The sequence below is a fragment of the Nelusetta ayraudi genome, unplaced genomic scaffold, assembly GCF_046127955.1.
Source record: "Nelusetta ayraudi isolate G7.1 ecotype Tasmania unplaced genomic scaffold, CSIRO-AGI_Nayr_v1 ptg000013l, whole genome shotgun sequence".
In the NCBI taxonomy this organism is placed as follows: Eukaryota; Metazoa; Chordata; class Actinopteri; order Tetraodontiformes; family Monacanthidae; genus Nelusetta; species Nelusetta ayraudi.
Window position 1 is genome coordinate 1,274,170 of NW_027466063.1, and position 144,179 is coordinate 1,418,348.

At 42.9% G+C, this 144,179-nt stretch overlaps 3 protein-coding genes and 2 long non-coding RNA genes across 7 annotated transcripts in view; all 5 read left to right on the top strand.

Moving 5' to 3' along the window:
* Positions 1-32,830: 32,830 nt before the first annotated feature.
* LOC142885877 (uncharacterized) lies at positions 32,831-56,459 on the top strand. Its single transcript, XR_012926346.1, has 4 exons — positions 32,831-32,958; positions 34,132-34,253; positions 55,303-55,330; positions 55,857-56,459. It is a non-coding gene; the product is annotated as an uncharacterized LOC142885877 (long non-coding RNA).
* Positions 56,460-63,487: 7,028 nt separating this feature from the next.
* Positions 63,488-75,493, top strand: adgrl4 (adhesion G protein-coupled receptor L4). 2 transcript variants are annotated; one of them, XM_076022649.1, is made up of 16 exons: positions 63,488-63,860; positions 64,061-64,210; positions 66,587-66,736; positions 67,774-67,923; positions 68,279-68,349; positions 69,145-69,306; positions 69,450-69,675; positions 69,709-69,909; positions 70,366-70,565; positions 71,829-72,008; positions 72,661-72,864; positions 73,038-73,258; positions 73,891-73,957; positions 74,064-74,155; positions 74,596-74,764; positions 75,122-75,493. In XM_076022649.1, the coding sequence occupies exons 1-16, from the start codon at positions 63,815-63,817 to the stop codon at positions 75,182-75,184; spliced, it is 2,352 nt and encodes a 783-aa protein (XP_075878764.1). In that variant the 5' UTR covers positions 63,488-63,814; the 3' UTR covers positions 75,185-75,493. The 2 variants fall into 2 exon arrangements, with proteins under 2 accessions (XP_075878764.1, XP_075878766.1); XM_076022651.1 differs by having other exon boundaries at positions 63,494-63,860; positions 69,450-69,633; positions 69,796-69,909.
* Positions 75,494-78,711: 3,218 nt separating this feature from the next.
* Positions 78,712-84,668, top strand: vtg3 (vitellogenin 3, phosvitinless). The gene is given in 17 exon segments (XM_076022574.1): positions 78,712-78,909; positions 79,310-79,561; positions 79,636-79,794; positions 79,886-80,034; positions 80,319-80,469; positions 80,553-80,707; positions 81,263-81,428; positions 81,536-81,661; positions 82,225-82,446; positions 82,774-82,991; positions 83,104-83,201; positions 83,290-83,414; positions 83,503-83,571; positions 83,665-83,848; positions 83,904-84,029; positions 84,248-84,323; positions 84,473-84,668. Coding segments are annotated over 17 exon segments (2,655 nt in total). The 5' UTR covers positions 78,712-78,726.
* Positions 84,669-86,924: 2,256 nt separating this feature from the next.
* Positions 86,925-87,898, top strand: LOC142885846 (uncharacterized). Its single transcript, XR_012926339.1, has 3 exons — positions 86,925-87,085; positions 87,215-87,542; positions 87,662-87,898. It is a non-coding gene; the product is annotated as an uncharacterized LOC142885846 (long non-coding RNA).
* Positions 87,899-119,612: 31,714 nt separating this feature from the next.
* Positions 119,613-144,179, top strand: part of negr1 (neuronal growth regulator 1) — a 131,888-nt gene continuing 107,321 nt past the window's right edge. The window contains exon 1 of one of the 2 annotated variants that reach the window (XM_076022652.1): positions 119,613-120,146. In XM_076022652.1, the coding sequence (XP_075878767.1) occupies positions 119,977-120,146 (170 nt within the window). In that variant the 5' untranslated portion in view covers positions 119,613-119,976. The remainder of the gene's footprint in view (positions 120,147-144,179) is intronic. The other variant, XM_076022653.1, reaches the window with a different exon arrangement.

The following is a 144,179-nucleotide window of genomic DNA, read 5'->3' on the forward strand; positions in this document are numbered from 1 at the left end:
TCTCGGTTGTCTCGGAAACACCTCTCTGCCCAATAAAAAAAAAAAAAAAAAAAAATCTACAGGGTGATCGAATCAATATCTTGCCATAATATATTGCTACTAGCTAGTAGCGATCTTCCCCGCTAGTTAGCAGTTAACGGCAAACAGCTTCTTCAGGCTTAGTGAGAGAAAAATTTGTTCAATTTATTTTATTTATTTTTTCAAAAACAACCTTGTTTGTTGCTTGGAAAAAAAAAGAATTCATTCAATCTGGAAATGGCTGCAGTAGGTGTCCCTTTCATTTTCAGTTGCAGCAGTTTTGGGTTCGCATTTAACAGTGCTCACCCGCGGTGCTCCCAGCATGAGGCGGTGTGTCATATTATCTCAGCTCCCCCTTTTGCCGCAACCTTTATATCAGGGGAGTTGTAGCGGCAGTACCTAACAACACGTCGCAAAAAGGAAAACACTGAAGGTCTAAACCTGCAGTGAGAGCTCGTAAATGTCACGGGTGAAAGTTAAAGAATCCCACCGCCGCTGACGGATCTTCTGCCTCAGAGTTACAGGCGAGGTGTAAAGCCAGACACGATGGCAGGTGATGAGCATTTCTTTTGTCGTTGTTTTTGCAAACATTGCCCATCTTTTACATCAGCTTTAAGAAAAATGGATGATCTCCAAGCAGAGTGAAGACTGTCAGATTGCAGTGGCCCCTGTATCGGCATGTCGTGACCCCGACAAATCAGTCATCTCGGACAAAAATTGGAAGTGATGTGGGTTTCGCTGAGTATTGATGCAGTGTTGTCTCAAAAGGAAGGAGGGGTGTTGGAGGAGAGGAAAGTGTTGCATGTGGTTACGGGGCTCCAACCAAACACAAAGACAAATACGTCAACGTTTGAAAGTTTGCTCTGAAGTTGTTTTTTTGTCTTTTGCTCTTGACTGAAAATCTGTGGCACGCACTTTCAGATTTCCATGAAGAATAGAATGGAACAGAATAAAATTTGCCGAAGAAGCTGAATGCATGCTCGCAGCTTCTTCAGTAGTTGAGATTCTCGGCCTCTTGACATGATTTTTTTAAAGGTAAGAGGAAACTTTCTCAGGCTTCAGAGAGATTAAAAAAACATGGTCAGAATGTGTTAGAGCCACTCCAAACGCAATACACGGGCTTAGTCAAGTACCACACTTACATTTTGATTGAGTGTTGGTTAAAGGTGATGTTGGCAATGGGGCGATAATGTGGTGATAACATATTTTCTACAGTAAATAAATTAATACGACAGATCGCCTTGTTTGAATCAAAAGAAAAAGGTAAAATTCTTGTCCTAGAGTTAACTCGACAAAAAAATCATTTGCATTGATTGAGATAAAAGAAGTCAATTTAAATCAACGTCTTCCTAAACGTAGCGGGACCTGAAAGTTAATACAGATACAACTGTCGTGGAGCAGCTGGGCTGACCCTGGGGGAGTGACCTGTCGTCACTTCTTCTTTTCCCCCTGATTGTAAGAGAAGCAGCAGCCTTTTTAACTGCGACTGCAGCTGCACGTTTGCGTTGACGGTGATTCTAGGGGAAGTAACTGACGCCTTTTTGGCCTGGAGTTGAATCCTTAAGTGCAAATTCAAACTGTGGGACACATTTGGCAGACAGAATAAAAAAAAAATAAAAAAAAACCCGTGGGCAGGAAGACCATAAGATAATCAGGTTTCCACTCCGGAAATGATCCACTTCCTTGCTGAAGAATTTAGCTGCTTAAAAGTCGAGCTGCTCTGTTTTCTGTTTCTGCCAAACAGACGATGGTTGGAAATCGTTTAGTGGACGTGCGCGCGCTTTGTGTTGGGGTGATGAATCGGCCGAAGGCTTTGGGCGCGTCGACACCTGCCCAGCCGTGGCTCATCCCTCTTCCTGTTACCTTGGGTCTAAGTTAATAACCCTAAAACTCAGCCAGCCAACTGTGATCCGACTGTGCGCCCTGATGGCGGGAACGTGTGTAAGCACCTGCACTAATTACCCTCTCGGGCAGATTATTTATGAAATGCGCTAAAGCTGGCGTAAAGCGATTAATTGGTCAGAATTCCAGGCCATTTTTTCACTCGGCCATCCAAATATTTTTTTTTGCCCCTGAGCCCAAGGCAAAAAAAACACCACGTCTGCTTTTATAAACGTAACAATATTATCTCTCCATGACTGTTCATTTTCCCGGACTGTTTGTCCACCGGACTATAAATCAGATTATCGAACGACAAGGACGCCTCCTCCATTCTCTTTAACCCTGATTGATTGTTTGTTCGATGTAATCGTCCTGTCGTGTTTATTGCCCCGTGCAAAACATTCCGCTTTTTCCACGGATCCAAAAAAACCAAATCGCAATACCTCTTCATTGAAAATAATTGAATCACCTGCATTGACTCATTCATTTCCTTATCAGAAAAAAAATAAATAAAAAAATCCCGGGCGAGCTGAATACACAGGCAGGTGCTGGCGACAAATTTAGCACGGCGCTCAGCCTGGAGTGCTCACAAGGTCTAATTGAGGGGAACTTCTTGGAGATAGACACTCCTGATTGCACCGTGTCTTTCAAACGTTCCTGGTCCACAAGAGCGCCGAACGACGACGGGAAGGCAAACTTTCACTGTGATTAGCAGTGGTTAATACTCTCCGCCTCATTATTCTACGTGTTGGTTATCTGGTCTCACGAGTTACTGAGGGGAACCAGAGTGATCAAAGAAAAAATATTCCCCAATAGCCACATTGTGATGGCTAATTCTAAGAGCAGAGTCATTATGTCTCATTAGCGACAGTGACAATATTATCGGATTGTACCTGAAACACTTGGTAATTCATTTAAAACCTCTGTATTTATGCCCAACTTTTGATCTTCATTATTCACCCTAGAATCCAGTGGAACAGCCTTGCATGAGTGATTATGCCCCCCCCCAAAAAAAAAAAAGGGATGGAAAGAAGAAACCCTCTTTTCGATTTCCAAAAACCCAGTCCAACTTTGTTGGAACCTTCTTCATGTTTGGAAGGGGCCATAAACAAGGCAGCTGCATGGTGGACCCAGAGCACAGAGGGACATCTTCTGTTGCTCACGTCTGCCTCATAGTGGTTTTTTTTTTTTGCACGCTGTCACACACACGGAGCTCCGTCCCAGAGGAGCGGGCGGTCGGCAGGAGGCGTGGTCGACCTGTCAAATGTGACAGGCTGGCCACGCCTCTAAAACAACAGCTACAATGCGACCATCAGTTGACACTTTTGAGGGAGATGGAAGAGAAAAAAAAACTACCATTGTCTTACATAGAAGAAAACAAATAGCAGTTAGAGTATCTCCTGTTGTATTGGTTCCTGTTGCTGTTTGGACCTGCTAGCCGGAGAGGGCGGAGTCAACACCCGGCCGTGGATGATGCCATTTATCTGGAAGAGGTATCAGTGCCCTCTGTGACATCACAGTGTGCTGATTTCTATAACTGAAATTTCTGAATTCTGGGGCTAATAAAAGAAGTACGGGGAAAACATTTCTCGGTCATTCCGCTCTGTCCTTCGCTGGCAGGCATGAATGAGCGATATTGTGATATACTGCCTGTATAACATAATGTACTTGCAGGTACACACAGGCAGGTGTTGAGACCTGCCAAGTTATCTCAGATAACCTCCATGTGTGGAAAAAGGCCACGGACTCCCAGTTAAAGGAGAAACCTGTATATAAAAGTGTTGGAGCCGAAGCAGCTCAGTTCAATGAATGACATGCTGAAAGATCACAGAAGTTAAGATGGAGGTGAAATGTATGCGGGAGCAGGGAAATTTTCTGAAAGAATGTTGCTAATTTATACACGACCAAACTTGACCTTCAACAAATTGCCTTCTGTCGATCACCACTTTACCTCTAAATGAAACATCAATTTCTCCTTTTGAGCTGCGCTGCCATCAGAGAAAGTTGTATTTACTTTTTTTTTCTAAATGAACTTTAATGAGGTTCTTAATACTGCTGTTTTCAGAATGCCTCCGATAAGTGTTTTGAATTAATTATTATCTTTATGGTTATCAAGAAAATAAAAATCCAGCCAACTCTCCAAGTCTTTTCAACCAGTAATTCGATTTAAACAAAAACATCTTAGTAACCATGGGGGAAATCTTGGAGAAAAAAAAAAAAAATCTTAAATTGAGGAACTTATTACAGACAAATCCTGGAACAAAAAGGCTTAAAAACTAAATTAGCTAGATTAGTCAATTTTTGCACCTAATTTATATCCAAACTAGAGATGGTGGGCTGCCCCTACTGACGACCTTCAAATCTTGCAAATGCGCCAATGATTGTTTGGTGCATTTAAAATTAGCAAACCAAATTCTTGTCCTTGCCCTGGATGCATGGCGAGGGGCCATTACCTCACTGAAACCCCCCAGTTCTGACCAGGGCGGACGGCCGCACGTCCATTCTTTATTATTTTCTTCACCCCTGTATGCTGAGAGTCTGCAGCGCTATGGGTTGAAAGAGTATAAATAACGGTCATAAAAACACATGTATAACGGCGCAGACATGGATTTGCTATTGGCAGCCGCTCAGCAACAAAATTCTCGCGTTTGGGACTGAGGCCAATTAAAACATCACTGACAGCAAATTTAGGCTTAAAGCGGCTCTGGGGACGTGCAGGTTGCACACTTCGATTACAGTATTTACTATGTGAGCAAACACACACACACACACACACACACACAGACACACACACACACACACACACACACACGCATGCATGCGCAGGGCGAAGCCTCGCGAACGTGCTCGGCGTGCTGGTATTGTGCGCTCTGGCAGGTAACAACTAGGCGGATGTGACAGCGTGCAATATTATCCATCAGACACAGTCACCCCAATTTCAGACAGCTACATCATGAGGAGGATGATTTGTTTGAATTATTGATGCATCCTCAAGGTTGAGTGCATCATTCGTTTTAGAGGTGGGGGTGGGGGGTGGGGGTGCTGGATGGGGGGGGGGGGGTGCCTTGAATGCGACACGGGAGGGTTTAAGTGAAGGGAATGAGTCTGAAATCACTCTTTCAGAGGCGCTCATACAGGAACAGTGGAGGTATGAAACAATGAAATCAGCGCAAGAGAGCCGATGACCGACCCCCCCCCACCCACCCCCCTCTTTGGGATGAGTCGTGTGACAGATGCTTTCGAGCCGCCGCCCCCACCCCCCCTGCTGCACTTGGAGCATATGATCGGCTCACGGGGAGGGAATTTGTTATAATTAACTATAAGGAGTAAACACGTCCTATGGAGATTATTTTAATTACTGGAGCTCCCTCTGAAGTCCTCCATAGGATGGCAGCGCCTCGCTCGTCTTTTTGTGCGTCTCGCGAAGGAATAAACAGGCACTTGTGTTTGTGTTTGTTTTTGTGGGTTTTTTTTACATTCAAAATGAGCACTCAGATTCAAGGGCGAGGACCTTTGGCGCGCCACAAAATAAAGTTGTTTCTTTTTCTTTTTTTTTTGGCGCACACTGCGCGTGTCAAATCCACGTGGGTGTTAATTGTTTTTGTAAGTCTTAAAAAAACAAAAAAGAGAGTCCGGCATCACATGAAACGTTGATTCCTGAATAAAATATTCATCACTGAACATCACTTGAGGATATTTGTAAAAAAAATAAAAATAAATTTTAAAAAAAGTAAGAAAAAAGAAAGAAAAAGGGAATCCACCTAATTGCTCCCTTGCAGTTTTGCCCTGTACATTTAGTGCTTTTTACTCAATCATCACTAATCGCGCCCACCTGCCCTGTAGACCAGCCTGCGGGCAAGAAGCCATTTGAAAACTGATTTGGAAAAAAAAAAAAAAAAAGGAAAGATTGTGAACTTATCCTAAGTGACTCCTCGTGTCGGCGAACGCACAACAACTCACAAGTTGCGCGCATTAATGTGTCTGTGTTGTCAGCCATATTAACAAAGTGAACACACCATTAAACAATGTCATTAACCAGCGACTCATGCTAATGTCTTCCTTTAACTATCAATGACGCTTAGCTTACTGGTCTGAAAGGGAAATCTGTTTTCTGGATTATTAGTCCAAAATAGAAAGTCACTGAGCACTTTGAATGTTGTTGCGGTGCTTTTAGTGGGTGGGGCGCTGCAGTTAAATTGAATTGAAATAATTCAAACGGCAAGGATGGGCAGCGGCGGTGCGCCGCGGTGATTGTTTTTATTGATGTATTTGCGAGTGGTTAGCGCAGAGTCAATGAATTGGGTGTTGCTTTTATTTCGCGTCCCTGTGCAATATCCCATTTAACATGGCCATTTAAATGCTAATAAGATTAGAGCTGTCTTAAAATTGCTCACATATAGTAATTGACTGACTGCTAACTAACTGTAACTTGGTGGCTACGCCGGTGTCGACGGGAAAAGTCAAAATCTTGCTAACGCGCGTGGAAAAAACACTCAAGGAGAGGAATCAATGTGCAATCCTGCCGTTTGTCGTTTAGAACATTTTACTTTTGTCTTTTTGCATTCCAAACGATACGTTTTGCAATTTCCCTTTTCAAATAAGAGCAGGTCAGGGTCGCACGCACAATATTGAACTGCATGAAGACCGTAGCATCTCAACAAATATAACCCATTCAAAGTTAATATTTTTTTTACCGCTTAATTTTTCAGCTTGGGCTCCGGTGGAGTAACTTTGCAAAAATTTCCATCCAACAAACCTCTGTAGATCTCCAGGAAACAGTTCATGGAGCCCTTCAAAAACATTTGCTTTTAGCTTCTTAACGCTTCGTCCGACGCTCCTCGTGTCCCAAAAGGGAGGAAAAACGACCTCTGGTTCTCGAAAATTGTGCGAGTGGTGAAATGCAACCAAAACAAACGCTGACCCTTTAAATACATTTGGCTTCTCTTTATGAGTGGACATACTGTCACACAAACTACATGCAGCTGTGAAACGTGTTTCTTGTTGTCGGTAGAACAACAAATAAGCTCGTAATGGGTCATAAAATACTTTGTGTCAAGCCCGGGTGTCCTCTGTGACGTCACAAAGGGCTGTTTTCCAGGACGGTGTGTTTTAGCACAACTTTATCTGAAGAATCTGAAGAAGTAACGCTGCTAAAGTAACTTTTTGGAAAGGTATCTTTCCATCCCATGATCCTGACTCCTTCCGAGTCGGCGCAATCAGACCCGAAGTCTCGCCTTCCTCGTGTGGCTTCACCGGGTGGATTTAAATATTTTGACTCAGACTATAAATCCTTCAGAGGCTTTGCTAAGCACTGCGCTTGTTTCCTGCGACTTTGCTTCCGTTGTGACACTCTCAGTCGGTGGCTACATTAATCAGCTTCGGCCCGTAGGCCCAAACAGATGGCTTTGATAAGTTGCTCCGAGCCGTCCGGCAGAAACTCCACAGTAAACTAGACATCCATCTCTGGCTCCGTTTGTCCTATTACAAACAGACTCATTATGCACTTGGCTTTGGGGCGCCGGCTCCCTGTCACAGCGCCTTGCCCCTCTCCTCTCAAGGATTTGGATCCTTGTCATCTATATTACTTAAACCAGTCAATTGACACCAATATTAAGTGAGCGTAACTGGCCTCAGCCATCCGCAACATCCTGACATTTCGGCAGCAGGCGCCGCGCCTTTCCCGGCGCCCCCCCCCTCATCCGTTCAAAGTGACATTCAGTAAGTGAACCCTGTTTTGTGCCTCTCTCTCTCTCTCACTGTCTCTCTCTCTCTTTTTATTTATTTATTTTTACAAGACAGTTTCATATTGTTTCCATCCTGAACTCTGACACGGTGCCATTTGCAAAGGTATCTCCTAAAGCGCTCTGTCTCTCTCTCTCTCTCTCTCTCTCTCTCTCTCTCGTTCTCTCCGCCCACAGGACGTCTGCAACACGCCACACACGCACAGACTCACTCTTTTCGTCATTAATCCAGAGCCTTTTGTAAGCAAAAGAAGGAAACAAGCCACTGATCGATGACGTCCGCGCAAATTAATTAACCCCAATAAATCCCGAAAGGCTACAATTTGTCCAGGGGTTTACGAGTTAACTGATGACAAATAATGACCTAAAATTTCAATTGACTTTTTTTTTTCCAAGATTACCTCAAATCCGCCATATGATCTCCCGGTTCAGTCGAAAAAGTGAAATGAGTTCTTTGGATTTCCAAGGACACATTGCAGAGGAGGCCGTTAGCTTAATGTAATGCCGTGTTCATTAATTCCAGAAGAATCATTCCCACACCGGGCTGAATAGTTCCATCTCGTCAAAGTGCCCCCCAGTATTTGAGAAGCGCAGGACTATTTTAGTACAGCTCCTCACCCAAATGGCTCCCCCGAATCAGGGGCAACATATGCAGGCAAGTCAGGAAAGAAGCTGAATCTCGGTACGTCACTAAGGGGAATCTGAAGTTTTCTTGCTGCCTGCAGTCCGGAACAAATGCCCTGACAGTGCTGGACGTTATGATGGGTTCAGTTTGTTCTATAATCGGATTCAAGACTGACGAGCAACCTTAGAATAAAAATCATTTTAAACAGAAAAAACAACAAAGCGATGGCCTTTGAGATGATGAATATCTGGCTAAAAACTATAATATAGTAAGAAAAAAAAAAAAGGAAATAACGGGGTCCTTCCTATGAATAAGTCCAGCAAAAATCAGTAACTCGAAATAAACACACCAATCGTTCATTACTATATGATAGTGAAAATAAAGTCTTTGGACGCCGCATGCGTTTCTGATATCTTGCTTTAAAGAATCACTCCTACGTCTCCAAGTGCATTTTCTTCCAGTCCGGTCATCACAGTTCTGTTTGGTTAAATTCAGCATTGAACGATACCCCCCTGCCCCCGAAAAAAAAAGTCGCAATTCGCATGTGTTTGTGTCTGTCTGAAGCAGCTACGTCTTCTAAAACACTGAAGATTTTTCCTGAAATATTCCACGACGATATTTGTGATCGGGTTAAATTTTGCGGTTGGATTTTATTTTCCCCATCGTACGCAAATAAAAAAAAAAGAAAATAAAAAAAATGCAATAACAGGTATATACGCTGAAAATTAGCCTGCGTGCAATATCATTTAACGCTTCTCGAAATTCAAATTCTTTAATTGAATCATTTAATTTCTACGTATGTGAGTGTGTATGTATACGTATGGTATATACGGTATACATAGCAGAATATATAATGTGCTAATTTGATGCCAGTCGAATCAGACAAGCTAAAAGCAAAAATGAGCTAATAGGAGTCACCTTTGCTTTTGCAGCAGAATTTAAACAGTGGCGGTTAATGTTTAACTCACTCACTATATACAGTATACTAAAATTGCGGCTGTACCCATGGATAATCACTATTATCCTGATTATTATTCCAAAATGTATATTTTATCTATTTATTTATTTATTTTTTGCCGATAGACGCGCCCACTCCTATGCTGTCTAAATGACTCTTTCTGCCCCTCCCCCATCCCTCCAAATAAAAGAGAGAAGATATTTCCGTCCAAAGATAATGGCGTGTTATTTCTATATATTTTTTCCCTCCATTTGCTTCGCTAAATCCAACCATTACGAGCACAAATGGGAAGGCGGCTGCGCGGAATGCCGAAAAGCTGGCCAGAGAGTGACAGGCGGGCAGATGGGTAGCGGATAAAGTCTTTTATTTCCAGCATTGAGCAGCTCCACACCTTGGATAATAGGAAGCCAATTCAGTTCGGCCCATAAAGAGGTTTATCTGTTCCTGTCAGTGTGCCCTGCAGGGGTGAGGCAACAAATAACAAGCTAGTGGGAAAGAAAAATGGTCAGAGTCCAGCTCTAACCCCACATCCCCACCACCACCACCACCACCTCCTCTGAGCCAATGGCATCTGCATTTTCAAAAAACACTCATTTCCGCTCAGGACTCGGCCCGATAGCGGATCAGAGAGTTGAAAGTCGTGTTTGAGGAGCGCGAGGTGAGGCGGGGAGACCGGAGTCACGTGATCCGGAGGGCCCGCACTCTCTCTCTCTCCCCACTATACGTCATAAAATGTCAAGCACCGCGCAGGCTGCGTTGGAGAGAGAGAGAGAGAGAGAGAGAGAGAGAGAGAGAGAGAGAGCCTGCATCACTTCCCACACACGGCCCCATGGCGTGCGCATGCTCCGCTCACAAGCTCATCCCTGCACGAGTCTGAGCATCTGCCCAGTCCAATGCGATACCACTATTAAATATGTGTCCTTCCCCAATGCGTATTTTATTTCATTTTATTTTATTTACGCACAGTTGTTTCTTCAAGGTTAATAAGCTGCCCAGAACTGTAGCGCTGGAAAATATACGCCCTGTTTTAGAGCCAGAGGATGAACACACCATGTCAAATTACAGCCCTCGGCCTGATTCGACAGGCTTGACAGATTCAAACTGCTTTTCTCTTACCTGGCTATATATTTATTTATAAATATATATTTTGTAAAGTGACTTTATACCACAAGAAAAAAAAAATGAAAAAGGAAAAGAAAAAAAAAGAAGCTCTGGGGCTGCATGCTGTCAAAATAATAAGCTACATTGTGGAGAGAGTTTCTGTGATTTTTAATGTGCCGGGTCCAGAATTGAAGAATTTATTCATCAAAATGTCAGAATTTTTTTTTCCTTTTTTTTGCCTCCTCTATCTTGACTTCTTTGTCAGCTTCCTACAACCTCAGCTGCCTTCATATTTCAGCAGCAGGTAGATGTGAGCCGGTGCCTGCGACGAGCTGTTTAAGTGCTATTTTCTGACAGGGTGACCGCATTCTGCAACTTTTTAATGCACCGAAGGCCAGAAATGAAATGAGAGGCGGCGCCGACGACCATAATAATGACAATCAAGGTAATTATCGCTTTACACATTTTCTCCCTGTCTTGCGCCTCCTACTACTAATAAAACACAGATTAAAAGCGACTGCTTCTTGAGGAGGTTTTTTTTTTTCTTTTTCTTTTTAACAATGTAGCAACAATTTCCACATGGACGTTTACAATCCAAACAACGATATCATTTATTTGAGTTTTCCCTCCACTTTTTAATTCTTTTTTTTTTTTTCTTTTTTTTTTGGTGGTGGTGGTGGTGGTGTTGGGGGGGGTGTTGCGAAGGCGCAGCCGAACGAGCTCCTCCACTGAGTTTGCCTTATGCTCGCCAGAATAAATTGGTGCCATATGGCGAGATGACAGGATCACTCAATCTTCTGTGTACCTGAACACCACATTAATCATTTTTTTCTTTTCCTTTTTTTTTTTTTTTAAAGATGGAGGGGCGGGATATTCTCTCCCTTTCATCACGCAGGAATTTCCAAATGGCCTCTGCCTTTTATTTCTCTCACACATGCGGCGCATTTACATACGGGGGGCTGCCACACTCTGCCCTTGTTAGGGAGCGCCGAGCGTTTGACCGGGTTCAAAACAAAATGTTAAGGTTAAGGTGTCGGGTGAGCTCCCCACTTCCTGCTTAACATGTTGACTCACTTTTACTTTCGGCCTGCGGGCGTGTTTTTCTTTCTTTTCTTTTTTGAGGTCATCTGTTTAAAATATTAAAGCGGGGCGTGTGGGGGAGAGGAAGATAACCGCCTCTTTAATCTGAAAACCAGTCGATACTTTAAGCAGCAGAGGATAAAAAAAAATGAAAGTTCGGGGGATGCGTCACGCTGAATCTTTTTTCCCTCCCCTCCCCTTTTAATAGAAAAAAAAAAAGAAGAAGAAGAAGCAGCGGCACGGAGGACGGCAACGTTTGAGAAATAGGAAAAATCCGTATTTTCACCTACCTGGGCTCAGAATCTAAAGGCTTTATCCCACAGGTAGAGAGGACGAGGAGCTCCTTCCACTATTTCAGTCAAAGAGTTTTTGCAGGAGAAAGGTGAAGAGAGCAGTAGTAAAACACACACACTCACACACACACACACATACAGGGGTGGAGTGGCCGTAGTGCTGGTGGGCCCAGAGGTGAGAGAGACAAGGGAGAGGCAGAGCGGGAGAAGCGGGACAAAAGCAGGAGTGGCGGGGGGGTTGGTGGTGGTGTTGGGGTGGGGAGGGGGGCAGTGAGGCAGAGAGTGGTCTTTATTGCAGCGTCCGCCTGATGAATCAGACATGTCTTATTTGTTGGCTTTGCACTTGCCGGGGAATTTGCATCGATTATTTTCCCCTGAGCAGATACGTTTAAATCAATGTGGCACAGCGGAGCCGGAAAAAGTGTGAGAAAATACGCCTCGGCGAAAGGTGCACGGCGAACGCCCCTCCCGCGCCCAACAATCCCACCCCCCCTCCCGCCCCCACCCGCCGCCACCGCCACCGCCACCCCACCCTCTCCCCGCCGTGGCTGTTAACCCTGGTCGGACAGGAGGAGCCACAGCTCCCCCTTCATGCCGAAGGGATGAGATCAGGAAGCAGCTCGGAGGAGGACGGCACCGCCGAGCTGCCGTCCTCCTCCTCCTCCCGCTTCCTAACCCAGAAAAAAAAAAGAAAAAAGCCTCCCCACGCCTGCAATAACATTTCTACGGGCTAATATGTCTTCATTACGCAGCAATTTTTCAAATGCAGATGTGCCAAGTGGAGCTTTTTTCCCTCCCCCACCCCCCCCACCCCTGTTTTATAAATGGCACCAATAGCTTTAGGTTGGACCGTTTTGTTTTCGTTCCCCTCTTTCTCTCTCGGTGTGGCTCGAGAACATGCGCATGTCATTTTTTTTTTTTTTTTTACCCAAGACTCAGAAGTAGGTCACTCAAAATCCAGTTTTTACCATTGCAGTAGTTTCTGGGTTTGATGTCTTACTTTTAGTTCGCTGACCTAAAAGACTCAAACGCCTCCGTTTAATCACTGTGTGTCAATCTCCGCTCCGCCAACCTTATTGTTCAGATTTTTTTTTTTTTTTATTTCCACGGAGGGTTTTACATGTTTGAAAATGAATCTAAATGCGCTCCTGTTGCTTGGCACGCAAAGGAAAAGCAGCTTAGCAAAAAAAAAAAAAACTTTTGTCGAACAAACACACACTCGAATTTGCAACAGATTTTTTTTTTTTCTTTAGACAAATGAACAAAAGCAGCGTGTCGTCACTGTTTCGCAAGTGCGAGCGAGTAAGCTGTTGTGCGGCAGAAACGTGTTTGATCTGCTGATATTTGGCAGAAAGTAGGTTAGGTTGTTATTAATTCTGAGAAGGAATCCACTGGCTTCTGTGCCGACCCAGTGTGGGGAGCTGGATCAGTGCTAATGCTTCATCACAGGCTCCTTCCCCCCCCCACCCGACCCCCCTCCATCTTTTCCTTTTTTCCCCCCTCCCTCAAATGAAGCTTTCATGGAAGTTGAGTGGCGCGGTACTGAAGTCCTGCACTGCCCCCTTGCACTGCGCGAGAGTGATGCTTGCAGGCTGCTGACGGTGAGGAATCGCTTCTGGATTCATCATCACCAAAAAGATATTTTAACATTATTATTATTTTTTTTTAATTTCTATTGCCTGATTCTGCTTAAAAAATACAGACGTGTCACCTTCACGTGGGCTTCGTGCACCTGCGCACGCCGCTCACACACTCTCTCTCTCTCTCTCTCCCTCCCTCCCTTTCTCCCTCTCCTGCCTCCCTGCCTCTCGCTCCGGCTCTTTCTCCATCTCATTGATAATTTCTCCCGGAGCCCTCAGCCCTCTCGCAGCGAGATCAAAGCGGCTGTCACACACATACACGCACACACACACACACACACACACACACACACACACACACACACACACGCAGACATGCGCTTGCCAGTGGTGGAGGACGGTTCAGGAGCATCTCCCCACAATATATTATTCCTCTATGGATGATGAAAGAGTGCGCGGCGAGCTCGCAGATATGACACTGTTACGGGGCAAATACTGCGAGGGGCGTTCTAGCGAGGAGCTCCCTCCCTCCCTGCCTCCCTCCCTCACCCCCCACCCCGGGGACCGGCTCTGCAGGACGGGGTTGAGGGTGACAAATGGGCCGGGGCCGAGGGCCGACCTGGGCTAAGCGTCGCATTACGACTATTAAGCGTCATTAAGGAAGTGGGGAAAGTGGCAGCGCAGGGTCGGCGCACGCGCTCGCATTGTGAGGGGAGATAATAGCAGAAAACTTTATTGTTCACGACGGTGGAAAATAACGGTAAACAGACGGCGCACACGCAAGACCAGCGAGGAAATAGACGCGTTTGTATCTGCGCCTGCGTGTGACATGATGTCGACGGCCGGGAACAAAAGACTTCTTATAGACGTGTGTGAGCGGCGCCCCCTAGAAGTCAGGGGATCAAAGCGGTCGACAGGACCTTCTCTCCTCCACATTTTCAGACAAAAGTTCCTTGAAAGACAATTCAACTGTGGTCAGCGTGGAGAGGAAAAACACAAGATTTTTTTTTTTTTTTTTTTTAATGAATCTTTTTTTTGTGATTGCAAATACCCCCTCAGGCCCGTAAGTACCAAGAAGCAGCACGGGCCGTTCTGCAAGGCTTATCCGGCACCTTCCTTTGTATGTAGCTGTCTTTGCTCTGCAGAGTAAAACGGGAGTGGAGGGGAAGAGTAAAAACGGAGGCCCGGCGATATCTGAAAAGGCGCGTCTCAAGTCTGGCTAAAGCCGCACGCTCGTCTCTCCCACTTGGGCGCAGTGGCAGTGGTGCAGAAAAAAGTGAACTGCCGAGGACCCCACTGTTTAGCAAACACTCCTACTGAGGGGAGGAATTAATTATTCAGAGCCAAGGACCAAGGCAGCCCCATTTGATTGCACCACAAAAGAAAGGTCAGAGCTTTTCATACGAGGAACCTCCCGGTTGTCAGCCGAGGGGACTTTTACAGTGAGCGAGGCGGAGCGGCCAACGTCTCTGTTCAGAAAACAAAATAAAAATAATGGGGGCAACAGAGTCTGGCGAGAATGTGTGCGAGATACAACTGCATCGGCAATCAATGCACCGACAGAAAGCTGTGTTTTTTTTTGTTTTGTTTTTTTCGTTTCAGGTTTCCTGAAACAGACAGAACAAACATTGATTTGAAAGTACGAAATATGTCTGAAAAAAAATTTAAAAAAATAAAAATCCAACTGGAACCAAAATGGCATTTTAAACAGAAAAAAATAATTTGGTTTTAAAATTCTGCAAATGGCGTCTGGTGTGCGTGTTGCGCTCGATATGGACAAATTCGGGCGTCGGGCGCCTCTTTTTTTTCCCCCCACAGCGCGGCCATCTGCATAAGCCTATCAAATTTCACCGCTCAAATACTGAAGCTTTTGTTTCTCGCCATGGTTTCCATCAAATTGGACCGTGAGCCCCCTCCGGCAGCCTCCCCGTGCACAAACCACTGACGTGCGCGCAGTGGCGATGCAACAAAATCCAGATACAAGATCCTTCTGGGCTTCATAGGCTAAATCTGCTGTTAACGGCGAGCGCTGCTGAGGCCTCTCGGCACCGTGGCTCAATCCTGTGGGTTATAATCTCTGCAAAAGTGTGGACTCAACGGGGGCTGGAGGTGGAGGCTGGGGCCGGGGGCGGGGGCGGGGGCGGGTGAGTAAGGGAGGGGGTAAATTTTGCTGCTGTGCAACAGGGAGGAGGGGGGCGCGCGCCGGCTGCTCACCATTGGTGGGCTCGGGAGCTTCACCCGTGAAGCAGAGGGATCCCATTGGTTCTCCCCCGCGCCTCGCCAGCCAATCGTCAATTGCCCAGCTCAACCATTCCATAGAAACCAGGCCTGCCAGTGACGGCATGAACCGGAACTTCAGACAGCTCTGCTCTTCTCCCAGTGCCTCCAACTTCGTATTACTGCCCGCTGAATTGTTGCACGGAGGCACGCAAAAAAAGATTCAACGCTGTTTCTCAGACTTTCTCAGCCTTGAGTTTCTTGTTCATTACAGCTCTAAAGAGGAAGAAAAAAAAGTGTCCTCGCACAGTGGGAGGCTTCGGCTTTTCCATTTATCCCCCTAATTTATGGCTCACCCAGTTTATAAAGGCCGGTGTTGTCGGAGGCCCCGCTCCTTGCTTCCCGTCACCACGACACGCAGCTGAAAGCCCCGAGCTGAGATGACAGCGAAGACAACGTAATCTGCAGCACATGCTGGAAGAACTCAAACAAAGCCCCCCCCAAAGAAGAACACCTGCAGAGGGGCTTTGTCATTTGCCACCATGGATTCTAATAAGAGATCAGCCGATGCAACGGGGGATTATTAGCCGTGAGATTCAGCAGGCAACTTTGAATTAAAGTTATTGTGAGGCAGGATTGAACCTCTTCAAAGATGGAGAGAAATTAATACACTGGCAGGCAGTTTTTTATTGCCACTAAATGCAATAATATTTCCTACAACAAAGCTAAGTGCACTTTATTGCTTCGAACCGTGTTGCTAAACTGTGGCTTTGCATAACAAAAATATTAAGTTGACGGGAAAAACCCAATAATTTTTGCTTTTTAATTTTTTGCATTATTTTTTGTTTTTCAAAACAAAAATTGACAAACTGCACATCCTTAAAAATATTAAGAAATATATAAAAATTGACAATGTGCACTTCCAATAACAACCTTTGTGTAAGTATATTGCATTTGCTAATTGTTGGATTTGCACTATCGACAAGCGTGTTAATAAAGTGGAGACAAAGACACGGCAGCAAATTAGTCTCCGAGAGACAATAGTTATAATTTTGTTTTCTGTGTTAATTTGACCATCATCATCATCATCATCATCACCATCCTTGTATTCTCCTAAAATGAAAAGAACGAAGTTGATTAAGCCTGCAGCAAACAATAACAAAGATCCAGTTGATGTCAACAACTTCTGTGCATCACCAAAAATGTTGTTGTCAGCATGTCTGTTCCATACAAACATGTATATACCCCCCCCCCTTTTTTTTTTTCTCCAAAAATTTTCAAGTGATCAGTTGGTGCACAAAGTGGGAATGTGCACAATGAGCAGTTCCTGAAAAACTGCTGCCACTGCGAGAAAAGGTGAAACTCGCTCTGCTGCCGGGCCTCACTCACTTCCCTGCGCACCTGATTCTCCCATAAGAGTTCATAAACAGCAAGTGTGGAAACACAAGTAGCTCCAAATCCACTCCAGAAACACATTATATTTCTCCGGCGAGGTTGAGCTGATGCGTTTCAGGTTCCCCTCAGACGGAAGCCGTCCAGCGGAGGGGCCGAAAGTGAGAATTTATTCGCGGCGGTCGAGGTACTATCGGCCGGCGCTGCCCTTATCAACTTTAAAGTTGAGCCCGCGATGCATGAGTCCATGGAAATGTGAAGGCCCCTCTTACTGTTACGAGGAGTATTTCATCACATTTCACATAAGAATATGCTGCTCTCAGGTCCCCCCGTACACTGTGCAAAGAGAAAGGAGGCGGCGGGAAGAAAAAAATAGAATAAACAATCCAACCTTGATTGTCAAACACTCTCCGGTGCTGCGGCAGCCACGGCAACCTCTGTGAGGCAAAACGGCAACACAGTCTTCCCACTCATAACACATGCGAGGATCTCTGGAGCAATAAACTGATTCTGAGAGCTCTCATCAATCTTTAATCCTTCCTCGGGCTCTGTGGGGTGAGTAAAAGAGAAAAAAAAAGAAAGAAACCCTCCCTGAAAACCAGAGCAAGGCCCGGAATCAAGGTTCACGCAGAGGCCTAGATGACTTGTTGACAGTTGACAGCAGACGGAGACCTTTTAACCGCCGTCGTCCCGGATCTGAGACGTCGTGCCACTGGCTAAACCGTCCGAAAGTGATGTCGGGGAGTCTACTTCCAGCCTGAGGCCCATCCTGAAAAAATATTTCACAAAGTGTCCTAAATACGCAACAGCCTCAACACAGTGCAGAAAAAACATCCATGGAAAAATATGAGCGTATAAAAAGGCAATTTTATCTTAAAATACACTCGTAATACATTTCAACAAGTGTGGAAAAAGAAAATATTAGCGCAGAGAAAGACTGGTAAAATGGTTTGGAGTTCACTTTGGCAGCGGCCGGTTAAGCCCTTTTTTGGAAGGGATTTTAAAGCAAAGGTGTGGGATTTGGCACGTTTTCATCGGCGTCCAAAAGTCAAGGACACTGACTGACCCGACGCAACGGAGGACGGCGATAAAATAAATATCTGTATCACGGCACCGCAGCCACAAACACACAGCAGCGTCGAGTCGCCGCCAGATGAATCTGACAATTTGCTGCTCTGACGATCAGTGAAACCGCGGCGCCTCGCCGGGTCGAGAGCGGAACGATAAAAAATTCATTCACACACGCGCGCACACAAAAAATTAAGTGCCTGGAGAAGAGTGTGTCGTCAGTCCCTCGAGGTTGCTCCCTCGGCATTGAGGTCTGCCGCAGCCGTGTCTATTCTGAGTGGAGCCTGGCAGCTTGTAATGCGACCTAAGTAAGGAGGAGGAGACGCACAAGAGGGTACCTTACGCAGAGCAAACTGCATTAAAAGGCGCTTCAGCCGATGAGGTTGGATGATCAGCAAGGCAAGACACTACTGAGACTGATGGAGGCAGGGGTCAAGTTGAATCCAAAGGGTTTACGTCCTATATTTTAAGTCACTTTTAGCCTGTTATTCATTTATTGGATGGATGTTGTATAAAGAGCCAACTTTCAGTTCCATTTTATTTTAACTTAAGTAGAATTAAAGCAACAGTTACTGGGCCTGGACTTGTGTTGTCTTCCAAATTGCGTTAGTGCAGTTGATTGTAAGGTGCTCTAATCCTGGCTGTTCATTATGTCCTGAAATTACTGGCATTTTATTTTATTTTTATTTTTTATTTTAACTGCCTCCTCTGCTTCTTTAGGTTCTTCTTGAGTAAAGACAAATTAAAGGGCAGCAAAATTCTCAACGCATAAACCAAAACCACAACAAACATCTGATGATCATTAGGAGCGAATCAGGTAGGCTATCATTATATTAGCCAATGCTAGCAATAGAGTTAATACCTAGACTACCCTTTGAGACTAGCGAGACTATTTTATGCTAGCATGCTAATTGATGTCGACTGAGCACACTACATTTTCACATACTTCTCGGTGTGAACACACATCAGAAGTTTTTGGTACCCAAGGTGGGGACTTGGTATCACAAGGATGCTCTACGAGATCTGCAACAACACATGGAAACAACATTGTGGCAACACTGAGACGTGGCTGTTAAGGTTAGAGCAGCTGTGGCTGTAACGAAAAATATCAGTCAGTCTATGAATTTTAGAAGGATAGTTGCAAAGAGAGACGAGGTTGGTCCGACTGCAGAACATCTTGGCGTCCCATTGTAATATGAGTAGCGCAAGCGAGAACAAAAGTCCTGCTCGGTGTGGCAGGGTGAAAATCAGAAAGGCCATTTGGCCAGTGTTATGAAAGTACGGTCACTCAGCGTGCCTTCTTTGGCACCGCAACCCCCGAAACCTTACGTCAAGGACACAACCTAGGAGGGTATGGCAGGGGCCAGTCCGGCCATCTGCGTGGTAAAAAGAGAAAAAAAAAGCCTGTGCCGCGGAGCCGACGTGCCAGTTGACTTTAAATTGTGAGGTTAAAAAAAAAAAACTCCCGAAGTCACCTGGACGGTGCCGCGGCGGCGGCCGCCGCTGCTCGTCCTTTCCAGCTAATTTGCACCGAAATGTGTGTTGCCCTGGAGTACCGCAGTCGCCTGTTAAGGCTTGTTTAATGGAGATATAACAAGCTGGAGCGGGGAAGTGGCAGCGGGAGAAGCTGGGGGAGGGGGGTGGTGTTGGCGATGGGGGAGGCGGAGCTATAGAGGGGGGGGGGCTCTCTTCTCGGCAAAGCTACCTGATGCACGGGCGAAGCAGGTGGCCCGGTTGACGACAACCAACAGACAGCGTCGGTGGCCTAATTTCTTCATGTCAGGCGACACCATATGGCTGCCGCGCTCAACCACCCCCCCCACCTACTTAGAAACACCGTCCGCATAAGCGAAGCCGCTCCTCACCTTCTTCACAATTAATTATAAAAAGGGATGTGGGGAGGAGGAGGGGGGGGGGGGGGCAGGATGCGCTTCGGTTGTACGGGCGGTAAAATCAGATGCTGTCACGGGAGCTGGTAGGAAAACAATCCCCCCAGGTATTTTGTGTCTCCTACAATGGCACGTCCTTGAAAGCACCACGGTTTTTACAGACGGCGTACCTTAGTCCCCCGACGCGTCCTCAACTTTTTTATACAAAACCGAAGACGAGGTCCTCTCGCCATCGCTCGTATGGGGAGAGTCGGAATACATTCAATTAATCTTCCTGACCTTTCCGGTGTCACGCACGCACAATGACAAGAAAGCCTTGCTTATCCACGATCCCGCTGTCGCACCTCGATACCAGCGCATGAAAGGGTGCGCAAAACAATTTAGAAATCCTTGCGTTGCAAAAGCAAAAAAATAAAAAAAATAAAATAAAAGCTTTGCTTCAGAAATGCGGCTGTGGCGGGTATTAACTTTCAAGGACCATTGAACCATCTTAAACTTGAAGCGGTTTCCATTGAGGGGAGCGTGAGGCACCATGATATCTGTAGCAGGCGGCAACCATCGACCAAACTGTAAAAATGCTGCAGAAAAAAAATTGGACAGACTTATTTGCCGTGAAAATAAAGTAAAAAAAATCTAAGCTTTGCCAGTTCAAACTATTTCTGGGAGAATTTATTCCTGTGACTGGTGATGGTGAAGCGGCAGGTCTGCTGAAATCATCATGACTGCCCCGGTTTGGTTCCCCTTCATGGTGGGGCTCCAAACTAAACATGCAATTCAGCAGGCTATAAACAGAGGGCTAAATACTCTGTTTTCCCGGATCTACAGAGTTTTTTGTCTGATTCATCTTTGGAAGCTGCTCAGCTGGGTGTGTGGGATGAAAAATCAAGATCAGAAAATGAGTGTATTAAGGCCACCAATACCTCGGCAAGGCGAGCTCCAGTAAATTTCGCCGTCCAGAAAAAGTGGAATTTGCGACTTAAAATCGTCAAATATTTTTGGGACGGACAGCCTTTGTTTGGAAGTCCTTTCGTACACTTTTAAAATAAGAGTATAAGGCCCTCGAAAAACGCTTTCAGAAACATAATAGTCTGTTGATGACAAGTGTAATCAGTTCATTGGAATTCCATTTATGCCAAAACTCCTGGGATTATCCTCCCCCAGTATAGTCTTAACACAGAAATGAGGGCGTACACAAAGGCATAAAGTTTTTTTTTCCTATTTTTTTTTTTTTTTTTTTTTTCAGAGCCCGAGCAGAGCCGACCTCCACCCCTCACCCCTTCCACCCCGCCGTTGCCCAACCAACCCCTCAGCGTGGGACGAATAAAGCAGAAAATGGGTTTGTGCGACAACACAATGGCGAGCAGATAACAAGGAGGACGAGTATTGAAAGCGTCCTGCGGGGACAAGTTTAGCGAGGCGCCGGGTCGCAGTGCCACCGCGGAACGCCGAGCTCTTAATGGCGCGCTGGCGGGGGGGGTCAACGTTACGTGACAAAACGCCATCGGTGGCGCGGGGTGGGGGTGGCGGTGGGGCGGGGGAGGGGCACGTTTGCACGGCGGCGCACCAAATACGCAAGTTGTCAGGCATGTCGAGCGCGGCCTTTTCAGGGGCTGACAGCAATCCCGTTAGGGGCGAAAGGCGAGCGCAGCTCAGTGGCGCAGGGTGACGGCGAGAGATTCGGTGGTGGGTGGGGGCGGGGCCGGGAGGGTGTGTGTGTGTGTGTGGGGGCGGGGGAGGGGGGGGACAGGGGAGGGGGAGGGGCCTGCCGGAAGTTGCATGCAGTGAGGTGTGTGTCAGGGCACCAGAGACAAAGCCGTGATTACACACAATGCGGGGAGCGGAGCGCGCGCTGACACTAATGCAGTCCGAGGGGAGACACGAGACAGAGCGCTTGTCACCACTGTGAGAGGGCGCTGCACCTCTGACAGACGGCATTATGGGTAGAGAGAGCAATGACTTTTTGTTTTTTTTTGTTTTTTTCTCTCTCTCTCTCTCTCTCTCTCTCTCTTTTCAAAGCACCGGTGACGCTTCGAGTTGGCAGCGAGTAACCTAGAAAAAGCTTGTTAGGACGGCGGCTGGGTTCTGAACCTTTGTTGGTAAGAGAGCTCAGCATTAGGTAGCGATAGTGCAAAAACTGGAAAAGAGGACTTTAGTAAGCGTGATAGACTTTGATTGAGTTTTTGTTACCCAATCATTTCGAAAGTTGCACGCCAAGTAAACAACTCAGACTGCAGGCAAAAAAAAAAACTGGAGATTAAACCTCTGACTGGAATCTTGAAATTTCTGCAACCAATCCCACAAGTCAGGCTGATGTTTGTGCGCACAAAGTTACAGATACAACTTTTGATGCCTTCAAGAAAAATGTTGCCATCATTCTATGACTTGACAGCAACTTTCTTCTATCTTATGTATATATCATATCTATATCCATCAATGAGCCAAAGGCAGGATGTGTATACTGATACAACCATTTTAAAGAAGAAGACGTGGAAAGGAGGCTACAATGAAATGCAGATTTCTGCAGGACAGAGACATGAATGATTTGAAAAGGGCTTGCCTTTAACGATGGTGAACTGTATGTAGCTCAGCTCCGCGATGCCCACTTCTGAACTCATCAGGGGCCCCTGAGCCGGTTCCTACCTGGAGGCGATCAACAAAGATTTCTTATACCTACTCATCCAGCTTTAATGGGAACAAGTGAAGATGTTTCACCGTCATGTGCTCAGACAGCGCATCACACATGCAGATGAGGGTGATTATTGATTTTTACTGCCCGGCTTCCTCTGGGCCAGCCTCCGTCTCCCTGACAGATGGGCATCCTGATGTTTTCCTGCCTGCATCTTACTTAAGGGATCTGCCAAGGCGCTCGATGTTTATTAAAACAACACCTGTACATCTCTCGGTGTGTGTGTGTGTGTGTGTGTGTGTGTGTGTGTGTGTGTGTGTGTGTAGGGTGCGTCTGTGAAATATTTAAGTGCTTCACGCAAACAGCCACTGAGCGTATGTATGGCACTGTTGCCACTGCTTTGTCACATCGGCTCCCAGTGGTTCATTGCGGTTGCAGGTGTGATTACATCTCGGATCAAACGGAAAATATCACTGGCGTCGCATTCGCCGATTTCACGGCCAGCGAGAGACTTTCCAGAGACGTCTTTAGAAGATGAAATAAATAAATAAAACTCGACAGAGCGAAGATCGACGAAGCAAACATTTGGCAACGCTTCTGAGAAGCATTAAAGCATTAAAGACCTGATCCGACTCGCTTCACATCATCATCATCATCATCAAAAAAATAAATAAAAAATGTCACGAGCACGTCGGTCCACCTGCGACACATCATGGCCGTCCCTCTACCGTGAGTGCGTCATTTGAAGTAGGTCAGATTTTAGAAGGATACAAAGTGACAATAAGCTTGAGTTGCTGTTTTCTTCCACCACTCGAGAGCGCAGCTGAGCACAAGTATACAAACTGAAGCAAGCAAGCTCTTCCTGCACACACACACACACACTCACACACACATGCAAACACACACACACAGGCGGTAAAAGCCAGTTTCTAATTATCAAGCCAAAATGTTAAAATGAAATTTTAGAGAACAGAGACCACAAACAGCGGGAACCATTCGTGCGTTACAAATATCAGGCGGTACTGAAAGCCAGGAACAGGAAACGCCTGCGCTTGTTGTTGGGGCCAAAAATCCTCTTACTTCAGTGGCCGTGTCATTAGTGTTTTCAGCCTTCTTCCGCGGTCGATTGCTGCGCCACGCGCTGAATCAACTCGTCCAAGTTTACACTTCCCTCTGCTTGGCCAAGCATTTTTAAAACATAAGCTGATTAAAGCGGACCTGCGCTCGCCGGCGGGGCGAGGGGCGTCTGCCATCGATATGATGAGCGACTTGGCCCAATTAACTGCTGGCAGACAGGAACCAGGCGGGATCTACCGTGGCTCCCCTGCTCTTCGGCGGAACTCCACACCGCGAGCGCTGACCGGAGGTCGTTTGGCTCAGCGTTGCCTTTCTGCGGTCTCCAGCCAGCCAGTCCATCTTGACCTCTGACCTCTGACGTCAACAATGCATTTTCCGACACACGAATGTCGCTCCGCGGGATAGTTTTCCCGGTCGTGACGTCTTGACAATCCCATTAGATCAGCAGCAGCCGCAGTCTGATGCCAACAACCTCGTTCACTGCGTTCAATGTCACTTCGATCCCATTTCCTCCCCATGCGGACACTCACTTTGAACTTCACCATGGCTGTGTCTCAATTCAGGGTCTGCAGCCTCCGACGGCCGAAGAAAAACCTGCCTCCCCGGTAACCAAATGAGGACGGTCTAGCCTTCGCCGTACTTCCTGGTTGCTTCACCGCCGTTCCCTACTGCTGACCAACCCCGGAAGTTAGATTTTTATAACATGAAGCTAACCATTACTCAGCATTAAGAGTCACATATTTAACAGAATTTTTGGGTTATGGTTTAACATATATGGCGTTGGATGTTCACGTGAGTAAAAACCCTACGGTAAGAATGCAATATTTTATATGAAATTAAAACACCTACATTTATATGTCGCGTCTTTGCCAGTAGATGCCGCCATTTCAGCTCACTTCCCAGGGTCCTAGAATGCTTTGCAGCAGCACGCAAAGCACCCTGGGGCGCGGGAGGCCGATAGTAGCGGTGCATCCTCCAAATTGGCTAAAAGTAGGGCGCATTTGGAGGGCGCATTTGGAGCATCCCTTGAATTCTAGTGAATTGGGACAGGCCTTCGTGCAGCGTTATGACGGAACCGGCCTACAAATGCAGGCTTCGAAGGCTGCAGACCCTGAATTGACACACAGCCCGTGTCTCAGCGCCTAAACGCTTTGAGTTGCTGCGACGTCTGTGAAGGTTCTCAGTAGTCCAGGTCATGGCGGTCCTTGAAGGTCACGTCAAGGCAACTGTACAGGTTTTGTTGTGCTCAGCAATAGAAGACCGCACCTAATAATGTGGCTGGCGGTGAGTGTGTGCGTCCTGTTCCTTCAGCATCTTGGGACTCCCATATGCACCGCCCGCCCCTATGTCACCGCCTGCGTCGGGGAAGGGGGAATCTATTTATGAATGCTGCCATACAGTGAAGCCCAGAGGCCGCGGTGTCACTCGGGTGGGGAGCTTCAGGGCCTCTCCTATCAAAACATAATCATATTCTTTATTTTGAACGCACGCTGGGCTTAAAAGACGGACTGCCTGTCCCCGAATGCCAGTCAAGGTGTCACCGTAAGCTCGGCTCTCTTATGGCTCCTGACTGCGAGAGACTTTGGGGAGAATCAACAAAGGAGAACTCTTCATCATCTTGGCAGGCAGGTCTCCTCACAAATTACCTTTTTTCTCCCCCCTTCCGTTCCGTCTCACGGGGGAGCTCACCTGCGTGCGACTGCGGCTCCGCCACTCTGCTGCCTCCTCGCTCGCTCCTCTCATCAAATGCTGCTTCGTTACGCCGCCAGAGAACACCGCAACTCCCGTAGATCTTTCTTTTTTTCTCTCCCCCCTTCTCAAACGTGCTTTAAAGTGCCGCCTGGGATGTGCTTTCCCTGCGTGCCCGGTTTACGATTCATTTAATCAATGTCGGCTAATTGCGCTTGTATGTCGAATTAGGTGAAATGCCACGTGAGATATTTTTGTGTTGTTGAGCAGGGAGCAAAAAAAAATCATAATCAAAACAAAACAAAACAAAAAATGCCAAAGAAGTGGCTAGAATGACCACAGACCGCCGTATACATACATATATATTTATTTGATTTGATTTAATTTGCACTTGAAAGCGGCTCTGTGTCACGGCTGCTCTGCACCTCGTTCACGTACGCGGCATCCAGTGATTAAGCCAAAGTGAAACACTAACAAGCAGTGAGCGTCACCCGGCGGACTCGCCTAATTGGGTCAATCAAAGATGATCTGCGGAGAGTTGCGGCGGGCGAGGAGAGAGAGGCAGAGAGCGAGAGAGAGAGGGAGAGAGAGAGAGAGAGAGAGAGGGCTCTCCGCCTGCCAGCAGCTTCGCGGCCCTCTTTGCAAAACCAAGCGGCCGAGGCTCGCGGACGTTACGACGGGAAGTTTGATTAAAGAGCGGCCTCGCCTCCTGGCAGTGACGCCGCACATCTCTTCTATTTCTCTCTCTCTATCTTTCTCTTTCTCTTTTTTTGACCCCTCACTCGGCCGAGTTAAATGCGGAGAGAGAGGTGCTCGCACGCCCTCCAGGCCCTTCTGCCGGCCGAGTCCCTGAAGGCCCCACTGGTCTGTTGCTTTGCATGTTGATGAACTGAGTGTGGAGGCATGTGGCTGCCAAGCACAGTGTGCATTTTACTTTTTAGGCGGCTTTATTGGGCCTGCACAAAATGAAATATTGCATCAGGATTTCGCTTGTGCTTATTGCTTGCGTGCGCGTGTGTGTGTGTTTGCGTGTCTTAATGCTCTGATACAAGTGACCTCCTCCATAAAATTCAATCATAGCACCAGAGAGTCTGGTGCCAATGCGTGGTAAACGCAAGACGACAGTATAGATGAGGCTCAGATCTTTAAATCTCCAGTTTTGAAGTCTAGTTGCGAGGGTTAATATGCACCATGTTGGTGGGCCAGCAGGGAGATTAAAATCTCATCCTTGTTGGTGGGGCTCATGTTCGCACAACAGCGAGATCTGATCTCTGACCTGCTCTGTGCTCTTGTTTTCATTCGCATTACTTATTTTCTTTGGATTCAAAATAAAAAAAATAATAATAAAAATAAAATCCAAACACGAGAACTCAAGATGAATGACCCTTAATTGAAGACATCAGAAGGTCTTATTCTGCTTTGACACATCTGGGCCCAGCCTGGTCTCACCAACTGGTGCACAAATTACGGAAGTGTTTCTGCATGTTAACAAGATGGATTTGAAGGTTGAAGCTGTCCTCGTTGTGGAATTTCAATTCAGAACGAAGCAGAACAAGCAGTGTCACGCAAGAGCATGAGTGCTGAGTGTGGACTGCCTACTGCCACACTGACTACCATCATGGGTGTGTGAGTCTGGGCACGAAGCTGTGGGCAAGCCAGTGTGATTGGCTGTTTCTTGAGTTTTCGTTTTTAACAGAATCGTTAACTTCAAGCACAACCAGTTTTTAAACGCACCAGTTATCACTTTTGACCAGGTGCAGTGATTACATCCCGGGTGACATGAATTCACGCATAACCTTTGTTTGGAGCTATGAAAGGAAAACACAAAGAAAAGAAAAGAAAAGAAATGTGTTTTACTCCAACTTTATGGATAACGGCATAATATCACTGTGCAGTGAACTTTCTACATTTCGCACAAATTTCCCCAGCAAGTTGAATATCCCAAACTTTTTATGAGCAGTGTGCATATGTATTTCTAGAGGAGTGAACTCAGATGAGGTTTGCCGATGTTGAGGGGGGTCCAACGTGCAGTAAAATACAGCCAGAGGAAGCATCATAAACCATGATGTTAGGCTTCTGAATTATTACACAGTATTACACCGACGGGAACCGAATAGAAAGTGCGTTTGTTTTGTGAGTGTGTATTTCTCATCTGATCCGGGCTAAACTCGCTCACATGCACACCTCTGATTGGGGTGTAGGGGCGCGGAGTGTGTGTGTGTGTGTGTGTGTGTGTGTGTGTGGAGGTGTATATGGGGGGGGGGTTAAAAACCAGCTTTCAGCTCAGGACGAATTTAGCAGCATTGAGCGGCTCTCTCCTCATCGTTAAGAAAAGACAACACAGATGGTCCCACTGCCCACTGGGGGAAACATCACATAGGCTGCATGTGGTTTTAAATATAGCAGAAGTGATTGGAAAACAAGGAAACGATTAATTACCCCCGCTGCTGACAGGGACTCGTTCCCGCCTTGCACGGCACAGTGAATGATTATCGGGAAGGTAAATCTCACAAGGAGTGTTTTCTTGTTGAACGTCCTGAGAGGGGAATCAGCTGTAATCCATCTGGTGCGCTGGATTACTAACAGTTTATTACTCTAGTGAGTTTCTGTGGTGACAAGGAGTAGTTGAGATAAATAAATACATGCAACACTGTTTGTACTTTAGTTTGACTCACGCTGTGTTGCAGATGTCGGGGAACACGCTGACACAGACACACACACACACACCTTACAACGGCCTGTGTTGTAGGGTGTGACTGAACTGTCTGGACATCTGACTGCCGCTGTCAGCCGCGAGCTTGTTAAATTTTTAACCAAACCTTTTGTACTCCAAACGAGTAAAAAATTTATCACTGCTCAACATGAGCAAGTTCTTTTTTATTTATTTATCTTTTTTCTTTTTTTTTTCTTTTTGGGCTGGACGGGACAGGGCGGTGGGCCTGGGCTTTTGGCTCCAGCCATTAATAGCACCGTTGCCTGGAAAGCGTGTAATTCTTTTTGACTTCTCTTTCCATTTGCCCGCAGGAGAGAGCGGTTTAAACACGGCCCTGCACATGGAAGCATGGCTAACAGGTAATCTATCTAATTATGGCGAGGGAGGGGGAGGCGGGGCTCCCCCTGTAAAATATTAAAGAGCCTCCGTAACCTTTGTTTCACCCTCCCTGCACACGGGGCTCCGACACAGATGCAGTCACTCAGACGGAGGCCGGGCTTGCAGAGCACCGCGTCCTTGATCTTGCAGGACGGTGGCGGCGGCGGCGGCGGCGGCGGAGGAGCGGCTGACGCTCTGCTTGACCGTAAAGTGTCTACGCCTGCATGTCTGCATCGCCGCATGGGAGCGAAAGGGAAAATATCTGCTCAGGCTATTACATCTATACAAATTTTGTAAGATTAGGCCGCATCTCATGCAGTCACTGTCAGAAACATCCGTCAAACAGTCAGCAACCCTCAAATGATTTTTCTTTCCCTCGACACTTTAATGTTCCGTTGTTGGACACTGTTAATTTTTTTTTTTTTTTTTTTTTAAAGTACTGTTGTGTAAATTTGACGCCCTTGCTGTTGCTATGGCAATGTGGCGCAAGAATTTACTTTAGGATTAAAAGCCCTCTCAGTTGCTCTTTGCCACTAATAAATCAAGTTCTGCTGCAGTCAGTTCTTCTCATGCGATTCAACTTCAGTTGCTTCAAACTATCTAAAATTCCTTCAAGAAAACAATGTCCCTTCATCGCAGTTCACATTTACAGCACTGCAATTAAGACCTTGTGAGCAAATAAAATCATCAAATTCTGTATTGGCTCTCTAAATACAGCACATGGCAACAACTTGGGGCAAACCAGAAGGTAAAAATTATTCACATATAACTCGTGGACAAAGAAAAAATTAAATTAGAATTTAAAGCACCAGTGACTGCATTTAAAAAAAAAAAAAAAAAAAACAATACGCATGATGATATGGCATTACCTTAGCAAGTGGTATAGATGCTAAGAAAAAAAAAAAAATCTTGTATCTTAAACAATGCAATTAGAATTAGAATTGTCCTTGAACCCCATGCAATTACCTAAATGAGAAAACAGATTTATTTGTTTGTTTAATAAATTAATAACTTGTTGTTTTACTTCAAAATTATAGACCTGACTTTCTTACACTTTCTTTGTGCTTTTTTTTAAAATGCACAGATGTTTATGAGCTGGAAAACACACAAATGTATATATAAATATTGTGTTTGTGTGTGTGTGTGTGTGTGTGTGTACACATATATTATTTTTCAAGTCTGTAAAGATAAAAAAAAACAAACTATGCAGGCCTGTATATTTAGACATATTTATTTTATATTAATCAGTTGATTGTGGGCAATGCTGGCTAAAATTAAGGCCACTCCTACTTGTTGTTGTTGTTGTCTTGTTGTTGACTTGACGTGACAAATAGTCGGCATACGTGGATTATGGTTCTATAGATAGCTACTGCTGGTTCTCTATTTCAGCCTTAAGTGAGAGAAAACATTATTGAGAAAGGGAGAAAGGGATTTCAAATAAAGCACAGCTATTGTACTATATTAAAAGACAAGTTTAACGGTAAAATAATAAAAAAAAAAAATCATAATCGCATCCTGTTCAGATTTTACTCCAGCCAGAATTTTGCAATACAACAGCTACTTGCTGAGCTCCTAGTTGGCCTGATGAAGACCTTCACCACATTAGCATGTGGTGCTAAATTTTGAAGTGGTTTGATGAGGGGGAAAATTTGCATAAAGAGCATCTCCAGCACCCAGAGTGGATCTTGTTTGTGATTTTTACCCTGACATCACATCACACACACACACACACACACACACACACACACACACACACAAAAACAAGATGTGAAATCGAGTGGGACATCCGAACAACAACCTGTCCCACATTTAGCCTCAGCCTCACTTAAGCCGCGAGGAGCAAGGTGGGAGGAGTTAGTGTGGTTCAGAGGGATCAGGTGTTGGTGTTTGACTGCGCAAACACCAACACCTGAGTTTCCCTCCCACAGACAAATGGAGAAGCCTGCTTTCGGCAGGTCATGTGGAGCTAATAAGCACCCGCGATTAACGTCTTTAAAGAAGAATCACCTAAGGGACACTTTAAGATGATCAGGAAACCAAGCTGTGATATGATGAATGCTTACTTTTTCAGAAAACACACACACACATTCCGAGTCCCCTGGCACATGAGAGACCTCCTCACTCGCCTAATTGCCTCAGCACATAGACATGATTCATTTGATCTTTCCTTGATTTACTCTTCAAACTGAAACGCAGCTACACACTTCAGATAAACTTTCAACTTGATTTTTTAATGATGTTTGGCCAAAATGAATACCTTCAACTTTAAAAAAAATATATATATGGATGTTTGTTGCTTTTTGGCAACTTGCGAGTTACACAACGTGAGGATTTTTTTTTTATATATATATATATATATACGAGGGGATTAAAGGGCAGGCAAAAAGCCGCAGTTACCTGCAGCGATCTCTGTTTCTATGAGAACAATAACAGTTGGTCCCTTCTGGTTCAAAAGCCACTCCAGAGTGGCATGACAAGCGCGCGCACACACACACGCACACACACACACACACACACACACACACACACACACACACATCATCTGCAGAGTGAAGAGTCTAATTATCTGCAGCTGTGTGCCTTTGATGGAAGTCAGGGTGACGCTCCAATGTCCAGTCACAAGCAAACGAGACAAGATAATAGGATCATATCTGGAAAACCTCTGCAGCCAGTCAGCAGCCACAGGTCTCCATAAAGCTTATTTTTGCATAAAGCTTATTTAAACAGATTCAGTTTCAGTTGATGTATTTAAAATGAATAAGCCCAGACTAAGACTAGACGAGTAAACTTACGAGAAAAATGAAAAATAGAAAATTAGAAAACGGAATTCGCTTTTTTTTTCCACAAGTATGAAGAACTCAAAATTGACTTTTTTTTTTTTAATTAAGAAAAGCATCCCCTTTTTTTCTTTTTCATGAGTATTTTGGTTCATCAGTAAGGGGGCATGGTATCTCACACAGTCAGGTCAGTCAGTCACATTGCATAGAATTCACTGTGTTACAACTCTCACGTTTTCTTGGGTTTGAATTTTTGATTTTGTAATTGGTACCTGCGAAATGGCACCAAATACTTCAGTGTCATTCCATGTCAATATGTATCTTCTAGATGAACATACTGCCCCTTTTAGTTCGACCAGACAAACCAAGAGAACCCTTATCAAAAGGAACTAGATTTTATCATAGGGATGTCATGTAAATGTTTTGGATGGGGTTGCAGAGCAGTGTTATTTGACTTTGGAGAAATAATCAAACTAATTTCATTGAAAATCAGGTTGTGTATCAGAAAACTAAAATCTTGTGACAACAATTATTTGCTTCAGAATGTTTTTTGTTTTTTTTACTATTGTATTTTTTCTGCATTCAGGACTGAACCTGAGACTCTTCAGACCAGTTGGGATTCAACTCAAAATGTACATTTATAAAACTGCAGCAACAAAAGAGTTGTGGGGGGTCTTAGAATTTTTTTTTATTGTAACAAACCTTGTGGCTTCTGATTGGGCTGGGGGGGCTTATCTGAACTGATTGTAGCCTAAACATGACAAACCTAATTGGAGTTTAGAGTGCCGTGCTTTGTAGCCAAACTATCTGCAAATTCCATTCTAATAACATAGAATTTTCGGGAAAAAAAAAAAAAAAAAAAAAAAAAAGCTAAGCTGAAAGTTTACACAAACCCACAGTTTCAGTGGGGAATTCAGCTGAAACAAAGAGAAAATCGGAGTGGAGGAGCTGGAGTCCAAAAAAGTTTCAAAATGGAGAAAAATCCATCAGCACCAGTCCTGTCAAGCAGAATTATTGATTGTAAAAGCTCCATAGGATGGTGGCAGCATCAGTCTTGTCAGCACTTCCTGCACAAGCCAAGTGGACACTGGGCCAGAGAGATGAGTGGGCTTCTGTCTCTTAAAGAAGTGTCTCAAGCAGGGTTCAGCAGCCCTAGTGGTCTGCGATGTAATGGTAAAAGGTAAAGGTGTCAGTGTATGAAAATATATATATATATATATATTTTTTTTAAAGATGCCCTCGACCTTTATGGACAAGAATTATTTTACTCACACATGACCGAGACCTCTATTTAAACTCCAGAGGAAACGTGATGTTTTTCGCATCTTGCATCCGTTTAAACAAATTTAAGTCACCATTTTATGAGAAAAAGATTTCATAGAAAATTCTATAGAAATGGGGAAATATGGCAAACCCTGCAGATTACACGCTGTTTTGCACTGCATAAAAATACTGAAACTCCACAATGTACCACTGAAAACTAATCAGTTCATTTGTTGGAGAGAGTAACTTTGAGTAATTTTTCAACAACAATTAGATAAGGGCTGAATTGTGCACCTGTGGCACGTGGTGTTTATGGAGACGTACCATGGGAATTTTTTTAGGAATTATAAAACAGCTAAAGACTTTAAAGCATGTAGAAATCCCTTTGTGATATTTTAATTTTGGTTTTCATTTGTTTTCTGAAAAGTACATTTGCATTTACATGGTGGGAACACCTGGTCAGCAGATGGCGCTGTGTTTAAACGGTCTCAATAAGTTGACAGCGCTCAGTAGCAGAGCAAGACGTCAGACCGCACGAGCGCTATCGTCAGGCACCGATGCTGAGGCCTGATACTTGTGTTTGTTGCTGCAGGTAAGATGCACGAAAATCATAACCGGAAAGCAACATGGGAGCGATATTATGTGTAACTGTGATTGTGATGTGTAACGATTGTGAACGTGACACGACACAAAGGCCAACACCAATAAACCTCGCGTGCATTGCGACTCGAGCTTGTTTGCAGAGTCGGAGGACAGTATGCGATTTCCTGTTTGGTTCTTCAGAATAAGAGCACTGAACATATATTACCGCTTATTTCTGTGATGTTTCTAAATAAGAGTAGATGTGAAAGACGTTTCAGGAGTGGAGTTTGTCATATTTTCTGGTAAATATTGGTCAAAACAAAGAATAATAAATACCAATGGTTTAAAAACAGTACTAAGTTAAGTTAAAAAGGGGGAAACAGCTAACTTGAGAAATACTTTGATTTCAAAAGAGTGCATTGAATAGGAATATTTTGATTAAAAAACGGTGTTCAGCACATGATCACATGTCTGTAATTTGAATGTTTTTGACCTGTTTAAATTGTAATGTATTTTGAGATACCTCAGTTGATAGCAGAGCGAGACGAAAGACAGCACGAGTAATATCGACGGGCACAGATGCTGAGGGCTGATACTTATGTTTGTTGCTCTTCCTACAGGAATGAAAATTAATGTGTTGCACAAAGGATCAGTCAAAGCACCATTTTTTTAAAAAAGTGTTACACACCAACTGGCTCCCTGGTCTAAGCCCTACTAGGAGTTTGCAGTTACTGCAAATCAAAGGTTATTTTGACTCCGCTGTTTGCACTGCGCGCATTCATTTGCGCCTTGCAGAAAGTAGTTAAAAAAAAAAAAAAAAGTTCATACATTTCCTCGGGTCTGCCTTTCCCTTATTTGGAGAATTTACTTGAGGGTGAAAAAACAAATTGGCTGAATATAAAAGTAATAATCTGGCTGACAAAGTTGATGTACAGTGCTACTAAAAGGAAGGTTTCACAATCCCTCATAAAAAAAAAGGGGGCCAAATGCAGATTTCGTATTCTATGACAATGCGTAACAATCATTACTGTGTCTCATCTGAGCATAAATGTGACAAATCCTGTTACATCTATTACATTTTATTGTCGTCTCGCCCCCTTCTGTCTGCCTACCTCCCTGAGCAAGATGCATTGTGTGACCATCTATTCTATTTCTCCTTCTCTCCCTTTCTCTTTTTTTTCAGGCTTCCTCCAAACGGCCGGCCTCCTGTTGGTTTGAGAGCTTGGGGTTCTTTGACCACCGCCATGGCTGCGATTCCTCCCACACGGGAGAGAATGGCATGACATTTACCAGAGCTGCGAAGCGGTAATACATTTTTTTTTTTGTTGAAATGCCACTGCAGGAGTATACACGGCTTAAAGGACCCACACTGGGCCCCTCTGGGACGCCTTCATGCTAGCCCGCTAAACCCATTCAGATGGGGGCTGGTAATTACAGGCATGGAGGTGAGGCCCGGGCTAATTCATACAAGGTGTAAAGTGTTGCGACAGCGGACGTAATTCAGCTTTCCGTCGGAATGCTCATCATTTTATCCTTTAATCACAGCTGAGATATTTGTGAGTGTTGCGCCGATTTACCGTCCCCACTGGGATCTTTTATTTTGAAATGAGCGCATCTCATAATGACCTGATCGGCGCGATTTCCACTCAAAGCCATTAATTACACACGCGCGCACACGATTGGTTGTCGACGCTAATTACGATCCACGGTGCAATATGGCTTCAGATGTTCCCCCCCCCCCCCCTCGCATTATTATTATTTATTTCCCCCCAGCGAATAACGTTTCGATATTCTGTTTTGAAAGAGGCTCTATCAACATGTCTTCAGTGACTTTTTTTTTTTCTTTTTGGCAATAACGGTGAGCTAACTTCGCTATTAAAGTTGTGTTGCTAGCTTAAGAGGCCGCAGTCGTATCGCAGAGGGGGAGGGAGCGTCGGCTCGCGTCGAGGCCCACTGCTGTTTGGAGTCTTGCACAAAGCCATTGAATTTGCCTGAGCACTGCGAGGGACTGTATTTATTTCCGTCGACAGACATTTGTCTGTGAAAATATTGTCGTGAGAACGCCACCGGGAGCAGTAACCTCCGGCTCAAAGGCCGTATTTTCTGATGTTAATTGGGTGTCATCACGGTCGCATCGAGAGCGGTCTCTGTTGCATTGCAGCAGAGGAAACAAAGCATCGCGATGGCCTTTCATTATTTCCTGGAACAAGCGCCCTTGCCCAGCGGTGACATGAAAAGTTTTTGTAAACTCTGCGCACGGCGCGGGCGCTCGTTAGGCCAAGTTGCCTCAGACAAAAGGTTGAGTGACGCGTTCCGTTTGTTTCGTTGGGTTGTGTCGCCGCTCGGCCCGTCAGCATCGTTTTGTAATTTAAGCGACTTGCAACGTCCCAGTCATCGACTGGATGCGTCTTCTCGGCGGGGTGGCTCACCGTAGCTGCCATAATCAAAATCACGTCTCGCCGTCTCTGACAGGAGAGCTGACCCCCCCCCCCCCCCCCCCCCCCCCGCTACCCTCCCTGCGGAAATGAAAATGAGACTCTGTGACTGAGGTGTTTGTTCCAGACGTACGAAACAGTTGTTCCTCTAAAGCCTGACTTTGATGGCCGCTCACTCTTTCTTCTCTCTGTTGTGCCGGAAAAACCTGTTTAATCGTGCTGTTGTCCTGTGTCACGTTGCACTGCGGAATCAGTTCTTACATTTTTTTTTTTTTCCCACCAAGATTCAGTGCAGAGGGACCAGCAATCGTACTCTCTTTTTCAACATATTTGAAAAATGCGATGCAGTCTGAAACGACCATACTGCAGAACTAATATTTTTAAAATCCCAATGTGAGACATTTAATGTCTGTATTTAAACCATGGGGAAAAAATTAAGTGCCTAAAAATAAAAAAAAAGTTGAGTTTTCACTCATCTACCGTAGCCCGATGTGTCCTTCTGCTGAGGGCTCATTGATTCCAGCGTGATAGTTGGTCAAAGAAAGATGTGAGATCAAGTTGGACACAGAAAACTGCTCAACATGAACATTCAGCGCAGTGTGTCGTCTCACTGCTAGATTGTGCAAAAATAGTTCTACACGACGGACCTTTAAATATTTTAAAAAGAAAAGAAATTCAAATTGCTTGAAAACTCGATTCTAAACAGGAGAAGTAACAGTAGCGGTTAATCAGTGAGGTTCTTAAAGCTGTGCCTGATCTGATCAGAGCTAGTTCCACTCACTGCAACAGCGTCGGCTCAAACACAAATGGTGTAAATAGCAGCACACTAACTATGCACAATATCCCAAGTGACAGGGCAGATATTGCTTAGTTAGTAAAGGTGGCCCTACAAATAAATACTTTGTGTGACTTCATGGCCCTGCTGCAGTACGAGGATGAATAAAAATACAGACTTCCTCTGGATGGCAGCATGTGTCGCTCCAAAGCCTTGGCTTGACTCAAATATGCAGCAAAACGCTGACTTAAGTGTTCATGCTTTTTCAATGCATTTTCATTTTACTTGAAAGGACCCTCATAGCATCCAATGAATTAGAAATAGAATGGCACCTTTCCGTAATTTGTTTTTATTTTTATTTTCTTAACTGAAGTTATTTTTAACCTGTTTGTATCAGGGATCAGTGGAAGTTTTTCCACAAAATCCAGAATAAAAAAATAAAAAATAAAACTCTAAAAATGGCTACAATATGAGAGCTTCTAAAGTTAGTTTTTTTTAGAATATTATTTATATATTATTACTTATTTAAAAAGTTTAATAATGAACCACGAACAATGATACTTGGTATTTTCAAGCTCACTTCATTTTGTTTTTCTCTTTTCCTGTCTTTGTTCCGAGTCCCAGTGCACCGAAGCTTACAATTAACGTCCAGCCCGTCATTCACTCATTTATTTCCTAACGACGAAATATAAACTTTGCAGCGGGGGGGATATTTGACCTGAGTCTAGCCCCACCGACACTGATCCTCTGCTGACAAATACAATCCCATCAAGTTCATTTAGCCGAGGTGTCGTCCATGCGAAGTCATGCCCCTAATGGACAGGGTGTACAATTTCAGGTTCCTGTTGTTGCGGAGGTGGGAGGCCTTTAAAAGCCAACGTGAGCTGGTTATGCAGTTGTGATCCACTTCCTGGCTGTAATGAATCTCACCGTTGGGTTTTTTTTTTTTTTTTTTTTTCTGAACGGTAACCCAAAGAGTGACAGCTTCATAGGTTTAAAGAGTGGATTTTTTTATTTATTTTTTTTTATCTGACATTCAATAACATTGTTGTTCCTGCGAGTCTCTGGAGAGGAAGATGGTGAAATTCAACTTAATCTTTAAGTATTGAACAATGATTTCAGAAGAAGTTTTTGGTACAAGGGATTGTGACAAATATGCTTCCATAATAAGCGTTATAATAATAAGTATTATTATTATTAAAAAAATATGGTGTCCCTTTCGCTGGCAGGAAACATCAGCTAGGGCAGGTTTTTGCCCCTTAAAAGTCAAACAGAGTTGCACTCAGCTCATAATGGTAACTCCGTCCGACGGCGCCATCACTTTTACGATTTCCTGCTGAATCACACAAAAAGAGTGCTTCGAAAACACCTATTGGTGAGCCCTAGAATGTAATAAAGTTGCTCAATCGGCCTGCAGGAAAGTTCATAAAATGTATTTTTCAGCTTAAAATCCCTCAAGTCGGAAGGAGGAAAACATCTTAAACTTTAATCAGAGCTGTATATCACAAAACACCGGGCACAGCTTTAATCACGGTTAAGAGGAAGTCTGTAAGTCAACGTGGATGCCACATATTATAGTGACACGGAATCAAATATAATGAGCCGTAAAAATTTTATTTTCTCGGGGGGAAAAAAATTAAAAAATCTTGGAGTGTTTCGGCTCTGGAAGTGCAAGAAAAAAAATCTATAAAAAAAACACATGAAATGTTAATAGATTTTAATGATTGATTCGAAGATAATTGGAATGTCAGGAATGAAGAAGTATAGAGGAGCCGAGGTGTTTAGGAATCTAATAGTTGAGCTGATGGCAGGAAGTCAATCAAATTATGACCGTCGCATAAGTGTTACAAAGATTACACCCCCGATGACGCAAAGATGATGAAAGTCCCCCAAATCGCGGAGCAGCCGAGTTCTTTTTTTTCCTTTTCATTCCCTCCCCTGCAGCACTCGGCATAAAAGTGAGTGATGGACGGGCTGATAATTAAGATACTGTATTTCATGCGCTGTTGTAAATGCCATTTGAGAAAAATGTTCGCAAGTTTGGGTCAAACTCAGGCATAATCAGACCATTTGGGAGTGAATATTTTGCATTTTAGTAACAGGAATCTGGACAGACTGACTCCAGGCAATTTCACTGCAGATAAATGACGCACCGAAAAGAGAAATCTTTGGATGTGACACGTTCAGACAAACACAGGAAACGGACACTTTTGACAAGACTACCCAGAGGTTTCAGCTTCACGCTCCTCCGGGAAAGTAGAAAGGGGGAATCTCAGCTCCTCGTGCAAGAGTTGAAACTGTACCGCTGTCCACAGTTATGTAAATGTTCCAGGATGTCGAGCCGTTCTTACAAATTCCAGCAAAATCCATCGGCAGCAGCGGTTGGCTGACAAGCAATTCTCAAGCATATGTTAAATCTACTAGCTTCTTTTTTGATGCATGTTTTGACGAGGTAGACCAACGTTCTGACATGTATACTGTATTGAGAAAAGCAAACGTCCACAAGGGAATTAGAAGGGTCATTTGATGTTAGCAACCTTGTGAAAATACTTTACTCAGTTTGAGAAAAAAAAGAGATTGTGCACATTATTTGCTTGGAATGAAAGACCCCAGCAGTGTTGCTATCAAAGCGAAATTGCAAAATAACCCATTATTAATAAAAAAACAAACAAAAAAAACAAAAACATATATAATATATTGTTCCTAAACAAATGAAGGCAAAGTGCAGTGTTTTTGCTGAGACACTGTCAATAGGCATGAATGTGTGAAATCATACATCTGCAGCGTTCCTATTTACATATCCGAGCAGGGAGCGTGTGCTGAAGCAGCCTTCGACCGGAGCGTGACTAGCGCCAGTGGAGATATTTCCCTGACAACAAACACCCGCTGCTGCAGAGGAGTTATATTTAAATCCCCGAGCTCAATAGCCGAGGGTGAGACAAACATCCCCTCTCCAGTATTTAAATTAGCTCGGCGTCCTCCTCATCTGAAGGCATTAAAACAGGTCAGGTAGCAGTGGAAAGGTCGAGATGATCCCACCGGTTGCTCGAAGGGATTTACGCTGCACGGCTCTGGTGTCCCTCCGCCGGTCAAGAGCTCATCGCGTGCCCCCTCGACAGCAGTGGGCGTGGGGGCAGAAATTCCGCCTTCCAATAAATACAAACGCATTCCCATTTTGAACTGACATATGTTACCGTTTGATCCGGCCGTGAAGAGCTTAAAACCGCTCTTCCCAACGTTTGGATTGGCCCACAAACCCAGTTTCTGCCGACGGTGGACAATGAAAACCTGAACTCCGCCACGATCCGAGGAGCCTTCCTCCATTCACATGGAGATTTACTTCTCCTTACGAGTCCCTCTCCCCTCTTCTCACTGGTTTAATGTCAGTGGGCGTTGGCTGGATATAGCTCATGTCACGAGCCTCTGCGAACCAATCAGGCGGGGAGCTGCACCGGAATCTGACAATGGCCGCACTAGACCGTGGTTGCTTGCCGCTGACGGTTGAATCCAATGCAAGAACTGCTTGAGCATAGCATCTTTTTCTTCTCAGCAGCTGTATTGCTTTATGTCCCCTAAATTTTCCTTCCCCCCCCCCCAGTTTCTTAATTATTAACCCACAACCTCAAGCTCGCCTGCACAACACCGGCACATGGATACAAATTGAACAGCGAGTGTCAGTCACAGCCGAGAGACGCCTCTCCCCTCCGACGACCAACTACCATTCCTGTCACGTCATGCTTCCTGCGCTCTACAATAGCACCGCAGAGCGGGGAGGCAGGCTGCGCACGGGTGTCCTACTTTAATAAATGAGCCGGGGCTCTTCAACCTGAAGAGAAATCTCTTGCCTCCGAACGTCAGCGCTGCAAATGTCCTTACATAACTGCACGATGTCGTTACAAAGTAAACTTGAGACACCGCCGAGGGTTCAGCGTAACTAAGTCTGTGCGTTTAACGACACTGGTTCCGACACTCACCGTCTGCTTTACTGCGTGCAGGCAGACCTGGAAACCGATGTAACAAAATGTCCAGTTAATTAGTATGATAGAGTGGGTGTTATAGATACTGTTGCATGCCTTCAAAAAAAAAAAAACAGTCAAAAGAAGGAGAAGCCTCCTGAGGAGGGAGTTCATGACTTGCTAAACAATAAGCACATGCTTAGAGCTTTTAAGATTTCAAGATTTTATATAAATAAACAGAAATACTATCTGTTATTTGGCTTCAAAAGGTTGGGGCAAAAGGGAAAAAAGCTACATGTAATTTAATGGTTGATAAACTAAATTTTCCGTCCTTCAACACAAAAGGCAGAAAAGAAGACCAGCTAACCTCCTCCCCTGGACTGACTCGGAGGAGGGCCACTGGCAGCAGAGAACAATGCCTACAGAATGTAATTTATCTGAAATATGAGATCTTTAACTATAGATATTTGCCATTTTTATCTAAATTATAATTTGATACAATTTTCCATAATAGAAATAAGATGAAGAGGCTCAAACAGCGGGGCAAAAATAAACCAGAGTAGAAAGATACAGAACATGCAGCATATTGTCAAATATGTATAAATAGCACACAATTAAGAAGTTGACCCCATTATCCCCTATATAGATGGAGAAGGTTTCAAAAAATGTAACACATATTTCCAAAGAGCTCAACATTTGAAAGAATGATTTAGGTTGGACAATAGGTGATGCTGATAAAAAGAATCTGAAATAGAAACTTTCTGATTAAAAGATTTACGAATGTGCACCCACACACACACACACACACACACACACACACACATGGTGAGAGAATATTAATAATGTAGAGGATGATGGAAAGCTAAATAAATATGCAGTCTTTATGCACAATTGAATAAAAGGAAAACAGCGACAAGGCAAACATTTAAAAAATATCAATTGACACTGAATATTATGTTTAATAAACAAATGCTACTTTTCCTTTTTCCCCCCTTTATTAAACTCATGGCTTGCATATTTCTCAGAGGTCAGAGAATGATTAAATATTAAAATAAATGCCTGGAACAAAATACAAACTGCAAATTGAGTTGCCATATTATTTTTGTCTGATTTCTCTGGAACCAATCACAATGTTTTCTGCATCCTTCTGCATCCTTCTACCACATCAACAACGCCAACAAGCTGTTTATTCCAATCCCAAGAAAGTTAGAATATCAAAACACCATATGACCAAGAATTGCCAGTAAGTTGGGCTAGTTAGCTCACATCCTAGCACCCTCAACATCCTAAAAAGAAATGTCTGGGTCCAGCTGTCAGATTGTTTCTGCAATTTTACAGAGATTTCTGTCCCTTATTTTAAGGACGAGTACCCAGGATTTTGTGGACTGAGTAGGGTGTGTACTCTGAAGGTGTGTACCCGGGAGGTTATATACCTGGTAGGGTGCGTAACCACGAGGATGTGGACTATGAAGGTGTGTACCCAGGAGGTTATTTATCCAGTAGGGTGTGTACTCTGACGGTGTGTACCCAGTAGGGTTTGTACCCAGGAGGTTATATACCCAGTCGGGTGTGTAAAGTTCTCCTGGGTATACCCTCCTTCGGTGTACCCAGGAGGGTGTGTATTCTTAAGGGTTGGGGTGTGTACTCAGTGGGATGTGTCTACCCAGGCAGGTGTGTACAAGGGAGGGTGTAAACCAAGGAGTGTTTATGTGTACTAAGACCCGTTGGCACATTGTCTCACAAAATTCTGTCGCAGCCAATTGGAAGTCTCATATCCAGACATTTACTTGAGGTTTTGTTCATCCAACGTTCAGAGTGTGAAGGCCCTTTGTCCGACTCTACCTGAGACACCTGGGGTCTACTGTAGTTACCAAAGCACGGACATACACTCCTGCGCTGAGTGTTTAACACACTGAGTCAGGTCAGCCAGTATGATCAGTGCTGGTAGCTGAGCAGTACTTTGACGTCGCCCAAACTATTGGAGTGATTAGTGTCCCTGCTGCGCCGCAGTCTTGAGAGTATCTGGAGGGTGGCCATTCGGGCAGCAACACAGCTAAGCTGTAAAATTACATTCGCCGCACTATTTGCTTAGCTCCCGTCTTGATTCAGTGCCAAATTGCTTCGCGGACGAGTTTTTCCACAAACAATAACAATTAGTTTTTTCACTTGAGCTGCTCGGAGATTTGTTGTTATGCGTCCTTGACTGTTTTAAAGACTCTCGCTTGATGTTATGGCTCCATTCCAGCGACGTGTTGCTGAGGGACTTTATGGCCCCCTAAGCAAACAATCGTTTAAATTCAATTAACACTATGAAATGGTACCTTTTTGAAAACAGTCCATTGAGAGCTTTGTTCGTGTGCCGCCTTGACCCGCACGCGCAGCGACTTGCTGCAGCGCACCGTAGCGCCGCATATTGCACATGACAGAGGGTAAACTGTCCGTCGTATGTGCCGTGCATAAAATGGAATCATTAGCACAAAGCTGGCCATAATGAGGAATAAACAATAATGGGACGAGCCCACTGCGCTTCAGCTCATCAGAGAATTTCATAATTAGCAATTAGCGATCATTGTATTACGGTGGGTGTGACTCAGATCCGGCTGAAGTGTGTGCCGCAGCTCACCTATCCTGAGGCGGTGCCACTAAAGGAAGCCACTGGATCCGGTCGTGATTAATGTGGCGTTGGAGAAGGGCTGCAGTGGCAGATTAGATGCGTGTACGAGTGGGCTCATTTCGTTTCAACGTGTCGTTATCTTTTACAGCAGCGGCTGAGCAAATGGACAGAGTGTGGTTTTTTTTTGGAGTACAATTGCGTGTGAAATTGTTTTCTCTTTGTTTGTACGGGCTGTTTTTTTGCAATCGCGTGCAGTTTTTCCAAAATAAAAGCACAGGGAAAGGACAGCCATCAGTAGCTCAGGCTGCTGAAGTTCAGGCGCAATTTTCAATCTTGTGTCTTTAGTCACAAGATGTAGTTAAATGCTCTTGCAAATAGCCCACATCATTCATTTAAGCCACTTGATTATAAAAGTATGTATATGTATATTGTCACATTTGGATAATTTCTATTTTTGTTGTCATTATTAGCTATACTAGTCATGATAATAATGTATTCAAGGATGTAAAGATGAAAATTTTAAGAAGAAAAATTCAAATAACACTAAAACAAACCGATATGCACAGGGCCCCAGAATGTATTTTATTTGTTCAATCAACAACAATTTCTACTGTTTGCCTGGAAGTTATAAGCAGGCCGAGTCCCCCTTCACCTTGAACACCCGCGCAGTGTAATTTGCTAGCAGCCTGTCGCCGCCCCGATCCAACATTATTGTCAAACAACTTGTTTCCTGTCCTCATTAAATCTCATTCCCCTCAAAAACTTAATTATTGCAACCAAAATGTCGAACATCCTTTTGTCGCGTATTACCAGGTGTCCTGCAATTTGCCTGTTCTGCTAAATTTTGATGAGCCTGTTGGGCTGGTGTGAATAATTGATGGCTGTTTTCCAATGGCTTGATTGTCACAAAGTAAGACAAACAGAGTGGAATGGGATCATCAAAGATTCATTTTGATTGTTGGGCACCGATAATTAATTCCAAAGTCATCTTTATATGGACGCACGCGTCCTTGTCCACGAGTTGACCATGAACTCGGAGGTGAGACGGCAACATATGATAAGTACATTAAACAAATGTTTTCCGGCCATACGTAGTGCTTCTCCTCTCTCGCCCGTCTCAACACGCGCCGCATTATACACACAGCGTCGAGGCACGCGGGCCCCTTAACACGGTGGAGGAAAAAAGCCCTGGGGGTCAAGGTTCAAACACACAAGCCTTCACTCCGTCCCTGACATTGCATCTGCACGCTTCTGCAACATATTTCACCGAGATCCTATCTGCATGTTGTCTTGAACACCTCGCCGACTCTTCCAGTCAGCCCCCGACCAAACAAAGCAGCCTCTTTCACTTCCAATAAGCGTCAACCTACATAATAACAACATCAGCACAGCTGCTCCCAAACACTATCAGACTGAACTGATTACTGACTACTTCTTCTTCTTCTTCTTTTTTTTTAAATCTCTCTCCCACAATCCCACCGAGCTAAACCGCGAGCCGATTGCGGGGCTTCATTTCTGGATGTGAACGCTTAAAACAGAAAATGCCGGTAATGTTTTTTTCCATTCTGCGTATTTCGATGTACTGAGTGGGTAATTTCTTTCTTCTTTCCTCCCACGTAAACCAATTATTCATGGCAACACCGATTCACAAATTGTAGTTGGATTCAGTCGCAGCCTTTACATCATGAGGACTTGGTGCCATCTACTGTTAATGTTGAGATCATCTGGCTGCAGGGAGGCAGGGATGCACTGTTTTAAAAATAAAATGGTGGAGGAAAAAAAGAAAAAAATTACAATTATGAATTATTTTATAATTATTAAATTTGCACTTTTTTTCAAAGCTACTCAAATATTAAATGTAGCACTGTCAGAGCTCAGCTTATATAGTGTGATGTAGGCCCACTTGAGAATAGATGGACACATTTTCACTTTTTCCTGAACTGTATAAAAGTAAAAAAAAAAAAAGAAGAAGAAGAATTTTGATTCCGTTTGATGTTTGTCTTTCTACAAATTTGATGATCTTCAGTCAGAAATTAGAATTTTAAGGAAAAGCCTCTTAGGTATAACACACCGGAAAGAAAAGAAAAAAAAAACAAAACTGCATGCTTCCTGCACAGTATTATTATTATTTATTTAATTTATATTTTTTTCCCTCCGTGTTTCTCAGAATTGAATCAGGGCGCCTCCTCTATCGGCTGCGTGTTGCCACCGCGGACAAGTTGGATTGTGGGAGTAAGGTGATCATTAGCATATCAGTGACACGGATTAACATACATTAACATACATTACGGCCGAATTAATCACGGCGTGCGGCAGAACTTGGAGAGGCATCTGAAACGCGGTGGCTACGTGGTGGGTTCAGGGAAGACCGAGGAGTCGTAGTGGCGCTCTGGCTCGGCGGCCATGAGCCTCGCAGCCTCTGATGTCTCAGCTCACATGCAACTCATTCATTAGTGTTTTTTTTCCCTCCCTCTCTCTCTCTCTCTCTCTCTCTCTCTCTCTCTCTCTGTTGGTATGTGTAGCGCTCAGTGAAGACTTTGGTTCTGGTGGCGCTGTGCAATTTGTAGATTTTTGGGGTGATTTTTTTTTTTTTTTTTTGGAGGTGGCAGTCTCCATTGAAAAAAAAAAAAAAATGACGTTGCTATGTTTACTAAGATTTTGCAAAGCTGGCTCCCATGGTGAAATATGAACCGTGTATCTGAAATACATCTAATTAGCACTTGGTGAGCTAGCTCTTGATCTGGCACGATAGAAAAAGCATTTGGAATTCATTTGCCTCATGTTGAGCCAAATGTCTGCAGTAAGACTTGCTGCAGCAATTTATTTGTTTGTTTTTTAAAAAAAAAAATGTAGTTTGTTAACTGAAGTGTTTTTAAAGCATAATCTGATAGAAATTCCACTCTTATCACCATACGACCATAATAGCATGATAACATGCAGTAATATCTCTTCATCAGCGTACTTTTTTGAATCACTGTTTTTTTAGATTTGATTATTTTTTTATACATTCTTGTGATTTAAGGTCATTCGGGGGTTATGATTTGGATTTTTTTTTTAAATTATTATTATTATTATTGTTTTGCCAGTGAGATTGTGCTTGTCTCCTTTTTTTGTTTTGGTTTGTTTGTTAGATATTGTTTTGGTTTGTTGTTGTTTTTGCCACAAGGATTATGCAAAAATATAGCACAGGAATTTACATGAAACCAGGGGGAAGGATGGGGCTCGGAATACGGAAGGACCTGCAGATTTTTAGGCATTCTTGAGAATTTCTTTTTTTTTTTTGCCATTTTATAGCAACTTCTTAGAGGTTTTTAGTTTTAATAATTAAAAAATATATATATGAAGGAAAAAATGAACTAACAATATGGGTGTAATTTATCCTAATGACATTTAATATGGTGTTAAGTACTTCGTGTGATACCCAGTTCATAGATTTTTTTTTTATTGCCAACTTGCACTCAATGATTGATTTCCTTTTTTATTGAGGAGGAGCATTCTTATAGGAACTCCAAAATGTAAATCAAACCGATTAGCGAACCATTCGGTGGGCAAAGCATTCTACTGTAAAGATGCTTGTTACGGCCAGGTTCTGCATCGTTAAAAAAAACAAAAAAACAAACAAAAAAACGTAAATAAATAAGTAACCCTGACATGTGTTCATACTCCTGATGTGCCATGGTCCAAGTAACTGAATGACCATTTTGACAAGAGCCAGAGACATGACTGCCATGTTTTTGGCCAACATCATAGCCAGGAGCCAAATCCATGAGTCCAGTTAGCTCACAGTTCAGCGCTTTCCTTCAGTTTTTTAGTATTTCAGAAGTCGGTACATGGCCCACAGGAGTCTTCCATTACATTGGCATTAGGTGAACTTTCTCAGTGAAAGTCTAGATGTAGTACATGCCTGAAAGAACTGCAACGAAATGTGAACTGACTTAGTGGTGAGTAGAACATGGGTAAAATGATAATTCTCACCCAATTGAAAATCTAAAATGAGGTAAAGAAAGGTTGGTAAACAAATATTTACCGGTGGCAAATCTGGCCTTAACAACATTTTCCAAATGCAAATCCAATCCAAATCCAAATTACTGTTATCGGGAAGTTCTTGAGAGTGTTATATTTTCTATTGTGGAGAGAGACTTTCTGTGCGGGGAGCGTGTTTAAGATATACAACGTATCAATCAGCAGCGTGTCCGCCTGCGGGAAACCAAATCCAAACCCCTCTCAGCCAAGGATGAATAAATCCACAATTGATAAATAAGGGAGTCCCAAAGTGTGCGGATTAAACTAACACATCAAATGTCAGCAATTCCATTATCAGTATTTTGGTCACAGCGACTGTACCGCCACTTTATCTCTGCGCTGCACACAGCGAGCGTCCTATCTGTAGGGGACGAGAGAAAAAAATGAAAAAGAAAAAAAACAAAAAACATCCCGGCTTGGGTCCAGGTAGCGCATTATGTGGCTGGGCTCTTGGAGATGAACTCGGAGCAGCTAATGCCATTCTGACCAATACTCCTCATTAACTCCTGACTGGCAGGCATATTGTAAAAGCCCTTATTGAGGCGAAGCCATATCATTGGTAGTACGACTCAGGTCCTGACCGCCTGTTCCACCCGGTCAGGAGCAATAAAGAATGGTTTCCTTTTAAACACTACTTAAACACCCCTCAAAGTGCTCTTAAAATCGCAGCGTAATGAAAGTGCCATGCATGAAACTGGAATGCGAGTGTCTGGGCGCCTCGCACGGCTTACAAAAAGGAGCTGGCGGAGAGAGAGAGAGAGAAAAGGTAGGCTGCTCCGCTTGATAGACAGCTTCTTCTCCACACTGCAACGTGGAGAGAGCCTGACAACCTGAATTACATGCTTATTACGCCAGTCGGGGGCCGGGGCTGTGCGAACCTGCTGACACCTCCACAATGAACGTGACCCATCACCCCCTCACTGCCTCCCCCGCCCCCACCCCCAGCCCAGCCTCTGGGCCAGTCAAGCAAGAGCGCGGACATAATGAAAAGCAACTTCTGTTTTACTTTTAGCCCCTGCTGTCGACACCGGCCTGTCGCTACAGTCGCGGGAGTGACACGTTGTTTTCACCCCGGTGTCACATTCAACTTCACACCCTCCTGTGTGACGTCACGTCACGCCGCCCCGCCCCACCACGGCCCACCGCCGTCGGCCTACGGTTGCATGAATCTGCTTTGGAAGACGGTTTGCAGGACAGGGGTGCTGCGGGGAGTTCCTCGCCGCCGAGGGAAGCGCTTCTCAAAAGTAACGCAGGCCAAATAATGGATTGTTTTTAATCAAGTGCTTGACTTCACAAGTGCGTCTGCGGGGTTCCCGTTTGTGGGGCGTAAAATTAGTTTCCCGCAAACGGTCCCCGCTTAATGTATGTCTACTGCGATTGTTTAATTGGTTTTCGTTTGAATCCACTTTTTATTTATTTACATGTTCCTGCTAAATAGTGCAAGGTCCAACGAGCCACTTGTCAGGTTCATGAAGCCCCTAATGAGATTCACTTTTCCAGAAAAGCTAAATAGCTCTCATGTGCTAACTGTTTATCCCCTGGCACGCCGTGTAAAACGTACACATTTTTGTAGCCGAGGAACAGTGTGGACAAAGTCCCCCTTGTCCCGTGGCCCTGTATATTACATAATTTAAAGGCCCCGGTGTAATTGCGGCTGTCAAAATGAGTAATTTAAAATAATTGATGACCTGAAGGGCCGCGTCTCGCGCTATTAGTCAGGTGAATTTAATCACCTTGGCAGCACACTAAGGTGCGGCCTCGTGGCTAAGGCTTCTTCCTTCCTGCCAGATGATTACCTCAGCGTTCCACACGCCACTCACATGGCCGTGCAGGAGATTGGGCATCTGGTCAGCCTCGGCTCTCGCTAACCTGAAGTTCAAGATTCGCCGGAAGGAAGGAAGTGACTCGAGAACAGGCCAAAAATCCCAAAACCTCAGTGGCACAACTCACAAGAAGATCCCCTCTTTAGGTAAATGTGAATGCTAACCATTAGAAAATTAAACGGCAGGGGTTTTTGTTCTTTTTAGTTGGGTTATGACTGATAAATTCATGTACATGTATTTTCTCTGTTCCACATCATGCCAGTGGTCCCCTGTAAATTTTACACACTGTAGTTTGGACACCAAAGGCAATCCACTGATTGCTGTCAGTTCCATTTTTCTTTATTTTTTAAAGCAACCTCTTAGTTGTTGTTTTCTTTTTTGTCATGTCAGTTGAGCGAAACAAATGATTTTTTTAAGAACTGATATTTTTCAATATTTAATCGTAAATATTATTAATAATAATAACCACTAAATAGTTTTTTAATCCTCTTTTCTTTGTTCACGTTCACAAATTGACGTTGAATGCGCTGCACGCTTGTAACTTTACAAATAACGTTGTGTAGTTGGACACTTTAAAATGTGGAAAAGCCCCAGAAACAAAGAAGATGATGGAATCCCCTGGTCTTGTTGTTGTTGTTCTATGATGCGCTTCCACCTCGTGGCTCAGTGTGTCCCAGCTGAGGTGCTTTTATTAGTTTTACTGTGGGCTATAAATGTATTGGCCAGATCATGAGCAATACATCATAATATGCACTACATTACTTCACGTACAAGAATGAAATTTAATCGCAGGTTGGGAGAAACAAACAGAGAGCCGTCTGACTGGCGATGTTCGACGAGGCGCCTTCGCAGGTTAAAGATGCCATTTAGAGAAGCGCTGAGATTCCACTGCGCCCGCATTGTCTGCCGTTCATGAATGAAACGGTGTTGGCTTTCGAGGGTTTTACTATTATAAAGACAATGGGCTGCACTGAGCCGATGCCTTAGCCACGTCAATACCAACTTTGACGCCTTGTCAGCACGATGTGGTGGAAAAAAAAAAAGGAAAAAGAAACGCCTCCCATCTAACACGGTGGTTGAAATCATGGTGTTTTGAGTTACTCTTCGCTTTTCCTTGGAGGAGCGATTTATACATCACAGGACAGGGTGGGGTGCGGGGGGTGGGGTGGGGTGGGGTGGGTAGGAGGGGTTTCATGAGACAGCCTGACATCCTCAGAAATGGGAATGTCAGATATCTGACTGAGGTTTTTCGCGCCGGCTCCCCCGGTTTTATTGAGTTCTGCGGTTTGTGCCAGGGAATACTGAGGCCTTGAAGCGATTCAATACAGACATTGAGTTGATGTTCTCTGAGATGGTCCGTTTGACATTTTGACACCGCTTCTATTGGTTTCGTCGCTTTCCAACCCTTGGCTTGTCAATCAATATGAGGGGAGATGCCAGAAAGCAAATTCTCAATATCTAATAATGACTGATAAATCACGTTTGAAGGGCTGCCAATTAATCAGCACACTGTGGACCTTTATCAGATAATGAATTATGCTCGGAAGTGCAGAAGACAACAGCCGCGGCCAGCGCCATTAAAGAGGATCTGCATGTAAAAATGAGGGGGTGTTTGATATTGCAGTCAAACTGTAACCAAATAAGTGACCTTGAAACCAATTTTTTCTACAAGCGAGGCTGCGCAGAAAGTAACACAATAGAGTGAAGAAAAGTGGTCCTGATATTTCCAGCTAACGATGACTCACAAATGGTCGTTATGAGATCATCCTGTAATTGTGGCGGTAATAACATAATCTCAGCAGATCCTTGGTGTGATGCCTCTGCAGCAGCGCTGCAAGTGCTGGTGGGTGGGGGTGGGGGGTGCACTTTGGACCGAGATGTATGCAAAAGCCATTTGGGGAAGCCTTCCACAAAAGGGCCGTCCGGTGCCTGAGCATGGCATTGAAATGGCAGCGCTGCCCTTGCATTGTCTGACACGTCGCAAGATGGCAACGCAGCGTGTCCCCCAGAGGTCACAGAGGGTGGATGCACCACTAATCTCTGACACTGGCTCCAGGAGCGAGCTGTGGAGGGCTGCGTGACACCGACTGGGGGCTTTAGATAACTCAGCTTTCCTCAAACGTGGAGACATCTCCGGATCACGGTGCTCCGTCAACCAAATCCTCCTTAATGCTCGGCAGCTTCAGACAAGGAGACAACGTCGGCCGCCCCGCAAGGATGAATTCCCGGGGCGGGAGCACGGCGTGTATTAATCTGATATTGTCTTTTTATTGTTTGGGGAATAATGCAGTGGAAAAGCGATGATTGATCGGGAGGCTTGAGAGACTTTAATAGTGTCAAATCGGTCCACTTAGAGATCAGTGGATGTTCCTCCAGGGGGGCATGATCTCACAAATCCAAAGAACAAAAGTGTCATCATGTTCCTGAGTGCTTCCTCCAGACACAGAGAACATGAAAAACTGATAACTCACTTTTAATGTATATGAGAGCATCGGTCATTCAATCAATGAAGCGGTGATCGATTCATTCTGAAATTAGGGATGGGCTGTGTTCAAATTGCACCGGGCGAGCTGCAGTCCGAGAGGCAGCGTTATCGGGGAGGTTTTGTGGCTTCATTGATTTCGGGGCTTGCAATCATCCCCCATCTGATGTCGCGGGCTGAGGGAGGACAACAGAGCCTCTCCGTTCGTCAGTGGCGCAACTTCAAGATAGCTCCGCCAAAGTGGAAACAGTCCACCGAGAAAGTCAATTTAAAGGGTTACATCCTCAAAGGACGTCGGGTTATTACTGCCTTCTTCCCTACAAAAAAAAAGTCTTGCTAAATGCTGTGCGAGGACGATGAAAGCTGCTGATGAAGCCCCGATTTGTTCAGTTGGCTTCACTTAAATTTCAAATACGACGCACTTCTCAAAAAAGTCAGGGATCTTGGAATTTGCGGAGAAATTTATAGAAAATGTGAACAACTCTTTACGACAGCGATATTTCACCATGCAACTATGGACAGGAATGTCATGTGACCTTTTTTTTTTTTTTTTTTAAGGCGTCGCCTTAGACCCATGATGTCAAAATGTGAGCTGTAGGATAAAGAGCATTACGACGCATTCAGGGGTTGATTCGTTAGGCGGACGCTTGTGTTTGTGATTATTGTGGTTAATCACCTTGCGAGAGAAAAGCACGTGACTCAATAAGCACTGACGCACTGGACAGTTGGACGTGCGCTTACAACAATTTTGAGAAGGTCCAATTAAGTTCACCTGTGGTGAAGGTTTAAGTGCATTTTAGTCAGAGTCTGAAATCCCAGTTGAAAGCCCTGAATCCCCAACTTTTTTTGAAAGCAGCATACGGTGCTTTTGAATTTTTCTCTCCTTCCACTTTCCGAAAGCTGTGCTTCCGTAATTGGTATTCTGTTCTGGCGCGTGTTTTCTTTTATTCCTCACTTTTGCTCGGTGGAGCACATCCATAGGGTGACCCCCATTTCAACACTCTCCGGCAAGCCCCCTCCAAAAGCTGCGTCAAGTACAAAACATCTTTAATGGCCCTTGTTGGAAATTATCTCGGCGAAGGTCTCTAATGGTGCTGTCAGGAGTGAGTTTCGAACCATTAGGCAATTTGCAGTGAATCGGGGCACACATAAATAAACCGAATCCACACACTCCCAGCGCCCCGAGAGTTCTCCACACATGAGGAATACGCCTGCTGGGTTTTTCTGAAAGAATAGGCTCAACGAAACCAGGCAGTGTCAATGAATGATGATGTTAACTTCGCTGCCCTTTCCTGCTTTTAAGCCGCTCGGACGGCAGAGATGTTCCAATTCCACAGACTTGAAGCGAGAGAAGGCAAAAATCTGTATTCCCTCTTTATCCTTCATTCATCATGTGGCTATTTAGGTTTTAGGTCAGATTTAATACTGAGGATGCGCTGCAGAAGCCCTCGAAATTTCTGGCCGCCTTAACATCGTTATGATTACACAGTGTTAAATATAGGCCGTATGTCAAACAGCACGGAAATAAACAGCATGAATTAATCAGCTGGGTGTTAATGCGAAAGTATTTGTGGCGCTGGATCAGTTGTCGGCACTCTGCCACTGTACCAGACCTCAATCCACACATGACATATATATATATATATGTATATATATATATATTGTAGAAAGAAAGGAAAAACACCCTCTGAGAGCAGCTAGGCAGGGATTTTTGCTTGTGTCCTCTGGCATTGTTGTGCTATTCTTACCAGATGTCAGCAGCACAAAGAGGAAAGAAAGATTTGGAGCCTTTTTCCCCCCCTGCGATTTACATCCATAAAATGAAACGTCACATCAAAATTAGACCCAGCAAAAATAATTATTTCATCAAATACTAATAAAGATCGCAACTTAGCTCTTGGAGTCTATTGGGTTCTTCTTTTTTTTTTTACTCTTTTATCATCAGTATAGATTCAAAACAGGGCATTTACAGATATGTTAGACTGCTTCTCCATTGCTTTAGACCATATTGAAAAAAAGAATAAGTTAATTTCAGAAAATACTTTGTGTAAGAACGTCTGCTTGGAAAGAAAATTCTCCTCCACAAGAATGTTGGACTAAAACAACAAAATATGCACAAGATGCACACTCGGGGGGGGAAATATGATTGTTTCATTAGACTGGTTTGATTAAAACAAAACACGGCCACACACAGTTTCCAAACTCCTGCATTTTAGCTGAAGCGATTTCCTAAAAAAAAATAAACATTCATTTCAAATGTGTCCAAAATGACTGTTTTCCAACTTCTACTTTCAAATCAGCATCACTGACATCTGCTCTTCAATCCCATACATGCAGCAACACACATCTCCCCGTCCACATCATCAACAGTATCCGGTGGTACGCAGCAGAAACCCACAGCTGCACCTCCAAAGCTTTCAACTCCTCAACTGAAACCGCTCACTAGTTAAGAGTCCAACTTGCCGGGGAAAAAAATAAATAAATAAAAAAAAACTAGCCGCTGATGTGACAATATCGCCCGTCAACTCCCTACAATCAATCGCGTCCGCTGCAATATCTCTGAAAGGAGGCGCAACCAATTCATCTTTATGAAATCAATAGGGACTTGCCGGCCTTACCTGCCGCGGAGCGCTCGGCCCAGCGCTGGAGCAGTAAGTGTCTGGTGCTTTGGGACAAGTGGGGGGGCGGGAGAGATCTCGGGTTCACTTGTTGTTTGTCGGGGACGGGATAGTTTGCCGTGTGGCTGGAAGCGACACTCCTCGGGGCCCGCTGTGAATAGAGGTCAGGATAATAGACACAGTCGCACAACAAAGACTGATAATCCTGTCTCGCCCCACAGCTCCCATGTTGCAATCAGACATTTTAAGGGCAGTTAAGTTGCAGCGAGGGGCGACTGAATGAAGCCGCGGTCAGGAAAGACTCCCCAGCTCCCATTATGGACAGTAACCGGTGTCAATTCGCAAGCAATTAGACCACTCAGATGTGTCAGTAGACAGGCCTCAAATTAATAAATAAATAACGTCAACCGCAAGTGCTCGCTGATATGGCCTTTTGAGTCATTCGAGTCTCCCAGTGGTCTATTTCGGTGCAGAACACTTAGTCCTTCAAAGAGTGACGAGGTGCGCCTCCTTCTCCTCACTTATCCGCCATGACCTTTGAATAAAACGAGTCCTCGGTGAGCCTGCGCCTTAAATCCGCTTCAAAAGGCCGCCGGAAACCTCTTCTTCTTTTTTTTTAAAAAGCGTTCGAGATCCGTTAATGCTGCTTTATTGTCGGTTCCTGCTGAGATAAACAAAACTGCGAGCAGGCGAACACTTATTATCTGGCGAGTGCACCGTGTCAGGTTGTCTGATTCTCTGGGAGTAGCCGGCCTGTTTTGAAAAATGCAAAACGGGGGTGGGGGGGATAGAGGGGCGACCTTTTCCGATTCCCGAGAAGTCAGAGCAGGCTTTGGAAATGTTTGCAGCTGGATGGTAGAACTTTGCTTGGAAATTATGGTTTCAACAAAACGGGCTGAAAAAGCTCCACCAGAATTCTTCATTGTGGGAGATAAACCCTTTCAATTTTAGGAAACATGAGGAAACACTCACAGAGGGGGAACTTTGGAGGAAACTAGTTTTTTGTTTTGTCGCTTTGACTCTGCTGTGTATTTGTGAAGAAACTAGGCAAAGTTTCTCTGTGTGTATAACGATTAATGAGTCTCGTGTAGCCGCGGCTGATATTTCCTCCCTTTCCAGAGGATTATAAACTGGATGTTTGCTCTGCATTAAGGGGCCAGACTGACAGTTAGCAGCTTTTTGTCCCTCCAACAGCCGCATTGTGTTCCGCACTCAGCCAACAAGTAAAAGCACAAACCTTTTAGGCTCAATGAACAATCTTCCAAAATTGCCATGTTTTTGTAATTCTAATGAAAAGTTAAAAACAGTGAAATTGCAATTCTATTTTATGTGTTTTCCTAAAAAGCAAAACAAGTGTAAAGTCAGTTTCACACAACCGCTGCGCTCGCGGTAAACATGTCTCGGCTGCTCAGCACATTTCCGAGGCCGGCGGAAATTGATGTTGTTTTGAATCTTCCAGACGTCACATCATTCTGATGCTGAGCGCTGCTGATGTGTGCGGACCAAGGTTGTTGCCGCAAGCCACAGAGTAAAGAGTAGCCTCGGGCTGACCACTGTGTTATCTCTACTGTGTGTTCATTTATTTTATTAATGTATTTATTTATTTATTTCTGTTTGTTTGTGTGAAGAGGTCCGTCACAATCTGGGAAACATGCCGTGAGTAATGGAAACGAGGTTAATGGAACCAGTGGTTTCAGGTTTCTTCTTGCGACTACGTTGTACCTTTTATGAAATTGAATTATATCTCCTGTGGGAGATCTAATTGGCTTGCTGCCTATTAAAGTCAAATAAGCACAAATTACTCATACTTTCAAGTACCAACTTAAACTACATAAAAATATAAAAGTTAACAACCATAGTAAGTTGATTTCGTTTAGACAGTTTTATTTTTTGTTATAAACATACATATAATAATATATACAATTAATGTATATTCTATGTATACATACTATTCAAGTTCCTTTTTCAGAAATGATTTATCTGTCACTATTTTTTTAAGGGACAAGTTCGGCCACAACAGGCTAAACGCTCAAGCTAATATGTTCATGGATGTGATTAAAATAAAAATAAAAAAAATATTATATTTGCAGGTCGTATTGAAAAGTCTAGAATAAAAAAAAAAGAGGCCCAGTCATGTGAGGGCACTTGCCCTCTCACTTTCATAGAAGATCTTTTTCTGCAGAACAAAGCCGAGCGCGGAAGGGGCCAGAATGTGTCTGGGCTCAATCAAGAGGAAGTCATAAGTTGACAATCAGGGAGAAGCAAACGGCTTTCACTGCCAGGCCTCGGCTGAATAGCTCACCTTTCAGCGACGCATAAATAGTGTGCCGGCCGCCTTTGATCTGCAGAGGGTGAGACCTTTGCAAGAATGCGGACACCTTTCAGTGGACAGAGACGCCCTGTGCGGGTCAGCAAGCCTCGCTTTGAGGACACAAGAAGTTTTTAGAAATTTTATGGGAGATATTCAATTTTTATTTTTTCTCTTGTTTTGTTTTGAGGCTCATTATAAATAAATATGCCCTAAAATGTACCCTTGTCGATCGGTAATTAATTAATTTATTTTAGACAAGGGACCAACGGGACAACATTTCACTAAATGTACATTGATTTTACGATCATACAAAATAACAACTCGGATATAATTTACCTTTCAGATGTTAGAAGTATTGAACGGCACCACTGAAAAGAGGGCCAATTGCTGATTTCCTCTCTTTAGTCTTTTGGCTAATCCATAAATTGCCTGTTATTAAATCCATTCAATGGCCACAGAGTTTATTCAAGATTAGAATTTTTCCCAAGAAGACACACAGGTCAATGCGTGTGTATCCGGAGCAGAATGGGTGATATGCAGTAGCACCATTGGACAAACACACTCGCGCGCGCACACACACACACACACGTGCATACGCACACACACACACACACACACAAAAAAAAACTTTGTGCACAAAGCACTGCTCACGGAGGTCAAGCCCAAGACAAATCCTCCTTTCATCAGGAGAAAAACCAAATCCTCAGGTGACTTTCAACAACCCCACTAATGTGCGAATGAAGGCTCACGATGGAATAATGGTGCGCGTGCCCCCTCACACACACATTCAGAAACACGAACAAAACTTCCATTAATTACCCCAAATTTCTATATGAAATATTCATTAAGCTGCGAATATGTGGCTTTGGCTGTTCAGCCACTGTTAATGATGTCAAAGGTCGGGAACAGAATTTTCAAATCAAATAAAATCAAAGTGTAATCCTATAGCACTTTTAAACATTTTCCAAAAAGTGTTTTAGGGTTTCACATCGTAAAAACAAGAAGGGCCCATCTATCCTATGTCATATGAAAATAATAAATACAATCACACACTCACACTCTCTCTCTCTCTCTCTCTCTCTCTCTCTCTCTCCCTCTCTCTCTCTCGCTCTCTCTCTCTCACACACACACACACACACCAAATTTTGTACTTGCAAGTTTGATCTTACATGTCAGAGATCCTTTTTTTCAGTTTTTATTTAACTGTAAATTTGATGGATTTAATTGATGTACCAATTTAGGAAAGAGCCCAATGAAGAGATTTGACAGGGAGAGTCTCATTGAAAACAAACTTATAAAGTGACAAATGTAGTGTCAGCTACACTGGAAGCAGACATGATATTTCTACCGGCAGTTTAACTGGCTAGCCACACGGCTACATTGTCACCCATCTGTGGCAAGCTTCAATGTGTGCCGGTGTTGACATCTTGCCAAATCCAGTCGGGAGTGAAACAAAATCCACTTTGAAAAGCCTTCAGGGCAGTTTTATTTTGTGTGTGTGTGTGTGTGTGTGTTTCTATATATGTCATCAAATCCATTTAATGAACAGCAGCCAAGCTAATTTCCTTCACTGCAGCTTGGCAGGCAGGCAGTCACTTCCTGCGTTTCTTCTTCATGTTCCTCTGTGGTTTTAATGACGGCTTTCAGGAGTTATACTTCCTGATGTGGTTCCAACAAAAAGGAAGTCTACTGGTATGTGAACACGTTCTTCCACCGCCTGGTCGAGCTGCATTACTAGTCCATACTTGTGCAGCTCATTAATAATTTTTTTGTTTTGTTTTTTAATAATGCCCCAAATCTAGGAGCCAGAGAATTTTGTCAAGCCATTAAGGGTTCCACTTAAAAGTGCACCAGAGCAAATGAATGTTTGGTCCTCTCAACTGTATATTGCAGGAGATGAGGCTGAAAACATTTTTTTAGCCAAGGGAACTTATTAGCAGAGTCTCCCTAGTGGGTGCACGATCGCGGGGGAAGAAAAAGAGAAGCCCTTTTTTTCTCGGTTGGCTGTAACCCGATGAACATCATCTGCTGGTAAAGAAAAACACTTCAAACGCTCACCCGCGGCTGAAGCGCACCACAGGCTGCATGCTAATTAAAAGGCTGTATTATAACCTGCATAACTAGTCCATATGTATCCATGTGCTCAATGTTTCAGGTCTTACGGTCTAATCACTTCTTAGACTGCAGATTAGACTAATGAACACGCGCAGCACCTCATAGAAGAGGAGCCAAGGGTTCAATTGCTCACAATATTGTGATGTACGCTGATGACAATGTGTTGGAAATCAGTCCGTTTCTTTCGACAGTTGACTCCTGATCCAGAGCCGCCGGGAAATGAAGCTGCAGGCATTATGTATGAGCCCTCTGATGGAGTAAATAATGCAGGTAGTGAGGGCCGCATAGCCAGTTGCAGGTTCAAGCCGGAGAGAAACGAACAGTTTCTTCTGGGTGAGTTGATTGACTTGCCGCCTGGTTTCCTTGTGTGTAAATAAATAAGCGATCTGACCTGTAAATGAATCACAGAGAATATATTAGTATGTATGCACGCAGAGCTTTGCTTCAAAGTATTCCTAACACACCAGTTTGTCAGTCCATGCACACAGTGTATCGTAACGCACTCTAACGCGCCATTAGTCGTAGCGAGCGTCGCTTATTATTTGTCGATAGAGTGGAAAACCTGCGTCTAAAAGTTAAGAGTTAAGATTTGAAAACCGGCAACACTAAAATATTAACCATGTTTATTTTGCGACCATCTTCTAATGAATTCAGAGTTCTGAAACTGCACCGAGAATCACTGTGTCAGTCTCAGATGCAACAAGCGGCCTGCTGACTTTGCAGGAAGCTTGAACTAATCTCCCAAAACATAAAGTCATTTCTTTTTCTCCCAATATTACACGTGTATCGTGAAAAAGAAATGGAAACGCACGGGTCGTGGTCAAAAAAACGTACCGTCTAGCCAACCCGAGCCAAACACAGAGAGGAAAGCCTGAGCGCAGTGGCTGATCTCTCCTGTATTCACCGCATCCATGGCAGAAAAGCAGCTTGAGCCATAAAATAGATTGCCGGAGCGATGAAAAACCCACAGCGCGTGTACAATAATAACTCATTGTCCGCAGATACATGGGCTGCGGCGGTAATCTTCACATCTCCCCAGTGAGGAAATATAGATATTTGTAAAAGCACTGAAGGGATTAGGCAGGGTTTTCTACCTCCTGCGGTCCAGGGCCAGTGACACGCTGGGAGCAACCAGGAGCTCTGTGGAAGTCTGTTAAGGATGGAGAGGATTTGACGTGGCCGCCGCATTATTCCGATATTACCCAAACAAAGCCGCCAGCGTGAGTCCCGTTGCGGGGGGTGAGCTCTGATTCTGTGGACCTTAAAGGAACTCGAGTCGCCAGGGAGGCTCCCTCCCAAAAGGAGTGACGTTTCATTGCTAATAAAGCGGCGTGATCGGGGACGGCGAATAGGCGAAGGCCTTATTCAAAAACAGGTTTCCGTCCCCCGGACTATTAGCTCCCGCTGCTCACATACCTGTGCAACTATTAACCCTCTCGCTGACTCTCCGGAGTTAATTCCTAATGAAAAATAAATTGAGTTGCTCCCCACACTTTCATAACATTCCCACCGCAGAACAAATGGCCCCCTTTATGAGAGAAGACACACTGTTGTTAATGATTTTATAAGCAGGGAGCCCACCTGACATCCTGTTTTCTATTACTGTTCTTTATTCAATTTGCCGGCTGCGCTGCAGGTGACCTAACCTATAAAAGGGCACTCCAAATTAAATTATCAGGGCTTTTTGAACATTTATAAATTCAGAATCGGCCCCACAGAGGGATCTCATACGAGAAACTGATGGCTTCACCTTTAGTTTTGCATAAATCAATCGCGCCAAAGGTTAGAACACATCCTGCCACAATGCATCAATGCCGTTTTTTAACATCCCAACATACAGTTAGGACCCGGGAGTTCGTGGCGGCCGCGTGAGGTTCGTTCCAGCGTGAGGGTTTGCGCTGTCGTGTCTCCTGGCGTGAAGCGCGATATCGTGTGCAAGTCTCCGATCACTAACTCAGTCTGAAGAAATGAGCGAAACGCAAATGAGTGCATACAAAGAAACCCCACGACGGGACAGTTTACGCAAGAGAGGCTCCGGCTAATGACACGTGCACAACACGTATCCCAGTAAAAGCGCCAAAGCGTCTGAGAATTTTTCGTACTTTTCAGCATATTTTTACTCAAATTTGAATTTGAAGAAAAGGGGGCGAGAGACGTTCTGAGTGATGGCGGATTTATTGAGTGCACTTGTGAGATTGTCACTGCAAAGCTTTTGTCACCTCACCAGGATCCCCGTCACCCTTGGAAGAGCTCTCGCCGCACTGTCGTGCTGTTCCAGTCACTAACCTAACAAGAGGTCGCGGCAGACGGGGGGGAAAAAAAAACAAAGTCGTTCCAATCAGTGACACTTGTTGCACCTGCAAAACGTGTTTTTTTTTTTTTTTTTTTTTTTTAGTGAAAAAAAAATTGCTCTGTTAGAGAAAATGGAAAAAAGGCGCAAAGAGGTCCAGAATATGGATTGGATCATTCAACTGTGTTCGGCCAGGACAAATTATTTTGATGAGGCAGTCGAGTGTGACGGAGATTCATTTGTGAATTGTCTCCCCACCTCGCCGATCTTTGGAAAAATCTGTCTTTTTTTTTTTTCCCCAAATTCAGGTCCAGAAGTACTGAGGAAAAACCTAATACGTCGAGGAGTAAGTTGAACTATATTCCACTATTCCAGTTGGCCATTTAGAAGGGATTTTTCTCAATCACTCAAATTATCGTGGGCAACTATTGGCACTAATAATAATAGCAATAATAATAATATATTTTTGAAAAATAATTCATAATTACCATTATTTTTAATGGTTTTATGTTTTGTTTCTTGGACAAGGGTAAATCTCTGTGTTCTAATCCAGTCGTATTGCCATATTTATGTGCAACCATTTGCACACAATGTTCTACATTGTCCCGTCATATGAAATGCATCCATCACGTTTTCCCAAATCTAAAATACATAAGCTGATAAGAAAAAGTTTTTCTTTTCCCAGCAGTCAGCCAAATGGCTTGCACAAAAAAAAGAGAAAAAAATCTGAAAATGTGGTGTTTTGTTGGCTTTCTAAGAGGATATTGTTGATCCTCTTATCTTCCTGTGGCCGACTGCTGACAAACAAAAAAACCCCAAAACATCTCATTCTCAACCAAAATTGGTCTTTTTCTCTTGTCGTGCCCGCTGCCAGGTGTCACTTCAGTCCCCGGATAGATATTTCCCCCTGGGTGAAGTGACAAGCACTTTGTCGGCGCAGCGCCACCTACAGGCCGAGTCGGGACGCCTTGCTTTGTCTGCCGGGCCGCGGGAGCTGAACTTTTCCCCGGTCTGTGGCTGCCTTCCTCAGCTCGGCGAGAAGGAGGCCAAACGTCAGAGCAAAATGCGACCGTTAAAGTGTCACAACACATTCTTTACTTTTCCCCCGCGCTGCAAATCTCAATAACGGCTTGAAAGGCGTAAGCGGCACGTCTCCTTCCCCCCCCCCCCCCTCGCGTCCGCAAAGGTGCAGAAATTTCTGCCGCAGCGAGACTCGATTTCCATGAGAGAGGAAACATTTACACAAGACTGCCTCCGCACAGTCGCACGGATCTTTTCTCTCAGATGTCTTTTATTTATTTTTTTTTTACATTTTTTTTATATCCTCACAAAGCCATTGTAGGGCGAGCGGGCCCCACTGAGAGCATTACAAATTTGTCACCGAGAGATTTCCTGATTTAAAAAAGCATTTGGGGTGGAGGGGGGGGTGCAATCAGTCCAGGTTTGTTCCTGACAGTGTCACTTCCTTCCCGACTGCGAAGTGAAGGCGAGTGCCGGAGCGAGACTTTCACATGTGGGTTTTCACCGGAGCGCTGTTCCCAGGACAGCAACGGCGGCGCGGCTCTGTTGGTGGCATTCAAGGCAGCCGCGTTTCCCCGCCGATAGAGCTAAAAGAGCCGGGGCAATTCAAAGGGCCTCCGGGTGACACGCATTCACCGCGGAATTTGTTTGGGTGCACAGAGTGGAAGGTGAGGCTGAGACGTCCTCTCGGTTAGACCTGAATGGCCTCTTGTCTTCACGGGCTTTGGGCCGTTTCACATCCGAGTCTGCCTGCCGCTTCCTTCATGAGTGCCACATTATGAAGCAGGAACAGGGAACTGCAAAACTTAAGCACAAAAAGCGACGCGTGCCATTGATCACAGCTTTGTTCTGTGAACGTCAGTAAACAGCCAGTGAGGCACAGGCCACAGGCCTAATTGGGACTTTGACAGGTCATGAAATTGAAGAAAAACAAATGTTTCTGATGGTTATCTTTGAGAGAGCCAGTGACTGCAGAACAAAGGGCTTTAAAGGCCTCTTCATACTGCGGCTTTTGTCTGGTTTTACTGTATTTCAAAGGCCTGTTGTGGGTTGATGTCCACCCGATAACCTCGATCCCGTGTTGATACAAGCAATAATGTTGTTGTCACTGAACTGTCAACCCTCCTACTTGAGCTATTTAGAAAGTCCATGCTAAAACGCACAGCTCAAGAAATAAGCCCTTTGTGATGTCATGAAGAGACACCGATGCCAGTGAAGTTAATGAAAACATCCTCTTTCCACAGTTTCATTATTATTATTATTATTATTATTATTATTAGTAGTAGTAGTAGTAGTAGTAGTAGTATTATTAATAAGTAATTAATTAATTAATGAAGAAGAAGAAGAAGAAGAACCCACCATGGTCTGAAAATGGGTACAGTATTGGCCTTTTGACTTTCATGGTCCTAAGAACCATGTACTTCCATTACAGAAGATGTATTACGACACACAATATTGTTCTAATAAATAAATCAGGAGCTGTTTTGTTGCAGCTGGTTACATGAGTGGTATTAAGGCAACCTGTGTCTTGGTTCCATGCATTGACTCACTGAAGTTATTATGCACTCTGTCATGCTTGTGATCATTTTTGACAAACACTCTAATCCTCCGATAGGAGGAGTTGAATGATCTTGGGATTTTTTTTTTTCCAATTATTCTTTCGTCATTTTTTCTTTTTTAAAAAGCTAAAGGTAACTCCTTTGACTTGAATTAAAAATATAGATATAGATTCTTTATGTCTCCTTTTGACCCTCCAGTATTTTAGCTTTATAGTTCAGCGAGAGCGCCGTCAGAGGTTAAGTTGGCAAAGCGGGATAACATTCTAAGGTAAGACTCTGCACTTGTTTACGAACTCGGGTGTGTGCGCCGCAGCTGATAAAGCAGTCGGAGGTATGAGTGATGAACAATAAGATGGCCGCAGGAAGCCTCGCGGCCTGGAATGTGTCTGAATTATCAGTCAGACCTTTGCGGAAGGGAGGAGGGGGAGGCTGTCTTCCCGCGAGTTGGCCGGGGCCTGACTTGTTTTGGCTGCTGTTTACACAGCCTGCTGCCTGTGTTCAGCCTGAGACAATGGCAAGGAAGCTGCCCGAAAGGCAGCACACATCGCCCAAAGTGGACCGAGTACAGCTCAGAAAGTAAGGAGAGAGAAAAAAAAAAAAAATCTGTTTTTGAGAAGACACATAGTGGAGGACAGTGCAGAGGCTGCTTTGTATCACTCAGGTCAGGCAGGCAGGCCGAAGGTCACCGCTTGTTTTTTTTTTGTTGTACTAGAAGCAGATTAAAGATCGAGACAGGAAGGGCCAGGTTTCGGGAAACAGGAAAAGCTGATGCAAGGAAACGGCCCACGTCAGCAGCCAGCCCACAGCGCTCGCTGCTAAAAGCGCAGTCCAGACTCGCCGCCACCATGGAGTCTTCACTCAGGTCGCCAATGAAACTTGTACTTCTGACAGGTACGTGAGCTCGTCCGCCCTCCGTCGGGCAGCAAGTAGATCCTTCTGTAACCTTTTCTCAGATCTGCGTCGGTTTGTATCACTATTCTCACCTTCCTGTTTCTCGAGGGGCTTTGTGTCCGCAGTTGAGAGTGTCACGGTTCGCCACGGGTTTTGGCCGCAAAGCGTTTCACCCGCCGCTTGTCTTTCTGCTACCGCAGCATGGCTCTCCAGTCTGATGGATCCGTGCGCGCTCTCTGACATTTGTAACTCTTGCCACCGACTCGCGACGTGCAAGGCCCTGAATGGATCCAAGGACGCCTGCTTCTGCAACCACGGATACACCGGAGACGGGACGACATTTTGCAACGGTGAGCGGCGACGCGCGCAAGCGGGACGGGCCTGGTGCGGCGCACGCGGAGAGCGAGGGGAAGGCTGTCAGGGCCTGGAGCTTGAAAGGCCTTGTTTTAAACTGAATTTTAACAATAACTGGATTAATAATATAAGATTACTGCCATATGTAGCAAATGTAATTAACAGTCAAGGCACTTAGGGTGTCATTGTGTATTTTGATATTTTGGACACACAGTAATAACAATAATAATAATAATAATAATAATAATAATAATAATAATAATAATAATAATAATAACAATAATGATGAAAAATTTGTAGTTTGTGCAAAGTCTTAAATAATAGGCAGGTAGCTTCACTGAATACACTTTGGCTGTTAAATTATCTAGATGAGCATGCCTTTGGTATGAAATCCTTCCTGAGTGGCTTCTTCCTGTCAATCATCCATTCTGTCTCGGCCAGGAGCTGAAACAGGATAGGTTAAAAAAAAAAAAAGAAATGTTGCAATTTTATCCTTGAATCTGATGAATTCAAAGACACGCAGCGACCCTGTGAAGAACAAAAGTCATGAATTTTCCATTTTCATTCATTTATTTTTCAAACATATTGAAAAATGGAACAGATGCTTTTTCTGTTATGCAAACAAACAGTGTTGTGTTGTCTCGCAAGTGAATGTCTATACCAACTAGCTGCTATCGAACCTTAGTTGGGCAGGGAACAGGGAAAACATTGCAACATTTAAACATTGATCCAAAAAAAAAAACAAAACACTGAGACGTTCCCATTTTTATTTTTTTATTTTACTTCCTCTGTCCACATTGTTACCCCTGATGCGGCGATGAGCTTGTTTAGAATTCCGGGAACCTATTTTGCTTCCTGACTCAAACACTTTCCACAATCATTGCAAGGCTACACATAATTCCAGTGCTAAGAATAAATCTAAATATGACTATGGTGCAGTCCACGGAGCCAAGCATTTTATCTTGGATAAATAATTGAAATGAGGTACTTTTAATGTTCCAGTATTTCAAAAGTGTCAACTGCAAGCCAAAAGAGATACTGGCCGATTTAAAAATAAATAAATAAATAAATAAATAACAAAAAAAAACTAAAACTACTAAAACTAAAAGTAGTTTTAGTAGTTTGAACTAAATTTTGAACTAAATTTCAGAATGCACCTGAAATGTCCTTGAACTTTTACTGGTGAACTTCGGTGGACCTTCTATCATCTTTTGTATTCACAAGTCCAACTGTTCAGAGTTTCAGTATTTCTTTCTCTGCTCTGCTGGCACGCTGCTCTCCAACAAAGTGAGTGAACCAGTGCCTGATCCACGAATCCAACTCTAAATGTTCTGCTTCAATGACAGGTTGCTTTTGAACACTCCTCGTCATTGCGCTGTTCACATTTTGACTTCATGAGACCAAAGCGACATCTTGTTGAGACCTTTTCTTGGTGGTAGCAACTAATACTGCCCTTTAAACTGAGGAAATGAACTCTACACGACGAAACTTAAGCTCTCTCAACGCGAGATCAGTGTTGCACGAACCTTCGTTTTCAGCTCAGCCTTTGGTGTGTGTGTTGTGGGTGTAAAGTGTTTGTGCAGTCAAGACAGCTCAAGTGTCCCATGCATCACAGAGGTATTTCCCCTTCAGGATGCATTCAGTTCCCTCATCAGAGCAGAGGATTTCCCTTCCCGGACAGCTTTTGTGCAAAAGGTACAAAGAGGAAGAGCACAGCGTTCATCAAACCTCCGCAGCAGAAAACAACATTTGAAAGTTCCAGGAATTGGAGAGGGCAGAGGCAGAATCGAAACCTGCGAGGACGTAGACTCGTGGGAGTCGGACCGAGATATGTTCTATGTAATTTCAGAATCTCGTGCAAACAAAGCAGACAAAAAATTGTCGGCGCTTGATGAAAGCCAGCTGAGGCCGTCAGCAAGACGTCATGAGACGGACAGCCCAAGATAAAATCAAGGGCAGGATGCGGCATCCCGGTCAAAGTATCGGAGCGTCTCGCCGTGATAGTGGAGGACAGCACCAGTCGATATTTGCACTGAGATGGAGCCAAGATGCCCTCATTGATACATTTATGAATCAGTGATGGGTTGTTTAGTTTGAAGATGAAACGGGCAACACGCTGCCAAGACGATTGCACACGGTTGTCGAAAGCACTGAAGCCTTGGTGCTTTAGATTCCAAAAGAAAACTTCCACGTTCCTACTTTATCAGCAGTGCAAAGCAAAATACTTAAACGTAGCTATTTCATCGCGCGTCACACTCTCCCATGGGGGGCAAAGAAGGTTTTGTGAATTCGCTTCCTGTCCTCTGCGTTTCACCAGTAACCCCATTTTACCCTGCTTGTCGAAGTCAGACGCATTTTTTCCTCCTCCGTAGATGACAACGAGTGCCAGAATGTGACGAACATCTGCGGCCATCGGGGGAACTGCACCAACACGCCAGGCAGCTACTACTGCACGTGCCTCCCCGGTTACAAGTCGACGGGAAAGGCCGAGTTCCAGCCCAACGATGGCACCGAATGCAGCGGTAGGATAAACGACACGTCAGAGGTGGCGTTTCCTCTAGCCCCCCCTGCTGGTGTACCTCCCGCGACGCACGCCTTTTTATCCCCCTCTGACATTTCTGGCCAGCGCAGATGAGCGTTGCGGGATGAAACGCTGGATTTTGAAGATGATCACTGAATCTGTCATTTATATTTTATGCACACTGAAATCACAGCGTCCGTTCCAAAAGGAATTATACAGTAGTTTTGCATTGAATGAGGATGACTAAGCCTCTTGCTCGGAACAGCCCCGGTTCTCCTTTTCATTTATTCCACAGGCAGACATACTTCACAGAGATGTAAATGAAAGGCAGGCAAAGACACTCAGTGGCCACATTATTAGGTATCATGTTCATCGGCTTGTTAGCACAAAAAGCTCTTCAGCCAATCGCGCGGCAGCAACTCAGTGCGTTTAGGCTTGTTGAGAATGGGGGAGGACTTTTGTTTTTATCGCCTCAGAAGATTAAAAGGTTTTGTATTATACCCAAAATCCTTCGCTAGAATGAATGCTATTGAATGCTAGCACCAAACTGGTGCCACAAACTCATGTTCAGGTACACAGGATGGACAAATATTTGACAGGAATGAAAAGAAGAATTCAGGAGTCCGGCAGTGGCCAGTGTTCTTTGTTGTTGGGCACTTTTAGCTGTAGAATGTTGGTTTTGAAAATAATGTTGGTTTTGATATCACAAAAAGTGCTGTGCCAAAGCTAAAACATTATTTGCACATTTATGTTGTTTCATTTTCTCACCATTTTGTCTTTTTTTTGGGGTGGGGGGGGCATGAAAAAGTTTCTTCCTCCAAGGTGGGGCGTGACAAAGTTTGAGAACCACTGCCCTAATGCCATGCAAGTCTATGGGGTGAAAAGTCAACTTTGTCCTAGAGACATGGGGCCACTTGCAGGTTCATCGGGATCCCTCAAGACACAGCCACGTCAAATTTGGGAGAAAGTTTGAGAACCACTGCTTTACACCGTGTTTGCCTTTAACCGAGTTCCTGACGTTTCGCTTGTCTTTCCCAGATATTGACGAGTGCGAGTCGGGGGGGCGCTGTGGTCCCAACTCACACTGCCACAACACCAATGGGGCTTTCTATTGCACCTGTCAGCGTGATTACACCCCAACTTCAGGCACTCAGCACTTTCATCCAGAGACGGGCGCAGGATGTAAAGGTCAGTGGAGGAAGACAGAAATGCACTCAACACAGTCACACATGCACGTTTTTTTTTTTCCTCTTTTTTGGGGGAGGGCGGGGGGCGCTGTTATGCAACTCATCAAGTAACGGTGCAATGTTGAATTGTCCCCCTTTTTTTTTCTTTTTCCCCCCTTTTCCCCCTTTTTTTAAGTGTTGATGTGACTCAGCCACACAATGTTATGCTGCTGCAAGTCCTCGGCAATCTTTGTTTTGTTTTTTTTAGTTTTTTTTGAGATGACAGATGGTTCCGCCACTGAAACAATGCAGAGAAATGAATCAATCAAGCAAAGATAAGTTTGGTTCATTGCTGTCCCCCCCCCCCCCACTTCCAGAGCACCCACAAAAATACTGCCACGACGACGTGGAATGTGTCACCAGGACGGTCAACAGCATTCTCAAAGATGTAAGTCGCACCTTCCTCCGCCGTGCCAGGCTGACAATAGATGTGAGAACACTGCCCTCTGTTGGAGAGGCGTGAGACAGACGCAAGATTGATTTATATTTGTACAGTGAGCCGGAAACACAGGGCCCACAAACTAAATTAGAGAGATCCCAAATACTGGATAGTTTACTGCGCCAGGAAATAAATGATGAACAGATAAATAATCCAAGTACCTGTCCGCCCTGCATTGAGAGGCACTTTGTGTTCAGACCAACTTGACAAGTTGGATGCTGACTGGCTTATATTTGGATTGTAACCAGGACAATGTGACCTGTACTGAAGTCCTCGCACCCTCCGTGACATTTGGCAGTGTCCAATGTCATTGAGGGTCAAGTGGGTGAAAACCTGCAGCCAGATGTCCCAATGCACACAAATGTTTCTGCCAAAAGTGAAGTGCGGGGGTCAGCGGCCAGTGTGTTGAATCAGTTTCCACTTGCTGCACATGCTGGTATATATGATCCTTCCATGCCTGTGGAAACACGTATGACATGTTTGACAACAAAAAAAGTCCATGTTTCTTCCTTGTTAGGTGTCGCTTTGGTCTCATGATGTCAAAATGTGAAGCTCGGTGAAGAGAAGTGTTCACAGCAACTGTCTGAAGTGGAACATTCAGTGATTCATTCATGGATCAGACACTTGTGTTTAAGTTCACCTGTACAGATTATAGTGCATTCTGAAATGTCATCCAAAAGCATTTTTTTGGGAGTTGCACTCATTTATTTCTTCACTGGTGTGTTTGCTTATTACGGCTCTCAGATGAGCAACTTCTCGGAGCCGCAGAGCCTCCTGGAGGAGATCTCGACGCAGACATCCGGAGAGCTCACCTCAGTGGAAGTGATCACATACGTCGAGGCTCTAAGTCGGTCAACAGGAAAGGATTACGCTGTCGCGCCTTCTGCCGTCAACTCAACTCTCATGGTAGCTTTATTTTTTCCGTTTGACCGTCGCCACCCTGTGCTCAAGTTTTGCCTGAAATACAGTTGCATTTAGAGCTAAATCGGGCAGCAAAGGGGCATTGGAAATGTTTTCAAAGCTAGAACCTTTGCTCTTCTCTTTGACAGAAATTAGTGGACGCAGTCAACAACTTGGTGGAGAAGGACGAGCTGGTTGCATGGAGCAGGATGAAAGAGGAGCGTCGGGAGCGCACCATCACCAAGCTGCTCCACACCGTCGAACAAAGTGCTCTGACGCTGGCCAAAAACTGCAGAGGCCCAACTGAGCTGGAAATCAAGGCCAGCGACATGGGTAGGACCACCTACTGTCACGGGTCGTCCTTCCCCGAACACCGTTCCTCTTTTTTTCTTGTTGAAGGCAAAAGAGAAGAAATTGCGGTTGCTGTTCTTTCTCTAACAATCTATCGAACTGTCAAACTGCCGGTTAATCGATTCATTTTTTTTCCTTTGACAGAATTAAAACTGTTCACTTTCGACGGCCGCCACACCAAAGCCAAACTGTCTGCCTCCATGGCGGGAGATCTCATCCATCTCACTCCCAAACAGAGGCCTGCCAAGGAGAGAAATGGTAAGGTAGCCCTGTTCAAAAGGATAGGACCTCCTGCATGCTGGGCCCATTATCTTCTCCAGGTGCCACTAAGCACGTCAGAGACGACACAAGAAAATAGTTTGAAATCTGTTTTGAGAAATACTAAAAAGTCATTAGGCACAGGACAAGCTCACCTCAAGCCCACGATTTCTGAGTGCGCGTCCAACTTTCGGCCGGTTCCTCTCCTCTGTCCCTCATCAAATAAACTCATCAAGCCGACGCTTCGCTGCCCAGCCGTTCAAAACTGAGCTTGTCGCCGTTGGCATGCGACTCGCTAGCCTGTCAAGGTGACCTTTCCAAGTGGATTTTTCAGAACGTGGAGTTTCTTTGACATCCCTCCCTCTCTTGCGCTTGGACTTAATTAAATCCACAACACGATAAGTTTGCCTCCCCTGCGTCTTTGTGGAAACCCGACAACTTTGCTCTGTCCATCAGGAAGCGTGTCGGTGGTGTTCGTGCGATACGACAGCGTCAGTGACATCCTGAAGCCCAGCGCCGACCCCGGTGTCACGGACTACTCGCGCTACGCAGGAACAGGGGAAATCACTGTCAACTCCCAAGTCATAGCGGCGGCCGTCGCACCTGCTGACGTCTACCAGCTCGACCACGTCGCCTTCACGCTGAGACACTCTGAGGTAAAAAAGACAAGAGGCTGATTTTTTTTTTTTCTGCACATGAAAGAAATCAACCCTCAGAGCTCAAGAGTGTTTAATTTGAGTTTGTCTTGGTTGTGAACAGCTCGGTGAACAATTGTTTTGAAGGTATTGTTCTATTGTACCGATTTAAGCGATTCAGTTCGCCTCAAAAGAACTGTTGTACACAGTCGGCCTGGTGCACTTCATTATCCATCCTCATTTTGTAACGGTGTTTATTTTTTTAGTGATATTACAAGCAAGCTGGAGCAACGTCTTTCTTAGTCCGGGAAGATGTGAATGCAATCTCCATTTTTTCTAAATCGTTCATCCATTGAGTCATCAACATGAATATTTTGTTCACTGCGAAACATCAATATCCCATCATGTGACTCACTCAGACTGGAGTCTCCACTCAGTTGGAATAGTATTCTTTTTTTTTTTCTTTCTTTTAATTTCCCAGATTGACTCTGGCGGCGAACTTGATAACTGGCGGAATTTCCATTAGAGTCCAATTTAAACGAAGCTTCCCATGGGAGGAGTAGGCCATGATTTTGCAAAGTTTTATAAGAAAAATTTGAGATTTTATTCCATGTTCTTTGGCAATGACCCACCCAGTTAAGGGTAATTGGAAGAGGAAAAGGTGAACAGATGAACGGAGACGCGAATAATGGTGGAAATAACCCTAAAAGTTAATGTGCTGGATTCTTTTCAGACAATTAAAATGTATGAGGAAGTAAAATCATTATTTTTGTAGGTCCCGAGAGGCTTGAACCTAACAAAGGATGTGTTGATTTATGGCAAATTATGGAAAGCTTTCGTAAAATTGCAATGCCAATTAATTTTTTATTTCTATTTTATTGTTTTGCTGCCATCTGTTCTGGTATGTTTTTCTACAAGCTTAGCTTCATGTAATAAAAGAAACATTTCAAAGTGCTGTTCCTAAAGACCAGCAGCTCAATTTTGGTGGAATGAACAGAAAATGAGTGAGCACGTTTCTATTCTTTCATGAAGTTGCATCACGGCAAAGCTAAAGTAAATGACACCAATCAAATTCATCCCCCGCCAGTGCCTGCACTCGAAGCCCTCCTCGTAATTTGAAAGGGGAAGGAGTCGACCTCCGCTCTCGAGCCCTGTGTGTCCATGCCAACTTGGGGATTAAAACTGGGCCTCCCCTCAGCTCGACGGGGCCGCTCTGCTTTTCCATGTCGGGCATCCTGGCATTGCAAACGGTGAACACGCGCTTTATTTTTCTACCCTCCGCAGCCAATCGACACCGCGGTCGACGTGACCAAGTGCGCCTTCTGGGAGTACGCGTCGGACAGCCTGCAGGGCCACTGGGCCACCCACGGCTGCGAGACACTCCACGTCAACAGCAACGCCACCACCTGCTCCTGCGACCACCTCACGCACTTCGCCATCCTCATGTCGTCCGGCCGGGCCAACGTAAGCCGTCCGACGTTACAGCAACGCTGTGTTAACGAGAGACAAAAGTGTTGCTTGGCTTTGCGTCGACGACTGCTCGCGGCAGACCGATCGTTTAGAAAATGTTTGATTATCTTTTTATATTTCACCTATATTTCACTTCCTCAACACCTACTGGGTGCACACAGACAGATTGTTCTCAAATGAATAAATACATGAAATGTATATTCTAATACAAACAAGCTTAAAATAATAACAATCTGTGATGTGAAACTGTTTAAACTAGACCTTCGAAAAAAATAAAATAAATTACTAAGGTGTAGTTGCCTCAGTAATTCCACTTCATACTTTCATACTTTTTATTTTATTATTTAATTTTATTTAATTTTATTTTATTTAACCTTCCTGACATTAAAATGAAACAGCAGTCGTGATACAAAGTATGAATATATTTATGCATAACAAATGAAAAAAGTAAAAGAAATGAATTATTATTATTATTGTTATTATTATTATTATTATTATTATTATTATTATTATTATTATTACTAATAATAATAATATTGATGATAATAATAACAATGATAATAATAATAATAATAATAACAATGATCAACCTCAATAGAGTGAGAAAATGTGAGTGAACACGCTCTCTCCCCATGTTGCCTCCCAGCTGGTGGCCCACCACACCATCCTGACCAGGATTACCCAGCTGGGGATGATCATCTCCCTCATCTGTCTGTCCATGTGCATCTTCACCTTCTGGTTCCTCAGCGAGATCCAGAGCACCAGAACGACCATCCATAAGAATCTCTGCTGCAGCCTCTTCATGGCCGAGTTCATCTTCCTGGTTGGGATCAACATGAACACCCATAAGGTGAGCCGGAGTTGGAAGCTGCACCCAATCAAATTTCTTTCCATCCCTTTCAAAGCCAACAAAACGCCAGGGCCTCAATGCACCTGTAATGATCCAAAAGAAAAAAGAAAAAGAAGAAAAGTCTTGTTTGTCTTCTCCTCCTCCTCTAAAACTGTCCCTGTGTTTCTCTGCAGCTCTTCTGCTCGGTTATTGCTGGGCTGCTGCACTATTTCTTCCTGGCAGCCTTCGCCTGGATGTGCATCGAGGGCATCCATCTGTATCTGATAGTAGTCGGCGTCATCTACAACAAAGGCTTCCTGCACCGCAACTTCTACATGTTTGGCTATGGAAGCCCGGCGGTGGTGGTGGCCATCTCGGCGACACTTGGCTCCAAGTACTACGGCACTGATAAAGTGTAAGAAAATAGTTAGGGATTATTATTATTCATATTATTCATATTATTATTATTATTATCATTATTATTATTATTATTCATAATAATGAATATTTGGCTAGTTTTCCCACACAGTGGTTTGAATTTCTCCTCTAAAGCCCCTTTCTTCACCTCACTCAGCGTCCTTATTATTCAGGGAGCAAAGATAAACAAACGGTGTTAATTATAAATTCAAGGGGACAGAGATTAAATTTGCCTGCAGGGACAGGGAGGAAGTTGGAGGGTTGCCTGTGCCGGAGAGGAAATGATGAGAGGTCTGCGTGCCGTGGATAATTTGGGGAGAATACGCAAATAAAGGCCCGTTGTTTATTCAAAGAGAATACAATGAGAAGATTTAAGGCTTTGCGACGCATCGTTCATTTGTCGGAGACACAGGAACTTTTCTGAGAAATGCTTATTGGCTGGAGGAAAAGAGCCGGCGGCACAGTGCGACGGTTGCGAGGGCTGCGTCAGGAACACGTGCAGCCGTCGGGTCAGTCGGATGCGCTCGCGCTTCAACCGCCTTCATGTACAGAAGAAGAGCTGCACTCAGTTTTGTCGCTAGCGTGCTACGACTGGCGAACCAACCGGACTGTCTGTCTTTGTGCAAACAGGTGTTGGCTGAGCACCGAAAACAACTTCATCTGGAGTTTCATCGGCCCGGCGTGTCTGATCATTCTGGTGAGGCTGGAGAGGAGGCCGCCGCTGACGCCTTTCCAAGACACTCGTCTTAATTTTTATGTTTGTTTTTTTTGTTTTTTTTTTCTGTCTGTATTTTTCGCCTCAGGTCAACCTGTTGGCTTTTGGAGTGATCATCTACAAAGTGTACCGTCACACCGCCGTGAAAAAGCCGGAAATCAGCCACTATGAAAACATCAGGTAGGATTAAAGAGCGGCCGCGCTGAGAAGTTTGAAGGAAAATGTGGAGGGGGAAATAAAAAAACCAAGGGGATTATTCCACCGTCACGCTGCGATGAACATGAAAGTGTGGTTCGGTGGCGTGTATGTTCACCGACTAGTTGGGTTGCCGGCTAAAGGTCCTGTGTGTAAAATCTTGAAGGACGCAGGCGAGCTTCCCAAAAACATGGCAGTGCAAGATGGCGGCTAATTAGGAGCAAGACCTTTGCTCTATGTATATTCTTATACATGTGAGAACCATTTTAAGGGTAGGAAAACCAAATGACTTTTATTGTACTGCAACTGTACACTTTTAGTGGTGTATTTATAGGCAGTATGTTAAGTTTTTACCAATATAAAGATCACAAATCAAGCCAGATTTTACACACTGGACCATGAAAAGTTGCCTCGGCGGCCCGCAGGTCCTGCGCCCGCGGCGCCATGGCCCTGCTGTTCGTGCTGGGAGCCACCTGGACCTTTGGAGTGCTGCACATCCTCCACGAGACCACCCTCACTGCCTACCTGTTCACCATCACCAACGCGTTCCAGGGCATGTTCATCTTCATCTTCCTCTGCGTGCTGTCCCGAAAGGTAAGGTGGAAGCAGAGCAGGAATTTAATATATTATTATTATTATTATTATTATTATTATTATCATTATTGTTATTAATAACGCGCACAATTCCTCTCATAGTCATGTTGGAAAAGAATAGAAATAACGTTTACAAGGCAAAACATATCTGTTTAAATGATTAAATTGATTGAACTAAATGTAGTTTGTCGTCATTAATGTGATCGGAGTGCAGACACCGATGGCAGCATATTTTTATAGCTTTAAAATAGAATTTAAAAATATATAAATATGTCCCCAAACAGCATTGACAAAAAAAAAAAAAAAAAATCTTAAATCTAATGAATTTTTCGCCTTGTGGTTTTTGTGTCCTTCCAGATTCAGGAGGAGTACTACAGGCTTTTCAAGAACATGCCCTGCTGTTTTGAATGTCTGAGATGAAGGAAAACCGCCATGTCACCTGTACTCTCCACAGCAACAGTTGTCTAATGAATGAAAAAAGATGTATCTCGTGTTTTTAAAAGTTTTTTTTATTTATTTTTTTATCTTTTTACTCATCTATTAAAATGAAGTGTTAGAAGAGGCTGACATCCAACTCCAAAAAGAAAAAGTTTCTCTGTAATCCACAAATCAAAACACTTTTGTCTGTCTCGCGTATCATCTAGAATGAATGCAGCATCACAGCCTCCACTGCTATTTTCATGTCTCAGATTAATTTGTAAATTATTAAAATAAAGTCAACAAAATCATCCATTCCATTCCTCTTGATTTATTTATTCATTTATTTATTCAATGGTTGAAATCGCCAGCCCTGATCGTCCACCTAGCGGGCAGGCAGGATGCCCCCGTTTGCCTGCGATCCAGGTCAACATCCCCATCTGCTGGACATAATGTGAAACGCTTTGGCCCGTATGACTTCTACCGTGGGGGCGGTAACGCGTGTTTGTCAAATCAGCGCTGCGGCATTCCGTGTTGCAGAATTTCATGTCACAGAAATTGGGACACGGTACTTGTTTTAGAAAGTATCTGATGTTGCTGTTCTGCAAAACAACACACTGTTGTGCAACGTTGTAGTTTGATTTTATTTCTTTGTATATATGTTATATATAAAACTTTTCAAATATATTGTTTTACTTGGTGGAAATATTATCAGGAAGAAAAAAAAAAAATCTGCCACAGTTGTCAGTTAAGCATAATTTTTTTTGCATCTGAGATCTTGTGTTAGGATAGAATAAAAGAGAAAAACTGACTTGTGACAACTTATTTATGTTGAGGCAGTCGTGCATTCCATTTACATCGCCACTTGTCACATCACATTATTCCCATATTTGGTTCTTCTTCAAAATGTTTAGAACGAGTCCACTTTTTGTTCCAATTTTTTCCACAACCAAAAAAATGTGATGCTGGAGCCCCCTGCTGCCAGGCGGCAACATGACGAGAATGTAAAGCCGTTAAATGAAAGAGGCTCCAAAGGATGACAGACTCCTCCAGCGCGATCACACCAGGGATTTCTGCCGTGTGCACATAACCCTAAAAGACAGCGAGAGCGAGACACTTAAGCAGATTGCCGCTTGATGTCATCACCCAAAAGCTGTGCGCGCGGAGAGGGATGTGTGGCGATCGCTTTGGGCTAAGGAAGTTTTTTTTTTTTTTTTTTTTTTTTAAATCAGCATGAAGAGCAGCGATTCACTTGCACAGTTCGACTCCATTGTGTCCACCACTGCACCTTTGAAGTTTTTCACCAGGAATCTGAAGACAAAGACCAGCACTGATACTGAAGATGAGAGGGAGTTGAGCAGCCTGCATGAATGCTGCTGAGTAAAATGACACGTTTTCACTTGAACTCAAAGAATTGTGTGGGAAACGAAACAAGGCATAAAAAGAAAAAAAAAAAAAAAAAAAAAAAAAGTCTGCCACATTTAAGAAAATGTCAACTTTTAGACCGACAAGTTGTGCAAAAAAAAAAAAAACAATGAAAATGTTACTTCATTATAATATCTGTGGCGTTCTCCCTCAGTCGCTGCAGGATATTAGGAGTCTTTGGGGGAACGATATTGGAAAGGAAATGACAGCTGATGAATAGGAAGCAGTGCTTGAGTTGATACATACCCCCTCCCCATGTGCCAGGCACGGCATAATTCAACTTAAAATGGTGTTAAGAACACACTGGCGAAAATGGTCCCTAATATAAATCCCTCTTACCCCCTCTGTAAGGGCCAACCAGCGGATTACATACACATGCCGTGGTCCTGCCCTGGCACATTCTGGATATTTCAGTGAGACATCATGCCCAATCCTACACGTGCACAATCTGGATTCACACCCAAAACCCCTGAAGAGAAAATCAGATGTGCTTTCAAAGGTTCCCTGTAAAAAAAAAAAAATAGAAACATTTGGAAACCTCTTTTTTGAACATGATGAGTATTAATAAATACCATTAAATGCAGATGATTAGAATACCCATATTGATGCGAGACTGTGGCTAGCAGCGGTGAAACCCCCTCTTTGTATGTGTCTGTGTGTGTGTAAATGTTGACATTAAATTCTCATCAAGCCAGTGGCCAAGGTTCATATGCATTTTTAATAATTCACTTCAAAGATGATGTTATGTCAAACAAAATAATAATAATAAAAAATAATAATAATAATAATAATAATAATAAACCATGCAGTGGTTAACACTTGTCAGCTCACAACAAGAAGGTTGCGTGTTGGATCCCCAGCCCAAGGGTCTTGCTGAGTGGAGTCTGCATGAGCTTTCTAGGTGTTCTCCACCATCCTCCCACAGTCCAAAAAGAAAAGTGCATGTGTGGAGATTTGGAAACTCAAATTGTCTGCAGGTGTGAAATGTCTGAATTATCTTTCCGTGTGACCCTGGACACATATTGTGGGGGGCAGGCGAAGATTTAAGAGGAAATGGATGGATAGTACTATCAAGTTATCTGTTTTGTGAAGAGATCTGCTTTGGTCCACATTTTATATTTGTTTCTTTTTTTTTGGAACTTGCGATTGTGTCGTGAGCTGCATTCAAAGACATTTTCCTTAGCCTGTTACTCAGGATCAATACAGTGCTGTGCAATCAGCATAAAAGCGGCATTGACAACAATTTAGTAAAGAAGTAATGTCGTAACTAAAAATCATACAGAGGACGGGACTCAAGATGAACCCCACGGAACTGGCTGGAAATTCCCCAGCTCCTCGGTGGCATTGCCCGTGTTTTGGCCTCGGGTTAATTTAAAGCCACAAAGTCAATATGAACGGCTTCTTTTTTTTTTTATCAAAACAACCCAATAATTGTTTGGTGTTTTCGAAATAATCACTGTGACATGTGTCAGAGTGACAATGTCACAGGTTATCATGGCTGAGAGCAGGTGACACTGATTCAGGCAGTGGGAGCAAATGTCCCCCGTTCACAGGTCGTTGTGGTTCTAAGCACTGGTATAAATAGGAGGAAGTTGGATAGCAGCTTCCTAGCTTCAACATGCGGTGCTTCATCCTGTGCTGCCTTGTGGCCTTAGCCGGTGAGTTTTCACTCATTTGTTCCTTTTCATTTGTTTGTGTTCAGTTGCTTGATCATGCTCGTTTCATTATATAATCTTGTGCACGTTATCCTGGGAAGTTGTTGCGTTCTTTATCTCTTCCGAAACTGATCCCGCTGAATTTTACCAGATCGTCTACACTTGAGGGATCGTCACAAAGCAACCCTCTGGTTTTTATATAGAGAATCCTTCTATTTTAACAGATGACTTTTTTATCCACATGGCTTTTCATGGCTCAGTTTAATTTCTTCACTGAGAAATAAGTCATTGTGAAACTGTCCTGATGGAGTTTTTCATAGCTTATTCAAAATGTACCTATTTTACCCAAGTACTGATACAATAATGATGTGTGACTGTCATTCAAACAGCGTGCCGTACAGAAATCGACTATGGTAAGTCCTTTTTCAATGATTTCCTTTTCTTGCACTTCAACTACTGTGTACCATGGAAAACATGTCTAATGTTAACAACATTCCAGCCTCCCACCTCAAGCTGGACCAAGTTTATGAGTACTCGTACAAAGGATCGGTGACAGTGGGTGCCAGGGATGAATTACCTGCGTCTATGTTGGAATTTTCTTCTACAATCAAGATCACCGGCGATTCTGAACAGAAATTCTTCATCCAGGTAGGAGTTGCAGTCAGTGTACGGGAGTGTGGAGCCTATCCCAGCTGTCATGGGGACGAGACAGGGTACACCCTGGGCATGTTGCTTGTTTGTCGCAGGGCCAATATGGAGAGACAAGCAACCATTCACTCTCACATTCTCTCCAACCAACAATTTAGTGTGGCCAGGTTGCCTTTGTGTTGATAACCAATGTTTATCAAATTTATTCATGTTTTAGATTTAATCATGTTTTTCTAAGCTGTTGCAGTTCCTCTTTTCTGAGAATTGTTTCATTGAAGAATTGTTGTGAAATCCTTGGTTGTCATCCTCTGCACCAACATCTGGAGCAGATGGATTCACCAAAGCTTTTGTGCATGTACAATAGCTAATCAACTTCCTTTCATGTCTTTCTTGTGAAAAGTTTTTCCAACCCAGATTTGCGGAACTCAATGGAGTGAAAGGGAGAGGCCACTCTGTGCCCTTGACAGACCTCATGAACCGTATTTCTGAGGAGTTTGCGCAGCCTTTTTCATTTATCTATAACAGAGGACACGTAGGCCACATCTCCGCCCCTCCTGGGGTCTCTGACACTGTCAAAAACTTGGTCAGAGGCGTCCTCGACTGCTTTGCAGTTACTGTCAAGAGGACTTATCCGAGCTATGAACTCGATGAGGCAAGACACTTCTTACAGGTCTTTTTCATTCGTGAGTAATATGTCATTAAAACTGTGATTTTAAACACTTCCAGGGGACCATTTATGGCAAATGCCCAAGTCACTACGAAAAAATCCACAATGAGACCGGCATTGTGATGCTCCGACGGGTTGTGGATCTCCCCAAATGTATTGAGAAAGCAGAGCTCTCCACGGGAATGGCTTCAGCTGTGCCAAATCCACTTTCCAAAATAGTATGTTGGTGCCACTGCTACACGTGCTGCATTCAGATACTCTAGATCAGAAAATAAAGCCAATGCCGTTTTTGCCTGTTGCCCACTCCAGGAAGGATTGTCCCACGTAACTAAAGTGGATTATCTGTGGAAGTTTGAAAACAAAGGGACATATCATGCCATCGCTCAGGTTAAAGTTATAGAGGACCAGTCTGCCACCCCCTTCAACCTTAAAAATGGCCATTTTGAATTAATAGCAGAGTAAGAATTACAATACACAAATAACACGCACAGAGTATATAATATGTTATGTCACGAAGTCTCCCATACTACAGTAAATAGGTTAACATGTCATGCATATGACTTGGTTAACAGAGACAGGTAAGTGTAATCATTGCACCCGGTCAAAAGTATTAATGCTACATGCAAAAAAGACTAAACAGAAGATGGTGTCTGAAAATAAAAGGATTCCAACGGGGTGTCATGCCACACTGCAAAGTTTGTCTGCAATCCAAATCACCTACTTGAAATATACCCACCTGCAGGAAGACTCTGGAACTGAAGAGAATAACTGAAAAGTACAACGATGTCGACTGTGGGGATATGGAATACGCGGGAGAAATCATGTACAAGTTCGGCAACGTTTATCCAAACATCCCAGTGGTGATGCAGGAGCGGGATAACCCGCTTGAAAGGGTACTTTAGAAAGCAAAGGATTGAAATGTGTTTTACGCACACAATGTATAAAATTGAATTAAATTACATTTCCCTTTTTACAGGCGAATAGGCTGCTCCAAAAACTTGCTCAAGAGGAAAGGCTGCACGTTGCCAGAGAAGCCAATGAGGACACTTTGAAACTGATTCAGCTCTATCGAGTTATGAGTGCATGCGATCTTAATACTCTTTGGAAAGAGAATAAAGATAATTCAACAAGGTGGGTATTTTTCATGTTAAGCACATCTCATTTATTGAGGGTACTGCAGTTTTTATTGCTAAACTTTCCTCATTCGTAACTTCTTAGTTACAAGTGGACTGCAATGAAGATTGTTTCTTAGTTTTATTCGAAAGACTAATTAAAGGTGCTTATTCCACTATTTCAAAAAGGAATAAGTTAGTAAATTCTTATCTAACAAATCTTACATTTGGATTTTTCAATCTGTTTTTTGGTTCCTGTTTGACAAATAACATAGGTCCAGTGTGTAAAATTAACTGGGATTGTTGACACAAAACATTACAGGAAAGATTCTGTGATTCTTGTGGCAACATCAAGTGGACTTCAGAAATCAATGGTCCAGCCCCTTTTTTGGGGGGGATGGAATTTGTTGACATGAGAATTTTAGAGTATAACCACATAATGCCATGTAGAAAAAACAAAGTAATACGTGTTATATTGTTTGTAGTTTTTTTTAATATTGAATCTTACGTACTGGTGCTTGATGCTTTCTTTTACTGTCTCAGTGCATGACCTCTCCTGTCTTTTGCCATCCAGGACTTGGATTTTAAGCACGGTCACTGACGCTTCAGATACCAAGCTGATGAACTTCATTTTAGACAGGTTTGAGTCTTCAGATCTTGAGCCATCTGAAGCCAGCCAACTTGTTCTGGTTGCATTAAACCATATGGTGGCGAGTAAGGAGGTAGTTAAAAGAGCTCAGGTATGTTACTAGGGAACATAGCAGAAGCCATGAGCATATTCAAGAGCAGTAGTATTGGCCCTTCAGAACTGGAATAATGTCAAGGTGTGTCCATTACTTCTGTGTAGGCGTTGCTGACTTTTGCATTCACCAAAAAGAACCCAAATTTGTGGAAGTCGGTGGTTCTTTCCTATGGCTCTCTGGTTTACAAACTCATTTCCTATGAACAATCTTCTGAGAAAGAAGATATACAGGTAAAAATAAAACAAAACAGAGAGTGGAATACATTGCTTGCCAGCGATACGCAGAGATTCTAAAAGTAAAATGTCAATGGTTCCATTATCAGCAAACTTTACTTAACAATGTTTTCTAACAATAATATGCATAGCTACCTTCTATCCCTTCAAAATGAAAAAGTCCTTCACGTCATTGGCTTGCTTCACTTTTACGAAAGTGTGGTTTTAAATTGCACACACCCTTTGTGATGTCACAAAGGGTTCTGATGTTAACTGCCTTTCAGCTGCCTATGTTTTGGTTCCCCTCCAAACGTGTGGAAGGGACAGCAAAGCATTGTCTATGGCTGAAAAGGATAAAGAGAGAGAAAAAAAAAGAAAAGTGACAAAAAGAGCAGAGCGATTGTGGCAAATTAACACTGTGACGCTGCTCCACTTCTAGTGAAGTATCAGAAAAAAAGGCCATGAGACCTTAGCAAAAACACACAAACAAAGAAACTCAACAGGCTAAATGCAAATGCCAAAAAGTCATTTTTCTTTTACTGTCACATAACCCACTGTGTATTTGATTATTTTTACATTAGCCACTCCAGGATATTGTACTGGAGCATCTTCATGTGGCCCATTATGATGAGGAGAAAGTGATCACTGCTGTGAAAGCTCTGGGAAATACAGGCAGTCCAAAGGCCTTGAAGCTCCTGAGGAGGCTCCTCTTCGCAAACTTTGGCGGTCGGGTCGTGACAACTCAGATACAGTTTACTGCTATTCAGGCTGTGAGACTCATGGCTGACAGAAACCCAAGAGAAGTAAGAACACCATCCACTATTTACAACACACAAGGGACACTTGGGTGCCTGAAGTCAATGCATACATAGTTGTGTATAAAAGGTTGGCACAGCGTTACACAAAGAAAGGCTCGCTATGCTTCAACGTTAGCGTCATTCTGCCAAATGGGACAATAGTTACTTGTTTTTAATAATTGAAAAAAAAAGTTCTACATTGGTTTTTAGAGATATTCTCTGCATCTCTCTCTTTTTCTTTTTTTTTTTTTAAATCTCTGTTCTGCTAAACTTGTTGTAATCTGCTTTTGAATTTACTATCATACCTAACCCTTCTTTAAATTACGTTTTCAGATGCAAAAATTTACCCTCGACGTGTTCCAGTCACAGAGCATTAACAATGGGTTGCGCATGCTGGCCGTCAAGCAACTGCTTGAAAGCAAGCCAACATATGTTGTGCTGAGACTGCTCTTAGCTCTGCTGCGCAAGGAGGAACCCACAGAAGTAGACATTTTCGCCTACTCATATTTGAGAAGCTTTGCCTGGTCCAAGACACCAGAAAATCGATACTTGTGAGAAAACCTTTTTCTTTTTTTTTAATTTTAATCAAATCAGCTTTGTGTAAAAGAAATATCAAGTATTACCCAGAGTTTAATTTTTGTTCTTTTGTGGTGTGTGATACAGCTCAGTTTACTGCAGGTTAATGGTCTTTCAACTGTCTCGGACATACCATCGTATCGCTTCTGAGTACAGCGCTGCAATTCACATTGACTGGTTTTCTGGTATGGCATACATATGGGTTGTTGAATTCTTCAATGGCTCCTGAACTATCTTACCAAAATCTGTTTCTTTTATTTTCCCCTAAACCAGACAAGCTGCTTGCTGGTGAGGCTGCATCTTATTTCATAATGAATGCCATGAAAGGTGAAATTCCTGAAAATATCATACTATCATCTAGTTTGTCCACAATTGGCAGGGTTCTTCCTCTACTGGAGGTATGACGTGATGCATCAAATCACTAAGGCTTGAGCCTCTAATTTTATCCAATAGTCAAAATGTGACTGAGTTCTCTTCCTTTCATAGCTTGGTTTTGATATTGAAAAAATGAAGGAATTATTAAGGACTGTGGAGCCCAAATCTGTGTTATCCATTGTAGGTACCTGTTAACTCCTTTGGGCAATTCCATAAAATCAATTTTGGATCTTTTTTTAATTTTTTTAATTAAATATATTTTTTGATTTTCAGTTGAAAAAATTGGAATCCATTCCTGAAGACAAGGTCATCGTGTCTTTCTGTTCGCGAATCTTTGGACAAGAATTGTTTTATACTGAGGTTACCAGAGAAAAAATTTCTGAGATCCTGAGGGTGAGAGAGTAATTGAGCAAAACAACACAGAGAGTGAACCATTTGCCTCAAAACTTAACGCTGTGTTTTCATACTGCATTGATGATGCTTTCAGAATGTCAGGCAGTTTTTCATTGAAGGGGGTCACTTTAGGGCCACACCGTCAGTCATGGTCTATGAAGCCCGCTACATGCAAGCCACCTGTGTGGGATTTCCATCGGAGATCTCCAAACTGTATCATTCCCTCACCCAGTTAGATGTGAAAGGTGAGCGACAAGACACTCAGATCATCCTTTACTGAACAGATCAATGATCAGCTGTCCAAAATTGACAGTGTGTTGTTGTTGTAGTTTTTTGTATATCTGATATCAGTTTAGTTTTTTTTTTTTTTTTTCATGGGTTAAGTCCAGTTATTGATTTGTGAACATCTGGGTAAATATCAGTGTAATTTCTAACCTTGTAATTTTACTACTTCCTTGTGTAGCTTTTCCTGCCATCAGTCCTCTTGATTCAAAAGGCTTGCGCAGGGAAATGATAATGAAGACGACTGGTTCTTTGACGTAAATATTTATATTTAATTTTTTTAATATTTCAAAAAGCTAAGGTGTTTGCATATAGCCTGTGCTTGTATGGCTTTATTTATTGAAAAGCTGTCTTTGTGTCATTAGATGCTGTGAAGTGTTAACTCATTTGTACTTATTTATTTCAGCCTGAGAAAACACCTCTGGACTTTTTTTGGGGTTAATACAGAACTGTTCCAGTGCGGAGCTGAGTTAAAGACTAAAGTGTCCGTCTACCTTCCATGGGCTCTTTCAATTCATGTCGACAATGTCAGTAAAAAGCTGAGTTTTCTGTTGCCAATTCCAAAGGCTGAAATCCGTAGTTTTGAACTGAGGTATGATTGATTTTGTTCTTCTGCTTTTCTGCTTGGGGTTTTTCTTTCTATTTTGAGTCTGGCAGAATCCAGCAGTACTCTTGTTAAACTGACGATGTTAGGAGCCTAGTGGCCTGAACTGTTAAAAAGTAATGGAATAGATCTAGAACTGCAATAACCAAAGGGACATTTTGTTTGTTCAACCAATAGTTCCAAAGTGAGCGCAATTACCAGAATTGTGGGCAATGAAGATATAACGACTGAGATATTTCCAATCTTGAGAAATGACCAGCAATACCGTACAGATTGTCGGAGCACTAACTTTGGATTGAGCATCTGTGTGGAATCAGGATTTGGTGGAACTTCTCACCAATTCGACGACATTACTTCCCTTTTCTTTGGATCCAGAAAAATTAGTGTCAGAATCGTCCCAGGTATGCGACCATCCATGTACAACACACTTCAATCATGTTCATTGTTGACCATCAGATTGATGGTGTGGTATAACATTATCCAATGGTGCCTTTTATTCTGACGTGTTAAATGTGCTGCTGCCTTACGAGAACAAACTTGCGAAAAAGAATTGGAGACTTATCGTGGCTTAATTGTGGCTTTACTTACTTTACTTAAGTAAAGGATAAATACATACAGTATACAGTATAGTCAATAGCAGATCAACAAATAGTTAGATAAAGTTTGCATTACAGAGTAAAGGTACAACACTTTTATAATGGTAGTACTTATTAACTATTGATATAGATCAATCTAATATTAATGTTTTTAGTGGATCACTCAATCATAGATTTTAATTATTTGCAAGGCTACATATACTAAGAAGCATGAGGGTTGCTTCCTATCTACTTTTTGCTCTACACAAGCAATCTGGTTGAATGGTTATAAAAAGAGAGAGATTGTTAAAATGCCTCTCAAGTGGAAAATCTCTTCCCGCACTGCATTGGAGTCTCAGATTCAGCATGCAGTGGACTGAGACACACAAAAACACTGAAAACACAAACAAGACATTTTCAAAAACAGTTAACCAATGTGGAATCTTTTTAATAATTATTTTTATCTTGCGGAGCTTACTTGTGTGCTGAAATTTGTTGTACAAAAAATAAATGTTGTTTTTGAAAATAAATAAATATTGGTGACAGTTTTGCAATCTATCCTATAATATTTAAGGTCATGGTTTAAAAAGAAAAATGGGAAGTCAAATTCAACTCTTTATTTTCAGATCGTCACAGCATTAGTGACCAGATCCGCCTAGCCATAATGGATGGACGAGGGGTGAAAATGGTGAGTACACAGCAGCAGTTGGATTCTCCAAAGTTTCCACTGTGTTACTACTGCTTTACTCTGTTGTTACATCTGTGCCTGCTTAAATGTTTTGACCATCCCAATTCTTCTGATTTTCTTTTGAAGGGAGTCAACGAGTCCATTGAGACAGGTGTGGACGTAGCGGCACTATTTGACCATGCAGCTAAGGTGACGGTATACCATACTTGCTGCATGTAGACAGTGACTCAGAAAAAAAAACATACTTTCAACTATTTGAGCTAACTTTGAATAATCAGACTAATCACACAAAACGCATTTGTATCCAGTTGACTGGTGTCTGTCTTTTTATAGAAGTCCAACTGTTCAATTGTAACTTTGGTCAAAGCCGAGGCCATTGTCATGAAAGGTAACAAGGATGTTGCAGGACACAAGCTCGGTTTATACCAGATGGAAGGTGAACCACACGTCGCCCTGCAAGTGAGGGAACTTGTAAAAGACAGACCCTGGATGTGCCTTGAGGGCTTGGCTGAGAGCTCGCCAATGAAGAGAATTGATGTATGTAGACCTCATGCAAGAAAGATGTTGAGATGAAAAAGAGGGAATTAACCTTTCATGTTAAAGTGCTACATTCTAAATCTGTTCCATATTTTGTACACACCTTTCTGACAGTGTTCATCTATCTATGAAGTTTGTCAGAACACTTGCAGTATTTTTTTTCTCAGCATTTGTGTCTGCATAGATAGCTTGTGTGAAATGAAGGAACCTTTTGCAAACCACTTGCCAAGACCTAATATTTCCTAATGCTCTATGGTTTTGCCCTTTCTTGTTCATTGAAATGTATGTAGAAGTTATACTTCTGTCCTTCTGTTTGTGTCATCTCTTGACACTGTGGCATTTTTTTTTTTAAATTCACACTCACACACATACACACGCAGAGAAAGGTGGCCTCTTGCCTAAACCTTTTGTGTTTGTTTTTTTGTTTGAACACACTCCCTTCATGATTTTTCTCATGTGTTTTCTGTAGATTCTCGCCCGCTTTGGAGCTAATTGTAGTCGGTATGCCATGTCACTGACTTCGGAGCTTCCCCCTGCACCTGGGCATCTGCTTGCAATCAGAGCCATTTTGCGTTGGCACCGTATTCCAGAATATTTAATCGCTGTGATCCAAAGGTGAGAACTTGCTTGTCATTTGCATGAGGAGGTGGAGAAGGACCAGCTGAAGAAGAAAATGGAAAAAGAAATTCCACATTTCATCTTACTTTCCTTTTCTCTTTGTCTCTATTTTTTCACCATTCACAGAATTGAAATGCTTGCCCCAGGCATACTTTACATGAGTGACTATGTGGTGATTGATAGGATGAATCCATTGCATCAAGTAACTCTTAACATTCTTCCCACCGTTCATAAAATGTTACAGGTCATGGTGGATTATCCAAAGGTAGTGTAACGTTCACGACTTGTGGAGAGTTTTGTCAAATGTACATGGATGTATGGATCCTGGGTGCCGGATTTACGCCTATGTTGCTTCTCTTCTTAACAGTTCTCAGCTGTAAAGATCTTTGAATTAGCCCAGCCATATTATCTTGCTGCGATGGAGCAAATCTCAACAGAAATCCACATTTGACCAGTAAGAACGTATATATTTCTGTGGCTTTGACTTGTTTTTGATGTCACACTAATCCTAACCCAAAAAAAGAACAATTGTAAGATTTCTGACTCCCTTACACAATATTTTCTTTGCTGTAGAGAGACAAGAAAAGGCCAGACGCACCTTTTCAAAGTGCTTACGCCGCAACAAAAATCTTGACGCGCTGATGAAGTGGGGATCGTCAAACAAGTGCCGTCAGTAATCAGTCAGACGTCATCAGTGATATGTAAACGTTTGATTTTTACTGAACATAGGAGCGAATCTGTGCTCATGTTCAAGATTATTTTGTCTTCTGTATTTGCAATTTTACAACAATAAAAATCATCGATAGCAAAGCAAGTTTGTACTTTTGGTCTATAATTATTTGTCCATCCAAACGCTACTTCTTTTCTCTGTTTACTTGGCAAAATTGGTTTAACGAGTGAAGACAGGACAGGCAATACATGACAATACATTTGTATTCAGATTCATTTTGAAAAGATCTATTTTGATTTTTTTGTAATGCTGCCATCACAACGAGGCATAACATATGGGAATAATGTTGGTTTCCTGCCGTCAGAATCTAATTTAACCACTCTCAAGTCTACGTGATACAGATTTGTTCCCACTATAGCACTTTTTTTGGACACTCAAAGTACTTTACGTAGAAAACAAAATAAGAACAACAGAAAAGGATTAAGCATTGGCCAGTTTGAACAGGGTGGTTTTGAGGAGAGATTTGAAGTTCTGTAATGAGTCCGAGTTCCGGATGGGTTGTGGGAGTGATTTCCAGAGTGTGAGGGCAGCGGCTCAGTCCCTCAAAGTCCGGTGCTTCGTTTGGGTGACGGGCGCGAGGAGGTTTGAGTCAGCAGAGCGGAGGTGGCGGGTGGGACGGTGTTGTTGGAGGAGGTTGGAGAGGTAATGGCTGTTGGAGGATGGGGGCGATGTTCTCCCTGGAGTGAGTGTGAGTGAGGAGGTGATGATACATAGATGATGATTGATGGTTCAGGTTCAGAACAGGGATTTCTAACAAAAAAAGTAAAAATAAAAATCAGATTCAGAGGTTTGTATTAGTCAAGTCAAAGTGTATTTACATCACATGTTTGCTGGATGCAAAAATATACACAGCAAACAAACAAAAAACACAATCAAAGAAAACAAAATCATTTGAAAAAATGTATCTAACGTGACATGGATCTCCAGAAGTGAAGACAAGATGAAGCAGGCAGATGCAACACAGAATATGGGCTTCTTTGCTGGGAGGTGACCACAGCATAGCGGAGCCATGACCCAAACCAAAAACCCAAGAAACATCGGGGAAGCTTCAGAAAATACAAGGATGTGCTGCTCGGCCAGAAAAGCGACCATGAGAGTGTGAATATTTGATTGTTGTCGGAACAGCCAAAGTTGTGGGAGTCTTTTGGACACGATAGGACAGGTGTTTACGAGGTCTGCATGACCTGCCGTGTTTGTTTGGTCAACATGTCTGTTTGCTGATATTTGGGTGCACAATGTCCCCACTGCTGCAATTGACGCACGGTGCCTTCGCTGCACAAAGCTCCCTGTGCCTTTACTCAAGTTTCACACTTCAAAGTTGTTTCTGTCGTGAGCGAAACTAGAATTTGAGGGATTTTTAGAGTGCTTTTCAAGCATAAGCGTCCAGTATTGAGCCTTTAAGATGCAGCTGAACTGGGGCGGGATGCCAGCCAGGGATATTGTGTTGTCAGAAGAATCCGTCATCTTTGTCAGGATGAATTCCCAATGGCAAAAACACCAACATAGCTCCGCTTAGCCACGTTTGGCTTTACTTAGGCTGGTGGTGTGTAGAGGGAAGGAAATCCCTCACACATGCACGCGCACACACACACACACACACACACACACACACACACACACACACACACACACTGAGGAGCACCCTGACCTTGTGTTGGCAGGTGAAATCAGCTGTTTCGAAAGCATGAGTCGATGATTGAACTGCTCATTTGGAATGGGGAGGACAGACCATCTCCACCTCACATTCTGTGACTGTGAAAAAAACACACATACACGCACACAGGCACACAGGTGAGGTCGCCTGTTTCCTGAACAGCAGAGGTTTTGAAATAATATGCAGTTGGATTTCACTTTGTTTGTTTGTTGTTGTTGTTTGTTATTATTATCATTGGCACAGGCGTCAGGGAGCATGTTGCATGCATGTTTGAGTGTGAGCACTAGAGGACAGTGTTACCCTGACATTAAAATATGCCAGGCAGAGCGCAGGCAAGCCCGGCCCCAGTGTTTGTTCAGGCAACAGAGGCGATGTTGACATATGGAGTTCAAATAAATAAATTCCTGGTCAGCTGGGTCACGGCGCTGCTGCCACACACACAGGCAAGCCAATCGGGGGGCATTTCTGTTTATTCATCAATGCAAACACAGTCGATTAGCCCGCCGCTGCTTTTAGGGCTGAAATAGAGTGGTGTGGATTTTTGAACCAGGGAAGTGTGTGCAAATGTTTCACATAAACCACGACATGAACTGGCGGCGGCAGTCTGACAGGATCAACCTCGGACACGGGGCCCCGGCTGCAGGGCGGCACTTCAGCAGCCTCCGCCAGGGTGCAGCTGCATTTTTAATCATCGCTCCCACCAAAGGCGATCGTTGCCACCAGGTTGGCTGGGTGTCATTAAGAGATGCCGCTGCTCTGCACTTAGGTAATTGGATCATGTTTGATAGGTAAAGGCACATTGAGAAGCGCATTATGGAATAACCTCTCAGTTAAAGTGTCACCGTCGGCTGAACCAAACATGCGCTCGCTGTCATTACACTGCAAGTTTCATGCCATCATCCTCTCAGCTTATCACCCCCCTCTCCAACCATTCATCCTTTCATTCATTTTCCATACCCGCTTAGTCCCGAGCTCGGGGTCACGGGGGTCTGCTGGAGCCTATCCCAGCTGTCATAGGGCGAAGGCAACCTCTCCAACCACCCACCTTCTTTTCTTTCTGAACAGCGTCTTTTTTTTGCACTAATGCAATAAGGTTCCAACGGAGCTGATTTTCAGATAGAATAGAATAAAACACCTTGATTTACCCCACATTAGGACATTTATTTAATTACAGCATGAAAAAGTGGTGCAGAAAAAGAAGCTTTTTGCACGTAAAATGAACACAGAGGACAAAAAAAAAAGAAAGTAATGTTTGCGGGGATGGGGAGTGGGGGGAGAGAGAGGGAGAGAGAGAGAGAGAGAGAGAGAGAGAGAGAGAGAGAGAGAGAGAGACAAAAAATGATTAATTAAATGACAACGACTTGTCCAGGGTTGTACAATGACGCCCTATGACAGCTGGGATAGGCTTCAGCAGACCCTCGTCACCCTGAGCTCGGGAAGAAGCGGGTATGGAGAAGAAATGGATGGGTTTTTGACTTTTGACGCTGTCAGTCAACGCGCCAGGAGGGGGCACTGTTGCTCTTGTCAATGGCATGGGATTCTATTTTTATTTGCCTCAAAAATGTTCTGCAAATGTTCTCCCTCTCCAGATCAGATATGTTCTTGCATTCAGTCCACCTGACCCAGAATTCAAGACGCACGTAATGAAACAAGTGTCATGTAACGGACTGCCGAAATATTTAAATCTCACTTTGCGCAACACAGTTTGTGCATTTTTCAGCGTACAGCAAATGGATGCACTTTCAAAGCTGATGCTTTCATTTACTGTAGGCTTGCATAAAGTATGTTTGCCTGACAAAGGAGCTTATTGGAGTGCAGTCTTCATCTCTTAAAAAATATGTATACATTTTACTCTACACTTAATCTAATCGCTGCAGGCTCTTAATGTAAAAGATTAGAGAAGCGTTTTCAAATTGTGCTCCAGTCCAGTAAGCCATTCCTCTCATCTCTCTTTTCTGACACTGGGAGCAGCAGAGCGATCCCTGACAACTAAGCATCAGGTGGCAGAGCTGTGGTGAGCTACCTTTAAACATTCAAGTGCAGAAAGCACGGCCCAGGTTTATTCACTGACATATAGGCTCTGCCTATATTGCAAAATATGACACAGGCAGTCTGGCCCCTGGGAGGGGTTGCCATGACAGCCTTACCGTTCATCAAGGTTCTGAGAATTGAAAAGATAGAGGGTCTGGTCTGACGAGAGTGCATGCACAGAACTTTGATGGTCAATGACAAGCGTTAGATAAATATACAAAAGCAACAAACAACAGAAACAAAACTGTTGATGATGTGTGACGTGGCGGTCCTGTCGCTATGCCTCCAATAGATCATGCGCCCTGGCTACTCTACTCATTGCAAGCAGGAAAAGGACTCTGTTCTCAACTGTCAAGTCACTGAAATCATCCAAAGGTCCCAAAAATTTTGCTCTTGCCCACAAGCCAGGAACTGTATTTGTGTGGCTCTCAAACGCTAGCATACTCGTGAAATTTGCCATACTTCATGAAACTCAATAATGGTGGATTAGAGAATATCACCTTTGAATGAGAGTGAAAGTAAGACTTTTTGGGTGAGCTGTTTAATTTGGCTAGATAAATAACTAATTCCTGTAACCCGCAAACACTTAGCCAAAGGGGAAAAAAGGCAAATAAATAATTCCAACTGCAATTCTTGCTTTCTTTCATTAATCACCAGTAAAAAGGCGACAAATGTAGAGTGGTGTTGAGGAACCGCATGCTTGCTTGTGATCTGGCAACATCCACAGACTGGAATGTCCCATTTGAACAAATACGCTGAAACTATGGTGCAGTTTAGCCTCATTAGTGGGTCTAAAAAAATGACGTTTTGCTGCTGTGTTTTTGTGTCAGTGAGCTATTTTTTTTCTCCACATAGAGGCAAGAGACGTTGGCCACTAACGTACTTTGCATGCATGCTATCGTGATGTGTAAATCTGCTTCAGGTTGTCTCAACTGAACAGTTTCAGTTTATATATACATTTCAAAAGCAAATCAGAAGGACAGGCACAATGCAGTGAGCTTACCACTCAAATGTGCTGTGACGAGCCAGGGCACAATATTGTGATATGACGGAGCCACAAATACACTCAGCCGGTCCACTTCATTTGACATACTATTTTGATGAGAAGTAGCAGACTAAATTATTTTGTCACCGTGCAAAATAGATGAGGGGATTTCAATTTTGCAACTGCCAAATATTTGGACACTCTGAAAGATGTGCCTAATCTCCGCTGTGCTTGGCGTGTTTTTGGAGGGTTCTGCTGCCATGTTCATAGCCAACGAAGCAGAATGATTAAAGTCACAGAAAAGCTGTGCTAAACAAGGTGACAACTTGACTGTGTTGCGCTGCCAACGACACAACTAGGTGTAACTTGCTGAAATATACAGCACACAAACAGAAACTCTCTATTCTAGAAATAAACTCCTGATTCCGGCAACAGATCCTATCATATTTTTACAGAGACAATGTTAAATGTAACCTAGTCACGCGCTAGAGACAACGCAGTGCAGTTCAAGGACTGGTAATTGGTTTGTTACAGTGACAGGAGGCTTTCTAAACGCACACTTTGCACTGGGGCTCTGTGTTATTTTGGCAACAAGCAAGAGCAGATTGTGTGTTGACTGATTAAAGGGCACCTATGATGCTTTTCCACTTTTCTGAGCTCTAAATACTGTTACAATGTTGAATCCTATAAACGATGCAAAATTGTCAAATAATGACGTTCATGTGTTTGGACGTGAGCCCTGCAAGTTGTTGGGCATGGTTCTGAACGCTCTGTTCACTGAGTTTTTTTTAACACTGGGAACGCATTGACATGAATGCGTTCCGGATTTCCTTTCATGGCCAAGCTCAGGCACACTCTCGGACTGGTTCCGCCCTCCTCCGCTCTGCCCCGGAAGTGATGTCGCTGCGCTGCTCCAAGAAAATGTTTTTTTCGGTGTGAAGGAAATAAATTATATATATATACAGAGCGACTGCCGAGCAACTACCAAAGCACCACCACCATCGGAGTGGAACAAACAGAGAAAATGTTGGAGGTTTGTTCAGCCTGATGCGGATGCGATGGAACACCGGTCCGGTCGGCAACGGGAGGGAGACGGGCTCGACTCGGCCGGTGGACGACGAGAGAATAGTCAGCCACGGCAATATTTGAAAACATGTATGAGGACTGTAAGTGTATTGTGACCTCAAGCAACATTAGTTTTAAGACTATTTGCAACGTACCTCTGAATCGTGTTAATAACTCCGCTAACTCCGTGCTCTGCTTGTGTGTTGTACTGTCACAAGTTTCGCTCCTTGAAGCGATTTTCACGCTGTCAGCATGCTAACATGGGTTGTATGAAGCTCTTTCTGCTTTGTGTGGTTCAGATATTCTTGTCTAATAATAATAAACAATTCTATGACTCAAGTGATAGTTTCAGCGTCCCTGTTTTCTCTGCTAGGACAGTGGTGAAAGGACAAAGTGAAGTGCGTCCCGTATCACTTCATTACGGGACAGGTTTTTTAGTTGCCAAATATGGGACAATCGTGTATTTTACGGGAGGGTTGGCAGCCCTATCTAGACCACAGACGGAAATCAAATGAGGTTTCGTCATTTTCCCTAAAAAACGGGACAAATTGTGTCCCGGGAAAGATTTTATTTTGGTGGTGGTGAAAAAAGAGAACAATTCCGGGAAAAACGGGACGGGTGGCAAACCTAGTGTTTTGATACAAGTCAACAGTGTGAAACAAAATCATTCTAAGCCCCATTAAAATGTCTCGCAAAAATACAAAACAAAAACACCGTCAGTACAAAAAGTAAAATATATTTCCGGGGGACACGGAAGGCCCAAAAAAACATCCAGGGACCTTCGGTCCGCCTTGCGGCCATAACTCAGCCCAAGGTGGGTCCATACAAAGTTGGATTATCCGCTAAACTGCTGCTAAAGGGTGAAGCCTTCCCGATGGTAAGTGTTTAAATTGTGCCGGTTTCATAAAGTTTGCCGTTTACTCTCAACTCCCTCACCGGCAAACTGAGGAAGTGTGGCTCAGCAGCGACCAAGAGTGTGACCAATCACAGCGGAGTGGGCTGGGCGGGAGGCGTACATGGAGGAGGCCAGGGGTGAAGTGAAGTAAAACAGACGAGGAAACGGTGCAGCGACAAACACAATCTACAAAGCTTTCAGTGCGGGTAATCGTGTGTTGCTGCTCTGGAGGGACTCCCTGTGCTTGTCCTGTTACGAAGAGCTGCTTTCTAACATCCTTTATCAAAGGAGCAGCAGTAAAATGGCTTGAGCCTTACTTTTATTAGATTGAAATCAGTTTATGAATGTCAGTAATGCATCCTCAATGCATGCCAAAGTGAGTTATGGAGTTCCACAAGTGTTTGTGCCTGGGCCAATCCTTTTCACTTTCAGTATGTAATATCCTGTTTAAACCTTTGTTAAAAGCAGAAAAGGGGAGATTCCTCTCCAATGTTCCATTTATATTTATACATTATCTGCTTTCACCATTATCTAATTTGTGTGGTCTATTGAGGAAAATCCCAAAATAGTGATCTGGATTATGAAATTCTTTACTTTTTGCTTAACAAAAAGTGCATTCACACAACTGCAAAAATGACGCCGAGGACTTGCATTGAGAAATAGCAGAGAGCAGGCTTGTTACTAACAGACATGGCAGACAAGTGCCTTATCTGCTTGTAACCTCATAATGCCTTGAGGCAAACACAGTGTGCATGCACTAAATCATGTACAATCTAACAAGTCGTGTGTGTGTGTGTGTGTGTGTGTTTGTGTGTGTGCGTTCCAATTGTACTGAATAACTGAGTGTTTGCCATCTAATCCACCATTCTTATCTAAGTGTTTGACGAGCTGCCGCTGTCATTTGTTTCAGTTGTAAGTTCTCAGCAGTCATGTTGCGGACAACTGCACTCCAGGTGGTGTGAATACGATTGGCATGAGCAGTCTTAAGAGTATTCTTGCATGAATTCATTCTTTACATGTGTCTTAATGGGAAACGAGCAAAAGAAAATGTCACACTTTTGGTCGGCAGAGCACTCAAGGACATTCAAGATTCAAGATTTAAATGGGTTTTAGTAGATAGACTGGTATGACCTCAAGAATAGACACTCCTGGTTCCTGAGAGATCGGTCTCACTAATTTCAGCCGCAGCATTTCCTCGTCTCACACATCAACGCATCATAGGATTTAAACGTATTTTATCTTCTGTCATTATAGAATACTTTCTATATTTTCTTTTTTCATTTTATGCACTTAGTAAAAAAAAAAGCCAAAAATGTTCAAACGTTAGTAAAATAGAAATTGTTGAAAAAACAAATTGGAATTTGGATTTTCACTAATGCCATTCTGATGTAGGTTTGTGTGTGTGTGTGTGTGTGTGTGTGTGTGTGTGTGTGTGTGTGTGGACAAAGTAAATATGATCAAAATTGGCACCAGGCTGTTAGCTGGGATACTAAAGCCGATATAAACGCGTACGCGACAAGGACAAAAACCAACATTACGTTCTTGTAACCTTTGGTACCTCAGGCGAAACTATATTAAACCAATCTCAGATGGACCACCAGGGAATGGGTATGTGTCCTCTACTTTGAGTGTGTACATTTATTTATTTATTCAAGTCATTGGAGTTGTGTCCTTCAGACTAAAGAGGAAACAAAAAAGATTCCTTGAGAGTTGTACAAAGTTCAAAATTATTTTGAATTAAAAAGATTGACTTGCATCCATTTGTCAGGGGATGGCGGTTGTAAGACTTCGGATATGTCTAATCCACCCCTTGTTAAGGCTCAAAGTAAAAATACATTTTAAGATATCTTTGTGATACAGGAACAAACTCCCTCTAATATGCAAATATTTTCTAATGTTGTTAACCGCACTCCAACTTTAACTTGTTTTTACAACACAAGAAAAATACATCTTTGGTTTGCAGAAAACAATAGAAAACTCCTGAGAATTTTATAAATTTCTAGTGTTCAATTTAACCTAACGCATCATGAATTTATGGAATCGATACAGTAAATCCCACTGTAGTGGCGTACATGCTTTCCACTTTCTGCTGTTGTGCTTGTTTCTGTGGAATCTGTCGAAGGGGAAATATCAGAAAATGTGGTATCTGCCGTTGTGAATGGATGGGTTTACGAGCACACTATATAAAATGAAACTTTTATTGTAACATGAATGGGACGTGTTCATATTGCTGCTTCCCTGTGCATAACCTAATCTTTTACTTACGCCTTTGAAAGCTGTGGGTACATCTGCATGTTGTTTTCCATTGGAGAAGACATGTCTCGGCAGCCCTGCTCTTCCTGGCGCAAACCGACATGCTTCTTGTTTTTCACACCTCTGCAGCGATCACACTGTGTGAGGTGTGGAGTGCTTTACCCGGGGGAGAAGACATAAGGGGTAGGAGCATTTCCCCACCTCGACGTTAGTCTGGACAGTGACTAAGGTAGGACAGGGTTTAAAACCAAAGGCATGGATAACCTTGATGGAAACCTCCTTCCACAGTTACCCTTCATCACTGTTTCAGATTTTGATATCCTCTCAGAGTCAGTGCATGCTAGTATTTTGCATGCTTTGCAGGCTTGGACCCTTAGCACTTTATTGGTCATATGCAGACAATGAGCTGTCTCCAAGTGACACAGTGGCACTGTGGCACTTGGGCACTGTTCCCTCACAGCAAAAAGGTAATTAGTTTAATCTCGAGCAAGGGGCCTGTGTGGAGTTTGCATGTTCTCCCTTTGTCTGTGTCGGTTCTCTTCGGGTACTCCGGCTTCCTGACACAGTCCATAAACATGCATGTGAGCTGATTTGGGAACTCTAAATTCACAGTAGGTGTGCGTGAGTGCGAAGGGTTGTTTGTGTTTCTGTGTGCCCCTGTGATGAACTGGCCACTTGTGCAGCGTGTCTCCAAAGTAGAGTTGACTATCATATATTTGGTCCATCCTAAAAAACTCTCCCTGTGTCTTCATATGGTGGGTACATCTTCTCGCTCAAGTGACACAAGTTTCTCAGTTGCACTGCACAAAGGCTGTGTAGTCCCGATGTGACATGAACCATCTGGCATTACCTCACATGGATGTTAAGTGGAATCTACATATAGATCTTGGCAGAGGACCAGGCAGATACACTGACAAGGCATTTCGGAATGGACAACTGTGAACCATGAGTTTGGGTGTGTTGGTGACTCCACAGAATCCACACCCTCGTGAGTATGCAGCAAGGTTGCAGTGATGAGACTGTGCTGTGCCTTATCAAATGGCCCTACACCAAGGGGACAGGTGCTGTGAAGAAGCGACAGTACTGGCCTACCGGAGTGCCACCGCTTTCCCCGATTCCACACTCTCACAATGTTTGCTATGAGCTGCTCCCAATGTTTGTCATGTCTTCGTAAATGCCGAAGATTAAAGCATGTTTCTGACACACCCAGTTATGCTGTACTCCCGTCTGTCTTCACACATCGATCCTTTTAATGTCATGCATTTGGACAGACAAGGTATCCTCATTGCTCAACCCGCTTTCCACCATCACCACGTCTGCCTGAATGCTCACAGACACATAAATAAGATCATATACGTGAATGTTGTCAGAGCAGTTGGCCAGTCAACGATGATATGGAAGATGCCAAGCAAGCAAGAGTTTCCCACTGCTTGGCTTAACAAAGCAAAGAAGTTCTACTAATACACACATACTGCAAAAGATTTGTCAGACTCGGGCCAGATTTTTTTTTGTGTGAAGGCAATAAAAAAGTGTCAGTCAAAAGAAAAAAATCCATCATTAATGTGTGTCCATCCACAACAATTCCTTTCTTTGGTGCTGTAAGCTTTGCACTCTTGACTCCTGTTGACTCTCGGTCAACTCACCAAGAGGGGCGATAACGCAGATAAAGACAAGTTGCCAAATTAAATGGTCTTCCCTTCTGCTATTGAAACTGCAATTGAAAGTTTTAATAATTGCACTTTCTCTTTCCTGCATGTGCTCTTTAATTGGGTTGCTTTGCAGCCTGGCCTTCACCGGACATAATTCCTTCTTGTACGTGTTTGGAGATCCCACCACCCCCACTTTTGTTCGCCACGGGTTGCCGCTTGAATGTTAATCTATAGAGACAGATTTTAAAGAGTTCCTTCCTTTGATCTCATGTTTTCATGATGATGCAACATGGAAATTTCTTTGCAACCTCTGCGATCTGCACAGATTTCATAAGGAGGATCGCCAGGAGGGGGAGCAAAAAAAAAAAAATCTGATTATTTCAACCAATTTCAGGGTTCCTCTGTGATGCTGCATGGAGGCGCCGTGGGGACAGAAACTGAGGAGGAAGTGCTCTTGCAGTGGGCAGCGGACTTAATTTGCACCTTTCAAGTGTGGCAATGAAAAGTTGACAAAAGGATTACGGCTAGCCAGTGGCTTATATACAGAAAAAAACAATATGTCAGAAGCTTGTCTGAGCAGATTCTCCTTCCCAGCTTCTTAAAGATATCATGCATTACTGTGTAACTTGACTCTTGCCACACAAAAAAATTGTTGAATTCTCCTCAGGTCATTTTTTTCCACACCCACGTACAGGCACCACACGCGATTGTCAAGCTGCTCTGCAACCTCAACCCATTCTCCTTAAAAAGAGGGCAACACAAAATTTGGTGTCCTTCACCAAACTGCCCCCCTGTGAGGCTCAATATTTTACTGTACAGGACGCCAAAATGGATTAATTACTCTCGTCACTTTACACTTGCACCCCAGGGGAGTCACAGCAACTGAACATTTTTTCTTCCATCTGCCATCTCTTGCCTTGGGTTCACAGCCGGCGCATCGTACTCTGCCGCCCACAGGGCACGCCCCAGAACCGCGCTTACTGGAGGGATGCTTGAAAACTCTGGGAGCAAAACAAAGGGGGAGTTTTAAGGGGTGAGGCGCAGCACGGGCGAGGTTAAAGGAGCTGACAAGGGCTTTGAAGCCTACCCTGTACGAGCTCTCCCACGTCCTGTGAAAGCACCACAGGGTCTGTCGTATCCCTAACAGCGTGCCTCCTCGCAGAGAGCGAATGTCAGCGTTGAAATCCAATGTCCTTGTGGCTCTCTCGAGCTTGTCATTCACACAGTGGGCCGTTTCTCTCCTCTGCGATAACACACTTGATTCTTCCTTTCTCTCTTTCGCTCCTACACTCAATTGTCACACATCTCTCCAGCAAAGGGAGGCATATTGATGGACATCCGAGCATTCTCGCCGTGATGCCTCTATGGAGTCCACCCTTTGACTGGCGCTGACCTGATTTGAGAGAAGAGTGTCTGGAAGACAGACCCACAATATAGTGTACCGTATAGCCTTGTTTTTTCCTTTTGTGGCACATGGCATCTTACGAGTGATCTCTCTCTCTTTGATTGCATTTTACAAAGCAGTTGAGAAGGCTGGCCTATATTCTATTTTGTAACAGCTGATAGGTCTGTAAGCCTCATGTAATTTTTGGCTCACAGCTATATGTTCATTGGGAGTGACGAACCATGACCAGATCACGTTAGTAATGGCGAGACAAAGGTACTGCACGCTAACTCGTTAAAGTCCTCAACAGATTTTGTTAATTACATATTTATAAATCCTGTAAACGTGCTGATGTCTTATTTGTCTGTTTTATGTTGGGTTTTTTTGCCTCTATAAAATCCTACAGAAACAAACAACTTTTACCAACGAAGTGTATTATTTGATTTTTTTAGTTTTTAGTTTACATTTGTGAACTGACTATTAAATATGGGGGAAAAAAACACTCAGCTACCCAATTTAAATTTGAAACTTTTTGCCATTCAGAATTTAATGGGTTTTTGTATTCAAAATCAGATTAATTAGCATCCTTTCAAACTGGTCTCCTGTTAACAATATGCAATATGAGCCACAATGTCATTAAAAGGTAACTCACATTTGGTGCGGGACATTTTGATCAGAATCATATATATATATATATGTATATATATATATATATATATATATATATATATATATATATATATATATATATATATATACATATATATATATAGAGAGAGAGAGAGAGAGAGAGAGAGAGAGAGAGAGAGAGAGAGAGATTTGGAGGCCAATGGCAGATTTTGTCAATAGAACAGTTTGAGTGTTTTCTTCACTGCAGGCAGAAATCAACTCTGGCACTCAGGATATGGCTCTGACTGCCTGCGATTTTCTTTGGCAGCGGCCAAAAGCCTCTGGATCGCTGAACCATTGCTTGATAGGAAAAGAAACTACGGGTAAAAGTAAACAAGATAATGGTTTCAAGTCATGTTCTGATATGAAGCGGCACAACTGGCACCAGTGCTTTTTTAATGGAGAAGATGTGGTGAAGATTTTGCAGTGTGTGTGGGTGGCACAGCGTCCACTCCTTTAATCTGTCTACAGCTAAACAAACATTTGAGCATATTTAAGGCTGTATGATTGGACAAATCTTGTAAATATTCAGTGTTTGAGGCTAAATGAGCGATAAACTTAGACCTCAAGCACAGTGCCTCAAGGCAAACCAAAAACTGAACTTTGGCATCAACAATTCAGTAATCGCCGCAATTTAGCATAAAAAATCCATGGTATAACAAATAGAAAAGAAAATATTATTGCAAAGTGCCTAATGATAGGAATAACGTCATGAAAAAAGCTCTGTCGGGTCAAATGAGAAGTAAAAAAATACTACAGCAAATCAAACTGCAACGCCATCTGGATTGCCAGAACTTTCAGTCTGAGTATCTGAGGCTCCTCCTTAAAAAGGATCTATTTGCGAGGACCTCAAGCAGTTAGAATATGACTGGATTAAACGGCATCCTTTGAGTTGAAAAGAAGGAGGAGCTAAGGCCTCCAGGGTTCACATGTCGCAGTGAAAGGAAGCTGCTGCAATGTTCGCCATTTTGCTAGAACTTTTTTTTCAGATTAAAAGAAGACTTAAGTATTTTCTTTTTTCACAATTTTAAGAACAGATATAGGAATATTTCTAGAAATTGCTAGAAATTCTGAAGAAATATTTTGCAGTTAGTTTGGGTCTGAATGTTTGGGTGCGATGGCCTAACTTTTTTTTGTGCACGCAAACTCATACTACGGGGTACTCGTACTAGTAAATCCTGGCCTGCAGAGTGCACGGAATACAAATGAGGATGTCTGGACTATCAAAAACTGCACCTGACCTGTTGCACTCGCAAACACACTAGTCGAGCGGTGATCACTGTGCTGTGATGTGAAACACAATGCACGCCAAAAGTAAGTCGAAAGCCGTTTCCACGCGCCTTCAATTCATCGCAGCGAAGGACGTAGCCACAGGGAACACGACGCCGCATGACAGTTTTTATATCACCCCCTTGGCAGGCAAATATTACGAATATATAAGTGGCACTGCAGTGGCGCTAAAGCGATATATTGGGTATGAGTCGCAGTCCTCTTCACTGACGGAGAATGCAAACACTTGAGCTAAAAATACCACGAGCACTGGAAGTGACACGCGGAGAGGGAGCGGCGAGAAAGATGTGAGGAAGGACGGGCAGAGGGATAGAAAAATAGAATTATTAAAATAAATAAATAAATACATCGGGGCTCTCTGACATAATGAGTGTAGACTCTGCAGACGTTCCGTATCATTCTTTCGGTCATCCCGCTGAGATAAAATGCCATTACAGCGGAAAGCCTGCACTGCGCTCTTAAGATATGCTGCTGTGGCTCTTCACTGCACAAACTGTGGGCTGAGCAAAAAGCGTCTCGTGCCTGTCGATTTCAGGGAGCGCTCATCTCTTTCCACACTACATGCAGGCAGTGAGTCAATGGTTTTCCCCTCACCCTCCACCCCGCCATGTGTGTAGTTGAAGTTTCAAAAAGCAGAAATATATTCCTTTTTTTCTTCTTCTCCTTCTTTCTGCGACCACATGCACTTTTCGCACAGCTTTTGGCTTTGAAAGTCTTAAAATTTTGATCAGCTGATGAACCGTCTATTTCAGTTAAATTTTTGTTTTCAATAGATTGCCTGCTCAAAATGTTTGGTCTCTTGCGCCCTTTTTTTTCTTTTTGCATTTTGAAGCTCTACTTTGAACCTTCTTTATCCAGCAAAATGCAAATTCTTGCAATTTCTTAACTGGTCTTGAGATTTTGATCAGGAGTGTATATATAAATGTGTAGACATGAAAAAATCCAATCTTGAGCTTGTCAACCTTGAGTTTTGTCAAATTTATCAATACATCCCCTCTTCCCAAATACTGTTATCCACCGTTTCGCTCACCTTCGGTCACTCCTGTCATAGCTCATATCACACGTTGTTCCTTCCCCTGCCGTACAGCTCACCTCGGCTGCACAGAAAGCGCACTATTATCATATTATTTATGAGAGCTGGCCTTGTGGGATGTAACTCAAGCACGAATACCAATCGAGTTCTGCCGCGGCCCTGCTCCTACAGCTGCAAGCTTTAACGCACGCACGTCTGCCTACCTGCCGGAGCGCAAGTCTATAGGCTGACATTTACTTTTGCAAAATTCTTGAGACCGAGACCACGCAGGGAACGTCGTTTCGCCGGTTACACACCTGGCGGCCGGCAAACCCACATTCTGAGATGGGGAGGGTTCGTACCTGATGAATCCAGGTTTGTTTTCATTAAAGCGAGGGTTTGATTAATTCGCCAGAGCTCGCCGGAGCCCACAGGAATCCCAAGGATATGATCGACTGTCTGTCACTGCTGCAGACAATCCGCCAATCTGTTCACTGGGACGCAAGACACAGAGCTTTACCCAATGCGAGAGGACTGAGAGATTAGAATGTTAGCGGAGAGGCATTATTTCCACAAAGCACACTAATCTGCAGCGGCTGTCCAGAGCTGAGGTACCTTAATGTACCTTGCAGCTGCATGATATTGTTTCAGAATTCACAGCAGTACACCGAACCGACTGAAGCCATCAAAGTGACATCACCTGAGTCACTTTGTGAGGAAAATGACACAGGAAACTTTATTATGCCCACCTGCTGGCTTTCTATCTGTTCTTTTGTTCTCTTTTCTTTTTTTGGAGAGAAAAGACCTTGCGGATCAAGGCAGCGCATTGGATTTTCCAGGCTTCAGCAGCCCAAAATCAGAGCACAGCGCAGTCCCTCTTTAGTTTGAATGTAACATCAATGAAACATTTATTTTTCCATTTTATCAAGGATGGAGAAGTTTACAAATTCCCTCACTTTGAAATTATCTCAGTCTCAGCCGGAAGTTAAAGTACACGGCCCAGAGTTTTGTATGGAGAGTGTGAAAAATTGCCTAAGTTTAAGAAAAACAATCTAGTGCTGCTGCTTTCGTTTGTTTTTTTCTTTTGAGAAAAGTTGTTTGGGCTCAGCGTGCTTCCTTAAATAACTTGCCCGAATTGAATCCTGTCAAATAATTCTCCTCGGTATACGCAGCTGGTGTCTCTTCGAGTGAATTTGGGCACACTTTCACCTCGTCTGAAAACAAAGAACTGATTGAGTGGGTTCCTGTTTTTGCACAACAACAAAAAAAAACTTGCAAATCAGAGATGGTTGATCTGTGGCTTTTCAAAGCCTTTGATCAGCATAAATTCATTATTTTTTGCTGTTGCTGCCATTTTGTCGTGACTCCACACAAGACCGTACAGCGGCCGTCCAGAAAAACCTAGACGCTACGTTCCGACATCCCCAACAGTGACGGCTGCGCGTGCACGCCTGTCGTCCACAAATGTTAAATATGTTGCAGACTCATTGCAGAAATTGCCTCATCCTCCCCCTGCCAGCGTTTCCCCCCACTGTTCCTGTTTGCGTGATAATGCCGAGCGGCAGAAGGTTGCGGGTTCAGGGGGTTGGGCGAGGGAGGGTGGGAGTGGCACCTTGGGAACGCACGCTGGCCTCTGCAGCATGTCTCCTTTCATGCCTCATTCATTCACTTTATCACCTCATTAGGCCGATGTGAAGGTGTGGAGAAGAAGCCTTGTTACACTGAGACGGAGTGGGAGGGGCCGCACTCCATCTCCTCCTCCCCAGGCGCGGCTATCAGCCTCGGCTGGATCGCCGCTTGCATGGGTAAAAAGTGCTGCGGGGAACAGTGGGAGGGTGGGGGTGCCATGTGAGCGTGCCGCCGCGGCAGCTGACGGGCAGCGCACGTGGCCGTGCATGGGAGATCGGTGGGTGCGAGGGGCGAACAATGGGAGACGGCACGGCGCATTTTTCGTTCTCGCCCTTTTGGACACGATAAGTGGAGAAAGTCCTTTCGCGTACGAGTTCTCCTGCAAGGCTGCTGCTTTAGTGTGTGTTCAGCATTTGGGGCACAAAATGTTTTTTTGTTACATCCCAATTGAGCTGAGTTTTTGCGCACCTAAATTGTACGTAGAGGGCTGTGAACGCTGTGTCAGACGGGGGGGGTGACTTCAGTGAACATGACGTTGTCGCTCACACTAGGTGATCCTACAACCTTGGTCACTGACTCGGGGAGTTCATCCAGTTTGCCTGTAACCAACACATGCAGGTTGATTCGGGGTTGGTGTTACAGGAATGAGTGAAGTGTTCTCCAGCAGAAAGAAAGAATCATCTAAGATATAAATTCAAGTGCTTCACACCCAGAGGTCCAGTTTGTTTGACGATACTCAGGCACATTACATTTCACTGGATTGTGCACAATCCTGGTAATTCAATGTGGATTCGGCCACAACCAGTGAGGCCGTTGAGCAAAACGATGGCACAGCCACAAAGGGAATACATTGACAGTCATGCTCTCACTGCTGTTCTCCACTCTGCTGGAACCACACAAACTACACTTCACATCTGACAAAGCACACAGCAAACAGTACAACAGTGCATTGATGTTCAAATGATCTCAGCCTAGGACAGAATTTGCTCTCTTTGAGGTTGGCTGTTTAGCTTCCTCTAGATAATCACTGAGCTGCTTACAACAAAACCTGAGTTAAACCTGAAGTTAACCTGATAGCGGTGGTTCCTGCTTCATGCTACAGACCTAATACTGTCCATTTTGACAAATGACCAAGAGGTGCCAGCTATTATATGACACTTACTGGCCACTTCATGAGGTTTACCCTGCTTGTACCAAGGCCCTCATAAAGTGACCGGTGAGTGTACATGTATACACAGTGTCCAGAGATGCTACTCTGCAGACCTTGGTTTTAACCAGCTGTCCTTTTGTTTCTTTTTTTTTTTTTTGCCTTTCTGTCGTCTCCATAACCAGTCTGTCGATTCTGACACCTGCCATCAACGAGGCATTTTCCTCCGCACAACTGCTGCTCACTGAATGTTTTCTTATTGACGCCGTTTTCTTTAAACCCTGGAAAATGCTGCAATGTCATGGAGATCGAACTTCAGCGAGACGTCTTTGCCACGTCTACATGTCTACATTGAGTTACTGCCATGTGCCAGGCTGCAAAGCAAATTGTGTGTAAATGTGTAAATGAACTAAACTCACTCAGGAAAAGGCCCTCGTGTTTCGGAGCCACGTCTCCGATCGATCCAGGTGTAGCAGCACCCCCTTTTCCGTGGTACACTGGTTTTTAACAGCGTTTCTACGAGTCACGCCATATTCACCCTCATTTCCTAGGTATTGATTTTCAAGCTGAATCTAATAATTAATTACTGTCAAACTCCCCTTTGCACGCCACTGTTGGGGTGAGGAAATCTTCATCCCAAAATGCTACCTCTAAGCAGCATTCAAAACGTTGTTCATGAAATCCTGACACCTTTCAGAGTCCAAAAAGTCTGGTTTGCGTCACTGTGACTTCAGCCAACAGCTCACTTCAGAGCAGCTAAACAAATCTGGCAGCAGTGCGACAAATTACACCTTCTCACTGGTTTACAACACAGCATCCCTCATAGCTGCTCTAGATACATAGCCCAGATGAAACCATGCGTACCCTCCTCACGCGCATGCACACACACACACACACACACACACACACACGCACACACACACTCACTCACTCACACACACACGCAATTCGTCATCAAAGTATGTTGTGAGCGAATATGACATTAATCATGAGTAGCATCCACACTTATTTGGCGGGGGCGAGAGGACAAACCATTGTCTTGGCTCTATCGCGGGAATACAAATGGGGCTTTTCATTTCATGTGCCAGGGTCTCACACAGTCAGGAGAGACAGCGGTGTAATGTGGGAGTTTTTAGGAGCTCTATCATTATGTTCTGCCTTTTTTTTTTATTGATTTCTTCTGGGCCCACACTCTCTCGAATCCCTCCGCAACAAATTGCCTTCCTATTATTGGTATATGGGAGCAGCAGAGGCCACTGCACAATTATTTATTAGACGCGTACTTGGTTGAAATGGCTTTGTGTTGAGAATAGACAATAAGCAGCTCACTGATGCTCAACTTTTGACCTGTTACTTATTCAGAAATTACGAATTACATCCCACACTTTAAGGTAAATTGTTTAGTATGAATTTCTTATAACTTGACTTTTTCCAAACAATAAAAAAAAAATCATAGATTTAGGAACAAATTTTAAAATTTTCTCTGAATCTGGAAGTGAAGAACTTTTTTGCAAAATTCAGTAGCTCATCTTTCATGAATGTGACTTTATCGTAACACTTCTATAATCACTGGCAGTTTAACTTTACCAAATCCTTAGACCCACACCCAAGTCGTCGCACTTGGCCAACGCTCCTTGACCTGCTGATCGAACCATTTGAGAAAAAGAATAATTTTTGTGTGCTTCCATATGGACAACAGAAAAAGTTGTTCAAGTTAAACTATGTCTGACAGCAGATGAATAATGTCACAGATTGTTGGATTGAGTGCTGAGTGCATTCTGAAATGTTGCTTTATTTGTGGTTTCTGGCGCACTGCATGTTAAGCACTCTAATAAAATAAATAAATAAATAAATAAATAAAAACCTTGAACTGCCAATTGGCAATGGAGATGTAGAGAAGCGATGACAGGCTTCTTTGAATTCCTAAACTATCAAATGGTAAGCATGTGTTAGTAAAAGCTTTTCCTTTTCCGAGGCAATTACACTGAAACATAACTTGATCTTGAACAGGGAGTCTTTGAATTATTCATTGTGGACAATCAATTTTGGATTGTATAGTAGGGATGAATGTAGCTCTCTTGAAGTTTAAAGTTTGTTTTTCTTCCATGTGGAACATAAATGCAAAATCAGAAGCTCACCTGAGGAAAATGAAATATTATACTTGATGTATTTTGTTTTCTATTTACCCTGTTTATCTTGTATTTAATGCTCAGTAATTATTTCACAGAAATGTTCTGTTTGCCTAAAAAAAAGTTCCCTATCATGTGTTCCAATTATTGTATGAGAATATTTGAAAAGCAATGTAACTCACAAAAACAAACAAAAAAACTGCTTGCCTAAGTAAAAAAAACAAGGTATAGAATCTAGTGATTTTAAGCTGACATTGTTGTTTTAAATAGCAGGTGCCTCCGTCTCGAGAACCGTGATGAGTCACGGGGACACAGAGTACATGTTGGAATTTTAGTTGACCAGATCATTGCTATTCCTTTGACTATTTCTGGCCTTTCTTTCAACTGAAATGAGGGAACAAACATTTCCACTTCTCATCTGGTTGGTGGGCCAAATTTGTGTCTGGTGCTGAATCTGTATTGCTTGTCGAACAGTCAAAGTGCTCAATGGGAAAATTATGAGTAAGATTTCTCTCTTTGTACCTCTGTTTCACCCTTTCGCTCCTTGTCTTTCACTCTTAACTCATGCGAGAGCAAAATGTAATTGTCATGCACAAAATGTCAAAACCCTGGAATTCCTCATTGTCATCCTCAGTGATATTGGGTGCTTTCATGAAGTACATTTTCATTATTACTTGAAACCTGTCGAAACTTTCACCTTCTCCACATTTTCAGTTAGGTGCCTTTTTTCGAGTGGCTTTATGTGACAGAAAGAGCTCAAAAGTATTTATTAAACTGCCAATAATGTTATGTGATGAAGAGACACTGTTAAATTAAACGCTGAACAGGTTCAATTAAAGATATAATTGCCTTAACGCAACAACCAAAAGACTGACAGTCGGGAGAGAATGACTTATAATAATAGTACAAAGACACAGCGTGTGGAATAAGATAAGGACGCTGCTCATTTTAGCACTAATGCGTGTGGCCAGACTGCAAACGTGTATTCCGTCCAGCATACAAAGTAGCTTGTTATAAACCTTAAAATGGCAAAAAGACAGTCTGCACAGGCTAAAGTATAGATATATTTATTATTCACACACACATTAATGGCACGGTTCAGATGCACAATGTATCCTCTTGGTGTCTACATTGGTCTCAAAATTTAAATAAAAAATGTTTTATTTACTTACTCTGACAAACTTTTAGTTTGAGTTTAAGAGAAACATGAATATATTGTTTTTTTAGTTTTTTTGAACTAAAAAAAAAATGACTAAACTTTACTTAAACCTATACAGCACCATAAAACAGAGACCAATTCATTCAAGAGTGAATTTATCCACTGGCTAACTGACGGTTACACAAGTAGTGCCTACTCAAACATAGAAAAAGTAATCGACAAGAAAATTATAGGGTACGAACCGTTGTACAGCTGCAGGGTAGTATTTTAGGGCCAATCAGTGCTCCTCCAGAAGTAAAAGGCAGGCGTTACCGCCTGCGTTCAACCGACTCCGAAAAAGTGAAAAAAAAAAAACAACAACAAAAAAAACCTGCAGCTTCTAATCAATGTTTGCTGAAGATTCAGGAATAGCTGCAGTTCAATCTGAAGTGGGGTGCCTTTCCTCAGAAACACCTTCTTTCAAAGGTTTGTGAACGGTGTCTGTAAGTCTGTCAATATTTAGATGACACCCCAAATGTCCAGTGCCAGGAAGTGCACATGTTGAAATACATTATTAAAACAAATGACTTGGTATATTCAGTCTTTTGTGATCGAAGCAATACAAAAGGAGCCACACTTTTCACCCTTGCCAAACAACTGACTAATTGAGGAGCCAAGCCATCAAATCAATACCAATGTAACCCACTGTGTGTGAAATAATGTGCAGCCCTATTTAGAAGTTCGACAGCACATTCTTAACATTGTTTCAAAAGTAGATCAGTGAGCTAAATTGACAATCAATGTGCAGCTTGGCTGCAGGAAATGCGTTAGGTAGTGAGCATACTGTTAGTCAAGCTAGCCAAAAATCCTGTCCCAAATCCACCAAAAATGAATATGTACATATTTATTAATTAATTATCACATACATCAAGGCCTTTTGTCCAATTTGGGTATTTTCTTTCATCCTTTCTCCTTTTTTTGTTGTTTTTTTTCTTTATTCTCATTGCCTAATTCAGCACAAAATAAAAACAAATAAACAGAAAAATGGTTCATTTAAAGTAATATTCAGGTTTTAAAAGTACCCCAGAAAGGCCATACACATTTATAAACTGTTAGTCAGGAGTGGTTTTTATTTATGACTTTCAATAGCGCAGCATGATAAGTGGGTGGTTGCACAGTAACTATGTACCTGGAGCAATTTTACCCCCATTTCACTTCACAGTCCATGTTCCCACACGGGTTTCCGTGCGCATTGCAGTGTTATTTCTCCTTGAGTAGCAGGCCACATAAAGGTGGAACCTCCCACAGGAGAAAGGGAGCATTTCATTTCACACTGACACGTTCACCTCTATCCTCACCGTCCCGCTGGGGGCTGCTGAGCTTGCCAACCGTGGGGGGAAACAAAAAAAACCAAAAAACTCGGAACTCAGACCTCTACCACAGTCAAAACAACATGAACCGATCCCACTTGTGAGCACAGTACAAAGCTGCTAACAAAATCACTTTGATCAGTTGAGAAAGTTATCCTTGTTGTGAATCTTGACATCACCATTTTATCTCCGGTTCTACCTCTCTCACTTGGCGAAATGGTGTATAGCGCGAGGTAGAGCATCATCTTCACTTCCAGGGTAAACACAAGGGATGTACTGTATTGCATTTTGGAGTGGTGAAACTACAATAGCTCGCGTTCCATTCTCCTTTGTATTCAAATGCAACGGGTGAACACTGTGGTTGGCTTTGTTTGCATTTGGTCAAGTTGGGGTCAGTCTCCCAATAAAACACATGGGCTGGTTGCAGTCAAATAAATTGGATTTATATGGCTGCCATGAAAATAACCCTCATCCAATCTGGAGACCATGCTGCACTTTTTAAAGCATTCATGGCACCCTCAGGCTTTTCATCTTCTGCAAGGCTTTGACATATCACTACTCATTATTTCTCGCAGGATCCTCCAATCTGGCCAGTTTGGAGGTGCAATACGGTTCGTCCGGTGTTCTCCTGAGCTCGATTTGCATGATAGGCTACTCTGGGCCAAAGAGGGGAGGGGAAAGAAAATGTACGCGGTGTCATCTCTTGGGCTTTTTATTCTCGTCGTTTGTTCTTGCCTTATTCATCTCGCATTCATTCATCTGTTAATGAAAAGAATGCTGATAGTCCTTTTGTCAGTCTGGTTACACAAGGTTACAGCTTTGTTATTCAATTAAAGCCTGTTTTTCTGCCACATTAGATGCTGTAAATAGTTCTTTATTCACATCTATTTACAGACATCGAGTGTTATGCGGTCTTATTTTCTCATTTACTGCTGAATGCTAGTTGGAATGCATCTGTTTATCAGTGTCTACAGAATTTGTAAGGGAATGAAAATCTATCTCTGTTAATAAAATCAATAAACACAGCAACACCTGAACCCACACAGAGAAAAATACGTATCATGTCTGGCCTTGAGCTTTTTCTTTTTTCATTATAATAGACAGGGGAGGTCTTGATGAAGAGCTTGTTGCCATTTGATAAGCAATTGTTCGCATACACTCCTACTAATCTAATAATCAAATGGATTTATTTCTGAAGGACAGAGACTAGTGCCGTGTTTTGTTACCCTGATAAAATACATGATATCCCCAATGATGTTACACACAGTTGCTAATAGGCAGCCTGTCTAATGTCCTTTTTGGTATGCATGAGGCAACACAGGTAGTTGGAGCAGAGGCTCTGGAGGTGTGGTAGGTAATCTATTTCTCTGAGCCAGAAGGTCAGGCAGATTAAAGCCCACTATGCAGATCCCAGTTTTCTATGACAGCTGTCTGCTGTGGAGCCGTGCGGTTCTAAATCTCAACTCTCAATGAGATGTAAAATTAACTTTGGATGTTCTGCTGTGAAGGTCATACCTTTGGACCAAAAAGAAAAGCTGCGAGACGCTCTGTCTGTCATCATATAGAATGCATTCCCCCCCCCGATGCCCATAATCAAACGGGATGAGAAAGAAGCTTAAAGGCTGAGTAAACCGAGTCATCAGACAAGACAAACTTGTGCTCACACATAGACTGGTTGGCTGCTATGTGACAGTCGATGATTCTATAACAATAATAATAATGGCTTGGATTTATAACACTTTGCAAGCCTCTTTGTCTTTTAACCCTTTACCCAGCCACAGCCAGCTAAGCCTTCTCTGCTGGCCTAAACTTACTTAGAAAAGTAAATTGTAAGTTCTCGTTAATTGTTCAATAATATACAGTAATAGTTCAATTGTTTTGATTTCTTCTCATTGGTCTCTCATACAAAACAGTCACAATGCATTTTTTTTTTTTTAAATAACTTTGGACAAGAGCATAAGCTCAGAGTGTAGTTTTGGTGGATTTTTTAAAACTGTGTTGAGGAATGTCTCAGATTTAATTGTGATTTAAATGTTCTGGTATCTAAGTTTTGCTTGAGTAGGACCCCTATATGAAGGTGATGTAATGTTTACGTGTGATTCTCTATGGATTGTCGAAACCATAGTGTCATATTGACGGTATGATAAGGTGTAATAATTTTGGGTGGAATGAAAACACACATATTGACACCACTGTGAATGCCCACCTGTCTTTGTGCTTTCACGCCACACAAACTATTGAGTTGACACACAACGGCTTCCTTTTCAAAGGAACTTTCACTTCACTTCTGACTGAGGCTCATTTCCGAGACAGACAGGGAAACAAGGGCAAATAGCATTTTCTTTGTATCCATCCCCTTTAAAATGGCCTATTACAGTGAAGAAGCTCTTGCGGTTGCCGCAGGTTCCAGTGGAAGCCGAGGCTTCTGTTGGGCAGAATGCATTGTTGTAACCTTTGTTCTATCAGCACGATGGAGCGGATGCCAAATAGGCAGCTTTCAGTGCTTGTGCTCGAGTGGGTTTTGTCATGTGAAGCATCAACAGAGGCAAGTAGGCTAACACAGGGACATACAAGCTCAAAAGAGGCAGCCATTAAGGCCAAACAGACTGCCCCATTAGTTGCTATAGTTCAAGGGTTACAACAGTTTAAGCTTCTTAAACAGTTACCTGTGTCTTCTGCTGTCAACAGCAAAAACTTTGTAGTTTCAACTACAAGACATTCTGCTTTGTTTTTCCACTCCAAATGCATTGAATTAAGCCCCTTTATTTGGCATGTATTATGCTGTGTTGATGTTGTAAGGCATTTATCAATAAAAACAATTAACAACTAATAACAATATCCAAGCTGTTATTTATTGATGAAATACTTTGATACTTTTGAACATATCAGTCATGACTTACAGCATTATCTGTCCAAATTAAAGTGTGTATATTCAGCTAAAAAACCCGTTATCGTGACGTATTTGACATTCGCCTCTGCTCCAAGCCTCATGTTCTTTGTCACCGCACCTGAAGAAAAGTCATGCAATTAAAACCAAAATGTCATGGTGGCAAAGAAAGGAGAGGGAGAAAAAAATTGCTTGGATTTGAAACTTTCTCAAGTGCTGCTTGGTTTGTTACATGCAATATTAATAATGCCTTCAGGCACAACAGGCACCAGTCAAGAAACCCTCTGCTGGAGCCGAAAGCGTTGATGAAGGTGATTGTGATATTCTGCTATGCTCGCGGACCAATGCAGGATGGTATTAGAAACTGAGATGATAATGAAAAAGATGAAACTCGGGTGAGGGGCATTCAAATCAGCTCCACTGTCCAGGTCAAATCTTGCATTCACAATATTCCCTCTTGCAACCTCATGAAATATTGTGCAAAGATTTGCCTAAGAGGCATGATGTTTGGCATTACACAGAGCTCATTCTCATTATTTTTTGCGAGTGTTGACAAGTGTGTAACAGCAATGTGGTTTTGTCATAATCTTACATCAGGGGAAAAAAATAAAATAAAGTCAAAAAAACAATTTCAACAGAGAGCTTTTGTTCTGGGCAACAATGATTCAATTGTGAAAGATTGAAAAAAAATTCTACATTAGTCATACAAAGAACATTATGCTTGAATGATGTCAGTGACTAATATAGTGATAAGACTTGAAATGACTTTTTTTTTCTCTGCATTTATGATGGAGATGCTACAGCAGAAGGTGCGCTACGAGTGATGCTGAGTGCCGTAGCAGCGCTGACAACATAATAACAAAGGTGTAAAAAGCAAAGGTTATAAAACACTCAATATAACACTTAACATTGTGCACGGTGTCACGAAAACAGCTTGCAACGTCAACGTCTAATTACATGTATACTGCAGAGCAGTCGCCGATCAAGCACGGATTGAAGCTTGTGCTCCAGGTGACAGCTCAGTCTTTGCTGTCGATCACCTGCTTAGTGTGGCGTGAAAAAGTCTGAGGTTTCCCCCACCACCACCCAACCCCACAGTAAAATTCAGTCAGTAAAAGTCAGAAAGACTTAAGTGAAGAATGGACTCTGCACTGTCTCAAGAGTCACTTTAAAGGTTAAGTGTGTAATATTTGGAGATTTTGAAGAAAAAAAACAGCGACATCAAGTGGTCACATTTTAGATTGTACTGTCTTTCACTCCCCCTCCCCCTCCTCAGCTTGCCAGTAAACTACTGGACCTTTATGGCTTTTAAGGCTTGGTTACAACAACATGGCGACAGAAGCCATTGTGACTTGCACCCACAATGGTGGGTGCAGGTCTCGTGAATGAAAGAGCTTCTCAATGTGTTTAATCGCGGCAAAACAATAGATAAAAATGAAATGAATCGAAAGAGTTTTCGTGTTTCACCGGTGGGGGTTGGGTGTCCATAGCTGTGCTCTCAAAGGAAACAAACAGGAGCTGCTGCTTTTGCCTGTGGCTCCTGTTTGAGTTTGAGTTTTGAACGCTGTGAGAAAGAAAACCCAGGGAGGAAGAAAAGCAGCATTTCACTTTCTTTGACACTCTTGGATGAATTGGGAGTTCTTAGACAGTTTAGTTCTCTGTTCAACTAAAAAATGTGTTTCTTGCTATTTTAACTGACCTGTGAACAAAAACTAGCAAACTGCTACTAAAACATCGCCGGCGTCACCTTGCATCGTTTGATTGTCACATGGATCAGGGTGGTTGCTTCTGTTGTTGTTGGTGGTGCTGTAGAGCCTAGTCGGTTCATTCCTCATGTATGTGAAATATTTCCCCAGTCTGGACCTATGTGGGAAATTTGATGAGTTTCAAAGCATGTTCAGTGGGTGAAATATGAGCTCTCATTAATCATATGTGTAAGCAAATTACAGATATTGTGCACTTCCTGTTTGTTTTCAGTGAAGGTTGTCTGTGTGACTTGTAGGCCTTGATGAGACAAACACGAGAATTCTGATTGATGACTTTAGTATCTTCCTAATGGCAATGGGAGACATTTATGTGTGTGTTGCGGGCAGGACCTGCAGCAGATGCTCCATGTCTCCCTCTGGGTCAATATCAGAGAGCCTCGATAGTTTTGTTTTGAAACCTGGGAAACAAACACTTTTAACAGGGCTATTTCTGGGTCAAAAATAAACATATAGATATCGTTGTTTACCTTAGGATGTGAGAAATCTAACTGTGTTTGCCCGACACAGAGGATGAAGTAGATAGATTATCAAAACCACAATTTTAGAAGGTACAGACTTAGAATTAGTTTTAAAAAATGCCAGTTTCCCTTTTAACGCATTACCTTTAGTATTATGATTTTTTGAAAGTCATAATACTAAATGAAAACTGTACACCTTGTCACAGGAATGCTCCCTTTTCGCTTTGGGTAAATGTCAAACACACTGTTGTTGAAGCCACATATTTAACTCGCTCTGGTTATTTGTACAGTGTCAAACAGCTCAACAGGTAACAAAGCTTTGGAAGGGCATTAAACTGGACACTAAATTCTTGGATAACTGTCAGAAAATAAAACAGTAATTTTGTCTGATTACATCAAAGTCTCTTTAAATGAACTGCTCAGTTACCACAGTTAGCTTGTGGCTTACTTTAACTTCCAGCTTCTCAACAAGAAACTACAGCCATAGTCACTTGTTACAGCGCAACATACAGGAATGAGGTTGATTGGTAAATGTTGACTAAATAAATAATAAATAAATGCAGCAATTTTTTTTTCCCCACACGGACACATATTCCGAAACGCCCCCTGTTCAGTCTGTGCGGTCAACATTCATAACCGTCTGTATGTGTCTGCAATTTGTTTTATAAAAGACAAATGAAATTACCACTGAAGCGTAAGTACAAGTTATGGCTCAAATAATGCGTCAGACGGTGTCATCCACCGCTGGGTTCCCAGAGTCTCATTATTATGTAGCCTAAAGCGTGTTCGATACACAACGGGCCACTCCACACGCAGCCAACTGGGCACTCGACTGTTTCAGGCAGCTGCTGCACATTTGAGGAATGAAAATTACAAATACCACCATCTCCTATAAAAGTGTCTGTGCTATTCCACCGCTTCTCCTTTATGTTGAAAATGAACTTTTCATATCCTTGCGTCCCAATTTTTGTCTTGCATTTCTGTGCCCACTGATCAAAGGTGGTCAAAGAGATCAGTTTCTGGCTAAATCTAATGACTCAGAGGGGCTTTTGAAGCATACTCCGTGTTCATAATATAGTAGGCGTTGTCTGACAGTACCAATCGATCATGACTCATGATTTTAGTAGGTTTTGTCCCGCATGGGTAGTGAAGGAGCAGTAAAGAAAGGAGAGGCTCAAAATAAATGAGTGCTGGAGGGCCACATATATCAAAGTCTGGAGTTCTTTCACAATGTCCTTTGTCCACTCTATCTGTGCTATGCATTCCGACTTTGACAGAGAGGTACAGTTTGAGAAATGTACTGAATAAGTTTAAACTCAAATTTGGCAGTTGTTGAAGTGTATCACGATAGAATTTTTTCATGGGGCTTTTTTTTTTTTTTTTTTTTTTTTTGGCTTTGCCAGGTCAAGTTTTTGAAGGTTCAATGGTGACAGTCCAGCTATCACACGTATTTATCTGCTGTTTGAAAAGTGTTAACAGCCAGTGCAGTTCAGTACTGTTACGCACCATGAAGTTTCTTTTTACAGGTACATTCTTACTATTTATATTTATAACACATTTTAAATTTTGTCAATGAAATGTGCTAGAAAAATAATATAATAATCATTAAAGATGATTATTTTCTCTCCCTAATGTGCTGTTGTTCAGTTTAGCTTTTCTTTTTTTTGTTGTATTTTTTTTTAATTTTAATGAACCTTGGCCTGCTGCAGTCTCGTCACCTTTATTTTTGGTAACATTAGTGCAAGAACGGAAGTCACGCTTCTGAAACCTCATGACCCAGTAAAGACACTTCTTAATAGAAATGTGAGTCAAATATGAAAAGGAGAGGGAAAAAAAAAAAAATCACAATTTCCCCTCTCTGAATAACCTTTTAATCCTCAAACAGAAATGTAGTTGCCATCCATAAAAGAAAATTAATAAATAAAAAAAGAACTTGCTATCTTTAATGGTGTGACTTAAGTAAACTCATAATAAAATCATGCAAGTATATAAATACATTAATTTGAGCAATGCAAATAGGTTTTCTAATAGGTTGTCGTTCAATCCCTTTATCTACAGTATGTCAAACATATATTGTTTTACTATATAAAAACATACATATCTTCAACGAAATCAATATCTTTGTTTTTCAGATCATGCATCTTTCTCATGTCGTGCAAATCGAGAGCACTGTATTGCGCTCAGTCTAACTGGAAAACATTCATATTATTATGTGATTTGCAATTGATCGGCACATTTCCCTGCAGGACAACATCCATTAATGTAAGAGCCAACAAAATCCTTATGATGTACTGTGTTAGAGAACAACCCAGAACAAAAGCCCTGCAAAAGTAAGAAATAATTCATCCTTCAGTCAGAGCAGTCAGTCTAAGGGCTTCAGTAGGTTTTACCACGTCATTAGCATACCATTAAGACATTAGCTGCATTCATAATGCAGCAGATCTTCAATCTGCTTAAAACATTCACGCAAAGACAACCTGTGGTTTATGTTTTATTTGGAATATGCTGGGGACATGTGTGGACAACATTATGTTATTAGAGGAACTGATTTTTTTGTCACTGCTATTACCTCACACTTTCTTGTTTTTTTTTGTTTGTTTTTTACCTCTGCAAAACTCACTCAAACGAATTCCATGCTGATAGCTTTAGAAAAATACATTTAGTTATTCAAACTCCAAAAGATGGGGGAGATGGTATGACAGTCCAGACTGATCTCTTTCATCTTGTTCCAAATTCCTGAGGTTATTATGAGTCAACATCCAGAGACACGGAGGATAATATTAGAGAAAGCTCCTCTTCTCCCCACTCTGTACAGTGCACTAACATAAACGGAGTCACAGTAATTATAGCTTTCATGCATGAAGAGGTTCATTTTCTGAGGTATCTTGAAGGGCTCAGGGAAATGAAAAGAAGAATATCAACATTGTGACTGACAAAAGATAGATGAAAAATAGCTTTTTAAGCTTAAAACACCTCTATTATAATACGTAATGTAAGTATTCATTTTAAAAAGCTATTATCACTACTAATGACAGTACAGCGAGCTTCAGTTATGCAAATTAGAAATACGTTGGTGACAAGATGAACTTTTCACTCCCCGTCCTTTCATGCAGCATGTCACAGTATTGTTGTCGTCTCTACATTTCAAACCAGGAGAGTAACCTCTTGAAAACATTTTTTTTTTTTTTTTTTTTTTAGCTCAGAGATGTCTGTAAATAGAACAGTACTGTGATAAACAATTCATCTCCGTATATTCATAACCAGACATGAAAAAGACAAGAAGCTCATGACATTTCTTTTCTCAACTGGCCTTAAAAGTGAATGAGTGCAATAATGTGACGTTGATTTCAGTAGAAAAAGGTAGCAGTTTCAAAGGGGGGTGAATTGGTTTTAACCAAGATTCTAAATATAAAGGTTGAATTCTAAGGAAAAGTATTTCCGCAGAGAATAAGACTCTTGAAATTGTTGCTCTGAATTAGCGGTTTATGTGACAAAAACTAGAAGAACTATGAATGAAGCTTTCCAATACTCATATCTAATATCTACTCATAGACATACTGCATATGTTGTCTTAAGGTAATGTGTTATTTACATTTACATAGGTGGCATTTAAAGCAACTATTTTCTTCTCAAGGCTCTCTTGTACGCTGTGTGCGATATGTAGGCAAAAGGTCACAGTAGCAGTGAAACAAAATGACAACTCACCACAACAAAACATCTAAAAGTCTTACCTCTTACTTAACCTCTTTCCCACCATGTTATGTGTGGAAATGTATCCCTGCTTAAAGAAATGCAAAAAAAAAAAAAAAAAAAAAAAATCTATATCCTAACAAAATACTTTTTTGAAGGGTGGGGGTGGGGTGAATATTTTATTTTATTTTGATGAAATGAAAATATTGATTTACTCCGTATGCACTTGCAGATCCACAATAAAAGTGCTTCCATGATCTGTGAACTTGAAATTAAATTATTGACAGGAAGAAATAAAATTGAGAACAGATCTACTCATGCTCCTCAAAAGAGTAAATGTAATGTTTTCACACAAAGAAAGAAACTTTTAAAGTATTTACTAGCACTTTGCTAAGTTAAACACATGTAGTTATTCAGCCTTTAAACTTTATTATTATTATTATTATTATTATTATTATTATTATACTTTTAAGTTAATCAATATATCAAATCTTCGCTTTTTCTGCACTTCTCCTTTTGGATCACTTGCATCACCATCATCTGCTCCATTTCACAAAACGACCAGATTGCTCGTTTGCTTAAAGGGGCGGGGGGATACATCGGTCTCCATCCGACACCTTTAATTGCTCTCGGGTTGTATCAATACCTAATCGATAAGTAGGCCTCCCGGTTCCACTGCTCCATCACGAGCCACTGGGAACGGGTTGCCCGGGAAACGGCCGCATGGCAACAGGATCAGAGCCTGGGGGTTGTCTGCTTCTAGGTCTGCTCCCATTTTACATCACATTTCCTCACTAGATGGTGTTCAAGCCACTGGAGAGCTTGCACCTCCCCGCACACTGGGCTCCTACATCCATCCAGCAGGAAACAAACCTGGGTAACTGTACAGCGGAACAGCACTCCGACGGCAAAGTGCGTAAAAAAAAAAAAAAAAACCCAAACAGAGCGGCATCGTTTTTAGTCCTCTTTTTTTTTGATTCAGCGACGCGTTGAGTGTTTTTTTTTTGTAGTCACAAGAAGACTTGGGGAGAAGCGACAGCGACAACACGCAGCTGTGATGGACATAATGATTGCGGTGCAGGATGCTTGCGTCTCCGGTCAGTGGCTTACTGCGATCGTTCTCAGCCTGTGCTGCTTCTTGCCGTCCTGTTTGCCCGCCGGACAAACTGTGGACTATTCTTCGGTGGAAAGTGTGGTGAGCAGACAAGGCGACACGGCTCTACTGAGGTAAAAGCACCACCACCACCACCACCACCACAACAACATCATCAACAACGACGACGACACCGATAACAAGCGAACACAACTTCACTTTCTCCCGCTCGCTCTCGCTACGTCTGACTTGAATGTAGCTTGAAATTTCAACGTCGTCCGGGGCTCCGAAAGTGCGCTTATGAAACGGGACCACGTCGCTTTTTACACCCTTTCACCGAGAAGTACTTTGTGCCCCGGAGAGCGCGACTTGAAACGCACAATGGGCCATTTTCCCTCCATTCCGAGCCGCTAACGCAGGACGCCTCTCCCACGACAAGTGCAACGGCCACAGCGGCTCGCCCGCCCGCCCGCTAACGGCAAAGTTTGCCGGTGTTACTTCCCCTGCCTGTCGAGCAGTGGCGTTATGCTTTTATCGGCCGGCGTGTTTGTTTCTCACGTCGTCGTCGTTGTGTACCGACACCCAGCGAACGCTGCGTGTCGGTCGCTCGTGTCATGACAGTTTGTGCAGACTCGCTGCTTCCCCGCAGTTTTCGAGTGCCGCAAGCGTCGCCGAAAGGGGGGGGGGGGGGGGGCAGGCAAAGAAACTGGCTTTCAACGCGCACTTTTCGGCTGCGCCTTGTTAGTTTCTTTTGGCTCAAAGCTTGCGTGAGATGTGTGGTGTCGCAGTTCGAAAACGAGGCTGAAGGGCGCTCTCGCGGGTGCACAACACAGCGGAGTTATGGCTATGACGCGCCATCTCCCGCCGCCGTCCTGCCCCCACCCCCATGTCCTCGCTCCGTCACGTAGGCTGTGACACTGACACAACGCCAGCTGCCCAGGTAGCTTCTCGTCGGTGGTGGTGGTGGTGGTGGTGGGGGGGGGGGGGCGCTCCAGTGCCATGGGCGTGGCTTAGAACCTTGCACAAACAAAAACAACAACAACAACAAAATTGTGTTATTCACTCTTCAGTATATTGTGTACACTTGTGGTTATACTGAAGTACCTAAGCTGGTCTCGTTTGAAATGTGCCGAGATTTCATTTTTATTGTGATATCGCTGCAAAAGTGAGAATGTAATTTTCCTTTGCTAAATGACTAAATAAATAAATAAATGAGGAATAACAAAAAAAGCAAAACTACAGCAGCCGTGGGGGACACTATCTTGCTCTATAAGGTTGGTTTTAGAGGACTGTACAAACATTCAGGTGGGTGTTGGTTTACGTCTTTTCAGTATGAATTCTTGAGATGTTGACTGTAAGAAGAAGTAAGGATGGACCAGCATAGCTAATTGTCTGGCATTTCTCTCGGATTGACTTTTTGTCAAGTGCTTAAATCAGGTGTGTGTGGGGCTTTTTTTTTTTTTTTTTCTTTTTTAAATAAAACTAAAACATCCCTTGTCTGCTCTTGCCAAAGTGTTCACATAACGTTGATTGAAATGAATGTCCTTCAAGGCTGGTTTAGGAAGCACTGGTTAGTAGTTTCTGTCTGATGAAAAAACCCATTGACATTATTGATTATTGATGTTCTCATGTTCTCATGTTCATTCTTAGTTCCCAGCCAGTAGTCCCGAGAATTTTCCGTAACACGGTTGGCTGTAAAACATCAGGAAATGTACTTGTGGTATTTAAAGCCACTGTTTTATTTAATGCCTTTGCCATCATAACATGACTTTACCATTGGCTCTAAAGTGCAGTCCTATTTGTTCCTGTAGCATAATGGATGGAAGGATGGATGGAAGTGAGCAATTTCAGACGTGCGTGGTTAACTTATGCAATACTAACTGACATTTCACCAGTTCCTGCATTTCCATCATACTCGATCAAAACGCAGACTTACAACTCACAGACTGTCTCATTGGAGGGAGCCTCTAATTCTCTGGTGTCAATCTGGGTTGGCTGTGATCAGTGGCAGAGGCTTTGCCTCAATCCTGATGGTTTATTGGTCCAGAGATTATCCCCGTGCTATGAATCAGCTCAATAAACAAGTTGCCCGCTACTCCCTGAATACGGCAACATTCTCCACCATCAGGGCATAGCCTCATTAACTGCGATATAGAAAAATGCGAAATGGATAGAGGAAGCGTGGCCAGATCATTCGTTCTGTGATGCTTGTAGTTACTTAACGGCCCACTGAACACTCCAGTGTTTCCGTCCATTTGTTTTTTTTAGTTACATGGAAATAATGCCATCATGGAGGAATTATCCTGTTGATATGCTCACATATGTTGACCTAGTACACACTGTAAACCACTCAAGCTGCTTTACTCGTCTCTGTGGTTCTTATCTTTTTTTCATCTCGTCAGAACAACAATGGCTGGCTCTTAGTAATTTTATTCTAACCCTAAATATCTCTGGCTCTGCCTTTTCCCTCTTGTTAATTGTAGTGAATCTTAGAGTCAGAGATCAAAGCATGAATCAGTCTTTTCAAGAAATGTGTAGGAAACAGTGGCTATTTGTTGAGTTTGAGTGTGGCCCCGGCTTTTAGAGGGCAATTCTTCCGTGGCCTAAAGCTCATTGCTGGGTAAAAAATGTGAACATTCTCCAATACTGACAAACCCAGAAGCATGCAATTAGTCACTGCCTCAGGATTATGGAGTAGCTCCCGAGAGGTGGGTCCACTGTCACTTGTTCATTTGCCTCACTTCTTCAATTCTTGTGCTGTGTTACAGTTGCACTGATTCATGTCAGACAGTGGGTCCACATCAATTAAATGATTTGAGCCCCTTTGAAGATGTGAAATAGTCCACATGTGCATCATCGCCCTTTTTAATCTATTCTTATTAACTTAAAACTCAGCCAATTCTAGCCTCTATCAAAGGCTCTAGTGTTGGTAGGAGTATAGTATAGTTTGTATTCGTTTTTTCTTCAACGAGTAGTTCAACATGTTGATATTTAGTTATAAATTATACTGCTTTCAGTCCTGAGATGAGTTGGTAAAACCTTTTGTTGGCCATTCACATCTGACTCCATGTTTTTGGCCCTTGCCAAGGACAAGAAACAATACCATGTACTATTTCTCTTGAGTGTGGCGATATGATGACCCTGAAAGGTCGTGACATTTAGTAAAAGCACTTGTACCATGGGAAGCTTTTAGATAAATGTCTCAGCGTCCAATATAAAAGTATTTCTAGACATATTACATTTCAGAGATGAATTGTTGATTTTCAGCATAACATCCTGTCTGTTGGGGAGAAGTCCCTTCTCCACATGTTTTACTGTATGTATGTCTCAGTAGAAGCCAAGCAACTTAATCTAGGCATTGTCAGTTTAGCATGATACAGAGTGAGTTTATGATTCAAAGCTGCAAGCAAAACATTTTTTGAAAATCATTTTTTTAACCATTGCGTTCACAGCTTCATCCCAAAAAATCTCCTAGGACACATTTAAAGAGGATTTGGATCAGTATCCTTTAATCTCGGCCAGAGACTAGTCTTTTTTGGGTTGGTGAATACAACTGTTCTTAGGGGTGCCAACAATTTGCCTATGCAGGAACATCTGTGAATACACCTAAATCAGTCACAATTAATTTAACGCCGAAATTGCCCTGGACTTATTCAGTTTCTCTTTAATTGGGTTGCATTACATTTAAAATAAGAACCAACAATAACATATTTATATGCAGTAAACCATGTTCAATGGGATTAAAGCCATCTTTTGTCGCACAGTCTTGTCATTGTATTTTCCCCAAAATAAGTGTTTCTATTTGTAATGTATTTCAATCAGCAATAAATTGATTGAGATCCTGGTAAATTGAAAAGCTTACCCAAAGGTAAATCCCTTAGAAGAGAAATGGATACACTGTACATGGGTCTTACTAATTTTAGTATAATCGCTGTAATTTCAGGGGATGAGGAGAATGATTTTGGGCTGGGAATTGGAGCTTTTATCCATTGCTAGTTGTATGCCTTCAAATGGCTTAAAATATAGTAATAATGAGGAGAAGGTTTTAGTTTGGCAAAAGCATCAGAATGTACTTTGAGAGTGACTTGGGATGCCATCAGGTGGCGTGTTTGCCTGGCAGACTTGAGTGCATAAGTAAAAGGTATACTGATAGTGATACGATTTGCCATCGTACTTTTATTCTTTATAATAGACATAATTTATGTGAACTGTCCAGTTTTTCAATATCAGTCATGTTGTTCGCTGGAATCTTCTATTTGAATTGATGTCATCTATTTAAACTGTCTTCAGTTTAAATTGAAAGCAAACTGAAAGTTACTTGAGAAATCTTGATTGAAGTGCGAAATGCACAGGTTTGGACTTCCCACATCGAGCACATCTACGGTGGTTCCACCACACAGCACTGACGGTCAAACCAAGTTGTTCACCTGTCAGAAGTAAGCCTATGACGAACTGGTGGACTTCTCAGAGAACACCTCGTTGTCTACGTCCTTTTTTTTTTTTTGCCTCCCACGCACAATACTAACAAATTGTCACAAATAGCATTTTTCCATCTTGTGATGACTGTACATTAATTACTCATTGATTACCAGGGGCTGTTTTTGACTGTGGTTTTACCCCATTTTTTTTTAACTTATTTTCCCATTTGATTTTACCAACGGGCCCCTCGGGTGTGCACAGATCACATTTCCAACCATTTCTCCTTTCCTCACACTTGCACACTGTAAATTCCATTTCCATGTGTTTGTTGACTGAACTTTTTGTATGTTTTAGAGGCCATCCAATAGTCACACTATCACATGACATTTGTTTTGCTAAAGGTGACCAGGCAAAAATGATCACCCAGAAACCCTCTTCTCTTGCTACTTTTCCGGTGGCATTTTCTTACACATTAATATAGACTGTGAGTCGTTGTCTTTATTCTCTACATGTTTGTCTTATTTTCTTCATTTAAAAAAAGAGTGGCTCCTTTGTTAAGTTGAATGTGTGTCTGCTGCTGTGGACTGTTTTCTACCGTTCGAGTTCAGTTGGATGTTGTTAACAATGTGCCTTCTTTCAATCAACTGCAATTGTACTGGATATGTCACCCTAATTGCAAATTCTCAAGAAGCAGCAGTGTTTTTTTTTTTGAGAGAGACTTTAAAAATGTATCTTGTCAAGTGAGTAAACATATCAGACACCCAAAGTAATGAGAGGCAAACCAGAACCGATTTGACAGGCAAACTGTTGTGTGCTGTAAGACAGATAAGTGTATTTTGTGTTCATGCATGGGTGTGTGGAAAGAATTGCCTGATGACAGTTTGCATGTGATCCTACATTGCCTCCGCTCTGTTTCCTGGAGGAGGACAGGTTAATTGCCAGACACTAGTGCAGCGGACTGAATATAATGTATGAGGTTAGGCACGGTGGTCCGGCTGGACGTCACTTTGGCTGTCAATCCAATGAATAGAGCTCCAACTGAATTTATATATTTATATATAAATTATATATTATTTTTCCTCTTGAAAGTTAAACAATCTGCAGTTTTCGTCAGTTCTTTTGGAAACTGAGTGTGTTGGGGACTGGTGAATGCATGTTTAAAGGTTGAACAAAGAAGCAGAAAATAACACTGAAACCTGATTACCTTTGTAGTAATAGCTTGCAATTTACTATCCACGATAGTCTTTACCCAAAGCTTATCAATTGGACAATGATGGAAAACAGATTGACTGGTACACATAGACATTTTCTCGGCAGCTCATTTTTTCTTCTTTGTACCCAAACAATTGCATCACTGCTGATTTGGCACCAATCTCTCTCTCAGTCTCTCGCTCCATTTTTCTGTCTTGTGACAGAGATGCTTAAACTTCTTTGCTTTTCCTCTGCGTGTCAGCCAGCGTTGATGCACTGGAGGATTGCTTCTAGTATATCCCACCTTTTAAGCCCAGTGCCAACTGGGATAGGCTGTGCCTCCTGTCATCCTGTAAAGGATGAATAGATAGTGAATAGATGGATGGAGCGTGTGAATAGATGGGATGAAATGAGGAAAAGCGGATTTTCAGAGAGAAGAGGCATCTCTGTGCAGATGGAAATAAAATTGAAAATGCGGGAGCATGATGCTGTTGAAAATGTCCTGTTGAGCCAGTGCCATGTGTTCTTTGTAATATTTTCAATTAAATTCCCTCCTGTGTTGATGTGAAAAGGAATTACCATTTTAAATGAGCAGTGTTGGGCGTTTTTTTGTGTGTGTGTCCGGTATGGTTCACTCCCTATCATAGCAGCAGATCTTATGATACGGTGCCATCGACACCTCTAAAAACAGCCCTGGAGGAGTCTGGCGGTGTGACAAATTGCATAATGTGTTAATTGTTGGAAGTCGAGGAATACGTTGCAACCCAAAAAAGAAAACTGGAATGATTAAAAGTGATGAATGGAGTTTATTTTGGTGATATTTATTTAGTCTCTAAACACTTTCACACAAAACCAATTATTTGGGAGACGTGATAAGAGGGAAAGCAGAAACACTTGCGCCCGACTTTGTATTAATATGATTCTTTCATCTTTAATTTACTTGATTATTCAAGAGGCACCATGCTTTTTTCTGTCAAGGGTAAGTCGTTGACGTGAATTAGCTAACAACGCAAAGTGAATTTCTTCCACCACCTCCTTGGTTGAACAGCAAACATCTTGTTTTGAAAATTGCATAGCTAACCTTTCAGTTGTTCATCACAGACAAAATAATTATTCAGAGCCCATTTGGTTTGAATTCTTAATCAATTAGTTTGCATCTCCACGCATTGTGTGGTAATCAATTACATTTTTCTGACAACGTTGCATTCTGTCATTCGCTTTTTTCTCAATTGAGCCGTGTTCTGTCGCATCGAGTCTTGGTTTCCCGCTCTTGTCGACAGGTTACAGAAAATAGTTGCTGACACTAGAGTTTTGAGGCTGTGATGGGGAAGCTTTGAAATTAAAAGTGCAAGCCTCAAAGGCGATGGCTTTGTTTGCTGTGCTAAGCATGGAAGACACCTAAACCTTTCGTAAACTGCTCGGAAATTCTTGAAATTCTTGCAGTCGGCACGATGGTACATGACTGAATGCAGCTCAATTGAGCCCAAGTCAGAAGGTGTAAAGCCCTTTGTCAGCTTCCTGTTGTTTCAAAAGAGTGAAATAAGCACATTTTCCCACATTTAAAAAAAACAAAAAAAAACTTGATTACTGGCAAGTGACTTTAAGTGTTCAAGTGCTCTTCAAGTTTGGACCAACATGGAGGATGGAGAGTTTGGTCCCGTTGTCTTCAATGCAAAGTATTCTGTGTGTGTGTGTGTGTGTGTGTGTGTGTGTGTGTGTGTGTGTGTGTGTGTGTGTGTGTGTGTGTGAGCCTGGACCGAGGCTGGGGGGACTGCAGGTAAACTGTACGTTCCTATGAGACTAATAAATCACAAGTGTTGACACATAGTTATCTCTGCGATGCCCTTCGGTGAATTAAAATAATCCAGAGGGATTCGTGCTATTTCTTTTCCTATTTTGTTTGAATAAAATTTTGTCAAGAGACCTTAATTCCAAAGTTAGTGGCATACATCATGTTACACAATATTTGCACAACTCGTACACACATAATTATTTACTTTAGCGTAAATTATTCAACCTATTCCAGCAAAGTTGGAAACAAGCGCCACCCTTATCTGAGACCAAACCAACAACAGCAGTCTTTAAACGGAACAGTAAGTGAATTTGTGTCATGCAATTGTTGTGAGTGCTATGGTTACAGCCTGTTTACCATGGTTACACAGGGGTGGCGGCTAATATAGGCTATATGGGTTTGTTTAACCTAGGTTAACAAACAGGATAGAAAATTGGATCTTAATTGCTTCCTCTCAACATTTTCTCTGAGTCTGACCTGAATGTAATTTTAAAAACATTTACCGAAACGCAGCAACCCAGCCCAGCGGCAATATGAGCTAAATAATTAGTTGACAGGGGAGTGTATTAACTCCATGTGAACATGGCACAGGGCGTTCAAAACTTTGACTACCACATAAAAATTTAATTTTGCAAGTATTCCCTTAAAAAAATAAAAAAATACAACAATCTGTTTCACAAATCACAATGTACAACATTTGATAAACTTTGAGGGAATGCAGGTGTAACAGGAAATACTGTATATGAGGTTTTGAAATCATGACTTGGAAAAAAAAGAACCCTTGAAAGCTATTAACCTGCTCCCAACTCCACACTGCTGTGAACATACTGACTATGGATCTGTGCTAATGTTAAATAGTAAGGGTGAATTCCAATTCCTCCCTTAACCCTCAATCTCAAAAATGCGCGCTTCCGCAAAGTGCAAGGGCTGTCCCGATTCTCAGAAGGACAAGTTGAGGGACAAGATTAAGGGCTGTATCGCCCTCAATATTGAGATTCTCCCGCACCACCCTTGGCAGTAAGGGCTACCGAGAAGGCATTGCGTATTTTCGCCAAGACATCTTCGAAAAATGGCGATGAAAAAAGCGAGCTACAAATAGAAGTATTTTCTTAGTTAATAAAGATATGAATATTACCAAACCATTTTATTGTCTTAGTTTAAGACTTTTTTTTATGGATTATTGACATCGTTGTTGCGTAACATTTATTGTTTTTACTTTACGATGTTTGTCAGCCGGACCGGTGGTCCCGGCTTCCCGTTACTTGTATACCTCGTTGTGTAGTGACGAAGGACTTCTTCTTTTTCGTCGTCTTCTTCTTTTTCTCCTTCTTCTTCGTCGTCTTCTTGACTGACTGGACGTAGCTTTGGCGTAAGGCCGCCCCCCACAGTCTGAAGACGTAACTGCACTTAAGGGGTGTCCCATTTCTAAGCCCTTACACTTATTTTTGAGGGCCAAAGATTGAGGGCCAAAGATTGAGGGCCAAAGATTGAGGGTTAAGGGCGAGGTTTGAGATTGAGGAGTTAAGGGAGGAATTGGAATTGGCCCCAAATCCATCAACTAATCTGAGAGACTGACACTCATTAGAATTCTAATTTTAGACTCCCAGGGGTTGGTATTCGTGCAGGGACTGATTCCTCATCTATGAGCATCTCCATCTCTTCCTGTACAACTCTATATTTCTTAACCCTTATACTTCTCTGCAGAAAAGTAGAAACAACCTAATGTAACTGATTTATTGTTGAACATAACAAATAAATGACAGAAAAACACTTTAAATCCCCGCCTGGATTATAGTTCTCATAAATGACTAAAACAGAAAAGGGACAAGATGAAAGGTATATTTTGAATGTCATGCTCTTTGTTCTATTCTGTTCCATTCTTATTGCTTCATAGTTGTCCTGTTAATCCCAGTTTAGCCATATTTGGCTGTGTAATAGTGTGCAATTGTTCCATTAGTTTGGAAGGGATCACTACAAATGTGACACTAAAAAATAAAGAGCAATCAGCTGCCGGCCATTTAAAAAATTAAATGGTCGAACCAATGCATTTGTGACTGAGGCCGGGGGCATTTAGAGAATGGCTGTAATTTAACACCATCATGGCAGAGATGGCCAAGTAAAATTTCTATTTTATCTTATTTCATTTTGTTTTATTCTATTTTCCCATCACCATTAATCATACTTAATAATACTTAACATGCTTTAATGCACCAGGTCACTTCAGCGCAAGTACCTCACTTGTCTTCATCAAACCTACAAATTTAATAATAAACTTGATTAATGACTTGCTGGCACTGCGTTGGATTTTGAGCCCACCTAAAATTTTGTTTCCTCACTGCAGCTAATTGGTCATGTAAACCGTAGTTAAAATTCATAAAAGTACAGTAGTTATAGTTGTGTACATTGCAGAATAGCAGGCATTAAATAGCGCTGAATAATAATAATAATAATAATAAAAAAAGTGTTGTATGGTGACTTTGTGATGGAATGATAACGATAGTTATGAGGCTAAGGAGGGATTTCATTCTAGCCAACCAAAGTTTGTAAAATTGATTTTAGGTATGACTTTTTATGTGAAGGAGACAGTTAAGTTTCAGTAAATCACATCATGAAGCCATGTCAAGTATATACACTTTGGAAACCATTTTAGAATTAGAGAGTTAGCAGTGAAATGTAAGAAGAAAATCCTTTGTGGCCTAAAACAAAACCCTGAAATATTTCCTTGTCTTACTGGTGGAGCTAAGTGATCCCTGGCTACTGTGACAGCCTCACAATGATGAGAGAATCAATTGCGTGCCGAAATGCAAGTATCGTAATGAACCTCATTGCTTTCCTAATGCAGCCTCAAACCCAGGGAGATCGTGCCTGGCAGATTCTCCACAACTGCCAATAATTCAGAGGCTTTTTGGCTCAAAGAGAAAAGATGGTGTTCCTCCAAAGAGATAATTTAACTGTTCTATTTAATATGAACACGTAGCTCTGCGGAGCAATAATAAATCAGAATCAGCTCAGGTTTAAATATTCTACATTTTGGAGATAATTGGCATTCGGTTTTGTTGCCCAGACATTATATTTAGATGACACAGTATGTCGGCGTCATACCTCTTTGTTGTATATATGACATACGATTTCATTTTAGCGGTTTGAGAAATGCGGTCTCGTGCCACAACGCAGGCTCCCCCAGGCAAGCAATCAGTTTCAGCGTACAGTGCGCCTCTGAAATGTCTCAAGCAGACGGTTGTCTTCAGTGCGAGTGTGTGGGCCACATCTTTCTTGCACAGACCTCAGCTCAGGCAGTGCCTTTGATTCCAGCTCAATGCCCCAGCTGCGCTTCCACTCTGCACTGTGTGAGTGCCACTTTAATTTTTAGAATATTCACCCTCATTTTTGCCAGAGCGACTTGCTAATGGGTTGTCTTGCCAAAGCCTGGCGAGGATAATCCTGTCATCTTTGTTTTCCCTGCCACCTCAGGCGATTCAGCGAGTTCAAAAGAATAGGAAATAAGAAAAACAACCAGTTTCTGGGTATCGCTTTTCTCGCTGCCGAGCTCCACATTTGCCATCACAGGCGGAGCTACATGTGGAAGCAGGTGCGGCACTGAATGACTTCAGTGGCTTTTTATTTGCTCACTTAAGGGAATGTCGGAGCCAGATGCTTTATTACGTTCTGTTAATGCTGATGCCAGTACAACGCAACACAAAAGTCATAGCAGAGGGAGGCAGTTTCTGAAACGGTTCTCACATTCCGGAAATGACTGCTTTCATGTTGGCGTTCCAACTTCTCCCGTCAGTTTTATTGACATGTGGAACAACCACAGCAACGCACGCATTACCGTGATGGGAAAGCATCTGTAGGTGGGATTGTACGGAGCATTCACACTAAATGGGGCGCTGTGTTGAAAGTTGGCAGGCGGGGTGAACATTACAGGGTCTAGTGTCTGATGCGCCACAGCCAACAGTGTTGTGCTGATGTCAGATCGATGGCTGGCAGAGACACGTGACATCAAGCGGTGGGGACTGGCCTGCACTGGTCAGCAGCAAAATTTCTTGCTCGCCACTGAAGATTGCTGTATGAAAACAGAATGGGAAGCACTTCCTGCAGCGTTAGATTTGTTGTGAATGTATGACTTAGATGTATTTTCTTTTTGTTGCTGATTTTTTTTTCAGATAGGATGCTGTGTTTGTTTCCTTTTTTTTTTTTTTTTTTACATGCATCCTGCTGGTAGACCACGGGATTACACAGACAGCTCATAGGCGATAAATTACTAGTAATGTTAGAACTTACCAAAAAACTAATATGATTAAAATCATGTTCTTACTAAGCCATGCTAAAAATAACATTGGTGATTTGTGAAGGCGGACACAAAAATCACAAAAAAGCAGGATTCCCCTCTAGCCTGAAGGAAGCTTTGGAAGGCGATCAATGTCTCAGAGGGGAAACACAGGGCTGTGCTGTGTTCTGCTGTGCTGTTCAGCCGAGGAGAACCACTGACCCAGACAAGGTGTCTTCTTGAGCCCCTGGTAAGAGCACTTCGGGGAGCTCGTGAACTCGGCTTACTTGTTCAATGAAGAGACGGCAAAGTCTAAAGACTTTGCGAGAGACTACACACATATCTGGGACGGAGGTCATCAAGGTGGTTGAAAGGCTCATCCATGCCCAGGTACCAGGGAACAGGAAGAGGAAGTTGACCTGAAATCCAGATGGACCAGTGAGGATTGTCCTCTGCTTCTTGTTCGGTTGGTGGGATTACCAACTCATGACTGCTTTCCAAAGGACGACAGTCTGGGCGAAAAGCAACGGCAGAGAGAGAGAGAGAGAGAGAGAGAGAGGGAGGGAGGGAGGGAGGGAGGAGAGAGAGAGAGAGAGAGAGAGAGAGAGAGAGAGAGAGAGAGAGAGAGAGAGAGAGAGAGAGAGAGAGAGAGAGAGAGAGAGAGAGAGAGAGAGAGAGAGAGAGAGAGAGAGAGAGAGGGCAGGGGGCAGAGAGGGAGAGCAGTGTCTGGCCCTTGTTTAGTTTGGATCTGTTGTTGCCAGTTAAGTACAGCAGTGGTGTATGTTTGGCACACTTACAGCTGTGATACACTAAAGAGATGCTTGCCAGAGCTGTTAGAGGTAGTTTAAAAAAAAAAAAAAAAAATCACTAAGGCTGTATGATATTAGGAAAAAGTGAGATGCAAAGTGCTTACTTAATGCTACAGCGGTGGAATGGCTAATAAGGAAAAAACAAAACAAAAAAAAAACCTTAATATTAAATAGCTGGAGTCTTTTGGGTGGTTGCTGCTAATACAGAACCCATTGAGCTTGCTGGCTGAAAAAAGAAAGACAATTGAAGTCATTGCTTTGCTTCCAGCCACCTGCTTTTATTGAGAGAGATATCTTGCTGCGGCTGTGGACAGACAGTCAACTTGGTTACATGGCAATAAAGTCCATTGATTACTTATTCGGTGAACTTAAAGAAATGCAGAAGATGGAAAATATGTAGAAGAAACCTAGACGAAACCTCTATTGGATTCCAGTGTGACTATGGAATAAAAGCCATGAAATTCATGAACAAAATCTTTCTATATCTCTGGATATTGTATGTCCCAAAAAATATGGTGTCTAATCAATGCATGGCAATCACATAGCAGTGCCGGGCTCAATTTAATTCACAGCGGAAGTCAGTTATAATTGTCATCATTGGCTGTCGTAAGGAAAAAAACAAAAAACCCTGCATGGCAGGACCACAGGGGGTCTCATTATAAATGAATGTGAAACGCTGCGTTTTCCCAGTCTCAGCAGCACAGGTAGCCCATGCCCCGTCCTATGTAGTGAACATCAGTGTGTGGTGTCTTTGGTGCCAGTTGTAGCCGGCCGGATGTTTGTGTGTGTTTTGTGTGCAGAAATGTAAAAAATTGAATCACCACATTATGTTTTGTACCAACATCTCCACACGGTTGGCAAGTGGTGAGTGTTCCCAGACTGTCGTCACACAAAACAAATATACGACAGCCCATAAACCCTAATAATATGGAACTGTACAGAGCTGTGGAATGTTGTTTTTTCTTTTTGATAAAGTGGAGTAATACTTTTTTATAAATGCTGCGGGAGCTGTTTCTGTGCTTCTCATGACAGTTGTAAGCCTCTGGCAGCTTCTCCAAATTAACTTTCATTTCCCTGCAATCATCTCAAATATGCACCGCATGTGTATCAGCTCAGTTGCTGCTTTGCTGACTTAATTATCCCACAGATAGATGTATATATGTTTTTTGTTTTGTTTTTTTTCTTTTACCGTGCTGTTAATAACGGGAGGGGACTGTATACAGCTGCATGAATAATGCATGCGGGCGTTGCTTTGAAGAGATTAAAAGCAGAGTAAGAATAATGAATCCTGTAAGCTTACAGGCGAGGTTTTAAAAACGGCTAATCAACTAGCAAAGGCAAGGCGGCCACCTTAACTTCTGTGGCGGCTCTTAGAGGTGGCGGCTTAAAAGAGAGCCAGAGATTGGATTCAGAGAGGTGTGTCCATATCATCTGCACGTCCTCCTTGATCTAAATTCTAATGATTTTCTCCTGGACGTGGCACGCTGAAGGCTCTGCCACTTTTACCCTGCCGCTGAGGAAGTGACAGGTCCTAATTATGCAGTCTCGGGTCCCCGAGATGCTTAAACATGAACAATTACGCTTGGATAAAAGCGACGCGTTAAAGGGGGAGAATAGGGAGAAAAGAGTGGGAGAAAATGAAACCCAAACAGGATTAAGGGGAAAAAAAGGTTTCCTACGGGTTTGCTGATAAAGCAGACGCGGCGTCTGGTTTGTGTCGAGCCAATGGCAGTAATAGCTCTTTTGACTTGTCTTGACATTGTAATCAGATTTTGATGCACATCATGTATATATGTATTCAGCAAGGTTTTTTTTCTTACCATAATGCTCACATCAGTCATGCCTCAGTGCACTCCAACAATTTCTACACCCATAATCTCAACCTTTGTCCTTCATTGAAAACCAGGCGACGACATACAGCAGACTGTTATTAGATGTCTTCCCAACCATATGGTTTTGCCGGCTTAGTAATTGCCTGTGCCCGCCCAACACAACACTGTGGATGAATTCATGATCTGAGCACGCGCAGCTGTTTAGCAAAGCTTTTTCGGAAAAAGGACGCTGGCCTTCTGTTTACTCTGCGCGAGCCCTCCGAGCCCTAAAATGGATTAATGATCCTGAATTTGTCAGTTCACGCACAGGTGCAGGGGATACTGCTGATGCGCCCTTGAGGCAGGCATTTTATCTAAATTGTGTCGCCTAATATCCATCTTCATAACCACATTACGCACATATGAAAGGTTCTAAAAGTCACCCTCGATGAAGTCAGAAGGAGCAAACAGCGCAATTCAGAGATAGCGCCCAGGCCCACAACACAGTCCTTGAGAATTTTAAGTAGCTGTTGTCTGGATTTTAGTGCGCCGTCATTGTTTGGAATCCCATTTATATAAAGGAGAGAGTATGGGTGAAAAGGTTCTTTCAGGGCAGAAGATACAAATGGCTCTACTTTCCCACAGAGATTCTCATCTTTTGTCAGCGGCCTTGCACACAACGCCCATATTTAGCCTCCGGCAAATGTGCACCGGGCGGCCAGTACTGTTGACAACAAGCGCGCCACTGACATGCAGCAGGGCTTGTGGTCAGTACTTAATCAGAGCAATCGAGCCCAACAATTCTCTGAGTGGGTGGTTTGCTCAGAACTGGACTCCACATGCACCGTGAAGACAGTGTGCAGGCTCGCCCAATTAGTGCTGAAAAGCAGCAGTGCGTCAGCGGGGAAGTGTTCGCCGGAGGAGGCGTGTCATCAATCATCACTCTCGCTGCAAGCCCGTCCCGAGCCTTCTACCTACCTGGCAGAAGGAGAGCGGAGAAGCGGGATGACAGTGGCTGGCCAATTCCACATGTCAAGAGACTGCATTGGACTTGACGGAGTAGCGACTGCTGTCGGGCTATTTTCAACGTTTGTACGCATGTAGTCTAATTAGAGCTACTAAAACTTACGATATATCCCATTATCTTATCACATTCACTATTCCCTCCATAGCCAATTTGAGCACCCCCGCCCCTCCTGCAGCCCCACCACACACAGACTCAAGCATACCTCAAGCGTGTAAAGCTATAACGCTTGGCTGTGCTATGTTGTTATCTTGCCATCACATGACACCATGAGTTGGTCCAATCAGCTGCACAGTCAGGTATCCACACAGTGTGGGCTTGACAGTTCAGGCAGCGCTCTTGCTGCCAATGCGGAAGCTTGTCGTCATCATTGTTGTTGCCATCATCATTGTTGAGCCACTGAAAGCTGGAATTCTCCAAGTGGTCGCTGCATGCGGCACACACCAAATGATGTTTGAGCATGCAGATTAGTGAAAATTGGTATTCTTTTGATAAATGATGATGGCTAAATGCAATTAGTGATTCATTTGAACTGATATTTTTGGTAGTGGTCCATTTTTTAACTTAGATAACTAAATTCAAATGAAGTCTACAATCAGGAAACTAATTCTTGACATGTTTTAACGAAGAGGTTTGTTTTCATTGTTTTTCTTCCAACTTTCAACTCATAGATATGGAGTTGTTTTATCCTTTTACCACTAGCATAAAAACACATAAAGACGCGCAAGTGTATCACTTCAGCACATCTAAGCACGCGTAACCATGACACGGAATGACAAAAAAACAATCGGAAGACAATTCAACATTTCCAAAAATATGCTACAAGTGATCAATGTTTGTTTACCATGGGCAAAAGCTGTTTATTGAGTTGTGCAATTGAAATAAATGTTCCTTGTGTTTGTGTGTGCATTTCCATGGGCGCCTGGCCATTGATTGCTATCACCAAACACTCCCAGCGTGCACAATCATACATCATGTCCTCTGACAAATATTTTATATTCTGCCCGTCAAATATTTGCTCTGCCTCTGGAGTCCACTGAGTGCAAGCCCACTGTTCCTTCTTGGTCTTAACTCTGTCACACTGTGAAATACTGTTTCAGAGATTTGTAGAAGTGGGTCCTTTTTGTCCAGTGTGGTGGTTAAACAAATTAAAAAGAAAATAGACGTAATAATCTAGATGATGATGATGATAATAATAATAATAATAATAATGATAATAATAATAATAATAATGATAATAAAATATACTTTCTTTACAGAAGCTTTTCACTGCTTTGTTACAAGTTTGCCAGTCAGTAGCCACTAATTAAAAGATGATTTAAAGTCTGTTCATCTCCGACTGCTACCTTTGTGTTTGTCGAACTGTCAACACGAGTGGCTTCATCCCTCATGAAACTTCAAAATAGCACCGCACTTTGAAGTTAAATGGTTTTACTTTCTGGCAGCCCTTTTTGTTCTTTCTTGCCCTCCGCTTGCTCTGTGACACAAAACCTTCATGTGGAAAAGGCCTCGAAGATTATCTCTCCTTGGGGAGGTGTGCAGTAATACAATACAGGACATTAGAGAGGCTGCTTTTACACAGGGCAGCGTGCTTGCCAGCATTCATTTGTGCAGCAGCCTAATTCAACCTTTTACTATATCTGGTAATTGTGGGTCGTAATTGCACGACAAGGTTCCGAGACCAAATTCTGCCAATGGCTTCCCGTCCAACTGTCCAACGTGAACACAAAGCTAAGCAGTCATAACCATAAGCTGAAATGTGTAATTAGGTTTTTGTGCCTCCCAGAGAGCAGTGCATCATCACTCACAAATTGCTGCCATCAACATTATCTTGATGCTAATGTCCGTATGGCTTTTTTGTGATGGGTATGCTCCTCTCGTGACACGGTCCTAAAACATTGCTGGTCCAGTGAAGAGTCTTCAGGATGTGGGAGCGTGAATAAACTCAAGGTTTCTTCAGATGTGTTTAAAATGCAACTTCATAGCAGGGTATGTTCCTTGTGCACCCCGGCATTCAGGTGGGAGAAATGTGTTTTAGACAATAAAGGATTGCAGAGCTTGGATCTACTGGTAATAACCTCTTCTTTTAACCAACAGTCATGAAAGGAAGGCCTGACCTACATGCCGTAAGAAGGATTCTCGCTCCCTTGTTAGCGCGCGCTGGCAGGGAATTGAGGTCTCTCCTGTCAGGAGGTGATACGTTGAAGCTGCAGACTATCTTAGCCAAGCCCCGGGAAAAAAATAAATAAATAATGGTGGGAGAGGAGGAAAGATAGAGAGTAAGCCTCGTGTGAGGAGATGCACTCGCTGCGGCTCTCACATGCGTCTTTGTACATGTTGTGTAATGTGCATGTGGGGGGGAGTGTGTGGTTTGTCTGGATATAGGTGTATGTCAGTCCTTGAGTGTGTGTGAGAGAGAGAGAGAGAGAGAGAGAGAGAGAGAGAGAGAGAGAGAGAGGGAGAGAGGGAGAGAGGAGAGAGAGAGAGAGAGAGAGAGAGAGAGTAGGGGACTGGGATAGTGGTTGACTGACAGCCCTATCTGCCACAAGTCTACAGAGCTCCATACATCATTAATCGCTGACAAAAATGAACATTCCACCGAATCCTTTGAGGGATAAAAGATCATTCTGCCAGCTTTTCCCGAGTGCGTGTATGTACGTGCGCGTGCATGCACTTGCACCCGACGTGTGGGTGAGGATTCACTGCCAGCTTGAGGTTTCTGACCTGTGCATTTGATTCAACGCCACTATGATGGATGACATGGTTATCAGAGGCTTGCCTATAGGACTGGGGCCGTCCTATCTCGCTGTCAAGGTCAATGGTTACGAGGCCCATAACAGAGTGGCAACCTGGTGAGCTCACTGAAACACATCCTGTGTTCCATGGAGGCATCCATCATATCTGATGTCACATTCAAGAGAGGCTTCTGTCGTAGGGCCGCAACCCCGAGAAGACCAACTCAATTACAGCAGTATGCTCATAGGTGCGTCCAACATTTGGATGGATGTTATGGGATGGCGGGCAGCGTGATCATGAATATAATTGTGCATGCGTTTTTCTTGCCGCGGCCCCAAAACGGCAGCTTATGAACGTTTTGATTGGGTGTTATTTTTGGAGGTAGAAATTAACCGCTCCCATTAGTCCACAGGGAGTTGGTAACAGATTGCGGCCTCTAACATGTGAATGGCCTCATTGAAGTGTGCATCCACCGTGGCATCAGCTGCAAAATCCACTGAGTTCATTTCACTGGGTTGATTGTGAGATCTGAAGCAGGTTTATGATATTAAAGAGCTAATCTCCCGGGGGCTCTTTTCTCAAACCTTTTGTCGAAATTTTGAAGCTTGTGGCAAGAAACTGCAGAGAATGGGTCTCATAATAAAAGCAGTGTTTATTTAATTTTTACCATATGCTAGTTTCTCTTGCACAATTCTGCAGTGTCTGATTTATTTCTGAGAACCAGCTGACTGAAATTGTTCTACGCTGCCCTCTCATGGATCTGCGACAGCGCATAAAAATGGACTAGTGCCATTACTGTCGATTATTCAGCTTTTTTTCATTTTCATTTTCACAGCTTCTGGGCCTCCTGTGCCTGAACACCTGCTCAGACTAGATTGGCCTGTATACATTCTGAGAATGGAGCCACATAATGTTAATGTAGGACACTGTGATTTTCTGTGATAACAGAGTCGTGGACAGAACAGTGGAATTGGCCAACAAAATTGATTTTTATAAAAACATGGAATATTTAACAATGTGCAACGTTATTTGTTATTTTACTGAGATTCTATTTTCGAAAAAAAGGAAATGGTATGTTAATGTTAATCAGTCCATTTTTAGGTAATAAGACAGAGCAATAAACGGTTACACACTTCCTTCCAACTATTTTTTTTTTTTACATGTCTTTACATTGATGCATAACAAGGCATTTACAAATAAAGGAACACTTGATCACTTAGAGGTCACAGAAGGAGGTGTGACCAGAGAACACAAGTGACCCAGCTTTGGGAATGTAACTATCCTCGTAGTGTGCTGGGCAACAGCCCTCAAAGAGTGTCAATATGGACAAATGGTCTCTCACCTTCATGCCTTCGTGCAATGGTTCGATAGAGCATCTATTGTCCTCCTTTTTCATTCTCTGTTCCCAAAACACGTAGAAACTTTGCGGCTCTGCGCGGAAGAGGATTCTCTACCCGAATGTTGACGTGGCATTTTGCTTTCTTGCTGCACAGAGTTCTCTCCCAAGACCCATTTTGTTGTTATTGGTGGTGTCATGATGTTGTCCTACAATGCAAAGTCTGACCACCTCGAGTAACGGAGCGATTTAAGGGAACAATGAAAGCTCTGTGAGGGGCTGTTTGGCCTTTTTTGCAATAATGCTGTGTGAATGCAGAATGAATCCAAGGGAATTATGCAAATTGTTTGTAACATATCATTTCATCAGTCACATTAGCCTAGGTGTGAAATAGCAGTTTTGCAGATGGGTCTTTTTTAATAAGTTTGGTTAAATAATGTTTCATTACAGCTAACAGTTAAGATAATCACGCGTAGTAAATCCCCTTTTACATCTGTGTTGATTTTTCTCTCATATTCTGAAAAAAAACAAAAAAAAAAACGAAAACACATTTAATAAAGATGAAAAATCTCAATCATAAAACATGTTGAGTGAGCTATAATTGCAGTGGCCTGACTGAAAAAGTTTGATACCTTATTTAAAGATGAAAGTGGTAATAATGTCAACTATGTGCTAAGTGCAGAAGTGCAGTGATGGGGTAAGTCGGTTCTAAGCTAGTGTTTCTGCACATTGAGGCCCAGAACAAGTGAGAGCTCTAATGTGAACAATGAGTGTATTTTTGGAGGTGAGTGGGCTAATTTTAGAATACTTGACTCGGGGTGAGACACCTGGTGCTGTGGACCAGGGAAGCAGGGGATTAATTACCTCGTACAATTTAGATATTGGGAAGTGTTATCTTGTATTTTCCTTCCAGAATCAAGATTTCAAAGACTCACTTAGCCTCCAGCAAGTGGTCACCCGAGAGATATTTATGCTGTGAAGGACACAGCTTTTTCACAATGTTAGCAAACCTCAAATTGACAGAAGTGAAGTGTAACCAGATCTGTTTCGCCATGCTGCCCTGGGTTCTGTCTAAAAACAGATGCAATTAAATCCGGGATTTTACAGTGTTAGTATGATTTGCAAGACGATAGCAAGATTTTTAAAAGCTAGACTGTTACCGCATACCGGAAGGCTTTTAGAATGTATGTCGCCACTCTAATATTCACAAGGTATGGAGTAAATACACACAAACCTCCAAAGATTTCCGCGGCTTAAATTAAGAGCAAGCAAAGCTGCCATCAAATAGAAATCATGTCAATGTAAAAACCCATTACCTTTGCCTTTAGGCACTTACTTAACACTGTTCTTTTTAATGGGGTTATTCAGTAAACCTTACGGCCATCTTCAACTAATTGCATGTTTCATAAACTGATAAGGCGAAAAAACTCACACAGGTTAAAGGCTGCAGTTCATACATCTTATTTAGATCCCGGCACTCCTGCAACCATCCAATTTAAGAGCTTAGCTGGCTTAAATTCTTATCAGCATTTTTACCCTTAGCTAAATTTACATACTGTATAAACTCAGTCTGGGAGGCCGAGATTCTGTGTAGAGTTTTGTATATATTAATGTTTTTGCGCAAGTCACTTGCACGATGAAAAAGTTTGGATCTTAGAGTGAGTTTACTTTTGTTCGGGTTTGCCTCACTATTTGGTAACGTTGGCTTGTCCCTTGAGCAGAACCCTCAGCCTGTCGATCCCCTTAAAACCCTGCGGAGTACTGTATTGTGTATTTGTGCATGCTTATTTGCCATTGGCTATTCTGAATGTGTTCGTTGTCGGTAATGAGCTGCCAAAGCTGGTGAGGCATAATAATGCCCAGGGAAGGGATGAGATGGATTCTCTGCTGTTGCTCTTCTACGATTATTATCCCGGTTGCCAAGATGCCAAAGTCCTGGATGCTGTTGCAATTTACATGGGCTTAATGAACCTGTTCGCTTAGACATGCTTTCTCTGGCCATTACCCCACTGCTTACACATGGGGAGAAGGAGATGAGGGCTCTGACTCCTGTCAGTTGATAGGCTTTAGGTAACAACATTATGATTGTGGATATGGTCTTGTTCCAAATCCAGTGGTAAATTTGGGCCTGTGCCGCTGTCTCTTCACGCCTGATAATTTAAAGCCATGAGAAAAAAAAAAAAAAAAAAAGACCTTGATTCTTATAATGAACAACATATAGCTCTACTACTAATATTTGTTTTACTTATGTTGTCATTTCTGCTTAGTGAAAGGAACCCTTGTAATATTTTGTCTTTGTGGACAATTGTAATTTTGTGCTAATTTGGTTTGTTTAGTTTATCATTGCAATGCTTTTTCTTTCTTCTGTTCGGTTCATATGCTCTTGGATTGCCTAATTAGTTAAACCTTTTCTGCTGCTGAGGCAAATTTCTAATTAGCCAATTAGATGGCAGAAGCTTGCTGCGTTTAGGCATATATGCGTAATCAAGATGACCTGCAAAAGTTCAAACCGAGCATTGGGATGGCTATGAACAGTTATTAAGAATGCAGTATTCGTGTTGCTGCTGGTACTAGAAACATTATTGATAGATTCTGTTCAATTACCAACAAGTCATTAAAACACAGCACAATTTGCTAACAACAAGGATTTTCTGGACAAAAATCAGAAGTCTTGGTTCAACCTAGAGTTTGCTGTTTATCATGTCCGATTTTTCTCCTTCGGTCTGTTGAGCAGTGCGTAATGAAACAGACTTGAGAACCTGTCCAACGTATGAAATGCTAAGCCAATATATAAGGCGGTTCATCAAAATGTTACTCTTATTTAGCCCATACGATTAAGGCTTCAAAGGTCAAGCCAATATATTGCAGGTGTAATTGCATTTGGTATGATTTATTTAAATCCGGCTGTTAGACACCTCCCCGTAAGTTCACTTTTATTCTCTAGAGCATAATGACCGCGACTCTCAAAACATTTTACTGCTCTGATTCACTGCTTTGTTCCCTCCAGTATCACTCCCCCTCTCCATCCACACCGTGGCTCACTAGACCCCTACTGCTCTCTGCCTGTCTGCCCACTGCAAATAGCCAAAATGAGTGTCAATAGTGTTTTCTTTTACAAACAGCAGCTGGCGAAGCCAGCCAAATTAAATAAAAAATAAAAGTATTCTCACATCCCAAGCTCACATGTTCAAGGCTAGCACAGTAGCGTCAAATTGTCCTCTGTATGAAAACTGGGGAAGAAGAGGCGTCTGCGCTGTGACACCAATGGTTCTGATTGAAAAGCAGCTTTTATCAACAGACACTTGCGTTAAGTCCTGAGCTTGCCTGAAGCATATATTCACTGTCTTGAAGACTTGCCCACTGACCCTTTTTATATTGATCGAATGAAACCAAAGACAGTTTTGTTCCCTCAATTTTACACTGTGATGATCCAGTACTTTTTTTTTTTTTTACGATGGAGTCATTCTTCTCTTTTATTTTTGACAATTTTCATCATCACTTTTGCATCCTGTTTTTTTTGTCAGAAATCAAGTCGAATGTGTTGGGCTGCTTACCAAACATGAAAGTATACATCCTCATGTACAGTATCCTTGGTTGCTAGAGACACAGTCTGGCTACAAAATGGCTCTCTGGTATTTTGCTGCAGCGACAGTTTGAGAAGTCATCTTGGACACGGTTGTAAACCGTGTGTAAACCACTCTCATACTTTTTTTTCTGCCGAAATGAGATCCTGTCTGTTGCACAAAGACGCACCACACTGAGGAAATCCCCCTTGTCAAAGGCACTATTTGAGTCCAGGTTTTTCTAAAGTGATAAAGTTTTGAAAGGAAGCTTTCAGTCTTTTTTTGATTCCTTCTGAAACTTTTTTTCCCCCCTCTTCTAACTGTACAGAGAAACAACACACAGACAGCTCCACCAGAGAACCACTTTAATAAAATGACGAGTTGCACACAGTGGAGCAGTTAGGTGCTTTTGTCAAGTCAGAAAATTGGACTTCAGACTTTTGCCACCAGATTAGAAACACATTTTTTGTTTCTTGGAAGATTCTCATAGTTGCAGTTATAGTTGTCAGCAGTTGCTTTGTTGAGCTGGAAGCCTTACTTATTTTCAGTTCTCTAGTGTTATGTCAAATGTTGGAATGTGTTATTATGTGGTTTTATTGATATGTATGTGGTGACGGTGAAATAGACAACAACATTTATCATGGTTATTGTATATCAGAAATGCGAGAGTTCATGGCTCTTGAATAACTCATACAGACTGTTGGATTTGGAAAAAGGAGCGGTTGGAACTTGGAACTATACTCAGTTTCAACTTAATTAACTGTCCTCTCCTTTGTCGGGGGATTTTAGCTAATGATTTGCTACTGTTCAAGACGGAAGAGTTATATGAATTAAACACAGATGTTAGAATTAAGCGATACTCTGAAAGGGAAAATCCAGACCCTGGGTCGTTTTTTCATTGAATAGTTTCCACAGGTTTCACACCGTTTCTCATTCATTTTGAATGACTGGACAGCAGAGATTAAATTGTTAGGTCTAACTAGCCTTGCACACACAGGCCGCATCTCTGGATTGACTGGCCCTCTCTTTTGAAGTGTATAACAGTGTTGACACTCCATGAGGAATTGGATTGTTTTTCACCCATGCAGGCCACAGCTTGACCTCGTTGGCTGTTGTCAGGGCCACCTCCTTGGTTTTTCAATCTCCTCCTTTCAATTTGACCTCAAGTTAACACACCCAACACTTTTCCGATGGAGGCCTTGTGACCATGAAGAGA

What these genes read in the sequence shown, in the direction of transcription:
- adgrl4 (XM_076022649.1), top strand. Translation starts at nt 63,815, where the DNA reads ATGGAGTCTTCACTCAGGTCGCCAATGAAACTTGTACTTCTGACAG. An exon ending in CGATGGCACCGAATGCAGCG is followed by an intron (nt 66,737 to 67,773) that starts GTAGGATAAACG and finishes TGTCTTTCCCAG; the next exon opens with ATATTGACGAGTGCGAGTCG. An exon ending in GCCTGCCAAGGAGAGAAATG is followed by an intron (nt 69,910 to 70,365) that starts GTAAGGTAGCCC and finishes TCTGTCCATCAG; the next exon opens with GAAGCGTGTCGGTGGTGTTC.